The sequence below is a fragment of the Tinamus guttatus genome, unplaced genomic scaffold (genome assembly GCF_059628265.1).
Source record: "Tinamus guttatus ecotype Peru unplaced genomic scaffold, ASM5962826v1 Tinamus_guttatus_pri_ptg000171l, whole genome shotgun sequence".
Classification (NCBI taxonomy): Eukaryota; Metazoa; Chordata; class Aves; order Tinamiformes; family Tinamidae; genus Tinamus; species Tinamus guttatus.
Window position 1 is genome coordinate 367,835 of NW_028288705.1, and position 144,179 is coordinate 512,013.

General features: G+C 38.8%; 4 protein-coding genes and 1 non-coding gene across 7 annotated transcripts; 1 reads left to right on the plus strand and 4 right to left on the minus strand.

Moving 5' to 3' along the window:
* Positions 1 to 11,980: 11,980 nt before the first annotated feature.
* Positions 11,981 to 20,048, minus strand: KICS2 (KICSTOR subunit 2). Of its 2 annotated transcripts, XM_088522926.1 has the most exons (4): positions 19,787 to 20,048; positions 18,069 to 18,142; positions 17,854 to 17,990; positions 11,981 to 12,909 (listed from the first exon to the last, which is right to left on the minus strand). In XM_088522926.1, exons 1-4 carry the CDS (start codon positions 20,019 to 20,021, stop codon positions 12,093 to 12,095), a joined length of 1,263 nt encoding a protein of 420 aa, XP_088379052.1. In that variant the 5' UTR covers positions 20,022 to 20,048; the 3' UTR covers positions 11,981 to 12,092. The 2 variants fall into 2 exon arrangements, with proteins under 2 accessions (XP_088379052.1, XP_088379051.1); XM_088522925.1 differs by having other exon boundaries at positions 17,854 to 18,142.
* Positions 20,049 to 22,483: 2,435 nt separating this feature from the next.
* Positions 22,484 to 25,871, minus strand: RPL18A (ribosomal protein L18a). The gene is made up of 5 exons (XM_088522932.1): positions 25,749 to 25,871; positions 25,343 to 25,522; positions 24,620 to 24,749; positions 23,063 to 23,172; positions 22,484 to 22,631 (listed from the first exon to the last, which is right to left on the minus strand). Exons 1-5 carry the CDS (start codon positions 25,764 to 25,766, stop codon positions 22,539 to 22,541), a joined length of 531 nt encoding a protein of 176 aa, XP_088379058.1. The 5' UTR covers positions 25,767 to 25,871; the 3' UTR covers positions 22,484 to 22,538.
* LOC148594982 (small nucleolar RNA SNORA68) lies at positions 23,872 to 24,003 on the minus strand. Its single transcript, XR_015913279.1, has one exon. It is a non-coding gene; the product is annotated as a small nucleolar RNA SNORA68 (small nucleolar RNA).
* Positions 25,872 to 26,885: 1,014 nt separating the features above from the next.
* Positions 26,886 to 52,423, plus strand: XPOT (exportin for tRNA). The gene is made up of 25 exons (XM_088522929.1): positions 26,886 to 27,015; positions 30,302 to 30,435; positions 32,229 to 32,311; positions 32,991 to 33,047; positions 34,457 to 34,526; positions 35,569 to 35,787; positions 36,400 to 36,584; positions 36,952 to 37,120; positions 38,411 to 38,647; positions 38,966 to 39,004; positions 39,774 to 39,836; positions 40,815 to 40,939; positions 41,811 to 41,955; positions 42,112 to 42,231; positions 42,400 to 42,494; positions 43,294 to 43,363; positions 43,810 to 44,048; positions 44,538 to 44,823; positions 46,497 to 46,686; positions 47,953 to 48,069; positions 48,154 to 48,269; positions 48,760 to 48,807; positions 50,086 to 50,157; positions 51,365 to 51,421; positions 51,941 to 52,423. Exons 2-25 carry the CDS (start codon positions 30,376 to 30,378, stop codon positions 51,965 to 51,967), a joined length of 2,889 nt encoding a protein of 962 aa, XP_088379055.1. The 5' UTR covers positions 26,886 to 27,015; positions 30,302 to 30,375; the 3' UTR covers positions 51,968 to 52,423.
* Positions 52,424 to 73,407: 20,984 nt separating this feature from the next.
* LGR5 (leucine rich repeat containing G protein-coupled receptor 5) lies at positions 73,408 to 110,211 on the minus strand. Of its 2 annotated transcripts, none has more exons than XM_088522930.1 (16): positions 109,855 to 110,211; positions 108,163 to 108,234; positions 96,994 to 97,209; positions 93,994 to 94,065; positions 91,322 to 91,390; positions 88,373 to 88,444; positions 87,520 to 87,591; positions 87,343 to 87,411; positions 87,115 to 87,186; positions 84,353 to 84,418; positions 84,092 to 84,163; positions 83,177 to 83,248; positions 81,662 to 81,787; positions 77,139 to 77,284; positions 76,026 to 76,109; positions 73,408 to 74,654 (listed from the first exon to the last, which is right to left on the minus strand). In XM_088522930.1, the coding sequence occupies exons 1-16, from the start codon at positions 109,983 to 109,985 to the stop codon at positions 73,564 to 73,566; spliced, it is 2,502 nt and encodes an 833-aa protein (XP_088379056.1). In that variant the 5' UTR covers positions 109,986 to 110,211; the 3' UTR covers positions 73,408 to 73,563. The 2 variants fall into 2 exon arrangements, with proteins under 2 accessions (XP_088379056.1, XP_088379057.1); XM_088522931.1 differs by having other exon boundaries at positions 74,523 to 74,608.
* Positions 110,212 to 144,179: the final 33,968 nt, after the last annotated feature.

The window sequence follows — 144,179 nt, forward strand, 5'->3', positions numbered from 1 at the left end:
TCCTTGAGATGACTTGGCAAAAGCCACTCACTGCAGTGCCTGCAGGACAATAACAAAATTACAAATGTTTGCTCACTGGCATCACCCCACCTAGGTCTGAAGAGCTATTTCTGAATTAACATCACAGCTGATGCCTGAATAAACATCCAAATAAAGTTGCTATGACCTCTCCCATACAAACAAAAATATGTATTTTTAATTGCACCATACACTAATGGCACTAATTTGTGTTAATGCAATCAGATGTACATTGAAGAGAATCTAGTAGGTACCGGGGTAGAGGCTGAGCAGGTTGTGCATGGAGTCCAGGGCTTATGTAATACCTACTGGGCTAGATGGGCCCTGGCCATTGTCCCACACCGTGGACAATTTTTGTCTTGAGGAAGCAATTCAAGAATCTTCTGGATTTAATTTCAAAACTTGAAAGATTCAAGGAAACATAAGCATAGATTTTGTAAAGAATAGTGAAGGCAACAACCCTTAGGAAGACAAGATGACACAGCAGATCCGTCACACCTGCAACATCCCTAAAGAGAAGGAATGACGCTTTCCCAATATCTTACATAAAACTAATGTAATAGTTTTACATTACTGTTCATAAAACTAATTGCTCTGTCAAATCTGCATTAAGAACCCAAGAAAGGCTTTATTGGACTTTACAAGAGGTCCATCCAGCTCAGTACCCAGTCTCTAACAGGGTTTCCCAGAGATATTCAGGGTAATTTGGAAGAAGAGGGCCTGCATGCAGTGGTATCATGCCTGATGGCCTGGCTACTTCCAGCAACTGGTGGATGAGAATCTACCTGCCCCAGAGGCTGCTTTTTATATGCTTAAATTAGTGTGCTTAAATATATGCTTAAATTTCAGACACAGAAGGTGTCTGAACGCTTAGATTCTTACGTCAATGAATTTAACAACATTTACAGGAGTTACAAAGATATGAACAAGAAAAAAAAAATAAAAGAAACTACCTGAAGATGACAAGAGTCTTGTTCTAAAACTGAACTTTGTTTAGAAGAACAGAATAAGCACAGCACGTATAGCCAACGAGTGCTCTTTACATTTAGTGACATGCTGAAATGCACAGTTATCGGGGTTCTTAAAACAAAAAAAGAACTTAAAAAATCACTGTAATTACATTTCTAAATCGAAAGATACTCAGCCCTAAGCATAATCCAGATTCCGGCCCAGCACTGTAGAGGTCCAAATCTCAACGGCACATTTCTGAGCCAATATTGTTCCCATGTTCTTGAGCAATAAATACAGGGAGTCTGCAGACACAGGACTTATCTGCTGAAAATAGAGAGGAAAAAAAAAAAGGCATTTATGAAATACTGGTGCTGTTAATTCGTACATCCAAAATTTAGATTTTCCATTTCCCAGACTCTCTGGTGCCTGCAAATAGTGGTTTATGAAAGCAGCATATACTCCTTGCCTTGAAGCAATGCTAATATTTTTTTCATGCTTCATTTTGAGGTGTATGATTTATTACAGAAACTTAAGTGTCATGAAGGGTTTAGGGATTTTAAAAAGTAGATTATGTACAAAATATTCTTTTTTTTTAAGCAGCCAGTATATTCAGTCAAGCTGTATATGTGATTTTAACCTTCTAAAAACAAAAGTTGAATATGCTGTACACTCTAAATGCTATAGGATTTTTTGTTTGTTTGTTTATTTTTGACAAATGGATAAAGCCAAAATGGAAGAGACAGACACTCACTATTTCATTATAAATGAGCACCAGGATACTTATGAAAAGTTGTCTGATGTTTCAGAAGAGCCCAGGTGCAGTAATCCAGCCTAGATTTGTTTTAATAAAATAAAGAAACACACATTCTGCAAAATGTCCTTCTCTACTTTAGGAATTTAGCTTGCACAATTGAGAGAACATAGCTGATGATAGTTATCAAATGTGTTTCTACAGGGCTAATTCTGAATTACATCAGCTCTCCTGAAGAAGGCTCATCAAAAGCAAAGTAATTTACATACCACATACTTGTCCTGTTGTTGACCTATGTGTTGTGTTCCACTAGTGATGAAAAAAACACACACAACAAGAGAAAACTTGTGAAAATCTCATGTGTAATGGGAAAAAAATACAGTGTATTGCTCTTGAGGCCTGGAAGGGAATAGAGAGCAAATGCAATCCAAGTCAAACTCCAACAAAAAGACACGTTTCCAAGAGAGAACGCATATTATTCTGTAGTAAAAGAGAATATCTGAGGCAAATTTAATCCAGATCAACTTCAAATTTCTGTTTAAATAGGCATCTAATGTCCTATTAAATTGTATTATGTGAAGATACAGGTATGAAGAGCATGCACAAGATTATAGGAGCCTGTGGAAACAGACTCACTAGCTGAAGCATTTTTTATTAACATACCCTATATAGTAGTGTGTATAATAACATTAGGCATCGCAATTTATGTCATAACAGAGCTGTTCTTAGCTTGCTAGTCTGGAAGTGAAATACTCAGCACTGGGCCTCAGAAATCAAAACAGCTGTACAAAAAGATGAGTTCACAGACCGTTTGCCAGGAGGGTGAATGCATCTCCTGGAGAAGAAGCCACCAGGCAAACGGCCGAGCTCGGAGCCCCCCGAAACGACACCCGTCACCCTCTTGGAGAGGGAGAGCGAGAGGAAAAAATTCCGCTCCATCGCCATGACAACCCTGATCCATCATTGCCATGGCAACCAGCTGCACCTCGCGGGGCTCCGCCAGGACCAAGGCGGGGTCACCACAGGCCGCAGCAGGCCCTGGAGGGCCACCACGCGCTGCCGTGCGCAGCGACGGGCGGCCAGGGCGCCCGGGCGCCTCCGCACCACGCGGGCGCCTGCCCGACCCGCAGGCCCCTTGAGCCAGTGCGGGGGCACCCGGGCACCTCTGCGCCACATGGGCGCCTGCCCGGCCCGCAGGCCCCTTGAGCCCCTGTGGGTGCCCCCTGGCACCTCCGCGCCACATGGGCACCTGCCTGGCCCGCAGGCCCCTTCAGCCCCTGTGGGTGCCCCCTGGCACCTCTGCGCCACATGGGCACCTGCCCGGCCCGCAGGCCCCTTGACTCGCTGCCCGGCATGCGGCCACCAGGCCAGGCCCCCACTGCCCCCACGGTTTGGCCCCAACCTCCCCATGCCAGGGAGATGCCCTTGGCCTGGCACCCGCAGAGCCCGACTTCACTGTGGGGGTGAGGGCCTGAGTTTTACTTTTTTTTTTTTTTTTTTTTTTTAATCTGTCTCACAGGGATTTATCTGTCTAAGATGAAATGCGTCCAGAAATTTTTCATCTTCACGATGAGTCATTGGAAAGCTGTTCTGTTAAACCAGTGCACCGTGGGGTGGCTTTACGCATCCTATTTGCATCCTCTGCACGCAACTGCAAGATGAGCCCAACGACACTGCCCTGTCCCCCTGGAGAGCCACGGCAGCACCACAGTCACGTCAAAAGCCTGTGTTTACTGCGCTCGCTAAATCCTGCATTATCATCAGTGTACTACGTTGCATCGGTCCGTGCTGCTGCTTTCTGGCAGAGTTGTCATCATGCATGGTGGTGTAAAACAGCAGCAGGGAAAATACATACTAACATTTCCACAGATATGCATCAAAGCCCAGCATTTAGCTGCTAGATAATGTTTTTCATCTCCCAGTACATAAAAAGAAGAAGAAGAAATGCAAATATTACTGTCTTTTTGGCTCACAGACTGGACACAGAGGGAGATGCACGATGGTGATGTTGGGCCCTTACTGGCCCAACAGCTCCACCTGATCCCCTAGGACCAGTGAGCTGCCCCATAGAATCATTAAGGTTGGAAAAGACCTTTGAGATCATCAAGTCCAACCGTAAGCCCTTCAACATGCTGCCTGCTAAACCATGTCCCTAGGCACCTTGTCTACAAGTTTCTTGAACACTGCCGGGGACAGCAACCCAGCTTCCCGCAGGGTTCGCCGCGTCCCACGGGGCGCAGCGGGATCAGCCCTGGGCGCTGCAGCCACCCGGCACCAGGTGCCCAGGTCCCTGTGCCACGGTCCCCCTCAGCGAACACTACGTTTAAATGTCGAGCATTTCTGTAACATTACCAACCATGGGAGCTCTACCCAAGCTAGACTGCCAAAACTGCTACTTTGTGCTGGGCTTAAACGCCGGCCTCATGCTCCCTTTGCTTCCTTGCCTTGTCTCCTCGGATTCAGAATAAATCCCCTCTATGGAGGAGATAATCAGTGTACACTTAGGAGAGAGTGACAGGAATTGCAAGACACCTATTTGGGAAGCTGGGATCAGGGGCTGCCTTTGACAGGCAACATCTGCAATTCCCAATTCTTAGAGAAAGAGAGAACAACACACGTACAGAAAGGCAAAACCTTTGCAGGGACCCATTTTAAACAACATAGTCTTGGATAGATTTACTTCACTTAAAGAACACATCTTAACTAGTACCAGATTTGAATTTGGAACAAGTCACCTTGCAAGTGGACAATATCAGACTTGGACGTTGAAAATCCAAGTTCTCGTTACAGCATGCTGCACTAGCTTGGTAAAAAAATAATTTTGTAATTTTGTCCTTCTACTACTCAGGAACTAAAAGGGGAAAAAAAAAAGAGGAAGAAGTAAAAAGAAATAAATACTTTTCCAGAATAGAATGTAATTTTAATTCCATGGATGATTTTCAAGTGAAAAGCATTAAAAGCTTTCTTACAGATATTTTGGCAATTTAATAAAAGATGTCCCTCAAAAAGAAAATAAAAGATCATTTTAGTATTCATTTATACATTAAGGTATGAAACTCGATACCTCTCATTGCTGTCATTGCTGTTTACAGCTGAAACAGAATACATAACTCAGTGGATGAAAAAAAAAAGCCAAGAAAGCTAAAATAAACCTGACTAGAGCAATATAACATAGCCCATGTTTATAAACGTGCAGGAGAGTATCGATTATTGTATCCTGAAAAGAAACTGATTCCAAAATGACTTTTTTTTTTTTTAATTTAACACTACCCTCTAGTGGCAGTTTTTGTTTCGTACTGAAGCAAAAATTCAGTTCTTTCTGGTCTCGTGCATTAAGAAATGGTACAAAAATTGCAAACAGCTAGTGACTTACCTCAGCTGAATGTAGTGCCTACAAAGCACTGTCGCTAAGGAATGCATTGTTTTGAAAAAAAATAAATGGTTTGCTTCTAAAAACGTAACTTATGAGAAGAGGCGTCTAAGAAACGGTTATCCTGATATGCATGAATGCAATAAAATCCCTATAACGCAGTCACAGAATGACCTTGCAACTGGGTACAAGTTGCTTAGCGCTTGGTGAACAAGTTGTACTATGAAGCATGAAGTTTATGCTTTAATATATTATTATCTATTCAGTTCCCTGAAGATCTCACAGTGGATGACTTCACTGATAGATATGGCAAGAAGTTGTGATACTTCTGTTTCTGGATTTACACCTCAGTCTTGACTAGCTGGACACACTAGAAAAATACAAATAATTTCTTTTACTGTTCTACTATATGGATCATATGGGAAAGAAAAGAAACAAATGAACAAATAAAAAACGCTGCATAAAAAGCTAGAATGATTCTTTCCTAATCTAGCAGCTATCATTTTAACAAATCATTCCTAACTAGAGATGAACCGAGGCACCCAAGTTATCTTTCAATATTCAGGGATGAGCGGAGCTGAAGTATCATTTCTGTCCACTGGGATAGCAAAAAAAAATGAGATAGCGCCGCAAATTCCTCTGGCCTGGTCCAAGATTTAGGTTCATCTATTTTAGTATCTAACCTATAATGAGTAATGCGCAACTACAGCTAATTACCTGCTCTTTGTCTCGCTGTGAGGCACGGTAGGCAGTTCAGTTGGTCCCCACCAGGGCATTGGATAGGGGACTAGTATAGATTCCTATCCCTCAAAGAAATACAGGGGACTCTGCACCTCCCTTTCCTCCAAATATAAAGGCTTTTATTACTATTGTTTTGGAAGAATTAGGATCACGAATTTTAGGAGTTCTCCAGCCAAAGCCATCTTGTGTACTAAGCGTAGCTTCAGCATGGCAAGCATTTGATCTGCCATACATAAGAAGATCAAAATTCGCAGGCAAAACAGGGCAGATAAATTGCTTGTGGGCAGGGGGGAAATGCGGTCTATCCCACTAATTCTTTGCTTATGTAACAGTAAATGAGGAATTAACTTTTCCCAAACACATGTTTTCCAGTGACTATTTAAAAAGTAATTCGCTATTGCTCTCTCCTCATATACATACAAATGGAGAAAAGCAAATCCTTTTCTTCAGTAGATCTCTGCCACTTCACTCAGAGACTGGCTCTACAGAAAGACTCCCACTCCCATAGCAGGACTTAGCTGGTTGACTTTCTAACCAATTTTGACAGATTTGCAACATCAAATTAAAAGCAGAAGGCTAAACCTGTTGGTGCTCTCAACCCTCACGACATCTCTCTGACAAAAACTGGCATCTCCCAGAGCAGGGACATCTGGTTTGCTCAGGAAGAGGGACATCTGACAGATGGGCTGGCTGTACCGCTGGGGGCAAAACCAGCCTTAGCTCCCACTGCAAGTGTTATAGAGCCCAAATGTGCAAAATGTGACTTCAAAATCCAAGTTTTCATCTGTAAAGTGTTGAGTTTTACTTGTAGGTGAGATGCTGAGTCTTGCACAGCCCCATGAGGTCCTCGAACACACATCCCTCTGGGTGCCCAAAGAACCAGGCGCAGCAGCTTTGCCGTGAGGACGGGTAACTCCAGAGCACAGCAGGCACCACTGCTGCTGACAGAGCTCTGAGATGGTCCTTTTGAAACCCCAGAAAGAGCAGAGTTTCTCCTCTTGAGCAAGGCTAATCTCTTGTAGTGGTGTTGAGTGTAAACCCCTTCTATCCAGTCGAGATGGTGGCGCCATCGCGTGAAAATCTCAAGTTAGTTTAGACACGTGAAACAAGCAGCTCATGTTACAGACAGGGTTTAAGGCAGGATTTGCAGGATATAAAGTGCGTATAGATTTCTGTAAAATCAGGCCAACAATGCAAAGAAGCCAGCGAAACCCCCGTGATGGGGCTCTGTCTGCGCTGCCATTCTGCTGCTCCTGCTGCCACCACGCTGCCTGCCCCAGCGCTGCCTCTACCCGTCCCAGGGCACCTTGTGCCCCCTCTGCCAAAGCGCTCCAATGGTCTTATCATTGCCCTGTACGGCTAGGGGGCATTCAAGGCCCAGGCACGAGGTAGAAAACTCTGCTAATTCTACCACAAAACCGGTGGCTGCAATGCTAGACCGAAACTCGGGCATGCATACTCTGCTTTCGCTCTGCTCAAACAGGCAAACTCTCCCAGAAAAGTTCCAGTGGATACTTTAAAAGCAAATCAAACAATGTGTTTAAAGCACATATGCAGAAGAAAGCTAGAGAGGCAGTTCCTGCAGGAAAACGGCAATTTTATACCAAAACTCTTTATCTTGCAAAGGAGACTATAAATCAGCCCTTTGCTGACTGGAGAAGGAAACTGCAGCCCGGCTCCACCGAGCACCTTGCGTTACTGGGGGTGTTTGCTCTCAGCGTCACCCTGCTGTTGTCCTTTGCCAGTGTTCTCGTTTCTGGCAGTCGCTGCTGCTTCTCCTCTCCGCCACCGCAGCCAGCGGCCGCCTCTGCCGAGCAGCAGAACTCCCGTTCCCCGCAGGCAGGACACAGACCTGCCGCCGGGCTCCGGCAGAGCCCGAGCGCGTGAGCCCTGCGCGACCTCCGCGGCCTCCGCCCGCGCCGGGCGGCTCGCACCTCGGGGAGGCTGAAAACGGGACACGCGGAGGGCGCGGAGCAGAAACGCCAAAGCTTCGGCCAAGCTCCTGAGCGCGGTGCCAGCGCTTCTGGGAGCGATCAAAGCGCTACAGCAACTGCACGGCCAGCACCAGCGTGGGACCGACACGAGACCTCCCAAACGAGCCGAGGAGCCGCTGCATGAAAGGCGACGGGCTGGCCGGCAGCAGCAGGCGTCACGGGCAGCGATGGAAAGAAACCCCAGGCAAGTGATTGCCAACAAATCTCTAAGGGCTAGCTCGTATATGAGAAAAGATGGAGCAGAGTGGGAAAAAAGAAATGATTTGTTAGGAAATGTGCGCTAAAATACTTCCACTTATAGTGCTTACATATTTATATATATATACTCACACACACACATATATATATACATACACATGCACTATATATACATATGTATAGAGTGAATTAGATAAACACTGAGCTTTGGTATGTCCTGCAGGATACCAGGAACATACTTTGCTTTTAAATCATTAAAATCTGAATAGTACCTGCATTGCCCATGTGTAACAGTCCCTTGCAGCACAATATAAAATAAATTAACAGTTTCAAATCCCTGTGTTATGTCTTCGTACCAAAGGGCAGAAAAGGAAAGATGTTTTATTTAAGAAAAAAAATCACCTTACAAGGCATAAGTATAAAATATGTAAGAGACCTGAGAATACTTTCTGCAGTCAAATCCACATTCCAGGCAAGAGATACTGAATTACAAGTTCTGCCAAAATCCTCACGGACTCAGTTAAGAGCATTGGCTCCCATTCTGTTGCCATAAACATCTTCACATCTTGCATTTGAAGCCATCCCTTACATAAGACTTTTAAAGTACATTAGAATGTTCTTTAGAACCTTCCTTACTTAAACTGAAGGCAGAGGGGAAAAGTTTGCAGATGGGATATGATCCAGCTTTGCAAAAATGCATTTGTTCCCCAATTCTTATTCTAAATAGATGCTTTTTTTTCTCTTTCCAAAATTGAAGTCAATAATAAGCAGGCTGTTTTTCCCCTTATTTCTGAGCCTCTGAACATCTTTGCCTATTCCACATCTTTTCCCCCTTTATTATGCAGAATTTTCATCATTGGTCTAGCCAGTTTTATACGGTTTATAAAGAATTCCGTGTGCTCCTTACATCATTTGTCACCTAAAATGCAAACTCCTTGAGGAGTCAGAAAATAAACTGTCTTCTACCTGAAAGGGGCCAACATCTATAATTCGGGTTCCTCACACATCTATTCCACCCCTCGGTAGTTTTTGGACGTACCACATCGCAGTTATCCAGTGCAGATCCTGTTGTACTCACTGACCTCCAGGAACCCTCTGCAGAAGCTTCCCCCAAGCCTCCTCCCACAGCCTAGATCTCCTCTATTAACTTACGGCCGAGTTCCCTTTGGAGAAACCCACGGACAAACACATAAAAATTATGATGTCTGTCCATACTATTCTAGGCTCCCAAGTTTGCATACTTAGAATATTAATTAGGCCATATTTATTTAATGCCACATGGCCACACTGCAATATTCCGTAAATAAAGAGTGATTCAGAAGTGGGATTCCGGCCTAGCACAACACGGAGAGGCCAGACGTGGAGGTTGAACTTCCTTAGGAAGGTCTGCAGCACTCACTGGTGCCTTGGAGTTCATTTCCTTTTGCTCTGGTCCCCTTCCCTGCACCTGCTGAACTGGGGCACCACATCCATTCGCAATGTAAAGCAGCTAAGCTTTGCCATGGGGCAGTTTGCTACCACCCTTAAAGCATAATCACGTGGAAATTTTTAATTCAGTGACTGTGAACAAATGTGATGCTTTTCTAAAGTCATTTTTAAGGCAATTTCATGGGTAAAAACGAGTGAGGAAAACATGTCTACTTGCAAATATTTGCTACGAGCTCTCTTGATATATTTTCACCCTGTTTCTTGTCCAGATAAAAATTGACAGCCTTTATGAAGCCAAATACTAAGCCCTGTGGGTGAGAATAAGTTTCATCCGACGTGCTTTAGTCCATCCTAAATCCTTCTTGAAGATTCATCATTGCACCCTTCCTGTAACTTATTAGAGGAACTCATCTTCCGCCTCGTACGGCCGGCGCTCTTCCCCCCATTCATACATCCTAACAACACGCCAAGCTTACGAAAAGAGACTGCTTTCCACGGGTCTGTAACCGGGCAAGAACGGAGCCGCTCCCGGGGCCGCCCTGGCTGGGAGGGCTCCACGGGCAACGCTCGCCGCCTCCTTCTCGCCACACGCCGGGGGACAGCGGCTGCGTTTGCCTGATGTGGATGTAGAGGCTGCAGGGGAAGCGACGGGCTGCCCGCGCCGCGCGCTACAAAATGATCAAGGGCACAGGAAAACACTGCAGAAGCAGACAGGGCTTGTGCAACACTTTATTACACTGCTGAAGACTGGGAATCAGCTCCAGGAACAGCCTCGTTTCTGTTACTCAGGCTGAGGAGGCCAAGAGCACAATGTTGTTACAAGGTCACTGTCCCGGAGCGGCAAAACATACAAACTCTCCATCCTGTCACTCGCAGCCTTCCGTCCCGTCAAAAGGGCAACATAAGCTGCGAGGGTGACACGGGCACACTCAGGTGCTGCCCAGCCCCTGGCGGATTTGCAGCTCCTACTATTTCCCAATGGTAAAGAACAGTCTCAAAGGTTTTAAGCGTGACACTGCTGTTGGACTAAGTCTCCAGAGCGAAGGAAGCGGCAGACACACTCGCAGCAGACCACGGCAGAGCTGGCGGGAGGCACGGGGGGGCCTGCCGGGCACAGGCGCCGCGGGGAGCTCGTGCTCTGGGCGAGCACAGGGCCGTCCCTCTGCCCCCAGGATCGTACAGAGATGGACACTGCATCACGGGGCGACACGAGTTACCGCGGCCTCCGGCGGGGAGGAAGCTCAGCGAGGAAAGCCCTTTCTGTTCCAAACATCTGTTTGCATTTAAAATCTTAGTGGAAGGGACTCCAATTTGTCCACTTACAAATTTAAGTTTTAAAATAAATCTGTTGTTGTCACACCTTAGAGGGTGTCAACAAAGAGGCTACGCATCATGTAGGACCCACGTCAGTCCCTCCTGAATCCCCACAAAGGGCCTGTGAGCGGCACAGCTGATGCTGCACCAAAGTGTGGGGCTACAGCACAGCCAAACTGAGCTCTGTGCTGGAACTGCAAGTAATTATTTCCATAATAAATAAAGGGCTTTCCAAGTAACCCGAAATTGTACTTTATCCAAACCCGAATCTACAAGTAGTGAGAGACAGAAATTTTGGAATGAGGTAAATACATTGCATAGGCAAGATAAGTATTTAAATCCAAATTCTGCAAGTAATTTGGCTTGATTGTAAAGTTTTTTCAGAAACTGAACATGGAAAAAAAAAATACACGTTAAAAAAATCTGAAAACAAATTTGGGTTTACCATAACCACAAGTTACAGAATACCTTACCTACAAAGTACGCTTCCTACTGATTTGCAAAATGCAGAGAGACAAAAGCACAATTTGAAAGAGCTTTGTTGTTTTCTCCACTGTTCCGTTCCTTCCAAGACACCTGCTCAACCTCAGTTTGCCTCCTTCAATTTAACTGAAGCCAAGATCAGCAGCAGACACAGTGCTACAACACTCCTGTGACCGCTGTGTCTCCAACCCACGCGTCTGCTTGACCTGCATGAATTTATGTTTTGGAGCAACAGCAGAACTTTATACTTTACACCTTGCTCATAGTAAAGACTTGTTTAATAGGAAGTGTCAGAGATCTCAATAATCATTTTAAAGCATTTGAAAACTAAATTATAATTAAGAGTGGTTTCTGTGATGCATGTTTTTAATTTTTCAAGTGTTTTTACAAGTTTGTATATTTTAATATTCCCTTGTATCAGCACATAGTTCCCACATATAAATCCCCTCAAGCAATATAGTTTTCTGAAAGATAGAATCTTCCATCCTAATCACATTTTCAATCAACTCTGTAAAAGAGTCAATGAGTAGATTATGATAAAGTGCATATATTTCATTTTGATATGGGCAAAGTAGTTTTGGACTGAAAAATATTCATATGGTAAATTGAAAACCACTGTGGTTATTTAGCACTCCACAACTAAGTTGTCCCACCAACCAGTGCCCAAAAATAATTTTTCAAGTTTCTTGTTAGCTTAAAAAAAAAAAAAACAAAAAAGGAACTTAAAGCATATTAAAAATAACAGTTCCTTTTTAATTAGACTCTGAGAATTATATAATCTTTGAGAACTACAGCTCCCCCAAGGCCAGCACACTGCCTTGACAACTTGCAAGTAGTCTGTATTTTACCCTTTGGATCCAGGCTTCAAGCTGGCAAAAGCTTTGGAGTTCTTTAGGGAATGTGAGATTTCATTGAGAAAAGAAATAAAATGAGAGTCCCTCTCTGACTTCTTAGACTCAAAAATAACTACAATGGTAAAATGAGGTTCCGGACGAGTCAGAAAGTAGGTGCTTTGGACTTTGTCATCATAGAAATGAACAACCTTCTCCAGGCTGTTGAGGTCAGAGGTTCTGTCAGTCATAATCATGATGACGTTGGGCCAGTGCATGACAGGCCTGTCACTGGGCAGAGACACCACGGCAGGGTACTGATCCACTCCTTTGGGGGCCTCCCGGTAGGAATGGGGGTGGTGATAACCGTGGCCCTGAAAACTCTCGGAGCCGCGATTGTCGAAGATGAGGGAAACGTTGACGGCGTCGTATTTCCGGATAAAACTCGAAATTTTCCCAAAGTAATCAGGATTGGTTTTAGCAGTCAAGGTTTTCATTTCGGATGCTGTTGTTTGTCGGCTGAGGGCCTCGTGAAAGTAGAAGCTGAACTTTGCAAGGAGAATGTTCTTGAGTTTCATGAGCCAGAGGAAGAGGTGCGGAGGCTGCACAGCCTTCTGAGACTGCCCTCCAAACAGGTGCTTCTTGGTCTCTCGCTGCTTCTCAAAGATTTGGCCCCAAGTCTGTAGCTTTGTGTGAGCACTGTGCAAGTTGACCAGGGATGGAAGGAACTTCCACTCTGAGATCTGAGCCTGAGCCTTTAAGAGGTGCGCAAGCACATCCACCTCCAGCTGGAAACTGCTTTCAAGAGGACTGAGGATTGGATGATGAAACCTGAAAAACACAACATTATTCATAACATGAGGACAGTTGTACACACTGGTGAAATAATCAGGTAGGACATCAATTTACAGCCAAAAAACAAAAGCAGACTAGAGTATAAACCTAATAATAATCTTGTCAGTTTAAAGACAATTTATTTTAACATGGTTTTGCCATAAATATTAACATTCCTCATGTTTGACAAAAACACCCGTCACTCACTTTGAAATCAAAGCAAGGCAGTCATATTTAATCAGTCAAAAATCATTCACTGATTATTAAGATTCATGGAATAATAAAGCACTGTTTATCTTCAGATTTGGATGGTTTTGTTTCAGTTTTACGTCCCTTCTCATGATAAAATATGTCTTGATAGTTCTGGAATAGTAGTAAGACATAAAGTCAAACCAAGGAAATTATCTAGTATTATCAGTTCACTGGCTACGCAGAAAAGCAATGAGGAAGCCAAGCTGAGCCTTCCTCTCCCCACCTTACCCTTTTTCATTTGCAATGAATGAAATGATGATAGAAAATAAATCAAGAGAACCACTCTAACTATATTTACCAATGAACCAGCTCTCAAAACTTTAAGCTCTGTTTACTAAAAGCACTTAAGGGAAAAAACATCGAGCAGGATTTCATCATACAACAATGAAAATGCTGTACCAAGCAATTTTCCTCTCACTAAGAATTCATGACAAGATCAACCAGTCATTTGTTTGACAGGTGCTAAAAAGAAGAAAAATACATCTCCTCCACAAGGTTGGAGTGCCACTACACAAGCATAAAACAGACCTTGATGAAATGGAATTTTACAGATCAGTTCTCTTCACTTAGAAAACTCCTATTTCAGTATTACCCTGATGGAAAACAAACAAACAAGCTTAAAAAAAAAAAAAAAAAAACTAACAACAACAACAAAACCCCACGAAACTAAAAGCCACAGTTGCACATCTTTGCGTTTGTAGCCTATATGAAAATCCTTACCAAGTATGCCTTACCAAGTAACAAAAATCGTATTTTGAACTTCCTGATGGCATCAGTAGATGCTCCTATCTTACAGGCTACCCTTTCAAGATTAGATATTGTCTTGTGTACAGAATTCAGAATGTAAAGTTTGTTCCCTTCCAAGAAAGGATCTTCCTCGTCGCTTCTTATTACATACAAGGATGTAACAAAAAAAAAAAAAACAGTGTAAATGCCATTTTCCTATTCAAAGTCCCAGTGTTTATGGCAAGAATATCATGCCCCACACGGGCTGCCATGGAGCTCCCCAGCCTGCCTCCCACACCCCACAGAAGGGGCTGTTCAAACGCTTTGCTGACATGCACGGAAAGTATTCCCATAATAGGCATTTGGGAATCTTAAAGTAATTCCCAGTGAAGAAAAACCAATGGCTCAGAGATGGGATGTGATGACGCTTCTCCTCAAGAAAGGCTCTCCCTTCAGAGGAGGTTCTACTCTGGGTCTAGATATTACCTTAAAAAACACACAGCTCACACTCAAGAACCCCAAGTTTTAACAGCTCATCCTTGGACAGAGTGAAAACTACTCTGTCACCTCCCACAACGTAATATACACGATCAGTTCGGGAAATATTTGGTTCACAACTAAAGCACTTAATTTTGTCACACTCCAAAATACTTTTTCTCCCTTTCACTATTTTGTCCTTGACTTTCATCAAACTCTTCACAAATCATTATTTCTTGGCCCGTGAAAGCCATCTGAATTAAATTACTATTTTTAATCTTTTTTTTTTCCTCCTGACAGCCACAAAATGTCTTGAAAGGATTTGCTCAAGATTCACATCTGCATTTATTTGAAAGAAAACAGAATAATGAATATGACCTATCAGTTGATGAACTGTGTTCTATAAGCCACCGAGGTTAGGGGAGCTGTCCCCTTCTGCACACCACGCTCTGTCAGGAAGGACCAAGCCTTCCTTCTACAGCACAGCATCCAAAGACTAGGGGCTACTTTGGCAGGCTGAGAAGGCCAGAACATGTTTGAATCTCTGAACAACAACAAAGGTGTTAATTAAAACTAATATTCTGCTAATACTCAATATTACATATTACATACTGGTAGTGCTTTTGCTACCTAACAGAAAAAACATTTGTTGCCATGTATGAGAGGAGGGGAGAAAAGCCCTGTGCAACACAGTTTGTTCCAGATAGGAAGCATCCACTTAGTGCGGTGCAAGTCTTCACACACTTGCAGTCACACTGAGCTAAGGTTACTCTTCAATCTTAAAAGCAACTAAAAAATTAATACTAATGCAGCGTTGCCAACTCTCCTGCATCAACACCATGACGCACAGCTTCCCACTTTGCTTCATGGCTCAGTTATCTTCATGTTTCATTGCACAGCAGGATTTGCTAAACTGTTTTAATCCAGAAATGCACATCCCAGTCACAGCTGAGAAGCTGGATATGGTTGCAGAATAAACTAGCAGGTTATGTACCGTGGATATCTATTGTAATTAACTTTCACAGCACAGAGGCATTTGACTAAGCTCAGTATCACCCAAGACAGACAGGTTTTTACAATACTTCAGTAAGCCACTGAGAACACATTGGAAAAATTGATTTTTGCCCCTAATCATTTTCCAAAGCAGAGATGCTTGAGTTGCTTTGCAGACTTTACAGAAGTCTCTTTGTCTTACAGCTTTTTCCATTCTTCTGTAATTCGGAATTCTACAAAATGCTGACAAGATAAGAGTGCTTACCACGTACACACACAAAACTTACTAGTTACTTTCTCACTTTAAAAAAAGCTTCAAAACAGCATCTGCATTAGCAGCAGGATTATTTTCTTCATTTAATGAAAACAATTCAAACCAATGATTCAAAAATTCAGTTGCTTCCCCAGTTACATCTTATAGACGTAGGGAGAGGAAACAACTCTGACTTGTAAACAGCTGGTACTGGGCAATAAATAGTAACAAAGCAGCTTTTCACTGTCCAAAAGTTCTGATTTTTCAGACAAAGGCAGTATGATTTGATCACTGACAGACAAATAGCTCTTCCATTCCTTTACCAGTAATCAGATATTTGCTCTGAATGATCTGAACAGTTATCTTCATACGTAAAGGAATAAATCATGGCCAGAACCTCTCTAGAGAGCAGATCTCTTATCTGGCCTTAAAGCTGTTGACTGATTTAATGGTACATATCTAAGTTACCAGTGAGGACCATACTGCCAAGAACAGCCAGGCTAAGGGTGAGCTTATTTGGCCTTTCACTTGAAATGGTCCAGAAACTAAAATAATGAAGTATCTTCAGCCAGTACATTTTGACATAACTGCAAGAAATAGTTGTAATAAAAAAAGACACAATTATCCCCACTTCTTTTAAAACATTCTGTACATTACCGGGGTAGGGCACACAGCACTTACTGAATTAGATTTAAGAGCATCTTAAAATATCTCCATCTCAGAGATTGTCATTAACCCAAAGCAAGACTACCACTATTTTTCCCTGGGAGACACCAACTTTTGTGTGTGTGTGTGTGTGTGTGTGTGTGTGTGTGTGCACGCGTGCGCACATGAGATTCTAATGGTGCTTTAGAGGAACAGACAGTGACATTGACATTTTCCACATAGCACAATATAGCATTTCAAATATAAGTCTCCAGTCACTTTGTTAAAGTATCAATTTGGTTTTTCAGACTTAACATTGCTGTTGATTCATGGCTTGTGCAGAACATATGTCAGAAATTGCACAATGTAAATCAATTTTGAAACAAATTTTCCTCCCTTTATTCTTTAATAAGTGTTTATCATAATAAGGAAAAAATCATGTTTCACTCTGCATTGGACAAAGAGCCCTGACATTGCCAGGGTTCACAGATCAAGAATTGCCAAAAAATCACTAGCCTGATATTTAAACTTATTTTGACTTTATAATAGCACAATTATGTAGCACTCTGCCTAAGCTGTTTCTAAAAATAAGCAAGTCAGCTGCAGTGCTTAAGATCTGGCATGTCAGAAAGAAGCACTGAATAATCTGATTTTTTCCTGTGTGCACTTTAAAAATCTAGCTTAATATTCATGAAAAAGAAAGCCTCAGAACATTCATTACAAATGCCTTCCTTACCACTATTTTGCTAATAAAAGATGGAGAGGCAGAGGAAAAAAATGCATTTGAATGTTATCTTCCTACAAAAGTTACCTCATTTTGCTTTCAAAATAAGAAGCTGGAATTTTATTTGTTGAAGAGTCCCGAAAATTTATTTCAAAACCATTTTCTTGTTTAAACGACCATCACTTCCAGACTCCCATGTTTTGTAAGTAAAACATCCCTATCCCCAAATCACTTAGTTACATTACAGGAATCCTAGCATGTTTCTATTAGACCTGAACTTCAAGAAATCATAAAGAGATAAAACAGACTCAGACACGCTCATTCTGGACACTACAATAACTCCCAATTTATTTCTGCATGCCCCATAAAGCCATTCTAAGAGTGGATAACAACAACCAAGAAAAAGGTGAAATGAGTTTGATGCTTACCTGAAGATAGGCTTATATTATTACGTAGCTTTTATAATAAAGAAGTTGGATCTAAAATGGTCATGTATGTCTACACTCATTTTTACTGAAGTCTACATGAATTCAGGTCTTGCTTCCCCTCCTGTGCAAGAATTCTTTCATCTTTTACGAGGAAAATGATCCTTCCTTCTTTGCTGAATATTCATATACTAGACATAAATTAAGGAATGGGGAAGGTAGCTCCTAGATCATGTCGAGTAGAAAGAGTCTCTCTTCTTTAGCAGAAACGTTGTATTTTGAGACCTACAGTATTTGATGCTGCCCACCAGCACACATAAACTGAGACGATGGGCTGTGCTGTTAAACACGGGATGACAAAATCGCTGGCCTTGCTTTGACCTCAACCTTATTTATTGCAGGTCATCACATACCTGTGTGCTTACTGCCAACAAATAAGCACTGACCTTGAGCTGTATTTCTTTAAGATGGACTCCAAAATGTTTACGAGTTCCTCAGAGTTAATGAACTTTTGAGTGCTGAGCGTGTACATTTTTTCATAGAAGTCAGCAATTTCCATCCGAGCCTGAACAAAAAAACAGAGCTGTTCAGACAGGTGAGAAAGCAGCTCTTCCAAGTGAGGAGCTGTTCCTCCTAGCGCATTGCGCCCCGTCGCCACCACCTTCTTCAGCTCGTTATGCAGAGACGTGTAGATGGTTCGGATGGAGTCCTTTCGGCTGAAGAACGACTGACCACCTGTTCAGATAAACACGGACGTATGACCAAAACCGAAGGGCAGCAAAGATAGACAGCAAGACCGGAAAACTCTGTATTACTCTATTGTTCTTAGCTAGGGGTTCTAAGTGTTGTTTGATTGCAGCATTTTTTTCAGTCAAGAAGTAACTTTCAGTATATTGATTTGCAAATAACATAACATGCTTCTGAATATATTCTATGTGCAATTCAGTTATTAACTTAATTCATACTTGTCCTAATTCACGTTTTACACAAGGGCTGCTGCAAAGTTTCTCAAACTCCTTCATATCTGCCTTATTTACAGTATAACCTTTCTGAAACCCAGAGTTCAGTTAACTTTGCTAGTAAAATACATGACCAAGAAATATTGTCATCTGTGAAGACAGAGAATCAAGTCACCGTGAAATTTTAATAGCCTCCACTGCTATTAATAACTCTAAACCTTTTGAAGAGATTTCTCTCGATACCTCTTCATACATGGAAGACAAATTTGGAAAGCAACCTTTAAATGAGAACCATAGGACTACATTTGTGTTTATGAATTGAACGTTTCCAGTCCCTATGCAATCAAAACTCACAGGCAAAACAATAACAGTCTATGTCAGCAAGACCACAGCACAAATCGCTCCACAACTAAGAAAATTACAAGTAATCTCCACAATTAAAACTGCCAAATAACTGAGAAAAACGGAAGTCAATGATCCTCTCTACCTGCCTTACAGTGTGAAAGTGTCAAAAAAATATGTAGAGGGTCAAAGCATAAGATATTTACATTTGTCCTAGCAAAGGAATATACAAAACACCAGCTTTACTTAATAATCTCCATTTATGTACAGTTTTATTAGTCAAATTAATTCATGAATATTCAGGAAGCAGCCTGACACGTGCTAATTATGTAACAGCACCAGGACTGAATCTGAAGAACTTTTAAAGGTATTCAGATTTAAGCTCTGCTTTGAAACTGCTGAGAAATGCTGTAAAGGTGGACAATAGTTTTCACATCCATTAGACATTAGAAATTTCAGGCAGAAAAGCAGAGAATTGGCTTTCAGAGAGAAATAGCTACTTTTCCAAGTCACAAGTGGCTCCTTGGTCATGAAAAAAAATCCATTAATGTTATTGAAGAAATACATAAGCAAATAAAACACTGTCCCTAATATTGTTATTTTTGTCCTTTCTTCAGGTAGCAAAATTACTTTTTAAACTTAGCAGCAAATTTACTTTTTAAACTCAGCTTTACAGGCAGATTTTTCTCTCCAGTCAAGCCTTATTATAAAGGTCAACTTTGCTTAAACACAACCACCAAAGCACAACTCTCCTGATGCTTTACTGCAGCACATATCAGACTTACGGCCCCCGATTCACTTCCCATGCCATTCCCACAGTTCAAAAGAAAAAAAAAAAAAAAGTTGCCCAGAGGGCAACAACGACTCGTGCTGCGCCAGGTGGGTATTTTCCATTCGCAGACTAAGAGAGCGGGGAACACCCGGGGTTTACAGAGATCCTGCAGTCTCTACCTGCAAGGCGGGGGATGGGGGCCGGTAAAGCGGCCGTTGGCGCTCAGCGCGGGGGAGGGGTCGCGAGGGGCGGCCGTTGGAGGCCGGTTGGGAAGACCGTTGGCGCGGCCGTTGGGGGGGTCGTTACCTAGCTTCTGTCCCAGGAAGGTCATGCTGTGGTAGGCCTTCTCGGCGGCGGCCAGGTGCGCCAGCGCTGCCAGCAGCGCGAGCCAGCTGGCGCCCGCGCTCTTGTTGGCCTCGCGCTCCTTCTCCACGTTGTCCTTGGCCTTGTCGTACGAGAAGATGCCCAGGTGGGAGAAGAAGGTCTCCAGCACGGCCTGCTCCACCGGCACCGGCGCGCCCAGCGGGATCGACTCCCCCATCCCGCCCGGCGGCGGCCCCGGCCGCGCCGCCCCCTCCTCGGCCTCCGCCTCCTGCCGCCGCTTCCGGGCGCGGCGCCGCCGCCACGTGAGGGAGGGGGCTCGCGCCGCGCGCGCGTCACGTGACAGCGGAGCTGCGCGGCGGGGGCGGGTCTCGGTACCACGTGAGGCGCGGGGCGGGGCGTTCCCCCACCCCCGCGTGCGGCTGCGCGCGCGGGTCACGTGAGCGGCCGTTGGGCGGGAGCGGCGCGGACGTTAAGGACCGTTAGCGGCGCCGCTTCCGGTGCCGTGGAGGAGGGCGGGCGGGTTATGTGGCCCTGCAGTCTGTGAAACTGGAGGGATGACAGGCCTGGATCCGTGTTCATCCGCCTCTGCCTGCCTTTCTCTTGCGCGTTGGTGTTTTTGTTTTTTTAAGGAAAAAAACAGTAATAATGACTTGATGTGGAACATTACACATTAGGGTGTCATTTCCATAGGTATATATATATATATACACACAATTCTCTGTTATACTGAGAGACACAGACCTAAATAAAGAGATAACATATGGGAAATAAGATCTCAGGATCCCACATGCCATTAGAATTCTTAAAAATGGTAATTACATTCCATGACTATTTTTTTCTTCCTAAATAGAGGATTTGTAGCTTATTTTTTGTGGTTATACATTATAACTATACTTGAGTTAGAAATGACTGAATTCTGAATTGATGTTGTGAATCTCAGGCATTTGAGACTGTGGGGAGCGCTGCCTGCTGCTGAGTAATAGAGATTGAATTAATCACAGCTACAAGGGCATTTTGTTAAACTGGATAAAATCATGCATACTTGTCCAAGTTCAGATGGAAGACCAGCTTACATTTGAGGATTTGCGCCATTTTTCAATGATTCTGTTTGCTATGTTAAGAATTCTTGAGTTTTTTAAGAGTTTTAGGAGCGAGTACCCTCACAGTTACCTTTCTCAAGAAAATCTTGATACCTGGAGTCCTAAGGGCTCAAAGGCCAGAATGCAAATGTGAAGAATCAAAGCTTCAGTTGTATATTCATTTATTTGTGCTTTGGCCAAGTTCATAATGTTTTAATTTTTAGGCTGGCAGTGCTAGCACTGGTTCCTTTTAGGAGCTGTCCACTCTTAAAAACTTTGTACATTTTTTTTCCAAAACAATTTTCACGCTAAAGTGCTTTTGCCCAAGCTCCATGTAATATACCCCAAATATAAGAGCTTGTGCATAACCTTACTCCAAGTTAATCTTGTTGGACTTGATTTCCCTTAGATCCTAGTGCATACTTCAGCTTGTCTAAATACTGTGCAGTTTCTTATGCCTTAAACTTTTGCAGTCTGCTGGTGAGCCATTTCAGACATGATAAATTGTTCAAATGAATCCCCTTTCATTCAGACAGGCCTAGTCCCTGAGTTCATTTGCCATGAGTGAAGAGTGCAGGGCAAAACTGAGCAGAAATACGAGGCCAGGGAAGGAAGGGGGTTGCAGCAGCACCAGTGGCTTCAGCTTGTATAGATCAGCCCCCTCTTACTTGCACTTCACTTCCCTGGTGTTGAGCTGCAACATCTCAGGAACACCAAAATTGCACTGTGTCCAATTTCCTCTCTGGCCATTATTTTCCTTGCTTTCCACTGCCATCTGCTTTTGAACTGTTGCCAATACACAGTATCACTTCAGCAACTCCAGGAAAGACCCAGCTGCTAATAAAACTGCCTGCCTACCAGCACCTTAATCATCAAGCCTAAGTTTTGTGTTTGTGAGACAGACAGACACATTTTGGTACTGTATGCAGCCACATGTTGTGTGTAATAGCTCCCATTTTATCATGTCTGCCTTAGGAGATCCTCCCCTATATTGAGGCAACTCATTCTAATCAACTTGATCAACTACAATTCTGTAGGACTATATAGCCTTGTTGCATAATGTACCACCTAGAAAAGAACTAATCAATTAGGAGATACTTCTGTTGAATCAGAAATCACATGAAGTGCTGGACAAGTGTGTCATTTGTTCAAGTATGACAAAACATGCTATTTTCTTGTTTTTAATATGTTATGAAGCCTTCCAAATTTTATTAACAATTCAAAACTCTATCTTTTCTAAAGCTAAATACTTAAAGGGAACAACAGACCAACATGAATTCAAGGCACAATGAAGCTGTAGGGAACAATCAGCACAAACTGCCTTTTCACCTGAAACAGCTTAACCACATCATGTAACAGCTTTCAGACTGCAGCATCTGCAGCATACTGTAAGCACAGCAGCCTAAATACTGGGTTCATCTGCCAAACTTTTACCAGACCAGCTGGACTGACAGTCTGCTGTGCCTCTTCTCACTTATGTAGCAGGAAGCATCTGTCTTTGTATATGTATTTAAGTAAACCTCAGCATGTAACCTGGGGGAGAAGGAAGAGGGGATTTCTTTGGCACCAGTAGCACAATCCCAAAAGAAAACTGAGAGTCAAAGGTTCAAATAAGACCTTTATTACAGCACAGAGTTGACAGCACGTTTTTGTACTTAGAAGAACGTATTTGGTCTCTTGGTAGTGAAACGTGGTTTGTGCTGACGACGCAGAACTCTGTGTGGCAGAGGGAACTTGATTTTAGAATCCTGTAAGAAAGAAAAAGTTTCTCCATTAACTGATGCACAGATGAGTAACAGAAAATAATTTGCAGTAAATGGGTAAGCTGTATTCAACAGTTAACTTCTGTAGAAGTAACACATCACATTATTAGTTTATTAGATAAACTTTACAGTAACTAAAAACAGATGCATTGATTGTGTAATTATTATTACTGAAAGAAATACCTGTGAAAAGCAACCGTGGTGTAACTGAAGGCATGCCTTTTCACTTTTGCTTTCTCTCAAGTACTTTACTACTCAAAATCTTGATCGCGATATAGAATTTATTGAAACTATACAAGCAATTTTGATTCCTCTCCTACTTTGGTCAGCAAAGCAAATATGGACCAAGCAACAGGGCTCCCCTTCCACACTGTAGGGCTGAGATCTACCAGCTACTGCCATTCTCCTTCACTTACATGGAACTGCTTGACTGCTGGTCTGCGGCACTTGCTGGCAGCAATCTCCTCAACTTTCATGATCTGAATAGAGTGAGCACGGGCACGATGACGGGCTCCCATATCACGGTCTGTAACAGGAGAACTCAGTAAAAATAAACCCTAGAATAACTTAAGACATTTTCAGTTTTAAATCTTAACACCTTCTTGGTGTTTGTAATGCTGTTTGTAATGCTGTCCCCTACTTCCCCCCCCCCCCTTTTTTTTTTCTCCAGGCAGCTTTTCTGAAATAGTAGTAGCAGAAGCACTAACCAGAAAAACAATACACAATAAGAACTTTTTCCTGGAACTCATAACCAAGCATCTTATTCTTGCTTGATCTCAAAACTGAAATATCATTACAGAAAAAAAATATGAACTGAACTGCAATAAATATTCACTTCCAAGAAAAGGATGTAAGCAAGCTGCAGCTTCTAGCTTTTTGTTTATTTCCTGAAAAGACTCCAACTTACACATGAAACAAATACTAACTTACATTTAGCCCATATGATTAGCCTTGCAAAATAGAAGAAAGATAACCCCACATGGGCTACATCAAAATTTACCCACATGGCAATCCAAATATTTCGCTGTCTTAAAAATCATCACGTTAATAACCATCTCACATATTAGTCACAGCTATCTAAATATTCTGCTTAGAAGATGCAAAATACCCATCAAAAATAGTCTACAGCATAAAGATATTGAAGCCATTATGTAACAACAAATGAAGTTCTCAGACCTCTTAAGCATTCCTTCAGTATGTCTATTAACAGAAATGCATTATAGTTACATGTAAGACCTTAAGTTTCACTTTCAGCAGCACTTCAGCAGCTGAAAGGCGACAAGATATATTTAATATTTGCACACATGACAAGAACATCATTACTAGGAACAACATTCTTTGGGTTTTTGTGTGCACTCTGCACATTTTGAATACAGAATTCACATGTCAACAGTATCAACTACACAAATGGTTTCTCTCTCAACTCCTTTATATAACAAGACTGACATTAGGATGTGTGATTTTCTTGGAACAAGACCATGAGGTCTTTCAGCAGGGTAAATTATAGAAAAATTTTGGAAATCAATTTTCCTAACTTAGCTCCCCAGAGGACACATTCTAATATGTCCCACATAGAATCAGCTACATTCTTTCCAAGACCTTGAAAAATATTTTCAATTGTTTTTAACAGTAAATATAGTATAAAAGTGTATATATAGATAGATAGCATCTAGAAATCATGAAACTTACCTATACAATAAAATCAATTGTTAGAACTACAAAAAGTCACACCAAGATCAACTGAAAATATTTTCAGCTAGAGAAGCTGTCCAAAGAATAGCAATCAACAAAACATCACGTACACTACACACACACATGCATGGCCTCTCCAGCAGCTTCCCACCTTATTTTTCTCATGTTTAAGCCATCTTATCGTGTATCAAGCTACTTAAACTCTACATTCAATTTAAGATTTAAACTTTTGACTATATAGCAGTCATACCATTTTATTTCAAACGGTTACAAGTACTTACAGCACTGAGTGACAGCCCCAGCAGTGGTCAAATCCCTGTACTCTCTGTACATGTTGTGAGTTCCGCTACGAGAATCATAGCGTAGCCAAATGCCAAAATTTTTTACCCTCAGAGGGGACTTCTCATACACCTGGAATTACACAAGGGCACAAAAATAGTTAAGAATTGGTATATACCATCAGCATTTTATAAGCCTAAGAATAAATGTTACAGCTCTAATGAAAGCAATATAGATAATTTAAGTGTCCAGGACAATTACTTGCCAAAACAACATTCTTCCTGGGTGATTACAGCTATGGTAAATTCTCTGATAATTCAATGTGGAAATGAAAACATATTTAGATTTCAACTCTTAAACACTTTCAGAAAATATGGAAGAGTGTACTTCTAGCACTAAATGGTAAAGTATAAGCATGCAAGTATCTATTTTCCAAGAATTATGAACATGGTCCAGATAGTTCTTAAGATCTATATGCCACAATGAAGAAAGCATGAGTACTAGACATCACTTATCAACCATAATGAGAGATTTTCATCACATTTCTGTAGTGTTGCGGATGAAAGATTTTTTTTAAGTTTTATTTGACATATGCAAACAGGGAGTGGGAAGCTGTCCGGCTCTACAACAGCGGAAAGTGAAGAAAAGTCACCTTCTACAGTACTTTACACAAATGCAAAACAGACAAGGAAGCCCCCCAAGGCCCCCAGGCCCTTTCGGCGCACCTGCCCGCAGTACACGATCTCCCCGGACGACTTCTTCATCTTCTTCAGCTGCGACACGAAGTACCAGAAGCGGGACTTGGCCACGACGTGGTTGGGCGCGAAGATGCGCATGCGGTAGAGCGGCGGCGTGCGGCACTTGGGCGTGGGCAGGCAGCGCCCGACCACCTTGTACTCGCGCAGCTGCGGGCCGAGAGGCGCCGCCGTGAGCGGCCCGCGCCGCCATCACCGCGCCGCCCCACGCGCCGCCGCCATGTTGGCCGCCGCCGCCGCCTCCCCCTCCGCCTCCCGCGGCCCCCGCGCGCCGCGGCCCCGCTCGAGCGCCGCAAGGGCCTCCCGGCCGCGCTCCCCCGCAGCGCCGGTGGCCGCCCGGCGCGTTCCGGCCCGGTGCGGCCCGGCCCGCACTCACGGTGCCCGACGCCTTCATGGTGCGGCCTCCTCGGCGGCGCCCAGCAGCGGAAAGGGCCGGCGCGCGGCAGCGGCGCCTCGCCCGCACCTCCCGCCCGCCTCCTCTCCGCTCATTGGCTGCGGCCGCGGCGCCATTGGGCCGGGCACACGTCAGTCAGCGCCGTGCCACGGCCGAACGTCACTTCCGGCGGGTGAGGGGGGAGGCCCGATGCCCGCGTGGCCGGCGCAGGAGGGCTCGGGAGGAGGTTTTGCGTCTCTTCTTTATTTATTTTTTGTTTGAAAAGTACACTGATAGCAGTCAGAGCTTCTGTGGCGAGACAAGGTACTCTGTACTGTTTGCTACTGCGCCTCTTTACGTCCGTTTACGTATTTAAGTCTCACTTTACAGGTACGCACATTCTAAATCACGCTAAAGCACCCACGAAGTTCACACTGTCACAGCCCTTTGCAGGAAAGAAACCATTATATTAGTAAAGCGTTGCCAGCCGCCTAGCAGAGCTACGCAGAGACGGGGAGGTGCTGCCGCCCTTTCCGTGCGCGTTCCTGAACGAATCGCTCCGCTCGGAAGGGCGACGCCGACGCGGTGCGACCTGGCCCGGCGGGCGGAGACGCCACCGCCGCTTACTCGCACCCTTGGCTCCGTTCGTTGAGGGCAGGTGCAGCAGGGAGCACGAGACGATCCCCCATTCCCGAGCGAGCTCGCGGACGGGGCAGGCGAGCCGTGACTTACGAAAACTACTAATATCACAGCGTTATTTTACAGCCACGCGCGCGACCGCCTCGCAACCGTCAGCTCAGTCTTCATCTTTAATAACGAGCGCGCAGGGCACGTTTTCGGCAATATAAACCGCACACCCTTCTTTCGGCGGCGGGGATGTGGCCGTGCGGTCCCGCACTCGCCGGCCGCCATCGCGCTCCCAGCAGCCCCCGGGCGCCGCCGCCTTCCCGAGAGGCGCCGCGGCGGGGGCGTCCCGGCGAGCCAGGCTGGGTGGCAGAGGGCAGGCGAGTGCGCAAGCGCGCCGCGGGGCACGCCGGGAGCTGTAGTCGGGCGGCGTGGCCCCCTCCCCTCCCCCCGCCGCACGGCCGTTCCGCACGCGCGAGGGCCGCGGCGCCTCCCCTCGCGCCGCCTCCTCCTCCTCCTCCTCCTCCTCTCGCCGCCAGCCGAGGCGGCGCGGCCTGCCCCGCTCCGCTCCCTATGCTCGTGGCGGCCTCGGAGCTGCGGGGGCCGGAGCCGGCAGCGCCGCCGCCATGGCGGAGTGACCGGGAAGGTAACGGCGGAGCTGGGCGGGGGGGAGGGGTGACGCAGCGCGGCGGCGGGGGAGGGGGCGCGGGGGCCGTTGCGCCGTTGGCGTCACCCCTCGTCCGCGGGGGAGGCGGCCCCGTCCGGCCGGTGCTGGTTTCGGTGCCGGTGCCTGCCGAGCCGCCCTGCCCGTTGCCCCAGCCGCTGGTGGGGAGCGCGCGGGGGGCCGCGCTGCCCGGCCCCGCCGAGGGCCCCGCGTTGCTCGCAGGCCTGCCGCGTCACCCAGCCCTCCCGAGCCGCGGGGTCTCGGAACCGCCAGCGTCTGCCCGTCTCTGCTAGCCCTAGCGCGTAGCTCCCCGCCGTTGGCGCTGCCTCGCTCGGTGCCCTGCTTTCAGCGAGGGAGAAGGTGGCCACGGGCTCCCGAGCTGGGGTGCCTTGCGGGGGAGCTGCCCGCGTGGGGCTGCCGCCAAGCCCTCAGCGTGCGGGGCTCCGTCACGGCGCAGCCGCCCGCCGCGGGCTGGCGAGGGGAAGTTGCAGGCCGGGTGCCCCGCCGCGCTGCGGCTGTGGGAGCCGCGGGCCGCGCATGTCTGCTCGGCTCGGCTGGCGCGGCCCGCGAGCCGCAGCGGGGGCGCCTGCCCTCCCCAGCTGGCGTGGCCCGCGAGCTGCTCTGCGCACCGGCTTGGCCCTCAGGAGAATTCCTTGAGGGGCGGGAGGGCTTTGGCCCGCGTGGAGCATTTCTGGCCAGCAGGAGCATGGCCGACATCGAGACTTGATCTGTCACTCGCCAAAAGAAGAACTAGTCCGGTCTGGCATCCTAGTCCGGTCTGGCATCCTAGTCCGGTCTGGCATCCTAGTCCGGTCTGGCATCCTAGTCCAGTTTAAAAGTTTGAAAAGTAGCCAGCAGAGAGATGTTCATTTTAGGTGTACCTGGTATGCCTAACTATACATTCCTGAGAGTCTGTAAATACGTTCAAGATTTCTGGCAAGCAAAACAAAACAAAATGCAAGAGATGAGCTTTCCCTACATTTATTTTATTAGGGAGAACATTTAAAGCAACTGAAGTATGTGGCTGGCTCTCTGTGTGCCATTACAATCTTGTGTACACCTAAGTGCTGTAAATGAGGTATTCTTTAATTGCTAGTTGTTCTAGCGGTCAACATCTCTAGTCAAAATGCTGTGAACACTTTCCTTGTTAGGGCACGTCTGGACCCAAGTTACATACCTCTGACCACTTTAGTGTTTTTACGGTAGCTGTCCTTTTTACTTGAAGTGTGACCACAGCTTTTTTTTTTTTCCTCCCCGTGTATGAAGAAAGTCTCAGCCATTTCAAGTATCCAATATTTTAAAAGGAATAGACTGTCTTGGAGAGAGGAATATAAACCTTAGGACCTTGCTGTAAAGGGGTGAGCTCTCGTAATTGTAGTAAGATCTCATTGCCACTGAACGTAGTGTAGCAGTTCAAAGAAACAAAGCAATTCAGTGTAAGTAAGACTTAATACTTCCTATGCAGCTACATATTAACTCCTAATGTTACAAAATGATACTTTTTTAAAAAAAATCTTGATTTAAAAGTGATTTGTTATGGTATTTGAACTGATCTTCTGAGATGGCTGTTCCATTAAGTATCTTCTGGAGTTGACTAGCCAGCTGAAATGCTTATGTATGTGGTGGATGATCAAATTTTAAATGTACTTATGTAGCGCATGTAAGGTATTTAGAACTAGGTGGCATTGTTGTTAGCTAAACATGTGAAGAGAAATACATCCCTCAGTTAAGTTACTTTTAACAGCAAAACTTGTCACCAGTCTGTAGAAAGCTAATATTTTGAGCGGAAATAAAAAATATAATCAGGATATCACGCTTGTATATGTTAGGAGTTTTATTTATAGAACTGTGGACCACACCCTATCTGGAAGAAGCTGTCAAAAAAAGTATTTTTCCCTCAGCATTTTAACATTATTTTAATATTCTGTCTGTTGGGTGAAGGGTTCAGAGGAGGAAGACTCAGGAGAGCAACTTTAATCCCTAAAGGTTTTGACCCTGAGCGTGATTGCTCAGTATTGCAACGCAGTGTGTGAAGCTTGCTAGCCACTGTGCCATGAATCATTACTGTGTTCCAGAACAGGGAATTTTCTGGTTTCTACGCTGTCAAGACCCGCTTTCTTCTCTTTTAATGAACTCAGTTCTACTTGTGATGCATTTTGTTATGATTTATTCCATAATGAGTCTTACAGAAATGCCTGTGTGTCATCATATTAAATGCTGGGTTTTCCTTTGTGTGCTTGCTCTCAGTTGTCACCGTGCCCCTTTCTTGTAGTGGGAGGGAAAGCAGTGGAGCACGTGTGAAGACGTGCAATGCGACAAAATCAGAAGCTCTACCTATAGGCATGTGGGCAGTTTCAAACCACAGTTCTGTTGTATTCCTTCTCTTCTTTGTGCTTATCATCTTCTTTTTCCCCCCACATCCTACCTTTTTAGGGAAAAGGACTTATTTCAGGTCTAATTAACCAAGTTACCAAACCAGATTTTTTTTTGAGGCTCTTGCTGTTTAACAACAGCTGAGTGTTTGACAGAACCTCATTATCCATTGCGTTTAATGCAGAGCATTGCAGAATGGCCCATTGAGCTTCATAAGGTCTTTAGAACATTCGGTCAGCTTGACTGTTAGTTTTACACAGAATTTTATTTAAAAAAAATACTAGGAAATTAGCACCCATTATGAAGAACAGGAAACTTGATTAACAACTCACTGTGAAGTATGTTGTGGTTAATTTCTGTGGCACTTTTGTGTGTGCTCACTGTAGAAAAAGACCTGATGTATTTCCTCTAGAGAAGCAAAATTTTTATTAATGTATTTACGTATGAGACATCTAACAATATTTAAGATAGAGATGTTTATTTTTGTACTTGCTGGCCTTGTGAAATGGTAGACTTCTGCATTCTTTTTATGTGGCTGATTTGTGCTTATGTCACATCTTGCTGAAATTTTCTCTGTGTTTAAATCTGAGCTCAAGTCTTGGAGCTGAATAGCATGCTTTGTGCTCATTACATTTTTTTTTTTAAAGAAAGCTCAAAAATATGAGGACTTTAGATTTGCTTATTTCTTTAAAACAGTGAATTTTCTAGATGAATTCTGATATTGATGAAGGACTTGAAATTTCTGATGTCTCTAGTGGAAGTATACATATTGTTATCTTTATGGGATACTTGCTGTATGCTTGAGTTGTGTGCAAACTGCTTTGGTTGTTGCTGTTATGTTTTTAAGTTCTGTAGTGTTGTCAAGCAAATAAAGTTGTTCTTTCTGTATTTTCAGATGACTGTAGCTTCTCCTCTGGAAGAAGTGGGCAAGGCCATTAAGAATAGGAAACAAGGGGTATAGCGACAAAGATGGATGAACAAGCCCTTTTAGGGCTAAACCCAAATGCTGATGCAGACTTCAGACAAAGGGTATGTGATGAACTTGCTTATCTCTTCAGTAACTGGAGATGCTGTTTCAAAAAACATTTGGTTTGTGGGGATTCTGGTGGCATGTAATAAATGCAAGTCACTTAGGAAGTATGTGTGTAAACTAAAGGACATATGTCACCATTTCTATGAAATTCCACTTAGCCTATATAAAATTAAATGGACTGCAACTTTCAGTCTTTTCAGTTCATTGTACTTGTTGCTTAACACCTCAAGTAGATTCTTCCAGAATGAAAAATATCCACTGAAAACAGAATTGCTTGCAGTTGTCCTATTAATTCTTAGTTGCTTTTTGCATTTGTCTACCTGCCATTAGTGTCTTTTAATGTAATAGGTATTTTTAACTATAATGAAGCTTGTATTAGCTAATATAAACTAATATTTTAGCTAATATAAGTAGTTTAAGAGGTAATCATCGTGTGTGAGTACTTGACAAAAAGGTAACAGGTGCTTGTATGAGAAGGCATTAAAATTTCACAGTGATTTAAAGAGGAACATTTTCTGTAGGCTGTTTTTGAAATTGATTTTGAGTGTCTACAGGATGACCTCCAGTAATATCTTTCAGAATCAATGCTAATATCCAAGAACATGGCTTGATACATCCTGGTGTTGAAAGGAGCTTGTTAAATATGTGTCCTTTGTGGGTACTTACCATGCTTGGAAGGATGGCTATAGTTAATTTTTAATGTTTTGTTAATAGAACGCCATTATCAAATTTGAAGTTTGCAGATTTATTGACCTTTTAACCATGCAGTATGTAAGCTTTTGAAATACTTTGTAGTAAAAGGTGACTTAATATTTCAATAGTGACTTAAGCTTTATTGCTTTTTTTTTACATAAGCTACCCCTTATTTTTTTTCTCCAATAAAACCCTTCAAAATAAGGAAATAACCAGTATTATCTCCAATAAGTGAATTCTTGTTTTAATAACTAATTCAAACTGTTGGGTAATTACTTTGTGAAACTGAAGAAGTACAAAATAAAGAAAAACGCACAGTGTGGAAACAGAGATTTTTATAGAATTGAAATGAAGTCTTTAATCTACTCAATTTCAAAAATTACTTAATGGCTATACAACAGGCCATGCTAAATCTTAAAGCAATTAGATCAAAGTAAATGTTAATAAAAGTTGTTTAGAAGGTCTGATGAAAGGCTTGAGTATCTAAAATTTGGCATAAACTTTTTTTTAAGTATCTTTTTCATAGATTCATAAACTAGGCAATTACAGGTGATCAATGAAACACTGTATTTGAATGTTTCTTGAGCTTGAGAGACAGACTACAGCCACAGTTGTGCAGCAACAGTAGGAATTGGTTTTGGAGAAAAAATTAAATGTGTTTCTACTTAGAACTTGTGGAACAAATTTGAACTTGGACTTTAACTTCCACCCTTGGAGCTACTGGAAACCTAAGTAGGCAAGTCTGTGAGCAACTTCTAGCTGACCCTGCTTTGAGCTAGGAGATGGGACTAGACTGTCTCCAGAAGTCCATTCTAACTTGAACAACTGATTCTGTAAATTTTATATGAAAATAATCTTTAAATTTGAAGTAAAAGGGAAATGAGCACCTCTTCTAGTGTTAGCATTTGCAGGAATACTCTTGTAGTGTGGTAACGAAGGAGCTATATAAATACTTGGATATGTTCAAATACATGCTTCTTGAGGGAGGAGTGTTTAGATGCAGGTCTCGTGAGTGAGGCATCTTGCAGTGGAGTTTTTGTTTGCAAAGGGAGGTGTTTTTTATTCTTTTTAATGAAACATTTTTGGATGCTTGCAGGCACTCGCCTACTTTGAGCAGCTGAAGGTATCTCAGGATGCTTGGCAGGTCTGTGCAGAAGCATTAGCTCAAAGTATATACAGGTAATGTATCTAAGAATCGTTGCTTATTTTCATTAGCACCATGTTTGTGTCAGCTTGTTTTTAGCTCTACAGCCTAATAACTGGGCAAACAGTGAGCTAGGTAATTGGGAAGCTGTACATTAAAATGTATTTAATATATGCAATTTTAGTCTTGCCATTGGTCTCTAAGTTGTGTGTAATGTCTTTCAGGGAAGAGCAATGTATAAATAAAGCTCCATAGTAATTTAGTAGCTCAACAAAACAAACAAAGAGAACCCCACAACTGTTGTCTGTATCTCAGTGTGTCTTTATTTTCCTGTTTAGACACGATGTGCAGTTCTCACCCAGTGTACTATTGGTCCCCTGATTGAAGCTTCATAGATTTATTTTTTTAGGGCAGGATTTATTGTAGTTTTGCAAGTTCAGTGCAGAAATCAGACTAACAAATTGGTGGATACAGGGAGAATGTAAATAATAATTTAATAGTTGCTCATTTTTAACATAGAAAGTACTCAAGTATTTGTCACTTTTATTTTGAAGTAACAGCAGTAGCTTTTGTTTATAGTAATTCTTGATTTAATGAAGACCACCAGTCTGCAATATTTGAGGATTTTTATTTTCTGGAGAAGTGCACAATATTGCCACTAGTAACAGAAGTTTTTTTTTGTTGTTGTTGTTGTTTTTTCTTTTTCTTTTCTAGTGATGATCACATCAAATTCTTTTGCTTTCAAGTCCTAGAACATCAAATTAAGTTCAAGTGAGTAGTCTTTCTTGATACCAACTATGTAAAGCTATTTAATTTCAATTTTTAACACTTTTTGCAAGGATATCAAATGATACCTGTTATTCCTATCACTCCTGAGTAAAAGTACCTAGGACCTAGATTCTGCAAGACTAATGCAGAGCTCAGTGTAGTTGGTTAGGTGCCTTTAAGCCTGCAGGACTTTTCTTTGCATTGCTTCATCTGTTCTTGGGAGGGGAGTAGTTGTTTATGAACTCATGGTCTACTCAACTAGTCCAACCTGTGCATGGCTCAACAGACACACTTACTGAGGATGATATTAAGCTTCCTTAACCCTTCCCCCTGTAATGTCTCTTCTTCTGCACTCTTGCCAATTTCTGCAGAAAAGAGGTTGAATTTTGCAAGTAGCATATTCAATACAGACTCTTAGACAAAGCTCTATTTATGCAAGAAGCATGGCAGAGATGTTGCCAGAAAGTTGTTTTCTTTTTTTCTTTTTTTTCTTTTTCATTGTGAAGTCTTTACTTAGTGTCCTAATTTTAGGGGAAAATTACTTTCTGTAGGTTTATTTATCTGGCTTTACCTTATTGTCCTTCTCCCTCCGCTTGTTCCAAATTTGTCACTATTTCCTGTAGTGCTTTTTCCTTTTGTTTCATGCTTCTCATTTTCTTTCTCCTAGCATTTTAAGGTGGGATACTTTTTTTTTTCTTCTCTTTAACAAATAGAGGGGGAACACTGGGGCCATATTCAGCCATAGCAGTTGTTAAGGTCTGCCTTAGAGCCCTGAGCAGCTTGGGAGAATAATTGTAGGGCAAGTCTTGCTTCCTCTAATCCTAGGAAGGAACATGTGTGGGTAGTATCTGAAGTGGGCTGGTTATAACACTAAATTCTGCAAAAATTTACATGTATCATAAAGAAGGTATATATATCACCTAAATGCAAGTTCTTTACTTTTTTTTTTCCTTTTCCCTTATCTGTGTAATAAATGCACTGTACATATCTATGTGAAGGAATTGTCTTGTGCTCAACATCGGTAGAATAGTTGAAGAATGTACTAAGCACACTTAGGTATATAGAAATGTCTTTTCTCTCTCCCTATGAGTTATCGTCAAATGTATGCATTTTTTTAGGGTAATAAGTTATGTCGCTGATACTGAGGCAGCCTTTCTGCATAGCTTCAAGTTCCTACTCCAGGACAGAAGGCACTAACGCCTCAATGTGATTCATTATTGCAGGCAACATCTTTCCTTATTCTCTTTGCAAGACTTTCATTCAGAACTGTAACATGCAAATAGTTTTGTAAGTATCTGTTCTAGAAACCTTTCATCTACACTGTTCTTCAGTACAAATTAAAGTAGCCTTCTGGCATGTTGCAGGAGACATGAGGCAAAGACATATTTTGATCTTGTTACACTTTGTTTCAGATACTCTGAACTTACTGAAGTCCAGCAGCAGCTAATAAGGGAAACACTCATAACATGGCTGCAAGCCCAGGTAAGTATGTTCCTCCACAGCAGCCTTATGTTAGTAGGCAAGCATGATGTGCTGAGTACAGAGGAAGTGTCCAGCCTGTAACCTGAATTGAAATGGCACTCCCTGAAAAGATACAGTGTCAGATTGTGAAAAGCTTTGAACATGCTAATTTTCATTAGAAGTTCTTTAAATTATTTGTTGCAAAGAAGTCCATGCTTGAACTTTTTGTTAACAAATATAAAACATTTACATCAGGTCATGATGGATTGTTAATGGTTGTATGCCAAATCTGGAGTATTAAAAGTTTACCTTTAGAGAGATATAACCCAGATTCCTAATGTTCCTGGGTCTGAATAGGAGCAGTAACTGGTTTTAGACAAACACCTATCTATTAGAGTACTAGCAGATGTTCATAAATGAACAGGAAGACTACTCAGACCATGCTTCTATTAATATTATAGTAGTATGATGACTACTTTTGTGTGAGCATGGGACCAATAAATTTCCTTAGTTAGCCATTATTTAGCCCAACTGGAAATATGTAATCTTGTTGGTCATTATTTGAAAATCAGTTTGAAATGCATTAAAACTGTTTTTAATTTCTTTTTATGGCAAACTGACCCACTTAGTGGGAGTTTATAGAAAAAGGAGGGAGAGAAATTGTTAGAATGACAGATTCCTCCTTTCTTTGATAAGCTGAGATTATCAGTGCATCTCGATGATTTTAAGGCTAATGTTTAACTCGGGCAGAAGTTAACCACAAGAAGCCCTTATCTTGATTCTAGTTGTTGTTTATTCCTTGCACCAACTTAAAAAAAACTTGCTGTTATTATTTAAATAATGCTTGTAATGTCTTACTATTGAATAAGACTTCTGTATCAACCAGAGATAATGTCCCCAATTCTGCTAAGTTTTCTTCAGAGTCATTGTAAAGATGAGGCTTTTTTAATATCTTGGTCAATAAGAGAGAAAGGATGAAATATATTATTCAATGTAGAGAAATCAACAAGCATAAATGATACTTCTCTAGTCTTATAAATACAAATATTTTGTTTTTTACCAGATGCTGAATCCCCAGCCTGAGAAGACTTTTATTCGCAACAAAGCAGCACAAGTCTTTGCATTGCTTTTTGTTACTGAATATCTCACCAAATGGCCCAAGTTCTTTTTTGATATTCTATCAGTAGTTGACCTTAATCCGCGAGGAGTGGATATGTACCTCAGAATCCTGATGGCTGTTGATGCTGAGCTGGTAGACCGTGATGTTGTTCATACATCAGAGGCAAGTTGCAACGCTGCATTATCACTTTCTTTAAAGTTCAGAAGAATTCTAGTTTAATTAGGGCAAAAGACTTGCAGATTTTTTTTTTCCTCCCTATGGCAAATCTACCTTAGAGACGTTACGTAGTCTAGGTCCAAGAACCATCTTCAGGTTAATGCTCTTCATGGTTTCATACTTATCAGTTAATAAATATATATTTTTTTTGCTTGAAGAGCTCTTGCAGCCCACAGAGAAGACCTAGCGGCAAAAACTAATGGATTGAATTAGACATTTTAATGTTAGAATGACTCATTTTAAGATGTAAATTTCCACTAGCACATTTTTTTAAGGAGCCTTAACATCAGAAATCTATTTGGTGATCTAAAAGACTTCTTTTCTCTTTGTCAGCCTTTCTTCAGTGTTTGGACATTATGGGCACAAAAGTAAATAAAGAGAAATGTAGGGTATTGATTGCATTGCCTTTCAAGAAGGTGTAATCTGCTCTTCTGGAGTTTCTGTCCTCAGAGTTATTTATCTTGTTTGAACCAGCATTATCTGAGAGAAGATGTGAAAATGCTGCTAGCTAATATTTTTCTATGACATGATTAATTTATCCTTTTACTGTATTGATAGGAGGCTCGTAGGAACACCCTATTAAAAGATACTATGAGGGAACAGTGCATTCCAAGTTTGGTGGAGTCGTGGTACCAAATCCTACAAAATTATCAGTATAATAACTCAGAGTTGACATGCCAGTGCCTTGAAGTTGTTGGAGCGTATGTATCTTGGATAGATTTGAGCCTGATAGCCAATGAAAGGTAGGAGTTTCTTTTGTAAATATTTTTTTTGTTATTTTTGTAAAAATAACCTTCATAGCATGCTGATTGTATTTCTGTGGCATTACATTAAAAATGGTCTTTATTTAAAGACGTTCATTCATTCATACATTCAGCAACATTCATGCTTGTTTCTTAATAAAGCATTTGACTTTCCAAGCTGATATATGGCTGAAAAGTTTGGCAGATTCTCTGTGAAATGTATAAAATGCTGGTTTTAGTCACTGCAGTAGAATTATTTTTTTAAAAAAAAGAAAGCAAGCTGTAAATATGCAAACAATTAATACAAAGTTTCTATATGATGCTATTGTGTTTGAGTATATACGTATATTTTATTTTTTTTTTCCAGGTTTATAAATATGCTGCTAGGTCACATGTCTGTGGAAGTTCTCCGGGAAGAAGCATGTGATTGTTTGTTTGAAATTGTAAATAAGGGAATGGACCCAGTTGATAAAACAAAACTGGTTGAATCTTTGTGTCAAGTATTGCAGTCTGCTGGCCTCTTCAGTATTGATCAGGTTTGTAAATTGATTTCGAATAACAGTGGCTCAGTTCTTAAGCAGATAAGCATAAAACTAAAAAATAAGTCTATGTGAGCAGGGGAGAATTGTCTGTGCCTCTGCACTGATGCTAAACATGTTATTCTTTTAAAATATAATGAGTTTTTACTTGTTTTGTCCTAAGTTTGTTTTTCTTGAATCAAGGTATTTTCCTAATACAAACCCATCACTTCTCCTTTCCTCTGCTAAACTGTACTGCGTTACTGTTTGTTTCTTCAGCCTTTCAGTGCCTGGATTCCTCCCTTCTAAATGATTCTGTAGTAAGTACCAGTATTACAGCCAAGGCAAAGGCGTTTTAGAACGAGACCTTAGACCAGTTGTATATAATTAGGGCAGGGAGAAGACATTTAAGTGCATGTTTGCGCTGTTGGATGTGAAACTTGAAATTCTTACCTGTGAGCTGGGGAAATAGACCTACCAGCCAAGACTCATTCCCTGGGCAGCTGTAGTGCATGAGAAGCAGCTGCTCATTTCCTGCTGTGGAGAAGGAGATATTAGTTCTTGTAAGGCTCCAGTTTTTCCAAGTGCAAGATAGTTTAGTTCTGCATTGTGAAGCCTTCTTCCAACCTGCATTGCATGCCTACCAGATTGGAGACTATGTATATTCATTAACTGAGAAATCACTCCTCTAACTTAACTTGGTGTCTCCAAGGAAGACTTGCTATTTCTGTGTTTGTGTACAGTTTTGGCAAGGGGCAAATCTTGTGTTGGGAATGGTTGTTCTAGCAACATTTCTCAATTCTAGTTAAGAGTATTTTGCAAATGCAAGCCCAAAGTACTTAATAATCACTCGCTCTTAATGGGATTACTGAAAATTTCTACTCACTCCTTATCATTCTCAGTATTTCCAAAGTGAACTGTGGCTGTTAAATCTTTAAAGTTTTCCCATGAAGTGTCTTTCCTTTTATCTACTGCACATTAAACTGTATATGTGCTTCCCCTGAAATGATTGTGCTTCCCCTAAAATGATGAACCTAATTCTTGCTGTAAAGTGAAGAGAGAAAATGACTAATCTAAAAAGATGAATCAGTCTGCTGTTACGATGGAAGGCAGCCAGCTGTAGCATTGCTTTAATTTTTTTCTCTGTTCCATAGGGAAAACAAGGCAATTTTACTATCCACCTAGGAGATAAATGTTGTTTTTACATTGCACTATTTACATATCAAGCACAGACGATGCTGTCTGTAAGTTCATGCCATTTAAATCTGAACTCTGCTGTTATTTTCACTCAAACTTATTTTGTTGCAGGAAGATGATGTGGATTTTCTGGCAAGATTTTCTAAGCTCATCAATGGGATGGGGCAAGCTTTAATAGCTAGTTGGACTAAACTGGTAAAAAATGGTGATATAAAGAGTGCTCAAGATACTCTGCAAGCTATTGAAGCAAAAGTGGCCCTAATGTTGCAGCTCCTGGTTCATGATGATGACGACATCTCATCTAATATCATTGGATTTTGCTATGACTACCTTCACATCCTGAAACAAGTAAATATGTCTGCCCTCATTTTAATGCAATTTTTTGACTTATTATTGACTCTGATTTCTTGGGAGTATAAGAAAGCAATACTCTTTGTAAGCAGAGTACAAAGTAATCCTTTTACATTAATTAGTATTGAGTATCTTGATTGGCTGTGGGCATATCATCTATACAGTTTTTAGAAATCTAAAGGAATTGGGTTAAATCTTATGTTCCATGGAAAGAATGTTTGCAGATCATATGGCTATTAAAGGAAAACAAAGGTATTTTGCTATTAGGAAAAGAGTTACGATGCAAGAAATAACATTTGAAATTTGTGTTTATAGCTTTCTGCGCTTTCAGACCAACAAAAAGCTAATGTAGAGGTAAGAATTAAAACTTTATTTTGACTAGAGTCTTATTTCAAGAATGCATTGTGTAACATACATTTAGAGTATGTAGATTCTGAGTTCTACAGAGTAGAGTTTGAGATTCAACAGAGAAAGGATGAAATCTTCATTCCTGTTACAGGACTTAGCCAATAGTCCTTACTAAAGATGAAATTGCACCTCCCTGCTTGGATTGATCTAATGTCTTGTTGCTGCTGAAAAGGGAAGGTTTTACTTCTGTTCTCTTGAACACTGGTCCCAGCTGTTGTTCTGGGATCTGTTGCTGAACTAATTCAGCTTGTTAACCTGGCAAAAAAATAACCTTTCGAGGATGTTGCAGTGTTAAGAAATGTTAGTTATAGATAAGCTGACCTGGATCTTTAAAGCAGGATCACAAGCAACCTGAGATTCCCTCTGCCTAATAAAGTCATCTTAATTGTTGTTCTTGGTGTGGAAGTGAACAGCACAGAATATGAGCAATGAATAAAGCCAGATAATCCTGCCCCAGACAGCACTCTGCTGTGTCATGTGTGCTGAGCGTCCGAGATAGCTTGTGTGCGTGCCTTGGATATAAAGCATCTGTTTTAATATGGACTGCTACATCCGCCGCATCTCTGAAAATGATAATTCAAATAGAATTAGCTTAAACTTTTGCAAATGTTTTAATACAAACTTTAGTATTTTCTTCACTGTGGGATTTTAATTGTTGCTTCTTATCACTTGCCTGCTTCTGCACTCATAGTTCTGTTATGTTTCTTTACCTTAGGCAATCATGTTGGCTGTTATGAAGAAGTTGACATATGATGAAGAATACAATTTTGAAAATGAGGTAGTCTGGTGTAAAAATGATCATACTAAAATGCAACTTAAATTTGCTCATAATTTAAAAAAATCAGTAGTTTGTACAGGCTAAGCATTTGAAGCTAAGGTCTGTGGGCTATTGCTTTTTTGTGTGGAAAGCTTTTTAACCTAAGGGCATGTCTGAATAGTACAAAATAATACGCTAAAGGGCTTTCTAAGCCAGTTCATTTGACAGATCAGTTACAGCTGCATTTCACAGTGAATTATTTCTAGGCAAATAGAGCTGTGCTGTTTGCTAAGCATAGCTGTTGAGCTGGATCCTTCAGAGGAATTTTTCATGTTTCCATGCATTGTTACTGTGTCATACAAAAGATATGCGAAATATATTCAGTTCTTGGAGGTGCTGCATGACAACATCTAGAGGAGGTCTAACTTCTATAAAAATAGCCTAAAGAGAAAGAAAGTCCTGATTTCACTTTTCTCAGATGCTTGTATCTCTGTCAGCCAGCAATAATAACTGAATATGTTCTGCAAACTTACTTTTTCTCCAAACTTTCAGAAAAGTATAGTCTAAAAAAATGATTTGGGCTGTATGCAGTCAATGATAAATGTTTTTGTCAGTTTAATTTTAAGACTAAATAGATACTGGGGAAGAACCTCTGTGTGAGGACGGAGTCAGTCTTCAAGAGCTGGGTCAGTAAGGTTTTGCCGAGAGCATTTTCTTTCATTGATTTTTTGGCTTTTATCTTCAGTCTGAAAAGCTGTTATTTTTAGATGTGCTTCTGGATTGAACACAGACTTCAACATATCACTGAGTTATAACTAGACAATAAAGGAGTCTGCTATTGCATGACAGGAGTGTCAGATGAGCCCTATAGAGTTTTCTGAGCTTGGTATAGTGTTTCCTTATGTATGTGTGTTTTTTTTCTAGGCGCGATTGCCTAAAACAGTTTTGGCTGCATTTAAGTATGGAAATATGGGCTTTTCTGATGCATGACTCTTGCAGGGTGAAGATGAAGCAATGTTTGTGGAGTACAGAAAGCAGTTGAAACTATTACTGGACAGACTTGCTCAGGTCTCACCAGAATTACTGTTGGCATCTGTCCGCAGAGTTTTTAACACTACACTTCAGTAAGTTTTTTTTGTTTGTTTTAATCCTATGTGAACACATTGTCCTTAGCTTGTTCGTTTTTTTTTTAACACCATCCTGGTTTGTACTGAACATAAGCCTGTTGTAGCAAAGAAAAGTCAATTGGTTGAATAGGCTTGTTATAACTTTATGATTAACCTGACTTTGTATAGTAAAAAAAAAAAAAAAAGCTTTCCTTATGCAGTAATGAATGAGAGTGTTGGGCTTTTCCTCTCTCTCTTTTTTTTTCTCCTGGAGATGCCTCTTGAACTATCACTTACCTGCACAACAACAGTCGCTTGGACAGATGCACTTGTTTACAGCTTAAAGGAATGCCTATGACACGTAGAAAGTAATTTTCTATGTTACTGCTAGCAGAGGAACAAATTTGGATGAAGGAAAAAAAGCAGTAGTGTTTTTGTAAAAAGGGACATAAAAAATCCAACTTGTGTTGTAAATAGATTAACGTTATTACTAGATTCCTAAAATTATTACTTGGTGCCTAACTAGAAGGGTGGTATATATGCAAATAGGAATAGTGTTGTCTGTGTCAGTGAACTGAAGCTGAACACAGTAAAGTAGGCTAGTTTTGTAGCTAATATAGGCATCTGGATAAAAGCATTCGAGTTAAAACTTGTAAAGAGAAATAACTACTGCTCTGATGGAAAAGAGCTACGTCTATGTATAAACTTTTCCAAAGGCATCCTGAAATATTGCCAGTGTGTGTTTGCGTAATTAAAATCAACCTGTGCTTTTATGCAGTGCAGCTGAAGAATATTTGGAAGAACACAGCAATATAATCACCTTGTAAAACTGATAACTGTTTTTCAAAAGTTACCATTGACTAATATGATCTTCCTATTCCTTGTTTAGGAATTGGCAGACTACGAGGTTTATGGAAGTAGAAGTAGCAATAAGACTACTCTATATGTTGGCTGAGGCTCTTCCTGTATCACATGGTGCTCATTTCTCTGGTGATGTTACAAAAGCTACAGCTTTGCAAGATATGATGAGAACAGTAAGTACACGTGAAGCTGGAGCTATTTAAAAGTGCTAGTAAAGACTAAAACATTCCAGTTTGAATGGTTCATGTTAAATATTGGTATGTCACCTAAATTGTATTTTAATCTTATAAATGGTTAAAGTGCTAACTTGTTCATGTTTTTCTCTGTAGCTGGTGACTTCTGGTGTTAGTGCCTACCAGCATACATCAGTGACCCTGGAATTCTTTGAAACAGTGGTTAGATATGAAAAATTCTTTGCTGTTGAACCTCAGCACATTCCAACTGTTCTAGTAAGTTCCATTTCATTTACTCTTTCAACTAGATAAGACTTTTCTTGAAAATAAGTAACTTTTTTTCTGAAAGTCATTAATGAGGCTGATTTTCTTATGTTGTTGAATAATTAGCTTTTTCAGCCTTTTTTTAGGGATTTTAAGACTTTAATACTTTCTTGATTGCAGATGGCATTTTTAGATCACCGTGGTCTTCGCCATACAAGTCCAAAAGTGCGAAGCAGAACAGCTTACCTCTTTTCCAGATTTGTCAAGTCTCTTAAGTGAGTAAAAACTGTTTAAAAAAAAAAATCATCCAGATTGTGCAGAAGGGCTGTATGTGGTGAATTCAGTGAATTTCAGCTTCTTTGGGACAGGCTGGGCTTTATATTAACTGCAATGAAATAATGAATCAAAATACATTAAAAAATTCTAATGGAGATGTGCTATTTTAAAATACTAAGGTAGCACTGGAAAATAATTGTCATGAAGAACTTTAAGGCATATACTTGGCTTATTTTTATTAGCTTTTAAGACTGAACAGTATAACAGCCCTACTTTTCCTGAGCTCAGTGAGCACAGTTGAGAGTATGCAGATCTGGAAAGTCACAGTAGTGACTCACCCTCCCAAGCCCAACCAAGTCCTGAATATTTAGAAAACTTCTACAGATGGAGTTTACTCAGTCTGTTACAGCTCGTCAAACAAATTCATCCTATTGATCTGATTTCACAGGCAGGTATTTGAATGTAGAAGCAGGAGAAACTGCAAGACTGTTCAGGTTTCAGAAGGGTGCTTTTTTCAAATATTAATTAAACTACTTTATTCAGATGAATGAGGCTGTTCGTGCATGTTTTATAAAAGACTGAGAGAAAGAAAGAAAACCTGACTGATTTCCCACTGTGTCATATATCTGGCCTACCAAAAGCATCATATCCATAACCCAGGTATTTCTACAACACTGATTTTAAAAAGTATTAAAAAGTTAGCTTAGTAGCAAGCTTTACTAGTTAAGGGAAATGCCAAGAATTCTGTAAAAGTGCATACAATTTTAAACACTATTGCATGTTTATGTTTTACTTCAGTAAGCAAATGAATCCCTTTATTGAAGATGTTCTGAACCGAATACAAGACCTACTGGAACTTTCTCCTCCTGTGAGTATTTAAAGCTTTTTTTTTTTTTTTTTTTTCTTGATAGTTCTTAAAACCTGCATTATTCATTAGAGTGCCAAAGTATTTATTGAATTGTAAGTTAAGTACATTAACGTTTAAAAACAATTTTTATGCTTTTCTGGTATGAGATCACTTGCATGAATCTATTTGTACCCAATTTAAATAACATTGCTTACTGGAGTTTTTGGGAGTGTATGCTAGCAGTGGGTATATAGATCTTCATCCTTATGAACTGTATAGAATACTTATTCTTATGTCTTAACAGTTTGTTTTCCTACGTAAATAGGGAAAGATCAGAGCTGTTGTGACAGTTATGTAGAGACTGATTATGCAGTGATTAAAGAAAAAGTAGTACCCTTAAATTTTTATTAGTAGAAGACTTCCATAAGAATGTTTTAACAATTTATGCCTGTTATCTTCCATTCTAGGAAAATGGTTACCAGGCTCTCTTAAGCAGCGATGATCAGCTGTTCATTTATGAAACGGCTGGTGTGTTAATAGTTAATAGTGAATATTCTGCAGAAAGAAAACAGGTTCTAATGAGAAATTTGTTGACTCCACTGATGGAGAAGTTTAAAGTGTTATTAGAAAAACTGATGATGGCACAAGACGAGGACAGACAGATGGCACTGGCAGACTGCTTGAATCATGCTGTTGGGTTTGCTAGGTAGGTACTATTGACTGTTTTTGGTTTAAGTAAAAGGGAAGTGGAAAGAATTTTTAGTAAGGAGGGTTTGAATTTCTGCCTGTTTATTGATCTTGAAAAAGTTTAGTGATTGTCAAATTCTTCATAGTAGCCCAGAAATGAGTTAAGTCCTCTTAGAAATGGCTGTTAGAGATGTAGGTAAAGAGAATATCAGTCCAGTCGATAACAAACTGAGATCTTTCTCATTCCTCATGAAATGGCTTCCTCAAAGAACTGTATGGAGCTATTTCGATATGTTGCTTGTGAATTTTTAGACTTAAATTTCCAAAAACTACCAATGTATAGTGACTTCCTAACAAATAATTGTTACTTCTGGTATTTACCTCCCATCTAATGAAATGTATTTGAGTTTAGTACATGGATTTCAAAGAATACATTATTCTAGATGTTTTTGCTTCTTCATCATATTGGAATGTGAACTTAAATAAACTTGGGGTATTGCTTTTACAGCCGAACCAGCAAGGCTTTCAGCAATAAGCAGACTGTAAAACAGTGTGGCTGCTCTGAAGTGTATTTGGACTGCTTACAGACATTTTTGCCAGCTCTCAGTTGTCCATTACAGAAGGAAGTCCTGAGAAGTGGTGTCCGCACCTTCCTTCACCGCATGATTATTTGTCTAGAGGAAGAAGTTCTTCCATTCATTCCTTCTGCCTCTGAACACATGCTCAAAGACTGTGAAGCAAAAGATCTTCAAGAATTCATTCCTCTTATAAACCAAATAACAGCTAAGTTTAAGGTATGGTACTGCATAAGCTTTTGGAAGGCAGAGCATTGCTGAACAACTGTTTTCTGAACAGAGGGAAGAGGGTGGAATGTGTCAGAACTTCACCTCACTGGGAATAACTAGGGATATTTCTAAGAATCTGACTAGGAAACACAGTTGTATGTGGCTGGACATGCATCAATTAAAATGAGTGCTTTTCTTTATGATTAATCTCAAACTTAAATTCTTTCTAGATTTTTCTTTTAATTTTTGAAGTACTGCTTACAGCAATGCTGTTCTTTTTATTGACACAATTAACTTCATTCTCCAAAAAGTGGAAGCTAATATTTCCTACAGTATGCTAAGTCTTGAAGTACATTTTCTCATTTCTTATGAGATTTATAGTTACATATATAGAAACATTTGATGTCCATACAGGGAGAAACATTGATTTAAAGAAGATGATGCAGTATTCTTACACAAAAACATACAGTGAGGCTTAATGCAGTATTATAAAAAACAGGTTGGAGATTTTTAAACTTTGGAAAAACTTTGGAGCTCTTGAAACAGAGGCATGAGGTCTGTGTTAAGTAGATCATCAGCTGATTTTTATAGAGAAGGATCTTGAATAGCCTTTGAGAGCTTCCTGGTTTCAGACAGTCTAAATGCAAAGACATTGCAATGATAAGTTGCAAACCTGTTCCTCTGGCTCACTTCATAGAGCTGCCACGAGAAGGTTGCGTAGTTATGAATAGGAGGACAAATTAATTGCTGTATGAAAAGGTCAAGAAGCCCTTTAAAGGGGCTTAAGTAAGTCCTTCATCAGAATGCAAAAATAGAATTTTTAAAAGTAAAGAAATGCGTTTTGTGCCCAGTAAAACAGAAACGTAATATATCCAGATAAATGTGGCATTTGAGCATTTGATTGGATGGACTGTAAAGGAGCTTTCAAAACATATGTCTTCCTCCCTAGTCTCTCAAATACTTTCAGTACTCTGTAGCTCTTTTCAGAAGTGGTCCAAAAAGCAGTTCAAGGTAACAGCAGATGATAGTCTTTTATCTTTAATCATCTCTTCACTCTAAAGAGCTTAAATATTAGGAAATGGACATCTGCATCGCCTCTTTATGGAAAGTGTGGCTGAATAGCAACCTCTTGGGATTATTTGCTTTTCAACGCAAAATTGTTCGTTGACTTTAGTACCTTTACATATATTCCTGCTTACAAGTAGGAAATACATAGCAGACATTCTGTAATGTCACTGGTTTAGCAGTTTAGGAAAACTTTTTTGTTTAAACAATCCTTAAAGATAAGTGCTACAAAAAGTGACTTGCTGTTAATTTTAGCATCTCCGAGGTGTATTTTTCATAACTAGAATGACTTTACCACAGCCCATCTTTGTATGTTAGGGATTTTGAAATAATTCAGTATTTGAAATAATGCTTTGCCTCAAAAGAAGAATGAGGAGTGCTGAAAAAGCTTCTGTTCCTACATAGGATGAGGCTAGATGAGTAACTAGAAAGACTTTAGGTGATATGGAAGTCGGGTGTGGTCACATGCCTGATCTGACTTGCTTTATTACATATAGTTGGTACATTAAAATACTAATTTTAAAACTGAATCAAGCTGAGGACTATAACGCACCTGTAAGTTTTAACTTCCAAATGGTTGATGTAACTGAGTTAATACCTTCTTCCAATCTCCACAGACACAGGTTTCACCTTTTCTGCAACAGATGTTTATGCCACTACTTCATGCTATCTTTGAAGTGTTGCTCCTTCCAGCAGAAGAAAACGACCAGTCTGCTGCTTTAGAAAAACAAATGTTACGGAGGAGCTACTTTGCTTTTCTGCAGACAGTAACCGGCAGCGGAATGAGTGAGGTCATAGCTAATCAAGGTAGGTGCCACACTGCCATCCTTGGGGACAATGAACTGGGCTCACCTAAGGCAACCACCAATTTGTCTGCTAAAATCATTAGCCTAGTTCCTTAAAGAACTGCTACTTATTTTAAGATGGAGTAGATAGACTAAGTACTATATTTAACTTTCTCTGTTTAATCAAGTGTTCGAGTTTGTAAAATCCAACCGTAATTGCTAGATTCTTCTTAGTGGTTCTTGGCTATCTTGATTTTTTTTTCTCCAACTTGTCAGGAGAAGTAGTGTTGCATGCAACACCGTATTTAATTTATAAATCAGCGCTCATAAAATATTCCTGTAGAAAGGTATTTCAAAATGGATAGCAATGTTCAAAGCTTTCATGAATATTCAAATTGTGGACAAGACCACTGACAGCTGCTAGTATTCTTAGCTCATCCTGTATTATTTACTTTCTGAAATAATTACGTCAGTAATTTCTTCCATAATTTATATTGCTACTGTCACCAGGTCTTGTCATCTGTAGTAAAAGGCATCAATTGACTTCTTTAAATATCTAGTTACCAGGTTATCCCCATCATGAGTGCTGAAATGGAAAATGTTGATTTTCATAGCTAACTTTTCATAAGGAATTCACAGTCAAATATTCAGTTACTTCTTTACTAAGTAATTCTTTTAATCTGTATTCAGTCAAAATGTCTAGGGATGTGAAAAGTTTTAAATTGACTCAGCTGATGGAGCTCAGATCTCTTTCCCCCATCCTTAAAATGCTTGGCAAAAGCTGTGGGAAAGGAAAGAGCAGTGTTAATGTAGCAAGAGCATTCTTGAGAAGGGCATTGGAGTCGTTTGTGATCAGCTAAGACATTTAAAGGAATTAAACAGAAATAAGTATGGAAACAGTACAGATATTTAAAGTAGGATAATAATACCTGTGGATATGTTAGTAGGCATGTAAGCTAATTAAGTACTGCTGAGAATTAAGTGTGGCAGGTTTAGACAAAAAAAAAAATTGGTATTTAAGTCAGTGCGATCCTCACCTTTGTATTAACGACTGGTAAAGAAAACAAAATATTAAAATTGTCAGATGAAATGGATTATAGCTTAAGAGTAGTTTGCTTCATGAGGGAAGCTTCCCAAAAATATTTGAGCCTTTTTTTTTTTTTTTTGCATAATCAAATGTTATTTGCATATTGTTTTTAAGTTGAAACATATTCCATTGTGTTATTTTTTCTGATATACAATAGTGTAAAAGTCCAGAAATGTCCAAGCTTATTTTAATCTCTTTTAGGTGCCCAGAATGTGGAGCGTGTGTTGTTCACTGTCATTCAAGGAGCAGTGGATTACCCAGATCCTATTGCACAGAAGACTTGCTTTATTATTCTTTCTAAGCTGGTGGAGCTGTGGGGTAAGACTGTCTTTTAATAGTTCCTTTCTAGCTGCTGCTTTTCATGAGCAAGAATAAAATATGGAATGTTATTTGTCTTTTCAGGAGGCAAAGATGGACCGGTGGGTTTTGCAGACTTTGTCTACAAACACATTGTTCCTGCATGTTTCTTAGCACCTTTAAAGCAAACGTTTGACTTGGCAGATGCCCAGACAGTATTGGTGTGTATTACAGATTTTTTACTTTCATTTCTATGGAATTGATAAATAACATGCACACTTGGTATCAAACATTGGCTTCTCTCAGAAACAAAAGTCCTTTTATTTTTTAAGGGAATTCCAGGATGCCAATTTTTGGAAGTATGGTACTGGGTCCTCTGTCTCATCTATGTTTAAAGGTGTGCTAGAGAAGTGCAGTCTTCAGTGTTTAACATGGACCTGTATTACTTATGAATTAATTTCAGTGAAAGCAAACAGATACAGATGGCTGTTCTGTAGTTCCTCTTGGGTGTTTAGCTGTGCCAGAATGGTCTGGATAGAGTGGAGCAAAAACTGGAAGTAATGGTTGAAGCTTAGCTAGCATTTTGTGAGGGAGAGGGCAGTGGTAATGGTTTTGAGCTAGCCTCTGTTTTGGGCCTTGTTAGCTTGCTGGGATTTAAACAATTAACCAAAAGGCTAATTGAATAGTCTAATGTTCTGCTTTATATTACAGGCTTTATCAGAATGTGCAGTGACATTAAAAACAATTCATCTCAAAAGGGTAAGCTTCACAGTACTTGGCAGGGAATAACCCTTGCAGGTTTTCCGAGCGCTTTTATCAATTTCTAAAAATACTTACACAAAAATAGAATAGTAATTCATCCTCGTGAATTAATAGAATGGCTGTAATACTATGTAGGAATAGAATCCAGATTCCTAACAGTTTATAGCAAAATATTCATTCATTCTTTAAGGATAAAAATCTGCTTAATTGCTTCTTGATTTAACTGAAAAACTATCATTCTTCTGCTTTTCAGTATAGACTTAAACTGAATATCAAAAAGGCAATTGGAGGTGTGCTATAGAGTATTCTGGCAAAAACTGAAAGTATCTTTCAATATCTGACTTGAAAAATGGGAGGAAAAGTGAAAGCATATTAGCATATTTCCATTTTATTGGCAAAGCGAACAGTTTTTGTCCATGTTACTGTTTCTGCTACACCCTTAAACGTGGCTGACTCTTCTCCCTCTGTCAAATGCAAGTCAAAAAAGACACAAATATAAGAAATTTCTTAAAATTTTTGTGGAAAGTGGTAGAGAAGAGATTGCATTATACTTCTGAGTTTGTGTTCCTTCATGCCCAAAAGAAGTGAGACATCTGTAGGAAATGGAGCTTTGGTAAATGCTTCCTATTGCAAATACTTAATAAACACCACCAATAAAGCTATAGCAGAATGATGTGAAATCTCTTTTTCTACCCTTCAGGTGAACTTTTACGACAGGTTCCACTTCTAGTGTTAACTTATGCCCAGATGAAGAAAAATAAAATTAAAAAAAAAAGTTGATTCACTTTCCTCTTAAAGAGGCATTGTTTGTATACCACTTCACGGTAAAACCTCTTGAGCGGCATTTGATAAATGCAGATGAAAAAAAGCAAACAAATACTGACATATTAGCCAAAGCCGACCTGTCTGCTTCTCTCAGAGGTTTGGGGATTATGCCATTTTGTACCATTTATCTACCTAAAATTACATAGTATTACAAGAAGCTGTTCTTATTAGAATAGTTCTTATTTCAGTGCAATTTCTCAAAAGCTTTTCCTTTGTGTAACAAAAGGTACTGAACCTGGAATTCTTAATGCCAGGACTGAGATAAATCTTTCCCTTCACTACACCTGAGAATAATGTGAGCAATCGATATTTGATATGCACCCCTTCTATGTAAAATAGTCAAATAGACTATTTGTTTTCAAGCTCTTCTGTACCTTATGGTATAAGCCTGGATTTCCAAAAGTCTATATGAAAATATATTTGATCTGGTTGTGTACTGTTTTTCTTTAGGGTCCTGAATGCATTCAGTATCTTCAGCAAGAATATCTGCCTTCTTTGCAAGTAGCTCCAGAAATAATTCAGGTAGGAATTCCGAAAAGAACACTTGGAAAATTTTAGCTAGTGGAAATTTCAAAGGAGAACAGAAGTTATACAGGCAAAATTAGTCTCCTACTGCCCCCGAATAAAAGATATTTTGATATAGTACTAGAGTCCAATTCATGTAGTGTAAAAAGTGAAGTTACTGCAAGAATACCTTGCAGGAAAGAGACCAGGGCATATCTAAGCCACATTTCTACTTTAATTCAAATACTTTTTTCCCTCAAGTTAAAATGTATTAGGATACTTACATCAGATACTTGAGAGTAGAGTGACAATATTGACTGTATAAAAATGTATAAAAACAAGTGTTAAAAATACAGATCACGTTCATCACTACAGAAATTCAAGTCACAGCTGTGTTTCTGCTGTGAAAGTGCTGCACAATGTAGGGTTCCCTTGGCCCTTACTCTGGAGTACAGGCAGTCCAGGAGGGTTCTCGGAAGGGAAATCTGCACACCTGGCAGTTGCTTCACTGCTCACATTGCAGCCACACGGGGAGCATCCTGTGCTACTGGGAGAGCTGTTACCTGCTGACTGACAAAACTTTAATCACAACCAATATAAAAACTGTAGTAATGAGGTTTGCTGATTCAGGATATAATTGCACTCATGAGGTTTAAATAAAGCGTTATTCGTGTACCCCAGTGTTTTATTTTGATCTAAGACTTTCTATTTTTTTCAACAGCGACAGACAGGTTTTGTTGTAACCTAGTCTAATGTATGTAATATAAAGCTGTAATCTAATATATATCTAATATATAGCATGCATATAGTACTCTAGGTGTAAGAGTTTATGTAAAATATTCATTTCAAGCTACCAAAAGTTACTGGAAAAGTTTATGGGTTTTTTGTTCGCTTGCTTGTTTGTTTGTTTTTGATTGCCTTAATTTCAGTCCTCTGAGATACCCCGCCTCTCTGTATTCAACTATGTGTTAGCTTGTGTATTGGGAAACATAAATGTTTTTCACCCCAGAATGCACTTTGTCTTCCTCTTAAAGCCTATTATGAATTTTTTTAGTCATAACATATGTGGACTTTTTTCGTTTTGTTCTTTTTAATCCGTTAGGGAAAATGGGTAGTCACACATGAGCGGCTTAAAGATATATATATTTTTTTCATATACCCCTAACATACCTTGAGTTGCTTTCTTCCTTTTACCTATTTAATATTTCATTATTTTCTCATACAGGAATTCTGTCAAGCACTTCAGCAGCCTGATGCTAAAGTGTTCAAAAATTACTTAAAGGTAAGATTTTTGTTTGTTTGTTTCTTTAAAGAGTCTATAATTTAATATTAATTTTGTCACATAATTTAGTCATGACAGTGAAGAAAAATTGAAGTAATGATTTTTCTAATTTCAGACTAAAATTATTTCATAACTTGGAAATTCACAGTACCTAAAAGCAATAAAAGTATTTATTTTTAGGAGAAGAATGCTCCTTCTTTCCAAATAACTGCAGATGTAGAAGGGTCACTTATGCTCAGCACCTTGTGATATCCTCAGTAGATTGGTATTTATATAGTTTGTGTTGTTTGTGTAGTTGAAACAGCAAAAAAGTGATGTTTGTACTTGCAGAGACCCTGTCAATATGCTTCATTTGGGAAGTTCTGAGGAGTGTAATCCTCAGATCAGCAAAGTCTAATATAAAGTCCTTGAGATCAGTGTTTCTGTATGTTAAAGAAAATTATTTATATCTAATTGTTGTATAATTCTGAGATTCAGATTCCTCTGTCCTAAAAGACTGTGTTTACACATTTTTAACAGGTATTCTTCCAGAGAGCAAAGCCCTAAGGGAAGTACTGGAATTTCATGTATCTCTTTCCATGATTAGGAACTCTGGTTGTTAATTTATGAAAATGTTAACTTTTGTGCCATTCAGACTGGTCTTGTTTTCATTTTTAAATGTTGCTTTGTGCTCACATCAGTACATGTTCTAGCTTTTGCATTAAAAAAAGGCAAAAAGCAAACCTCCCACTTCTAGTCTCAAACATGAAGGCACGTGACAACATGAAAAGCTTCCTATATACCTACACAACACTTTTATTATGTATAGGATGGTTTAAGCTTATGCTGTAACATATACAGCAATAAAATGACTTATTTTTGAAATTAAATGTAAAAATCCCTTAGGACCATAGTAATGGTTATTAAAATGTGTACATTTTTGATACTGAGTAAAATGTTTTCATAAGACATAAAATTCATTCATTCATGTATGGTGACATGAAAATAAAACAATCAAAGCCATTTTTGTAGATAGTCATTTAATTGAAGTTGTCTTAATGATAAAATATATATATATACCTCCTATAAGACAGATTGGTTTAATAAATGATTTCATTTAAAAGTTGCATTTGGTTCTATCTTTTTTATCAAAAAATAAAATTTCATCCAGTGAAATATTAAGGCTCTTTGAATCATTTGGTTGAGTTTTTAGGAGCTGCAAAGCTCTGTGTTCTCTTGGCTGTGACCTGAGCAGAACCAGGCAATATTACCCCTTGGGTCCCCTCTCCGAGGCCCGTGCTGCTCCGTGCGAGGCTTCCTGCCCCGTTTGCGCGGGCGCTCGGAGGGGTGAGCGCCGCGGGTGCTGCCAGGGCCCGGCCTGCCTTTACTGCAGGCTCCTGCAGGAGAGGAAAGCTTTCACTAACACCACTACAAGACAAGGGCTTTATATAAATAACAATTTTAAAACATTTTGCTAAAGTGTCAGTGTAGGGGAGTGACTTCGTCTATCACACAAGATTTAGGCTTTTTTCTTCTGAGGCCAGGATACTACTGCTATTTTTAGTTCTGTGTAAAACCAAGAAAAAACCTAGTTACTAACGCTGGTGGTGCAACTGACTGTTCCATTTGTCTAATCATGATTTAGATGTGATAAAGCAGGCTCTTAAGGGAACAAGGTAAAGCCTGGCTGCTTCCCCCTTTCTTCCCCATCCCAACTATCCTCATGTAGTTGCTTAGATGAGCATATAAGCAGTATTCCGTAGGTAGACAGTATTCCTTCTGGCAGCCAGCAAAGATCTTGTGTGCAATTTCCTTCAGCTGAGCAGAGGCTACAGGTCCATAGGTGGTTATAACCCAGCTGAGGTTTGGGGTGGGTAGTAGTAACTGCCTTCAGAGAAGCAGTCTATGTTCAGCACATCAGCTGGCCCCTCCAACTGTCTCACCACGGGGTGATGCAAGTGCTCCTGCTGATTTGAGGCTGGAAGTGGCTATAATGTGTACATGGGGTGAAGGAGGGAACGAGACCCTTTCTGTAAGAGCTGGCTCGGGCTCTCTAACTGCCCTAAGGTAGGTCTGTTTAATTGAGTCATTTGGCAAGCTAAGCCAACAAGGAAGCAAAGAAAGTCCGCAAAGGAAAATAACAAGAAAATGTTTTTAACTGATTTATTTTGCAGTTTTATTAAGCTCCAGGGCAAGGGAAAGAGCAGAAATTTGTGGTGGTGGAAGGAGGACAAGTGAACAAGTCAGATGGGGCAGAGAGCATCTGTGAAACATCCTGGTGTGAGCCAATACAAGAAAAATGGAAATTTCTAGAAAACGCATTTCTAAGAAGTCAAAAGCTGTTTTAAGTTCCAGGAATATGAGAAGCGGAAAGACTTCTACTTGTTCTTTGAGTACAAATAAGTATTTTCTTACTCAGCAGGGGGGTGTTTTCTGTGATTGCTCACATTTATCTTGCATTTGTTGCTCTAGCATAAAAAAAAAAGCTTTTCCTTCTCATACGCTGTTTGTCTGTTCTTCCTTCATTATGTTCATAGTTTTCTACATCCCTGACGTTTCAGAATACTAGGGTATATCAAGGCCCATATGAGAAGATTTTTATATAGTATATATTTTCTGATAGTCAGCCTTGCTACTCTTCAACTGAATTGTCCTGCATAGCTTCTTTGCTATGGGAGAAGATGACTACAATTTGTGTACTCTTTAATACAATACTTTAAGACTAAAATCTTCATGTGAGTATTTATCATAATCTATGAGATTTATGAACAGTTTTGAAATGAATTCTGTGGTGGCAAGCTGGAAAAAAGACAAAGATGGTAAGATCTGCTGTACATTGTTAAATTGTTTTCCTTCCCTCTCTGTGTAGTTGCTGTAGAAACGTAAAAAAAAAAAAAAAAGATTTGCATGTATGAAAGTATGAAAGGCTGTTTTGACTGATGTGAAATAATTGCTTAATAAATTTGCTTATCCTGTTTCATCTGTGATGCCTGCTAAATATTTCCAGAGTTACTGTTTTCACCTGACTTGTTGGGAAAGTTAGCAGTGCTGTGTTTAGTAAGGTTGCCTTTTTTTTTTTTCAATGAAAAAACTTCAAATTTAGATAATACAATCTGATTTGTAGTCTCAAGTCTAATACAACTCTACAAGTCTCAATTCTAATAGTTATGCTGACTATCCAGCTTTTTTCTGGAGCACCTGCATTCAAACAGCCTGATTTTTTTTTTTACCAATATCCTTTTATTTTCTAAGTACCTGGCTGTCATATCTGCACATGTGAGAAGATTGTGTGCTACCTCTAGTACTAATACACACAGCTATACTGCTAGTAGGAAGAGATGTAGTCGTATACAACTGCAGACTGCTGAATCAGCGAACAGAAACGAAAATCCAAGAACAGTGAGGAATACCTAAAGTTGTGCTAATGCATTGAAAAGAACTGGGGGAAAGCCAAGAAAAAAAAAATACAGAGCTATGCTGTGATGACACTAACTTTGTTGGTGTCTTTTTGCCTGGTCTTATGGTCTCATACATTTTTTTTGAGTGATTTATAATGTAAAACATAGAAAGCTAGACAAGATATTCCTTGCATAAGGATCAGTGGTTATATTACAAATATGTCATTGAAAAGCAGACCCGCCCCAAAAAAGTGTGCCCTGGTGAAATGGACAAATCAAATAAATCTAAAGAAAAATGAATATAAATATAGGTATAAGTACAAAAAAAAAAAGAAGGAGATTATTGGTGCCTTTAAGATTTGGAGAGGATTTTTGATAAGGTCCATACTAACAATTTGATAAATATTCTTGAAGAACATAAAGCTGGCTCATAGGTATCCAGCTGATGACAAAACCCACATAAAACTGGGTACAGAGGAGGAGAATGCAAGGAATACACTGCACAGAGAGAGTTCCTCTGAGGAGTTTCTCCTCTGGGCCACGCTTGGGGTACTGTGGCCGGCCTGTGCCGAGTTAAACTTTCAGGGTTAGAGCTAGGGTTAGGATTGAGAGAAGGGGAGAGCCAGAGGTGTCGTTGTTATGTTTTTGGAAAGAGCCCCCAGCAGAAGGAATGCACTGCGGAGTGTTTTTCTAAGAAGTTTGTCATCTGGACCACGCTTGGGGTACTGAGCCAGGCACGTGCCCATTAAACCTCTTGGGTTTGGATTAGGGTTAGGGTTGAGAGAGGGTCTGGAGGTGTCGTCCTCGTAGTTACGATTTGGAAAGAGCCCCCCAGTGGCCGGAATGTGCTGCACAGAGAGAGTGTCCCTGAGGTTTCTCATGTGGGCCACGCTTGGGGTACTGTGCCTGGCACATGCCAAGTAAAACCTTTAGGATTGGGGTTAGGGCTGAGAGAAAGAAGACTCTAGAGGTGTCATTGTAATGTTTCTGGAAAAAGCCTCCCCAGCAGGAGTGTGCTGCACAGTGTTTCTCTAAGAAGTTTGTTGTCTAGGCCTCACTGAGGTACTGTGCCCAGCATGTGCTGAGTTAAACTGTTAGGGCTGGAGTTGAGAGAAAGAGAGAGCCTAGAGGTGTCTGTTATGCTTTTGGAAAGAGTCCCTCAGCACAAGGAAGGCGCTGCGCAGAGTCAATTTCTCTGCAGCTGTTGTCATCTAGGCCACACTGGGGTGCTGTGCCGGGCATGTGCCGAGTAAAACTTGTAGGGTTAGAGTTTAGAGAAAGAGAATGTACAGAGGAATATATTTGTTGGTGTGGAAATAGACCTGCATAGGAGTAAGAAAAAATGTCTCTGAGGTGGTCTTGCTATGGACCACGCTTGGAGTGATGAGACTGTTGTGTGCCAGACATGCGACTCTTATGCAGAGTCATGCAGAATTGTCATAGGTACGGAGACAGTTCCCAGGGAAAGGAATGGGTGTGCAGAAGGTTTTTTCTCTGTAATTTTTTTTTTTATCTCAAGCACACAAGAGGGTTTTCCATCTGGCATATACCACATGTACCCATACCCTAACCCCTAAATTTTTACACAACACATTGAGTAAAAAAAAATCCAAATGTGGCCCCAATTTTAAGCTCCTCAGAGAAGGAAATTCTGGGCATGGTACACCTTCCCCTGGGCATGTGATTCCACATTGAGAGAAATGGCACCTCTAGGCCTAATCTTTTTTTCGATGCTAGCCCTAACTGGAAGAAGAATTGCTCTCCCTGACACATGCAAAGCAGAAGACCCTAAGTGTGATCCAGATGAGAAACTCCTCGCAGAAAAAAATCTGTGAAGCTCACACATTCCCCTAGGAATCTCTATCCACCCCTACAACAATAGCCCCTCTGGACTTTCTCTAAACTCTAATCATAAAACATTCACCCAGCACTGTTAGTGCGCAGGACCACGAGAAACTTCTTGGTAACTGTCTCTGGGCGTAGTACAGCTTCCCCTAGGGTCCCCTTTCAAGAAGCATAGGAAAAACACATCTTGGCTTTCTCTTTCTCTCAACTCTAAGATTAATCCTAATTTTTTATCCAGCTCATGCCTGTGATGCAGAATTCTACCAAATATGCACTGCCATGAGGAAGTCCCTCAATTGTGGCCCAGGCGAGAATCTCCTCAGATAAATAATATATGGGAAGTGAAGACCTGCCCCTGGGCCCTCTCTCCAACCATACAAGCACGGCTCATTTTATTTTCCAGGCTTTTGGCTGTAATTGTTTATGTTAAAAAAAATCACATTCTTGAATATTCTCTGCAAAGCTGTCCTCTGGGGCCTATGGTTACAATTAATCATTGTTTTCTAATCCTGAGGCTGTGAACAACAAAGGTGTTGGTGAGGAACAAATGCAATGAGAAACAGCAGAGGTCATCTGGCTGTCATTTCTTCATCATTCTGCTATTTCTTCATCTCCTGATGATAACCTTTTCCCTTGAGGATGTGATAAGTGTAATGACTATATCTGTAAGTAGCTATCAGAACAGTCTGAAACTCCAGTCTGTTTTTCAGAGTTTAATGCTAGAAAGACTATCCATTCCACTTGCTGCAGATGGCGTAATCTGTATTTACTGAGAAGATGGATTAACTATCCAGGATTCTATTTTTTTTTTTGAAAGACTTAGCCTTATTACTTACTAGCTGTAGTAAATCAAATGCAAGTCCTCCCCCTAAATTCTAGATATATTAGCAAGTTTCAAAGCAGTCATCTTGAAACAGGTGCGAGTGGCTGGATGTGGAAGGTGCTTTAGTCTCTTCAGCTGGATGCTTCAGAATTGCAAACTCTGAAGACTGGTACAGAGGTGACATTACCCTAACAGTTAATGACCCTAAGAATATGTTTCTCTTAGCACTGTATGGATGAAATCTTCTTAATCCTGGAAGATTCATGTGTAGATTGCTTGAGGAAGCAATTAATGATTCTGACGTGGCCTGAAGCTACATAATCTCTTCGTTAGCACTGCAGTTGCTATCATGATTGTACTCTTGGAAATATAGGGAAGCTTCAGCTCTCTAGGGAAATGCTTCTTTCTGAGATGTTAACATATGGTGATTAAAATGGAGAAGCCCTTCACTTGGACATGAATATAAGAGACTTTAGCCTCTAATGAGCAGGAGAGTTAGGAAACAGATGAGCTATGAATGGGGAGCAGTAGACACTTGATAGTTGATTGGTAAAGGAGGGAAAGCATCACAGAATAAAAATCTCTTCCTTGCAGATCCAGTTTCTCTGTACTCCTGAGAACCTTCAATTTTCTTCTGTTCTTTTGCTCTCTTCTAGCAATTTTGGACATTGGCTGTTGCTGGTTTTCTGTTGTTTCATGAAGAAGACCACTTTAAGGTTCTAGAAGTCCTCAAAAGAGATTATATGCATTAAGTAGAATATTTAGTTGGGTAGACTTAAATAGATGAATTCTTACAGAAGTTAAAAGAACTATTCTGGACTGTCTGTAACTAAATGCTTTTTTTTTTTTTTCAGTTTATGGTCACTTCCCTGTGCAATAACAGTATGACTAGCAGGCACATGAACTTTTCTCCCCCACTAGTAACATTTCTTTTGTTTTCAATTAAATGAAAGACAGCCAGTCAAACCAGTTGCAACCCTATTTTATTTCACAGGTTTTGTTGGCTGGTTGTGGTCACATCTGTGCTAGACAGCTTTGTGAGGTTCTAATTGTTTGCTCATGTTTTATTTTTTTATTTCCTGATAGCAAGTTAGTTTTCTGACCTGTTGTGTAACAAACTGAGAATTTCACAGCCTGTTTCAAGGACATATAAAGAAAGGAATAGCTTCCATTATCTGTGTATCCACAGATAATCAGAGCGTTTTTTATCGAGAGCAATTTTGGGTGAATAGGGTGAATATCCTAAAATTATAATCACATCATTTTAGGAATACAGATTTTTCAAAATAAAACTGCCTGTATTCAGACCTAGCTATGTTCATGGAGCGACCTTGTCACTTCTGCAAAACCTAGCTGACCTTCCAGTGTCTGGCTAATAAAGTAATTTGTTTCTTTATGTCAAAAGGAAATAATTTGATTTTTTTTTCTTTTTTTAGTCTTCATCTCAAATCTTTGCATCTGCTAGATCTCAAATATAGACTTTTTTGCATAATTGCAAATGCAGAGATTCTTCTAAGTGGATTGGATGGGAAAACAAATAAATGAAGGTGCAGCAGCATCTTTTTCACCAACTTGCAAGTTTGTAAGAAACTCTAAGTAGGTACTCATGTAGTTTGACTGCATAGAAAGAGATGCAATTGCATCTTATCTGAGAATCGAGGCTAAAACCAGCATCTGTCCTTACAAGTGCTGTCTCTGCACCTGAGAGTAGGGGATATTTCTACCAGTTGATTTATGAAGTGGTGATATATGAGATGATAACAGAAGAGGGCTGCTTTCCAGTCTCTGGGTTTCATGCCAGGGCATTTCTGTTGTTCCAAAGAACATAGAGAGAGTACTAGCTTGTGAGGAACCCAACATCAAAATACGGCCTGAAAGAGAAGCAGCACATAATAAGGAAGAGTATGGCCTGGAACTGAACCTCAGCCTTGTAAAAATTGCTGGCAGTGAAGTATCTGTGAGGCTGTTTGCTCCCTGTTAATGGGAGCATCAAATCCAGTCATAAAGTTTGCACCTGCGAGCCTGGCCGAAGCCGCTGTGTCGGGCTCAGCTCCACGCCAACCAGGAGCAGGCCGGAGCAGGCCTCGCGCTGCGGGTAGCAGGGCGCAGCGCGGCGCCACTGAGGCGGCCTGGAGGCGCCATCCTGGGCGCGCTGCCGGCGTGGTGGGGCGTGCGGGTGCCTCTGCAGTGCATTCCTCTGCGGCACGCGCCGCACGGGTTCCCCTTGGCCTCGTAAGCCCAAGTATCCAGTAGAACCCAATGTGTTTCTGTATTAGATAATAGCACATAATACAATCTAGCAATTTGCAGGTTTGGAGTCATTCTGGCTACTTACTTGAGGTTTTCTGTAGAGGCTATATTATTATTATTACTATAGAAGCAGCTCAGAGGGATTAATATCCTCAGACTAGTTATTGGTATTATCTGTTTTGTTATTTTTAAGGGACTATGCTATCTTTGGGAGGAGCAACCTCTATGGGCTCAGAAAGCTATGACAAAGTCTGAGTATGTAGACTAGAGCTTTCAGCCTCTGACTGCACCATGAACAGCTGTTAGTAACAGCATTCAGCATTCCCTGTTCTCCAGGCTGAAAAAAAAGAGCTAAACTGCTTTTTATTCCTAGGATGATTTTTTTTCTTTTTCTTTTTTCTTTTTTTTTTTTTTTGCTCTTTGATGCACTGATTCCCTTTTGATCTGTAACCAAAGATTTTCATGTTCTGTTATCGTGTCCCTTACACCACAAATATATGATGAAAGTCGCGTTAACTATACAAAGTACTAGTTGGGAGAATATTCTGTAGTCATGTATTTTCTTTAAGCAGAATTTGGAGAAAACTATAAAATTAAGCATTTCATGGTGATAGTTATTCTCTCTGAGGAAAGGGTTATAATTTTTTTCTTTTCTTTTCCTTTTTTCTTGGAGGGAGGGCAGGCAGGGAGGAGATATAAGCCTCTACTAGAAACAAATACAGGCCTTTCAGCCCTAAAACATTTTTCAGCTAGAATATCTGCTGTTAAAATGACAGAAACTAAATATGTCAGACTTGGATAAAGCCAAGTGCAGACTTGTGGAGAACTTCTGTTCTCTGTTTTTATGGTGGGTCTCTGTTCCAGCTGAGCAATGTCCAGGGACAGTGGCACGCGGTGCTTGTGCACCAGTGGACAAAGTTGAGTAGTTCTGGTTTGGAGAGTAGAAAGTGCTGTTTCTGTGTGTTTTCTGGTTGTAAAACCCCAGTATAGTCTGATGAAATGCCTGGAGAACTGTGTGGAGAGGCAAAGAGATTGCACCATGAATAATGCAGGTGGATTTATAATTGCCTGACAGGACATAGGGAATGACCAGTGGAATTCATCCAGGCAGTTAAAAGTCAATATTTTTGCCTGAAATGTGCATATGAGTGGTTCAATGACTTTAAAGTTCAAATAAACCACAATTTCCATGTTTATATCACTTGTGCAGTGGAGTCCTTCCCAAGTGTGATGTTGTCTTTGTGACTACTGTCTTTGAAGGCCCTGCGTCTGGGCTTCATCAGGTCAACCAATATGCAAGGTTAGGCTTAATTTATTAAATTTGTGTGTCTTCCTGTCTTTATTCTATCAATTTCTATTAAGTTGTTAAGGGGCTGCAAGCAAGGAAAGGCTTTCATTAAAATGATGCAATAACAACATCGGTTTCAACTTGACCAACTCTCATTCAATGTGTAGAGGGGTCAAGAGCATGGAGGTAAGATACCAAGGCCTGAGCTGACTCCCTGTATTGTATATCCTCCGATTTCTGATAGGGTGGAAGTCCTAAATAAGTCCTAAATTTGCTCAACAGGCTGTGTAGAGAGAATTGTGCTAAGAAATGTGGAATCAGGAAGGCTGAAGTCCATTCACAAGGTTCCTGTCGAAGGGCTAGGAAACTTTATGCAATTTTCTTTTCAATTTATTTATTTATTTATTGCAGGAAAATTGGAGCTGGAAATTCTCTAAGTAAAGCCAGAAACCCACCTGATTGACTAAAGCATGGTGCTTTTATGTCTTCAGTCCCTAGGATGCTAACTCTTCACTCACTCTGGACGCTATCCATCTGGACAATAGGATTTGTCCCAGAAACTCTGGTTCTGTTTGCATTAATAAGATTAGGCAGGATAGATGCAGGCACAGGGTAATATTTAACATGTTGTCAGTGGACTCCCTGGCATGGTTTTGGCCCACGCATTGTGTGTCCCAGGTATAGTCTGGTTAGTCGCAGAGGACAGACACTGCTTTCAGTATGTTTTATGGACCAAGTCACTCTGTTTTGGGGAAAGTAAGCACTTGGCCCTGGAATATGATTTAGCCACTGTGCCTACAAGCACAAGCACACTGTGGTTTAAAGCCACAAGAGATAGGAGAGCGGGATACGTGACTGGAGCTGCACAGCTTTTTGCTCCATGGTGCTGAGATCTGGAAAGTCCTGAGTGCCCAGACTCTGCCAACAACTGCATCCTGGATCCCTTTCCTAGAGTCAGCGTGACCAAGGCCAAGTCAATGAGCTGGCCTGAGCCCCCTTCCAGCTGGGCCTCTTCAGGGTAGTCCTCATCTCTTTTCCTTCAGCTCTTCTGAGCCAGTATGAAATGCCAGTCTTGCCAGGATTGCAGTGATTAAGCAAAAGCAACAGGAACATAAACAGAAAGAAAGGCTACTTGCCTAATAAAGTGATTGTTTTTCTATTTGGCCTATAGAAATTTTGGTCCTAATGGTAATTAAGATCTCAGTATGACTAGGCAGTCAAGATGGAAGTGTTTCATAGGACTTTTTCACTTTAGAGGAGCATTATGTCTCTTCATATATGCATGATACAATACTCCAACCTCGACACTTGCTAGGCTGCAATATTTTGTCCCTGCATATGGGCTGGGAGTCCAATTGGGCTGCAGTCTCACTGCTTTCTCAGCTTCTCTAATGTGCTTTATGATGTCCCACCTGCCTTAAGATTAAGCACAACCCTGCCTTTCTCTCCACCCTTTTGAATATTCTAGGTTTAAAGTTAGCCTTTTTGTATAGCCAAATCAAACAGGCACACATTACTTTTTCATAGAACAGTAAATGTATAGATCTAAACAAAAGTAAGTCCTAGTGTGCTTCGTTTTCTCAGTTTCCTGGTCACTACAGGTTGTGAGAGCTCTGTGAATGATTTGTCTTTATACTCCCCACATTCTCCCACTTTCTCACATCTGCTTGCCTGGGCCCCATTTTCCTGCCCTAGTTTTGCTCAGGGTGGCTGATAGGTTTATTTTCTCTCATAACTATACACTCCTTTGATCAGTTTTATCAGTTGATCTCTTCCTTGATTATTTCCCTTCTGCAGCCAGGCTGTTTTGCCATGTTTGGCAACCCTCTTGCTGATCGAGGACACTGTATTTTGGGTAGAAAAACAGCAAAATCTGAGAGGTCCCATTGCTAGCTTTGCACCAGTGGCACTTCGCAGTACAGCATGGTGGGGAGGCAACAACAGCAGAAACGACGAGTCTCTTCCACCATCAAAGGGGGAGAGCCTGGAAGCGCCGCTCCATCAAAAGACACAAACTCCACTTAGAAGGATTCCTCGAGTTGTCCTTACGAGTTTTCTGGTGTAGGGACGATTCGCTGATGTAGCTCCTGCGAGGGGAAGTGTTGAGTGTTTCGTAGCCCTCTTTCACAAGGCGCTCTTGGGCACAGGGGGGCACTAGGTGCCTGGCTAAACAGCACTGGCCCTGATTGCTGCGGCCTCAGATTCACATCTCCAGCGAAAGAGCCGAAAACCAGAGTATCGCGTTAGTGAGGAAGGTAAGAAACAGAGGTTTCTAATGGGATGTCTGGGAATACTCCCTTACAAATGTCTTCCTCTGTCTGTCATCTGTCGTACAAATTCTGCTTCTGGTCATATTACACCCTGAAGCCCCTTGAGACAAGCTCTTCCTGTAATGCTTTCTCTTGCCTCCCTTGCAAATAAACTCGGGGCACATTCCTTCTACCTCATTAAAAGATCTGTGACACAGTTATCTGAAATCTTGCTCATGTTAAAAAAATACATCAAGTTTTGAAAAGATGATGGCTTAATTTTTAGTCTGGGTCCTTCTTCAGAATCCTTTAATAGCTGGTTAATATCACACTGGCAGGCCTAAACTTCTGAGCCATAAATGGCAAACTTAAATTTTTTCCTTATGACAGAGGTATTTGGGATAGAAAATCTGAATGACACGAAAGGAGAAGTTTGCCAGGGAGCTCTAAGGAGGGAAATAGAGCTGAACAATCTTTTTCTAATTATCCTAATAGAGTGCCATTATCAGGAATTCTCTCTGCTCCACTGGGAAAGAAAGTTATGTTAATAGAAAACAAAGATTTTGATCCTCCATAGATCAAAGCACTTTTATGATGCTGCTCTCATTATGAGAGGCTCTTGGTGTAAGAATGGTACCTGGTGGACAATGGCTCTATTGTTTCTCACTTATTTACCTTTTTAAAAGAAAAAAGAAAAAAAAAGCTGATTTAGTGTATCATTTATGAGGTCCTAGATTTGATGAGGAATGCTTCACCCTACTATAAACCAAAGACTTCTAAGAGTATAACATTGTTTACTGCCCTCAAACACCAGAGGTTCTATTGTGCAAAAAGGAATCTTTGACAAAGAAATAAATGCTGAAATTCCCTGAAGTACAGAGAGTCCCTGCAAAGCCTCCGTGTTAACCATGGGAAAAGGCTGTGGGCTTTCTTACCTTTTTTTCCCGTTTGTACTTATTTGTGTTCAGATTTTACCCAAGAGCTTTCAAGCAGCCTTTCTCCTTCTGCTTCTAGACAGCACGTAGAAGAGCTGGATGCTTGTTCATGCCTAAGTGCTCTCCTAGCACATATGATAATAAAAACAAATAGAGACTGGTACAGTGAACAGTTCACCCCTGGCTGACGAAATGAAGTTCCTGCTGCTGCAAAGCCCTGAGAGCAGGGAACAAGTGCCTAAAGATCTGGAAAGCCCTATGTGCACCAGCTGGGTTATATAAAGAATAACATCCTGTGAAAAAGCAGGGTGGAAAGGACAGGGAATGTTTCTTAAGATATGTCTGCTAATTGTTTTAGCAGCATTTAGGACTAGAAATAACCAGTACTGGTAAATAACTTTTCTCCTACTTCAGTTCTATGTAAGTTAATATGGTGATTTCCATTTAAGCTGTATGAATAGAAGAAAAAGCATTTGAATTTTGAACAGTTTTTTGCACCACCAAACATGTTTTATTGTTTTCTTTGTTTTCTACTGACCCTCGTACTAAGATTTTTTTTTTCATATATTTTTCATGGAAATACATCAGTTTTGTATTAATATCCTTATCTTTGTTCTTTGACTGGCAGGAGGCAGAACTCATGAGAGAATCCAGCCAATTACCCCCATGGCCCTTGCATTGCACATATAGGTAGAAATGGGCTGTGCCTTCTGTTCCTCACAGTTACCTGGCTGAGCATAAATGCTTTCTGTAAGTAAGTGGCTTATTTTTGTCTTTTGTGGTTCTTTTACCTTCTCCTTTTTCTTTGTCCTTGTCACTGAGCACTGCAGTGAGATCTTCTGCATGCTTTGCTAGAGGCCCTGCTCTCGCCTGCCTCTGCATGCAAGGTCAAGCCAGGGCTTTTTGGTCGTGCCCTGTCCTCCTCTGTGTCCCCGAACCACCTTGACGTCCCCTCTGAGCTGGCAGCACCGCAGCCAGCAGGTCTGGGCCAGGCCTGGCAGTGTGGGTTGCCCTGTGGGGTGCTCAGGGCCTGGTCCCTGTGTCCCCCCGGGTGGCAGCGACTGAGACACCCGGCCATGGTGAGGGGTGATCCTAGGAGGAAGGAGCACCTGGTCCCCCTACCCAGGCAATACTCATCTACTGCTACATAAAGCAACGAGCAGACTGAATGCATGGAAAACTCTGCTTTCCAAAGAAGTATATACAAGAATAAATAATCTCGCTAGAAAGTCTGCGCTGTAGTTTTAAAAAGTGTATTATTTATGGTTTGAACTGAAACATTTTGAGTAGAAAGAAAAAGCAACTTTGGCTATTTAAAAAATTTGGAACACAGTGCTTTGAGGATATGTATCTATTTTAATTGAGTGATATGTAGAAACTGTTCCCTTTTCTTCATTTTCAAAGCAAAGAAGGAAATTCTTGGACGGAGTCTGATTCTTTTCATTAACCTAAGAGTTTCAAAAATGAAAGGAAAGTGTCCATGATTTTCTTATGTGAATGAAGCTCATTCGTATTTTGGGTTAATTATTTGTAATGACTTTGCATAGCATTTTCATTTGCATTCATTTGCATTCATTTTCATTTTCTTCTTTGCATAGAAAATGGTCCTTTTTATAGGACATCTACTGAGTAAGGGATGTAAAGTAATTCTGAATGGCTATCTTTTCTTGTAAAGTGGTAAAAAAACCCCAGAAGTTCTAGGGAAACTAGGAAGAAAATCTTCAATCTCTGAAGTGTTGCTACAAAAATCAGTCAGGGAGAGGCCAGCTTAAGCAATTGTCACACTGGGCACTGGCAAAGTTCAAGTTCTTAAAATAAATATTGGGACCAAAAGATCTTCATCTCCTTGCAGTGCACAGCTACCTGAAATGCTTTTAGGCTGTTTTTGCAGATAGCAACACAAACCCACCTGCAAATGTAAGTGAAAAAAATTGAATGGGCTGGCCTGTGGCTACAGTTGTTTTATATTAGTGGCAATGAGGGTCAGTGCTTGTTTTACCTGCAGCTGCCTCATCAGGATGACACTTGATGATGGCAACGTTTCCGTGGGTGCAGGATGCTGTGGCTGAGCCGTTTCCAGTCCCTACCATCAATGGTTGCAGTATTTCATATTGTTTTTCTGTAGGCTAGGGGCAAAACTCATCAAACCAACAGGTAATAGAGTCCCCTTGACCCAGATAAATGTAAACAAGGGTGTCTGCCCCCACATGAGCAGAGCCGGCCTGAAAACTAAACTAAATGGTTCAGGGGCACAACTTGGGTATTATTTAGCAGTAAGAATGGATAAGAGAGTGAGAGCTGCACCAGTTGGAGATGGCAGAGTGGACGTACCAGGGTCATCCAGAGAAGCAGTTGCTCTACCAGCTGTGGGGGAAGGCAACAGCTTTGGGATGAGGTAGTTGTGGCTGGAGGGAGGCCTGGAAGCGCAAGCAGAGGAATTGTCCCTGGCTGTGCTCAAGGAGGCAGCATTTCCCGTGTGTTGTAAAGGAATAGGCTAGTGCCAGGAAAGTATCCTCATGCTCTAACAGGGTCCCCTCCTGGGTTTACGCAGTTGGGCTATTTCCCCATACCAGGGAATTTAAAATATACACAGGTGTTTCTGTATAGGCACATGGGGATCCTGTTTTCTAAACAGGAAGATCTGATTTACTTTAGCTGTCTCTGGACTAAGTTTGTACTTTAAAGAAGTGCCTAAACCCTGCCTAAGATGGGGAAGGTTAGGCTTTGACCTTAAGACATTTATACTTCAGTTCAACTACATTCAATAGACCCTTATGAAGTCTTATTTTTGCAATTTTAAACCGTAAACAAATTGGGCTAGTATGAATATTGTGAGATTAAAGATTGTTCCTGAAAGTTGTAAACGGAGATACTTTCTTGCAGGATAGGTCTTGCAAATTTTGCTTTGTGGCATTGTTTTGTACCTTGGAGTATGACTTAGTGAGGGATATTAGATCTTGAGGTGTGAAGGTAATTGATGAGCAATTTGACAGCTGGAGCATCCAGGTATCTCTCTATTCAGAAATCTGGAGATGGATTTGGGCTGGTGTTATTAATATTATATATATATATATATATATATATATAAAACAAAATAAAGACAAATCTAGTAGAAAAAATATTTTATTGTTCTTTTCAAGCTTCTACAGTTTTCCAACCAGCTGCAGGTGGAATCCTAGATATGTGGACAAAACTAATTTGGGGAAAGAGGATTTCTGTCTGTTAGTCAGTTCTACAAATCGTCCTTGTATGTTACTGCCCTGTCATACTGCATTCGACAAGTGTCAAATATACCATGTCATCACTAAACAAGGGAAAAATATACAGAGCTGTGGTCACCTTAGTGGTTAGCAGTGGCCCGCTTCATTGAGAAAGAATTAGATTAGAGAGATCTGTGTTTAAAATCTGTATGCACTTACAACAATACTTAGGAATAAACTGAAATCTCATAAACTTCATAATATTGCCAATAATATTGCTCAAACCTACAATGAAGAATAAGGACAAATGTAACAATGTGCAGGATTGACTGTGTGCTGGGACAAAGCTTAATAACTGTGCACATCCAAGAGAACACAGAGCTGCCCTGCTTCCAGCAATAAGTACCAACATCTCCAACAACAGCATTCACCATTTCAAAACCACATACCATACACCACCGTGTAAATAGTATAGGGACAAATCTATCACTTTCCAATGGTATTACTGTAAAAAACAATTTGGGAATTATTGTTTATTATCCATACCAGGCTTAGGAAATTGATTCAGGTCTAACCTATTTTTGCTAGAATACAGAACAGCTATATGATATTTAAAATTTTAGGAGAATTAAAATTTTAAAGAAGAATATCAATTTGCCAATGCTAATAAATAAAGTACGAGAGCGTCCATGTATTAATATCTAACACTTACAACCATGCTAAAGAAAAAAGGCAATATGAACATTAAGAACATGTTGTTCATGTAACGAGAATCACAGACTTTTGCTTTAGTGACTCTGGAGACATAGGAAATATGAGTACATTCCCTCCATAAAACAATTTGTTGTGGCATTGTCAAAATTACCTAAGGATCCGATCTCAGTCCTAAGGAAAAAAAAAAACAAACATTAAGAATATACCTCTTGAGAGCTGGCCAGTAGCCAAAATTTCTAAAAAAAAATCAGCCACAGACAAAGAGTTGGCTCAAAATCTCTATTTAATCTTTTCACAGGTGGCAACACTTTCCATTTGTCAAAAAATATGCCTTCGTTAACAAAGGGGAAAAAAAATCTGTTGATCTGTGAAAGTAAAAGCTTCCACTAAGTATTATGTGTGCATGTACTAAGAATCTTCTCCAACTGGCTTTGAATGTCTCAGACTCCAAAATAATACTTGAAGGAAATTTCAAACATCTCCTTTTTCGTCTAGAGTCATTCTTGATATGGAATCATTGTTTTGACAGGTGTCTGCAATTATTAATTTGCTTCCATGCACAACAAGAGTTTCTAAAGGCTATCTGTAGATTTCCCTGCACTCATCAGCATTTCCAGTTTATGAGTGGACCTTTTGATTGAGAAAGGAGCTCTCCTGGCCTTCTAAGAAAGCAAACAAATAAACAAACAAAAAATAGGGAGATTTTTGTATGAGAAACAGGGGTTTAATCTCCTGTAGCAAGTACCACAGCCTCCTGTGAAATCCTCCTAGGCCTCTTTTCTGCTTTTAACCAGGAAAATGAACTCCAGAGTCTTGGGCAGTCAGGGAATAGATTAAAGGATATGAAGTCAGTCTGAAGTCTGCAACATTAACAGGTGTATTAATCCTTCTCTCCTTGAGCATAGACATAAGTCATAAAACAAACAAAAAAGGGCCCAGTATCATTGTTCCAGAGAAGTATGTAAAAGACATTGAGGAGAATGTGTCTAAACCATGGCAAACAAGCCAAGAGAAGAAGATAAGTATGGGAAGGCTAGCAAAAAGCAACAAAACTAGGATTGCAACAGCAACAGTGTTAGAAAATGCTTTTCAGAATGTGATGTAACTGTCTTTCCCCTCTGCATTCAAGCAGGCATTAGCCAGGGTGTCCTTTGTCCTTCCTTTCTAGCTGCTCTCTTTCCTTTTCGTAGATCCTTCCATAAATCCCACAGCTTCCCTCTTCTCCCAGCTCTCACATGGTCAAGGCAAAGCAAGTGTAGGGGAAACCATCTTCCTCATCTATTTTCTTACCATTTTAATCTTGTTGATCATCATACTGCTTCTGCCTTTTCTTATCAAATCTGAGCTGTCACAAAACCCTCATTATATGTTTCAGATCCCATAAAACTACTCCTATTTGTCTCCTGCCTCTTGAAGGCCTCCCTCTTTTTTGGCTCATGCTTATGCGCATGTCTTTCTTACGGGATTTGCTACACCTCCATTTTTTTTTCCTATAAATAAAGCCTTTCTCATCCCCATTCATTGCTGATCCTGTCCCATCTAACATGACTGTTCTGAGACTTGATCCCCAAACTGCTGCTTTTCATAGAAACACAGAATCACTGGCCTGTCTGGTTGAACTGTCTGGGTCAACTCTAGCTTTGCTTTCCTTCCTCATTTTTGCTTAGAATCTGCACACCCCTGCTAAAATCAATTACATAGGGGATTGTTTTAATTAATTTTGATCTTTGTAGTTTGTTATTTTCTATGTGGACTGAGTTCCTGCCTAAATGATTAATTGCTTTTCCAGAGTTTGTATTTACTAGTATTTTACTTTTTTTTTAATCAGGTACTTCACAGAAATGACCTTGAAATATTGATCCCTGAAAACAAAGCACATAAAACCATTCTGTCCCACAGTTCCTCCCCAGAAGAATGTGTCTGCTGTCTAGCCTTTCTTTGGTGCCTAGACGATGACATGATTGCCCTAGAAGTTACAGCTTAGCTGAATAAAAACAGGCAGTGAAGAACTGCCCGAGCTGCTTGACTCTTGCCAAGTCCCGTGCTTCGGGCACAGCCTTTCCCTCACCCACAGCATCTGGTCCCAGGCATTTGCCAGGCAAGGCTGCTGCATCCCTGCTGCACGGCAGGTCAGCTTTGCCAGCGGGTCGCTAATCCCCTGATCCAGCTCTGCCTGCCCCATGGGCACTGCAGAGAAAATAACGAAGCGTCTGGGAGAATTTGCTGTCTCTTGGATAGCTGCAGCACTCCTTCATCTTTCCTGGGGTTCAGTATCATCTGAGGCCTGCCAGGTAACTTAGGAGCAGTGACTGTGTGACCGGGTGCATGTCCTTGTCACACAGCCTGAGGGGAGAGGGCCTCACTTGCCAACTGTGCAGCCCTCAGAGGTTGTTACTGAAATATCAATAGCATGTGTGTGGGAAGCAGAATCTGTTGATAAGGGTTGGTGAGCAAAGTCTCGATACAAAGATCTAGTCTGTGTTGAAAGGAAACACTGTTCTTCATCTCTTTGCTACCCAGGACAGCTAATGAGAGCACAAAACCCATAATTTAAACTTTGCCAAGGATTTGGGACATCTGGAGAAGGTAGTGCAAGTATTAGAATAAGTTAGGACTGGCAAATTGAAGATGCATGGATACTTGTGCAGTGTTAGGCCCCAATTAAATACTTTCTACTGTGTAGTCACATTTTATTACAAATTACTTATGTTTGGAACATGGATAGAAAAGAAGCAGGTTATCTATTTACAGTCACTACACATTTACAAATATTATTTACAGATAATGACTTTAGTAATATATATGAGCAGAAAATATAGCACATATCAATATGAAACTGTACAAGGCTTAATCTCATCTCCTTTACTGTGGCTGTATTTCACTTTAATAATAAATACAGTTCTATATTTACACATTTTACTTTAAAAATCTATTAAATGAATTTTAACAATTTCAAGTTTAAAATATCTGATCAAAATATTTCAAACATGGTTATAAAAATAAGACACAAAGCCGTTAGGACTTTCTGCAAGCTAAAAAAGTTCTGATAAAAGAAGCTTTCTTAAACTAGTCTGTAGAAATATAACATTATTTTGTTTCTCAAATCACTTTACAAACTTCTTAAATATAGCGAGCTGAAGGGAATTTCACTGACATTAAGCAGTGTAGCACAGATGGATCCCAGTTAAAATAAACCTAAGTAAACATGGTCATAGGTATTGTGCAATGGTTGACTGATCCTCTGCTTAATCCAGAGTGGTTTTAGGCATCATTCTCCAGCTGCACACTGCACTGCTTCAAAAGCCACAAGAGATAAAGGATTGAGATAACTACACATACGACTTTATCATACATAATGTCTGCATTTGTTCATTTTTCTTCCTGAAGTATGAACGTGTCAGCCAAAGTCAACTGATGCCATCTGTAAATGCAAAACTAAAAATATGCCAGTGTGAGTGGAGAAGAAAATCAAGGCATATCCATTGCTGGCAACAGCTTCTTCATTGTGAAAATCCACCCTATGAGTGCCAGGAAGTTGCATATATAAAAACAGATGAATAACAGGGATCATCTTAATTACCGGGCTAGTCTAACCATGGTAATGTTCAGAAATTGCTTGGGCACCTAGAGATTGAATGGTCTTAGTTATTTCTTAACTAAGAAATAAGTGCTGGGAAATAAAATGTTACTTTTCAGGAAAAAAAAATAACAACAACAAAAAATCTCTAAGTTTGTGCACTTTTGTGTCTTGAATGCTCTGAAAATGTGCCAACTTTGAGAAAAAGACTATTAGAATTTCCCTGGGTGACTTGGTCAAGGTCAAAGACTTACCTAAAAAGTAAAGGTGGCTCTGCTGTCCGAAATATTTTGACAATAGGCTGTAATTGGGATGCTTCTGACCTATGTGAACGTATGCTTTGATTCTGCAATGTATTAACAAATTTAAAACTAGACAGAGCTCTGTGTTAATCTAATCTCCTAACCTAAGGCCATGAAACTTCTCTGACTTCCAATAGCTCCCCCAATACCTCTTTTTGAGAACAATCTAGTTGGAATTTACATATTTTTGGTAACAGACAGTTTACCCCTAAACCTTTGTAATTCAATCACTAACTGCCATCACTGTCAACAATTTTCACCTATATTTCCATGCTGTATATCCCTAATGGCAATTTTCAGTAGATCTTATTAGATTCTTTTCCTCTTGCTTGGATAGAACTCTGCACTTCAACTCAGATCACTTCTTTGATAACTTGCTACTAAAATCTATGATATTTAAATCCTTTGCAATTTTCCAATGTTCTTCACAGCATGTGGATGCAAGCACTGTATGAAATATTCTAGCAGTGCCTGCATCAGTGATAGGGACACAGATCACACAGCCTCTTAACTTCTACTTGATATTTCATGGTCTATAATTAGAATTTGTTGTGTCATTTTGGATAGCTCTTCAACTGGCTAGCAACCATTAGCTAGAAGCTTTTCAGAATGCTTCATAGGTTAGAGATCACACCAAGTCGGATTACAGTTTTTGTTTCTAGACAAATGACTTAATGTTTCTAAGCGAGTGCTTTTGGTGACATTTATTTGCACTCAGCACATTTATCCTTCTGTATTGATGATTTTCCAAGAAGTGTTCTTCACTCTTGCATTCTAAGAATCATCTGCCAGTTTTATTAGCAGTAATTCTGGAAATAATTCTAAGTCATGACCAAACTGTGCAGCTCTTCACTAGAAAAATGTCCTTGTGACAGTGGCTTGCCATTTACAATTACATCTTAGTCACTTAGCGGGATTTTGATTAACCTCTTTCTCCCATGTTAATTTTGTATTGCTCTAGCTGACAGTTAAAAATGCACTGTCAAGTCAGAAGACTTCCATAAAACAAACCCAAAAGCAATTACATTATTAAGAGCCTTACCAGTAAAACATGGAGCTTCATAACTGCCTATTTTCCAGAAATCTCTAGGACTTTAATAGGATTACTCTTCCACTTAAATACCTTGCTGAATCAGGCCTCTACACAGACACTTGTAAAAACAACCACACAACTGGAAAAGTATTAAGATCAAATGATAATAATCAGAAAAACAAACAAGAACGCCAAAACACAAATGCTACCAGGTAATGCTTTGAAAAAAAGCTTACCAGTTTAGCATAGTATTTTTACTCTTGACCAACAGATGCCTTTTCTGAGTTTTGCCACTTTAAACAAGAACAGTTGATACAACTGCATGAACTGTGGCAACTCTCAGTTTCTTTTTTTCATTGCAGCATTAAACAACGCTGAGAAGGCTCATGTACTGGATCTTCAGCCTGCTGCATGTTTTGTGATGGTCCATTTTTCTCATTCATGTATTAATAGTTCAGAGCCATTCCCTAGCCTGTATACACATACCCATATTTACTTTTGGGATTAACATTTTTGTAAACATAGATACTTTCTGCATTGCCACTGAAACTAGCGACATGGAACAAATGCTACTGATGAAAGATTACAGCTTTCTGCCATTTGATAAGATGATGGCATTAGTGACTCGCTGGTAGGCATGTCATAGGATATGCCAGCACTTGTGAAGGTTACCAGTGCTTGTGTTGAGTCACAAGATTGTTTTTCTAGGTCTTCTGAATTCACAGAGATCAGACTAGTGTGTTTTGATCTCCTCCATAACAAAGTTTGCTTTCGTAGACTTCCAAGATCCTCCTTAAAGTGTGGATTGAAAAGTATATAAAGGAGTGGGTTTAGGCATGCAGGCAGTGGTACAATCACTAGCAGTATTGATTTAATCACCTCTGGGCTGATAAAAGTGAGGTTTAGCAAGGAGGAGAAAGATAAAAAAGCCACAGGGCAATAAAGAATACAGTTAGTAAAAAGTAGCAAGGCTATGTGTTTGACCATAGAGCAATCCCAAATGTTGTCTAGTTCTCCCTTTTCTAAACTACAGTAGAGCTTTGTATAAGCAACAGTCATTACCAGGAAGCAAAGCGAGTTCAGCAATACCAGTGCTACCATGTAGCCCATGGCAGTGGGTTCTCCAAAGGGCAATGGTAAACAGAGTGGAGAAACCCCATACTCACTTCCATTGAGGAGTGGTATCACTGCAATGACTAGTGCCAACACAAAGCAGAACAAAATGGCTATTTTGACACTGGCAGTAGAGGATTTTGCTTCAAACTTTGCAGCATGCTTTACAGAGAATGCACGTTCGAGTGTGGCAAGGGTAAGGAGGAAAATGGAAACCTCTGAAGCAAAAATGGACAGAAGGCCAGTAATTTGGCAACCAATTCCACTTTCCCACCATGCTCCATATTGAGCAAAGCTGCCAAAAGTTGATGCATCCACACTGGCCAATACTCCACTGGCCAGACCCATCAAGGCATTTACAATGGATATTAAACCAATTAGAAGTCTTATGGAGGAAATATAGAGCAGAGATCTGAAAATTGTAGCAGTCACCAGTGCATTGCAAATAAAGGCCAAAGCCACTATGGTCCACACTCCAATTCTGATCAGCCAGCTGCCAAACAGATGGTCACATGGTTTGAAAGGACCTGAAATGAAAAAAAAAAAAGAAGAAAAAAAAGTGAGGGAAACCCATGTAAGATTGAAAATAAATTTTATGCCATTTAAGTCCCTAATTTCCATGCCTCTTGTCAGCTTCCACACCCAAAGAATTCAAGTCCAAAAGTACAGGATTTTTTTTTTTTACCTCAATCAAGTTCCAAAATCAAAAGTGAGGGAGTTTGGGGTGACTAGAGATCTCAGTAAGGTCCTGCTCACAGGCAGGGTCCATTCCTGGTGTACAGGAGTCTCTGCCCCTTGGCCTGAACGGGCTGTGGTTTCTTTGTTTGCCCATCAGTGCAAGTGCAGTGTGAATGTGCCCAGGGATCCCCCAGGGCAGGACAGGATGGCTGTACCTTCCTTTTTCTTCAGCTATTGCATATGCAGATATGCAAACCACCTCTGTGGGGAAATGGGAAAATCCTGAAGCTCTCTGTCTTGCAATAGTAGCTAAATACATATTTTGCTATGGTTAATATAACATCTGGGGGCAAAACTTTAGTCCAAGGAGAACAGTGATTGGGAAGCTTATTTAATGAATGACATGCCCAGTCTGCAGGTTCAAGAAATGCTGTGTTGTTTGTAAATGTGTGAAAAAAAATGAGGGACACTTCTCACTGCCCTGGGACAGGTTTGATGAGGCCCAGAGAAGTCTTGTGTTATGGATACGGGCAGATGCACTTTGGCTCCCTGACAAATGCTATTACACAGTCCAAGACACATTTGCAGTAATGAAGAACATGTCACTGCTGTCTGTATGGTGGGAAACAAGTGGACATGCTTCTCTCTGTGCTTTGAAGGAAGTTTTCAGTGGAATCAATGGACTGCAACTTTGCAGTTTAAATGAAGAATTTCTTTTTCCTCCCTTCCACATTGCTAAGCCAGGGATGCACTACTCTATAAAGAAAATGACAGTGGTGACAGTCATTTGTGATGGCCTGAGAAGGGTCCAGTAGTGTTTGATATTTGCTATCCATTGAACTAAACTGTGTTTCTTAGGGATCTCAAGTGTAGCATCACATGATGAAGTTCAGAGGAAGTAGTTTAGTTTTATATGGAATGAGAGAGCAAAGGCTCTATTCCATACTTTTTTTCTTGCTGAAAACCTCTAATCACAAATCTGGAGTAAGAATCTGCATGAGGATTGGGTAAAACTTCCAGTATATTCACAGATGAATTTAGTAGCTGAATAGCTTTCTGGAACTCAGTGCAAAACTTATATTATTATAAAATGTATTTACTTTCACCAAATTATTTCAAAACATCATGTTGCTTCCTAGTACCAGAACCAGAGTTTGTTTTGCATTTCAGATACCTGATAAAGGTATATTTGGTTTCCTACCTGCCTGGCAGTTCCGTACCTGGAGAAGGTGAACATTGCACTGAATGATGAGCTTTCAAATCCTCTTCAAAATCCAGAAGAAAATCTTCAAAATCACGTTCATCTGTGGGGTAGAAAGCACCCAAATTTGCTACTGCTATTTTTAAGAAAACCTTTTTTAGTGTAAATTGCAAAACATGTCTGTTGTATTTAAGGATTACTGTTGTCCCTTTGCCCGCCAAACCATAATCAGAAGCAGATATAAGCTTACTTGGTTTTGAATCACTGTATTCAGAAATATTTAAAAAGTTGGCACTATCTTATCTCTGAAATAACCACCTTCAGAAAGGTAGAACTTCTAAGAATTAACCCAGCTTCTTTTGTGTTTGATTTTTAATGTCATAGCTTCACTATGTGTTCTTGGCTCCACTCTTGCTGGGGTCAGCCCTGGTATTTGAAATTACCAGTTTGCAGGCGTAGAGAGAGAACAGAAAACAGCAAGATAGTTTAACATGTAGTTACTTGTAAGATAGTTACTTACAGTAACAGGTGACATAACAGTCCTTGTGTTGAAGAGGAGGAAATACACAGTACTATCTATCCTGGAGAGCAGATGCACTCTTTGGTACTCAGGAAGTGTCAGGAAAAAGCACTGGCAGTGATGCCAAGTCAGCCATCCTAGTGGCTGTGTAATGCAGTAATGAGTGCTGTGAGTCATTCTGAAGCAGGTACACACAGCACAGGCAAGCACAGGAAACCTCCAAGCCTGGCAAGAAACGGTGACCTGGGTCTTTCCAGGTCTGCTCTCCTAGGAGGGATATTGCAACGTGGCACCACTGCTTCCCTTCCTCTCAAACACAGGGAAGATTCCACTTCCCACATTCTTGGAGTTAGCAATTGGACAGAAAGAAGAGCGACTGCAAGTTTTGAGAGGCTCACCTGGAACAATGAGACTGCCAAGCATGATAACATATTGGATAACATATAACTGGGCAAAAGAGAGGGAGAGGCTGTCTCTCCGACTGTAAGAGAGTGTTACACTTAATTAACATCAGAGGCTGCTCCTGTGAAACTCTGTGTCAGAATTTCTGTTCCTTTCTCTGGAAAAAATCACAGACTTTAGATAGACTTAAAAGCAGAAGATGAGGCTTACCTTGAATTTGTAACAATCCAGTATCCTTCCTGTGAAAATCGTCCATGCTGCTGTTCTCATCTTTGCTCCACTGGTTGGAGATTTTGTAGTGGCTCTCGCAGGCTCCAAAGGCACAGCACTGGTAAGCATAAGGCATTTCCATGACCCTGACAAAGAGGCATGCCGTTAGCACAGAGAAACTTGCTTAAATAACCGTGATTTAAAGTAAAAATATTTATGGGTAAAAATCAATCACGGTAATACAAATGGATTCACATACAAAATTCCATGTCAGAAATGCAAATGATTTCTAAGTTTATTTTATTAAAGACACAATAACATATCCTATATATCTCCATGATGGACATATTTAATAGTATTTTAAATTATATATATAATTTCACAGTTGGGGATATGTGCCTTGCAGTTGAGTGTTGTTCTGACAGTCATATTTGTATTTTTTGCTTTTTAATGATTTTACACTGTAAAACTGTTACTCAACTATTACTTTCTTAATTTCTTAAAGCAGATTCAAAAAAACAGGCAAAAAAAAGCAGGCAAAAAAACAACCAACCAACCAACCAGACTAACAAAACCCACCATTATGTTCCTAACAGAATTTTGCTGATTTTGGGAAAATGAGATATGCTTTTATATTCATACTTCATCCTCTTCCCTCCACCTCAAACCTTTTTTCACAGTGAAACAACAGAATCTTTCATACACAGATGAAAAAAATCAATATTCTGAACCGAATGGCGAATGTGAATGGGAATCCATCAGAAATATCAGGTGTGAAAACAGTGTCACAGAAGAAAAGGTTTTACTTAATTAATTGTCATAGGAATGTGCCTGGTGATACAGGATGCTCATTACTCATTTTTTTTAAGATCCCTGGTTTTCCAGAACATAACTGAGTATCAGTCAGTGAGTTTCAGTGGTTCTGAAGGTTTCCATTGCCAATCATGTCATTGATTTCCTATGTTTGAATTCCATTACTTTGGGATGGTGTCAATTTTGGAGTAGTACGGAAGATCTATTTCTTTTTACTAGTCTTGCTAGTCTTACAGACTATTTCTTCTATTTCTTGGATGTGATGCTTTGGAAGTAGGCATACTTAATCTGTACTATTCTCCAATAATATGCAGTAAAACACAACAATTCACCTTCATTTCAAAAGCTGAATCGATCAAAAAAAAAAAAGGTGATTAAAGCTGTTCTGACAAATTGAAAGCAGTAAGATAGAACTATATCCTACTATCAGATCACCTTTAACAGTTTAATCATGTAAATTAACATGATTAATGCTCTAAGAAACCTTTTATGTCCTGGGAAATCTTCAACAGGATCAGTGTGTGAATAAGGTCCAGTGTCAATAGGATTTAAACTTGCATACTAGCTAAAGGCTTGGCACAGAGGAGAACAAACTAACTAAAATTATTTTTTCAATTAGTGCATCTTGGGTTGTTTAGTTTCTACTTGCTGATATTTCTTTTGGGAATTAGCAACAATAATCTGTATTGTTGAATGGAATGCAAAAATTTATATTTGATTTTTTTAAGTACTCCAGTAAAGTTCAAAGTAACCAAGATAAATCGGATTAATGTCAGCAGATCTAAATATTTATTTTCTAATTCATTTCTGTGCATACGTTCTTTTAAAATAATGAGATTATCTGATTAAACAATTTGTAAAAAAATATCCCAGAAGCTGTCCTTATATAAACTATTATTAAACCCACAGTTTACTAGAGTAGCCCACAGTTCATCACCTTCCAGGCTGAAAAGCAATCCCCATGAATTGGTTAACACTAGAAATGTCCCTTTTCTGACAAAATAACCTCATTTAAAAAAAAACATTGAGAGTTCTACAAGGTGATGGCTGTGACTAATGGCTCCAGACCTTCTGGAAGAAGTTCATACTCCTGTGGGAAGACAAGCTAGAGGATACTGCAGTCTCGAGGGACTAATGCTAATGTATCCTCTGGTTAATCCAAAGGCCCCATACACTTAATAATGACAAGTTTCCAGATGCTGTTGGTCTTCTACCAGTCTGATGGCCAGTCCTGGAGTAGAAATCTCAGCCTCTCACATTATGCTCTTCCACTATTTCCAAAACCCCTCCAAACTTTTATCCTATCTTAGTTAAAGAGCAAGACTCACTTTTCCAGCCATACACTGTCGGAATCTATTCTTTCTACAGTGAGTTCCTACTTGATATGGGTGATATAGATTTTGTCAGGTTAAATCCATTAAAAAAGACTAGCTGGGTCTGTTTTTATGCACTGCTTATCTTACTGATGGTATCTGTAGCTTTGCTTTTATTTTATTTCTCCTTCCTGAAGCAAGGAATGCTTGCTTTGGTTTTTGATTAAGCAGCAGAGAACACAATGCCATTTTTCAGCTCACAAAGGTGTGTAGTTGTCAATGAATGGGAACACACAATTATGATAGATGGAGCTAGTAACTGAATTCTTTACAGTTGTGAATCAAAGCATCAGATAAAGCAGGAAGGAGCGGTTGGCACCACGGCTTTATTTCCTCATAGCTTGCTGGGCTAAGCCGTGTACCTGCTTGTGCTGCTGCTGAAGGTGGGGCAGAGGATGCTCAGCTGTTTGATGTGTTTGTGCCTTGGAGAGCAACGACCCACTTAGATGGGGAAGTAGGAAAGTAGGAAGCTTTCATACGGGAATTTGTCTCTAATGCTATAACCAACTTCTAGTTCCAACAGTTATAAAGGGTGAAATTTCATTTTGTTTTAGATCTCTCTTCGAGCTTGGCGCTTGATTCATTGCCGGTGAAGTCATGACCATTTTAATTCATGGTCAAGATGATAATCCAGGTCAAGATTTTACTCCATTCTCTCCTGACTAGATGACCTTCGCTCTTACAGATATCAATCAGAGATATGTGATCATATCTCTTATATCTTTTTTAACAACTTCAGCTATTGCCTTACACTTCCTTGTAAAGTACTTACACGGATTAGATCCACTGTAGTTGCATTTTAGCAATGTACTTAATTTTACTGAGCGAAAATATAGTTTTAATAAAAGAATTAACAAATCTGAGTTGTACAAAATTCAGTGGACTAGTGAATTATTCTAGCAGCAACATTTCTTATGCCCATAGGCCAGGCCTATACATATATATTACTGTACACTTGCTAGCTTGACTCAGTGATTTTCTTGTATTTACACTCTTTTCAAGAACTTTCAGATATTTAGGATTGTCATCTGCCTCAATGTGCACGCAAAGTCAAGAAAAACAAGCATTCTTATATATGGTGATCAAGTTGCTGCCCAGTCTTCTCTATAACAAACTATAGGTATTGGTTTTATGAAGTCTTTTAAAGCATTTGTTGCTAAACCTGAAACCATTTTTGGCAGCTCTTCTTTCAGATTGTAGTAATATACCATCACAGAATTTTCTAGTGTGAATCCCTCCAATACATTATACAGAGGTTAAAGAAGCTTCCCTATTTCTACTCATGACTCCCTTCCTTCTTAGTCCAAACTGCTCTAGTCCTTTTCACCAGTTTCATGTCTTCTTGAATGGTCGACCTGCTGTGACTTATGGAACTTTTGCAGTGAAAAACCTGAATATAGTGAGGATATACTTACACACATGTTATTTGTTTCAAACTTTATTATATCAAACCTTTTACAATAAAATGAGGAAATGGAGAATAAAAATATATTTTGCACTTGGACATCTTTGCCCTGGAAGAGGCTACCCAGGGAGGTTGTGGAGTCTCCTTCTTTGGAGATCTTCCAATCCCATCTGGATGCCACCCTGTGCCATGTGCTCTAGGTGGAGCAGGGGGTTGGACTAGATGATCTCCAGAGGTCCCTTCCAACCTCAACCATTCTGTGATTCTATGATCTTCCAATTAAAATAATAAAAAAATCAAGGGAATTAAAAGTTAGGGTCATTCCCAAATATCCAATATTCAAATCACAGGCAAATCTCCGTTTAAAATATCTTTCCTGTGGTCATCCAATGACTGGCAGAATTGCAAACAATCTCTAGAAAACATTCCCTTCCCCTCACAGAGCACTCAGCAGAAAACTATCAGCATCAAAATGTTTCAATAGTGATGAACAAGTATTATCTGAATCTTAATCAAAAGATGGAAGTTAAAATCTGTTCATTTCTACTTTAAGCAAATGTGACAAAACATTTTAAATTTTTCTTCTCTTCATATTTACTGAGTTCTCATTAAATTTGATGGAAGTTCAGCAAGAACAGCCTGGAGAAGAAGAGCCTAGCTCTAAGCAATATTGTTTTAACAGTTTTTGAACCATATCAGCAGCAAGCAGATGTGGCTCACTTCAAGCAAGTGCTGGGGTTAATATTTCAAAACCCTTCGTAGTTTCTTCAGTTAAAAGCGAGCACAATAAAATAAGTAAGTATCATATTTTATCATATTTGCTTTAGTTTTAATAGCACAGATCAAAGTGATAATACAAAGCAACATGCCTGACACACCTTCTATTGCACATGAACCCAAATGTGCCTTATTAGTTTTAATGATATACTCACTTGAGTTCTGGAAAATTTTCAGATGATATCAAACTTTGTAGGGCATGATTTCCTGTTAATTTTAAATGAGTTAAACCATGAAGCCCCGTCACAGGAAAAGAGGACAAAAGGTTGGATGACACGTCCCTGCATAACAGCAAATAAAAATCAGTTTACAAGTTTTCATTCTTTTTCTTCAGCATTAAATGTGTCATTCTGGAAAAACAGGTTATACATTTCTGACTCTATCAAAGATCACTGCATTAAGCAGAGACCCCCCAAACAGAAGAGCAAATGTGCAACACCATTCAGGAGAACACATCTATGTGTCTAGCAGAAAGCTAACAGTAGTATCTAGCAGCTTGCTAAGAGTAATCTCCCTTGTTAATTTTTGATTCCAAGCATTCATAGTGACAGTTTTGAGACTAGCAAATTAATCTAAGAACAGGTCATTGGACTGTTCATTAAATACCGAAGGTGAAATTTTGGTCTCACTGAAATGGAAAAAACTACTACTGACTTCAGTCAGACCAGGGTACAGACTGGCACTTCAGGTAACACCGATACTGGTTTACTATATGTGTTGAAGGGTATTTTTCTCGTATTCTGGTTTACTGTCCAGGGCTATAGACCAAAACTAAAGTTTTCTGCTGGTAGAAGAGTGTTCTCTCATCCATTTCTCATCTACTTTCTTCTACAGGAAAGCCCTGAGGAAGCACAAAAAAATAGGCATGTAGTAGGCAATGCTCTGTCTATGGATATTTGTCAGTGCACCATCAAGAGAGGAGGTTTGCACATCAACAGGGTACTGATGCAGCCCACACTGGCTTTCCAGTTTTAGATTTCCCTGCAGATACTGGATTATCTGTGAGCAGAAGCCAGGGGCATGTCTTTGTGAGCAAGATAACTCTGGAGGAATTTTCTCTCAAGTCCTCCCCATACACTCACTGTCTCAAGGAGTCACCTTAAAGAGGTATTCCAGTACCTCTTGGCATTGGAGGGAGGGTAGGGACAGCGGGAAGCAGGAAGAGTTCATAAAGATTGAGAAGAGCTTGTAAATAAGGCCCGTAAAATTAGACCTCTGTTTTTTTTTTACCACTAACTGCTCAGGCTAAGGATACTAAAGAAGAAAAAACACTCCATCAAAAGAGAATAAAATGAAATAAAATGCTTACTTGAAAATGGTATTCAATTTTGAATCTGATTTCTTAGTCCTGATACAGAAATAATAACAAACCTGTCTTTGAAACACTGCTACAAAAGCCTGAACTACTAACTAACAGAAGAAAAGCAGATACTTCATGGGCCTAGAATCACTGTGATTACACTATGTGCATATATACTACAATACTATGGGAGTGGTGAAGAATGAAAAAGAAGACATAAAATTCAATAAATTATTGAATTACAGTATTCAATACAGAATTACAGTAGAGAAACCTCTATTTCTGCTGACTGTGGGACTAAGTTATGAAATTATATATGCACTTGCAAGAAAAATGGGAACATTTGAACATATAGTATATTAATACTTACAGTTTGATCAGAGATGGTAAAGAAGAGAATGCATTGGGATGAATAATTTTAATTTTGTTCCACGCTAAATCCCTACAAGAAAAATGAGCAGAAAATTACATACCTACTGAATGAATATGGCAGTTTTCAGACATTTGATTAGGATGCCTAAGTATAAAAAAGGTATTAATTACATGCAAATACTTCCAATAAGCTTCTGCATATCTCATAATGAGATGTCTTTTCCCAGTTTTTAAATGATGTTAGTCCATTAAAGGTGTTAGTTACTAAACTGACAACTTTTTCTAAAACTTCTTTATGACTTCTCTAGTCTAGCTCACTTGCTTTCAGTCTGCTTCGCAGTCTGCGTATATACACAGCTTCTAAGAAATTCTCATGAATTTCTAGGAAAAGCAAAACTTTTGTCAAAAGGCTCAATTTCCTAACCAGAATCCTCACCTCCCTTGAAAAATCAGAAAGTTTGAAAACACTAAAAAAGCAACCCTATGCAAAGACTTACAGTCATGAGAAGCTGATAAATTTATCCATGAAATTACTATTAGAATTAAAATACTTGTCCGAGTAAAAACCATAAATCCATGCAGGATTGGGATGCATTTCTTCACATACCATCCTCTATAAAAAGCTCTCATGCTCCCTAGAGCCCAAAATTGTGAATCTGCCATCAGATACTACCTTGGGCTCAGTATCTCTCTCCACCTTCACAAGAAATGTTTAGAAGTAGCAACTATCATAGCCGTATGTTTACAACTGTGAATTCATTGCTGCAGATGATTAACTTCACAATGTTTATTCCGGTTTTACAATTATGACCTAATGGATGAATGATCCAAGTGAGGAAAAATAGAAACAGGAACATTTGGGGACAGGACAGGACATGCCAGGTGAGCGGATCACGGTTATGGCTGTACTCACAGAGAACGCAGTGACGCCAGCTGCCGAAAAGTGTCTGCTTTAATTTCATCAATCTCGTTGTGATGCAAGTCACTGAAACAGCAAGAAGAATCCCACTGGTTTCAAAGGCATTTGGAGGATGCTTTGGTGTGTTTTAGACTGAGTTTATGGGTCAACTTCCTTACATTGTAAGGGTATGTATGTGGGATATGTCACATTGGCTAGCAGTAACAAAATTATGTCCAAGGAAATTTGTATACAGATGTCTCTTTTTAGGCTTACATTTTTTGGAGCTTTTTACATGCAGTAAAACAGGGTAAATCTTCCAGCAGATTGTAAGACAGATCCCTGCAATACACAAGACAAGAAAATAAAGATTAAAAGCAAGATAACATTAAAAGAAAAAGCTGCCCTTTTGGAAATCAACTAACTTCATGCTGGATTTAAAAATAACTTGTCTTTATTCACACTCACAAAGGAATAGAAATGTGCAATCTTAGTTCAAATATGAACAAATACTTACACAATTTGAAAAATCTACCAAATATATATACTCATATTTTGTCAGAAAAGATCGGATATTTTCTGGCTACAGTCTCTCTGAACAGCAATCAGCTTTCCAGTCTACACTTTTAATTAAGAAGTGTTGCTTCTGACCCTTAGAACTGTTTCATCTTCTGGTTGAGAGCTCTGATTAAAAATACATTGGAACTAACTTTGAAATCAATCACTACATGGAGGAAAAAAAAAAATAAAAAGACTTGAGCCAAAACTCGACAAATTACAGAATAAGTGAAACATCTGGACTGATTTATAGTATAATATAACTAATCAAAAACAAGCCCTGGCAATTTGCAGAAATTGGAAAGAAAAAATAAGAACCAATTCTCCCGTCCCCACCCCCTCCCTCGAATAACAGTCTCATCCTGTACATCTCACTCAGGGAAAACACACTGAACTGAATGGAAACTTAGCTTATGAAGAGAACATTATAACTATAAACAGGAAAGATGTCCTTTCCCACTGTTATCTAATATTATCCATTTAAAGAGTAATATGTTTTCCTGCCTGCTTTAAATTCTTTAAAACTGGTTCTGCTCTATTAAGTTGCTTCCTTGGAGAGAAAAAAAAAAAAAAGAAACTTTTAATTTTCATTTTTACTGTCCTGACAGGAGCATTTCATATATTCTATATGTGATTTGCAGAAATGGTACAAGCAATGACAGTGTGTGAACAGTATGTGTCCCATTTTACTGTGCACACAGTCTACCATTAATATACACACATACTATGGTAGCAAAATTTACTGAAGTACTGAGCTACTGAAGTACTGAATTACTTTCACCTCGCCTTAAAAGCCTCCAGCTCACTAGAATTGTTCTCTAACACGCCTGACTTGGACCACAGGTCTGGCGAGCTGGAGGCTTTTAAGCCGGGATGAAAGATGTTTGGCATGTCTGGTGGATTATGACCATCCTGTCACACAGATGTGCCTCTTAGGTCTTCTTAAAAGGATGTTACCAACCTGGATTTTATACATACTGACAATCCCTCTCCACACATCAGAAAAAACATCCCACTACCCTCGGTCTGATAGAGTAATAGGAAATATATTTTTTTTCCATTTTGTTATAAAAAGCATATTACACAAGGATCTTTGCAGCAGAAGTGCTCATCCCATGATGAGGTGGGAACCTTATCCTTAACCATGCTGACAGCCGTCTTGTGGAGACTGCTGGAACCATGTTCTCTGATAGACCTTTTCTGATGGTGTGTATTTGGAAGCATGGGAGGATGCCCCATGTGGCTTTCAAAAAAGTATTTGTGTCTGTAGATTTGTATTTCCAAGCAGAGCGTTTTTTGCTGTGTCTGAGCCTGCAAGTCTTCAAAATTGCTGCCTCCAGATGACTTGTGGACTTCAGTGCCCCATTATTATTCATGAAATAGAGAAAACTAATGTTTAAACTTAATTGTGGCCTTGGCAGGTTTGTTCCCGTCTGATGGAAACAGAGAGAGAGCAACTCTGAGTACCTGACACTGCTGTCAAATTCATTCCCCTGCCTTCTAAATGTCAGGAAAATATAAAATGTGAATTTCCAATGGAAGGTCCCACTCTACTATGAACTGTACCATGAACTGTGTTTATATTACTGTAGAGTTTCTGTGTCTTCTGTTTACAGTTTATTTATCATCTTTAAATAACACAAGACATATCTAAACTTAAGTCTGTGTGCAAACTTTCTTCTGGCACCAAACTCAGTTCTCGTCTTTTATCATTCTGGAAATGATTAGAATGAGTCCATGAAGTAAAACTTAATTTTTCTAGAAACAGTTTATGACATCCACGCTGGTATTCAAATAATGTGTTATAATTAGTACTATTTCAGCATTGGCCAAGATAGAACTAATACCAAATACATTCCTAGTGATGTAATGTAGAAGAAAGTACTGTTGGCTCATTCTCAAAGAAGCAGACATAATGATTACTTTTGTTAGTGACATATCCCAAGGATATTTGCAAACTAAAATAATACTGTATAGTTAGTAGAAAAACTATGCCTCATCATGCAAAGGAATAATCTGTTAAAACTTCAGTCAACTACTAATGTTTGGTTGGAAAAGAAAGTAAAAAAGAAGCACAATAAAACTCAAAACTGCAGTCATTATTCAATTGTATTTTCCATTGACTTCACTGAATTATCTGCCTTAATGGGAAAAAAAGAGACGTGTGGAGACAGAAGGAACCCAAACAAGGCCATGTAAGTAGTTCTGGTGTTTTTTTTTAAACAAAACCCAGAATCATTTTTCCCTTTCCTAAAAATATGCAAAGTAAATATATGTAAAAAGTCTCTTTTCAGCAGAGCATGGGAAATCCTCACTGATAGGAGGACTGTGAGGTTGTTGAAGATTGAGCCTGCTCCCCTATCAGTTTTCCTAATACACAGAAATATCAGAAAAAAATGGCAATTTCAAAATTGTAATGATTTCATTTGTGCACTAATCTCTTGCTTTAATGTAATGTTATCAATCTTACTGAAACGTACAGCACTTGGAGATTAGGTAACTGGTCACAGGCTGATTTGGGTAGAGAGGTGATTTGTGCTCCTGTGAGGGTCCTGTTGAAAGTATTTAAAAATATATTAGTTTTTAAACACTGCAAAGGAAATACTTTTTCAGGTCATTCATTAAAATAAGTCAATATCCCAGAAATGAAAATAAATTTTTAAAAATCATTTATTTTGCATAGAATGGAGTACTTCTCTAGCACTTACAGACTCTCCAGACTTGTAGTCCCAGTCAGATCAGGAAACTCTGTTATCTGTGAAGCACCATTTAAAGTCCTGGAATTTAAAAACATAATTTCAGTATCATTACTGTCAGGGAACTGTGGGACAATTGTAATAGTGCACTATATAAAGACGATTAAAATTTAAAAAAAACACACATACAGAGTTCTCAGTTCTGGTAGGTGTTGAAAAGCAGATTTTCCAACAAGCTGGATAGGGTTATCATAAAAATGTCTGCAAAAATTGGAGAAAAAGACATTTTATGAAAGTATTGTAAAAGATTCCAAGTAAATCACACAATTACACCATACAAAAATGAACAAGCTCCACAGAAGGAATCACAGACTTGGTGCACCTCTGGGCTTTTTCTCTCCCACCAACCCATTTCCATCAACCTTGTTTGGAATGCTCGAGCAGCCATTGTTGCCTTGGCTTCAAAACTAGAAGCCAGTCAATAAAATATTTCCTCTTTCTCCCAGGTTTGCAAAGAGAGAAATTCAAAGATGAAACATTGGTTATGAACTGTCACACATATAAATTGATCAGGTGAAATAATCAAAACTTTATACTGCTGGAAGAGGATGCCTATCCACAGTATTTGAATTCCACCGCATTTTTGAATGGCTTTTGCTCAGAATAATATCCCTGAAAGTGAGTTACTGTTTTTCTCACATTTATTTTACAATTTCTTATTTTGCAGTTTGCCAGTCAAATTCATTCATATATAGATAACAGGAACTGGGAGTAGAAGCCATGAAGAGTAATTTTTTGCTGGCTTCTACACTGAGAGTAATCCTGAGAGACTCATAAGCTCTCGTTTGAACAACAGGTCAAATGCACATGTAAATGGGTATGCAAACTGCCCATCTCTCCATGGAGATGGAAAGATATAAGCTCTTATCTGCTTGTGTAATAGTGTGCTACACAGTACAGCCAGACCTGCTGGATAGCCACAATTGTGATATTTAATGCCATCTTTTCTAACAAGTGTTATTGGTAAACTACCGTAACTTACATTGTATTAAGCAATGGATTGCCCACAAATGCACGCTCTGGTATTGACTTGATGTTATTGCTATGAAATCCTCTAGAAAATGAAAAAAAAAAGTTTATATAGTAAGAAAAGCATAGTGAATGCATGATCTGGGATTTTTTTGTTCATAATAAGAAAAGAGGCTTTATTTAAAGGTTAGTCCTTGTTTTCTAGAAGAAGACAAGTTCTAGAAAATTACATAAAAAAAAGAAAAAAAGGAAAGACATAGTTGGGATTCTGCACTTTTCTATGTGGACAATGTCTTGGATGAAACAAGTTACAAAATATCATTTTAAAATTGGGATTGCATAGTAGAAAGCAGTGCATAATAGGTGAACATCACATATCCATGTAGGTACATGATAAGTGTGTATATATATATTATATACTGTATTGTATACATAAATTATATACTATATATAAAATATATACATACATACATACATATATATATATATGCACCCTGTACTTGTTAAACTACAAGTACTTCTGTCCCTTGGATAATAATGAATTGTTTATAATTGTTTTATACACTAGACTCCCCAAATATGCTGAGCCTCCCCAAACCACCTTTTTGTTGAAATAATTTAGACATGGACATGAACAAACTATCCAATGTCTTTGTCCCTGCTGAATAGAGAACCAAATCTTTGTCTTGTCATTAATTACTGGATTTTACTCATATGAGTAATTCTCCATTGTGAAAAACAAAAGAAACAACTAAGCTTCAAAAGGAACAATGATGATTTGTGTGGGAAACTCCCTTCAGTTCAGTCTGGTATGAAAAAAACTTCCCAGTGTAAATTTATGCATTTAGAAAGCCTCAAATTGTTCACTGATGCAAGCACACGTGGTCATTACTTGAACAGGTCTCACAATATTGTTTTTACTCATTTAGCTGTCCTGTTACTTCTGATGAGCTACAGAAAAAAAAAAGTTCTAAATTCCTAGATCTTTCACTTGTAATAAGAATATAATCCATATACAGAGAGATTCTAAGGAATTTGAGGAACCATTTCACCTAGAAGCAATAAACAGACTGTCTGCGTATCTGTACTGAATGGGATTCCTTGCATGGCAGAAATGCTAATGAAAAGGCATGAGAGTTTCAGTGGCGGAGCAGCAGTATCCGCAGTGAAGAGTATATTCCAGGATGTTTCTATGATATGGAGAGGGTCTGTTTCCCCTGCCCAATTGCCGTGGCCCTATAGTCCCTGCTGTGTTACTGTACTCCAGTGGGTACAGTGAACCGAAGCTGATTTTATCTTGTTTGGTCACATCACGAACGAATGTGCTGTCTGCACCACTGGGTAAAAATCTATAGTAATGTCACACTGGGAAAAATGCTTCTCTAGGTATCTTTGAAGTCCAGCCTGGCAAACACTACCGTGCATTAACTTTGGGTAATAAGCATATCCACTTATTTTAGAGGGTTAACTAGCCTTACAACTGAGTCCTTCAAGCAGAGCATCTTGGACAGTGCAACTTCGGTAGCATCAAACAGATACAGCGCTGACCTCCTGGTTACTTGCCAGCAGATCCACAGCTCTTGATGTCTGCAAGTCCTTCACAACTGGCCATACTCTGTGCTTTCAAGCACAGGCACAAATTCTGACAGAGAAGCAAGCCCCAACCAGGATCACCCTTACTAAGATAGCCCTGCAAAGAGTTGAATCTCTATGGTCTAGGGCTCTCACTTAGGTCAGAAGTGCAGAATCCCATGGGAGACACCTCACACTTTAAGGATCAGCATCCTTAACCCAGACAAAGCACTTAACAATATGGTCAAATTCTGTCCGATTTGGGACTTCAAGCTGCAATTTCCTATTCCTTTCCCTTTTTTTTTTTTTTTTTTGCACCTAGGAAATTATCTGAACCAGCAGTGTTTGAGGTGAATCCTGATTAGAGGCAATTTGCTGGGCTGCACAATCTGCACTCACTGCAAACCTGGAGTTATCCATGTTTGGCTACTGGCTCCTGAGGCCAGCAAGAAGGCCGTCCTTTGAGGCCTCTGGATTTCATGGCAATCGTTTGTAGCTCACAGGGCACATCGTGGTAGCTGAGATCAGCTGGACTGAGAAATTCACAGCCCCTTTCCCTTCTCCAGAGCCACACTCTGGCAGCACTGGAGCCGCTGAGCTGGAGTCAGCATTGCCTGGGGATTCCCTGCGTTGGAGAAAATCCCAGGTAATTACTTAAACTGGTTTTTCGATCAGTTTTTGCTGCAATAGTGACACATCTGTGTCCTATAGCTATGGGATTACCTAGCTTTTAAAAATCTACACTGATGTTTCCAGTAACAAGGTAAATGTATCAAATGGAAAGAATTTAAAACATACACATTGTTGCTAAATCATTCATTTTCACCTACTCTTCTAAGATTTGGCTGTTTTCTACAATAAAAATGTCTAGTTAGTTTTTTGTGTTGATTTTATTTAATTTTTTGTTTGACTTAACAGCTTTGCAAAGGACTGTCTATATTTAAAATAATTTAAATTTTAATTTAAAGCTAAAAATGGGGCATGAGGAGGGAAGCAAAAGAAATTTAAACTTGATGGGTACATAGGAGAGATACAGCTTTTTCTTAGACTAGAAGACTGTGGTATTTTGAACAGTCTGAAAAAAACTGCAGTGCTTGGTACTCAAAACAACTTAGTGTTCATTATCCACTGCAGCATATTCCAAGGATGAAATTCCTGGAAAAAAAAAACACTTCACAGTACATTTCATACTAAAGTAAAAATTGTCAGAACTTAAATGCTCCAAACTAAATCTCAAAAAAATATCTTTATGCATGTTGGCATGCTTATTAGTTATTTCCAGGATATCAGTTTTTAAGGATAACTGATACAATCACCAACATTAAAAGAAAAAAAAATCAGTCACAGACTAGACAAAACATTCTACTTCCTAATATGACTCAGTACTTACAATTCTTTTAGGTTTGTCAGTGTCCTTATAGCAGTGGGAAACTCGTCCAGACTGTTGTAATTTAAATCTCTGTGTAAAAATATATTGTATTGTTTAGGTTATACAGTCTTTAAGGGATAACATAGAATTGTTGGCATCTGTAACAAAATATCATCTTCCATGCATTAAATAAATACATGAGCCAAAAGTTAGGAACTCCTCGAAAGCATACGGATGTTTTCTAATAAATTCCATTCACGGTACATTTTGATTTCTATTTTTTGATCAGCCTCTTACTTTTAATTACACATTAGCTATATTTCAATGAAGAAAACAGAAATGGATTCAGATACTGGTAAGGGACCTGCTTGGTAAATTCCCTATCCTTTCTATTCTATGAAAGCATTAATGGAAGAATATGTGCCTTATGAATAGAATATTCAACAACTATGTATCGTGACCTGAATTTTACAGGGCTGATACGAGTCATTATAAAGGTTTCAATGCCCTCTAATACACTGTCTTATTGTATTAATCTTTCTTTTTTTTTTCTCTGATGTTTCTTATCATGGTCTGTGAGGCTAAAAAATATTAAGTGGGAAAAACAGGAGATACTGGAACTGAGAGAGTAAAAATGATTGGGAGATATCTTTTCCCGTTCTAACCATACGAGTGGTTAGAATATAGTTCTAACCATATGGGTGGCAAAATATCCAGTGAGTGCAACATTGATCATTAACAATATTGTTCACTGTGAGTTTTGACAATATTCACATGGAAAACCATACAAATCATAAAAAACAGCATTTTAACTATCCCAGTGACCTTTGCTTTAAGAGACGCTCAAGCTGCAAAGCTAATTAGACCTCATTTTGTTAAGCCGAATAGACTGTACACATATTCCTGCCTTTAATGTGACCTGTGCATCATTTAGCCTTAAGAGGACACTTGCAACTAAGGCTGAAATATGCCTGTTTAACGTAATGCTCCTTGGGCACTACTTTTTGAGGCATATAGTCTAAAAAACTTCAGCAGGAGGCTTTACAAATGGGCAAAACACAGACCACAGTTTACAATAGATTGAAATTGAAATAGTATCAGGCTGAAGTAATGCAAGCAGGAAACTGCTGTCTGAACTCACCAAGGCTTTCCTTCCTGCTTGTAAATCTTTCCTTCACCTACTCATTGATAAAAAGAGATTATGGGCACGTACAGTTTTGTTTTCCTGTCTGGTGATATGCAATTTCCAGACCTATGTGTTGATGCAAACCAATGGCCCTAAAAGCTGGTTACCATCATTTACACTGTGATCTCTTTAGATTATCTTGAAACTATCTCGAAACCGGTCTATACAGCGTGGTTGCCAATCAGTGTGCTTGATGCTAATGCTTTATTGCTCTATTGCAGTGAAGTGGCTGCACCTACACTTGTGCCCAGGTGCAAGGCTGTCCTCTACATTTTCACTCTTTCATACCAGGTGGTTGGGACTGGGTTTGTAATTTCTTATTCCATTGTTCATTTTTTCCCCACATTTTTGACCAAATGCCATGTGAATCTAATTTAAAAAAATAAAAATAAAAAACAAACTATTACATTATCCTTCTCCCTTTCCTGTTCCCCTTTCCTGTGCTACACTGAGGGACTTCCTTTCAATTCACTGCAGGCTAAAAGTCAAAATTGTAACATTGCAATGCAATGCTAAGAGATGATGCAATCAAAACTAGTGATTAAAAAAAGCCCCAACTTCTTGCCTTCTGATCTTAGTGAAAAATGAAAATGGGTACAAAGTGCTTCTGTGAATGAGAAAGCAAATCATCAGCTTTACATTAGCCTGACCCTTGTTTGATACTCTACCTATTTGCTCCTAATAATGGGTTAGTGACATTTTAGCCCCTGTCCCGGTTGAGTAAAATCTCCAAGATCCCTCACCAGCATTCAACTGGTAGAGATGCAGGGGAAAAGAAACACCAAGTTTTCTTGTCCCTGGACCATTTTGGGGTTGCGGGGTCTATTCCAGTGGGCAACATCTTTACTCATCTAACTGCCAAATACTTTCTTCTTTGGCGTGCTTCTGTAGAATTAACTTTTGTTAGAAAATGCAAGAAAAATTGAAGTGATATGAACAAAACTATGGTGAAAATCTAAGGCAATTTCAAGCTTTGCCAGTGCCACTCTTTAATGAAGCTCTTTAAAGACATAAACTTGAATACAATTGAATAATTCTTTCCCTCTACCTTTCCAAAACACATATACTTATGCTTTTTACAGGGATAAAAAAACAATGAACCATTTGATTTTATAACCCACCCCTCAACAAGACAGTTTATTAATGTTAAATCTTTTCATTCTGACAATTTCCCAATCTAGTTATTAGCTTTGCTGATTCAGACAAATAATATCAACCTAGACAAGTATAACTGTTCATGAATAGCTACTTGTTTTTCAATGTGAAGTCAGTTTTCAAGCGTCCCTTAAGCCACTGATAATTGATAATGCTTATTAAAAAGGCAAGTTAGGCTTATGGTCAAAACCAGACTTTGTTATATACATTAATTGTGAATGATCACTTAGATCTTGTTGGAATCAGGCAATCCAAAACCAGATTCACCTTTTAGACTATTTTTATTCTTTCAGAATATTAATGAAAACACTGGGGGGAAAAAGAAAGGGAAACAAATAAGAGGTCAACTCACAAAGTCTCTAGGCTGTGGAGCCCATCAAAGCATTTCTTTCCCAGGGAGTAGATTCTATTGTTATGGAGATGTCTGCAGGGGAACATTAAGCACACAGTCAGGAAAGCACATTGCACACAGTGGGCTTAAGCAAAACATTTTGATAGTTAAATCAAAAGAAACTTATTTTCAAGCATGTGCTGATTACATGCAAGTCATGCTTTTGCAGAAGCATGTACAGGAGGCACCTCTCCCCAGCCTTTCCTCATGGTATCTCCCCACCCATGCCAGCTTTGATTTGGTTTCATAGAAGGGATTTGTTTTAAATCCACTTAGATGACTGTTTTAAAAAACGTATAAGTTAGTAGTTTGGAGTTTGCATATTAACCACTGTGCAACTCTAGATTGATGATTAATTAACATGTTGCCTTAAAACTGTGTGGTGGAGCAAGGTGTGTTTGGTAGATGTATATTCATAGGGTGCTAGAGGGAAGGGCGCAGAACTGGAGCAGGTGAGGAGATGGGGAATAAAGCAGGCAAGAAACAGACATTAGGCTTGAAGAATTTTGCTTGAGACGCAAATCACAGGACAAAAAAATGTAGCTTCAATGACATGAGCAAACAACGATCTTACAAAGATGTGCTGTAACTTGTATTCCTTTGAAACAATAAAAACCAACGGTTATTTCTTCAAATGTTCAGAAATTGAAAGCAATTTTATTATCTTACAGGATACGTTACATTTTGATCAAACTTGCCCACATGAAAGTTTGGGACCTTCATGCTCTGTGTCATAATGGTGCCTATTTCTAGATTTTTTTGACTGACATGGAAAAAAACAACGAGATAGAACAGAACTTGGAGCAACTTCTTTTTTTTTAATGATTTTTTTCCCCAGCAGACATTTCTTTCATTTTGTGTTTGACATTCCAGTTCCAAAGGAGAGGGAAACTATGGGAGTAGCACTTTAAAAGAAAGGAGGAGTTGTGAATAGGGAGCTGCCAGGCACAAATCTTTCAGCACTTGACTCTGCTTTAAAAATATTTTTAAAGATCACAAATTCTCTGAATGTTCTTCAAAACATTCTGCAGAAATTTAGTCTATCTGCTTTTCCATAAAAAGTCCATAAAAGTGAGAGATTCTTGGTAAAAATGTGAAAAATGCAAATGTTTTGTGTTTTTCTCCTTTCCTAAGAAGAAATCTAATCAACTTAAAAAAAAAAAAAAGCCTACTACATTGACCCTAGTTAGTATAAAGAGTTAACCCCAAATTCCAATTATGTTTGGATTTTTAATGACTAAAGCTTCAATCTTACTCTTACTGAACACGATTTTTATCAAATTTGCAACACTAAGTGGGAGACAGCAGAACTATACATAAAGGTTTCGGTGAGACAAAAATATCAGATGTCGCAGATAATGAGGAATGGTTTAATTATTAGTAAATTCATTAATAAATAAAAGACTAGAAGACCAGAAATAAGCAGGGTTGATCTAAAGAAAGACGGGCTAGCCGAGCAGAGACAAAAAGGACTTCAAAAGAAGTTATTTTCTGCTGGATATCTTAACTGCCCTCAAATCACTATATTCCTGGTGGGTTATCTAAAGAATGACTTTCAAGACCTTCTCCATCTTCAGCATTGCTAAGTCTAGAAGCTCATTCAAATGACAAGTCTGTCCCCTTCTTTAAAGACTTTAATCTGTAGGAGATTGATAATGCTGAAGTTCAGTTTATTTCATATAAACAGGGCAAAATTATCTGGTCCAACAAAGCTGTTACCCCTATTTTTGCACCCTGTTGAATGGTCCTATTAAGTACTAGGCAGAGATGGTAATTATCACTTTCAGCAAAGAAGCCTGAAGTATGCCAGGCACATTGCTTACACTGGCATCTGATTCCCACTCTTGAATATGCTAAGTCTGTTACATGCTATAGTTTCAGAGAGCTTTTACAAGCTTATGTCTTGACTATAGATAGAAGAAGGATACCTTGGAAAACAGCAGCATTGCTAAAGAGAGATAATAATAACAATCTCTCTATAGTAATGCTGCTGTTTCCCAAGGTATCCTTCTCCCCCTCAATTCTCGTCAGTTTCTTTAGACAGTCTAGATTTTTTTTTCCACATGGTACATTCCAGAATATATATAAAAAGAGATTCCATGTTCTACAGTATTCCCTCCAGATTCTAGTGCAAGTTTTGCATCTGTTTTCTTTAGCAGTGGCATGTGAACATATCAAAATACAGAACTACATATACTTTCTGTGAGGGATAATATGTACATTTATGCTGCTCAGAATTCTTTTCAAGTCACCCAGAAAGCTTTTCAGTTCATTTCCTCTTTCTAATCTTTCCTCATTCCCTACATACTGCCTTAGAGTCTTAAAGGACATATACAATTCTTCTATTCCTGCTTGCTTTGCTGATCCAATACAGTGATCTTCCAATTTGTTTACAAAGATTTTTACTGGAGATGGAAACTTTTAAGCTAGATAAAAACAAGCAATTTGGACAATACTAGTTCAACTGCAAGAAGATGTGAAAAAACTCTCTTTCTCCAAGATCATTGATTGTTTAAAATTTGTTTTTCTTCTACTTGAAAAATGCTGCACAAAAAAAAAAAAGAAGAATTTGTACTTGAAAAGAACATCTTTCTTCTGTTAACGAATCTCTTTTGTTACAAATCTCCTCTGCTGGAATTGATAAGGGAATCAATCTTGGTAAAGGCATATCATTAAATAAAAGGAAAAATAAAGGCAAAAATAAAGGGGAAGGTTTAGATTTATAGCCCCAAAATATCAGTTTAATATTAACACTGTAAGATAAAATAGGCCTTTAACTAGCCTGGATATTCACCGACCACTTGCCAACAGGGAAGTGACTAGGGAATGGCTTATAAAAGGTTGTCTCGAGCAAAGTCTAAAATAAACATTGCATCTTCAATGAATTTATCACAGTAATGCTGGCCAAGGCCTTACAAAGAAGTCACAGTTTGGGGCTAAAATGTAATCAGTAAAACTTACAGAACTACCAAACTAGAGAGGTTTCCAAAAGCATAGTCTGGTATGTGATGAATTTTATTCAGTGCCAGTGTCATTGCTTGTAGAGCTGGTAAACTCCTAAAAGCTTGGACAGGAATTTCTGTCAAAGAATTATCATCTAGCCATAGGTGTCTAAGGGAGACCAAGCCACTGAAGCAGTTGGGGGGCACATGGTTGATGTGGTTGGCATCCAGGCGCCTAGGAGAAAAAGAAATAGGAAAAAAAATGATTCCAAGAAAAGAACAGTGAATTCACACAATGGATAAAAGAAGTTACCATTAAGAACACAACTCCAAAGGAAGGACATGGAAAACACATCCGTTTTTCATATCCCGAAGAGCCCCTTCTCAGTCTTTTTTGCAACCTAATCCCTGGGACCTCGTATCATGTTCACAGTTCTTCCAGTCAGCGGCTTCACCGCAGCAAGCTCTCAGTGGAGCCACCAATCCACCGAAGCACAGGCTGATCATTTCTGAACAGAGCGTTTCTTGGCCTGGGCAGGATTTTTGTCTTCCTCTGCCAATCACTTGAAAGTATGGGGGACGAAAAAGCTAAGAAACGCAGTAATTCTCTTTCAGAATCTGTAAATCACTGAGTCACGGAGCGATATGGCTTTCCATACTCCATGTACCCCCTTTAAAAGCTCAAAGCAAAACTGATTCCTGAGTCTCTTTCACCATCTTACCTCTTGTCAAATATTGGTTATGTCAACAATTCCAGTGAGCACCAAAATCAATGTATAGAGTAGCAAAGAAACATGTTATTCAGATATCAGCGTTGTAAACGTAATATATTAAAAAAAATAAAAAGCCACAAACAATTCGGTTGCTGTGGAGCCAAAAGAGGGAGCTAAAGGGCACGTCGTGCGGCTTGTCCCGAGATCCTCCAGGTGACGGCTTACACCTAAACTGCAAGGAAGGAGCAAATCTACTGATCCTTTCGTAGATATGGGGTTTTAAACAGGCACTAAATTATGTCATATTTTCACTGATGTGAATTTCTTTTTTTGTTTTTCCCACCGTGATGTTTTCAGGGAAACATTTAAAAGTGTACTTCAGATTTCCGAAACTTCATGAAACATCAAGATGGTGATCTGAACTCGGGTATACTTTTTCTTCCTTCTAATGTGTTGTAGCGACTTGCACTTTGTAACATAAAAGCCATTCTCTACAACTTCTGTTAAAGATGTCTGTAGAAAGAAGTAATTAAGTGAATGGTGAAATAAAAATAAATTTAAATAAAAGCTTGAAAACAGTACAGAAAAAAACAGACACACCCAGGGTACAAAGTAATTCTGTACAACCTAAATTCAGGCTGTTTGCAAGAAATGTAATACTCTTGGAGCGGGCATAATAATCTCTTTATTTAAAGCTGGTTTTTCATTTACAGTCATGTAAAATGTCAGGTCCATTCAATCTCCTGCTCCATGTTGCTTCTACCTACTGCATGAGAACAAATAATGATTACTAAGGCTCCGTGCCAGACTGGCAAATAACTGAGACAAGGTCAGTTGGAACAAATTTATAAAGTTCAGTGTCAAAGCCCTTGTACAATTAAATTTTCAATATAATAACTGACAGGGCAGGCAGCAGAGACAGACCTTCCAAAATAACTCAAGGGTCTGTCAACAAATGGGTGAGGCTGGAAATGTTTAGAAATCCTCGTGCTGTACCTCCCCTATTCCCCAGGCAACAACCATCATGCTATGGCTATGTTTTCAAATAAGGTATAATTTAAATGAGTAGATGAGGTTTCTTTGTGTTTGCTTAGAAGTAAATTTCTTCCCTGTGTGATGCTGGTATGTAAACTAAGAAGTTACAGTTGCATTAGTTTGACAGCTACACTGATTAAAGAACGGAGGCTTTATTCAGCCTCAACGCATTACTGTATTACAGTTAACATCTTGTTCCACATGAAGCCTGAGCTTGCAGCTTTGACTTCTCTGTTGGCTCCAAATTAGTTACTCACATAATCCTCGGTTGCACAGTTAAGGCAACAGACAGTTGTCTTTGTGTAACCTAAATGGTCAAAATGGCAATGCTTCTACTGCCTTCAGTGCAATCAGGATTTTTACCTTACCCACACTTAGCAGCAAATTAAAGAACTGATTTTGTTTATAGATTAAGTTTCCATCACTGGTTATATAAATAAAACATACAACACAGAAGGAAAAATAGGACTGCAGCAATACTAACGAGATTCCAGGTAGCTGCATTATTGTTTAAATAAATTTTGTAATAAAATGAGAAACTACAAAGATTTGTGCTGTAAGCCCTGTAACTGGATTACATACCCTACAAGGGCTCTTAAGAAGTACTGCCTCAAGTGTTCTTTTGTTATCTAATCTTTTTAAAATTCCCAAGTGCCATTTTCTTACTTGCAGATTAAAAATTTCAGTAGTGGTTATGTTTCCTATCATATTGTCGCTAATGTACACCGAGGTAAAAACATTGATCAAAATCATCATTTTCAGCCAATTGTTTTACACATGTTGATCAAAGTTTTGGCACTTTAAGAACTAAACCCATTAACTCACAAACATGACCCTATTTATAATTCAAAATATACAGATAACATGTGGGGAGTCTGAAAGCTGCTATTATATTCTAGTGAGAGCCAATTTAGACAAGAAATACTTGATCTTTTCTGATAGGCAGCATATAAGTAAGGCAGCCCATATGAAATTCATCATGAGCTCACTTACAATGTCCAAACCTTTCAAAGTAAATGCCTGAGCCATGTGGACTGTATCCCACTCTTGCTTTCTGTGACATATTGTGAATGTTATGACCACATGCTTTATAAACTATCCAAAGACATTACTCGTATAGAATTCTGAAGATGATTAATTTTTTGATACTCTGAAGCAGGTGAAGGTAGATGTTTGAAAACTATTTAATTTACATTTATTTTGATCAATTCATTATGAACTGATAGTTTAAAGCCACTGTTTTTCTCTAGCGCCCAACAGAAATGTTTTCCTCCCTGATGCATGAGTAATCTGGTTTCTGAGAAAATATACATTTTTCCTTTTTCTAGTCTGCTTGTCAAAAACAAGCCCCACTGCAACCTGGATGTACCTACTGATCTTGAAATTCCTTTATGTTTTGTGGCTGCATCTTGCTCTTGCATTCAAGATTAAATCAAATGCTAGATGTGGACTCAGAAGGAAAAATTCTCCCCAATCAGACAGAGATTATTAGAAAATTCCCCTAAAATACTTGGTGCAGTGTATTTGTTAGCATCATCTATGCTTTAACCTACTGAATCCCTTGAAACATTGCAGGGACTGAGTGAAGTGTGATGGCCTTTGTCTCTCCAGCTGTTTTTTCCTGTGATTGGTTGTTGCAGCTGATTTTGTTTTTGTTTTTGTTTTTCACATTTGCTATGGCTCTAGGAGGTGGCTGTGGCCTGTTGTGTGCAGGAGGCAGTCAGAACAGACGATGTCTTGGCATCTTTGAACTGGAAATCTATTACATAAGTTGCTTTTTCATACAAGAAGGGACCCTGAAGAGAAACTACAAAGGGAATGGAGTGGAAATAAGCCCCAAAGACACATTAAAAAAAAAAGTCAAGGATACAATGTTTCTCTCACATTTAAGTTTTAAATAAGATAGTAAAACCAAAGGAAAAGGGCATATCTGTAACAGGCTAGGGAAGCAAACACGCGAGAGCACAGGAGGACTGATTTCAAGCACAGCAGAGACCTTCCTACCTTCCTCCCCTGCTGACCTGTTTCTGCCACACAAAATGACGAAAAGTGGTTGTGAGTGCTACCTGCCTGGAGTCGGTATAGGAGACAGGATGGGGTCATCATGCTCAGTCCCACCGTCTTTGCTAGTTTGTGGTGGTCCCTCCATGGAGCCGTTCTTGTCAGTTTGTTTAGATGAATTGGGTTAAGGCCCAGTTTAAGGAATAGCAACAGTGACATCAAAACTGGCTCTGTAAAGCGGATGTGATGAAAATATAGCTGGCTATTGTGAGCTTGGTTTTCAAGCATGGCCCTTTAAGCAGGATATCCCCTTCACTCCACAGGGGAAAATGCTTGGACTATTGTAAAAGCATAATTGCAACAGCAGTTCCCACATCTCCCTTTCAGCTCTGCCCTTATACGGGCCTGTATAGATTGATACAAAGAGCCCTGAGCAGCAGTAGCGAGTCCAGAAGAAATGAAAAATAAAGACATAGTTTCCAGAAGAAAAAAATATAAAGACATGGTTTTGGAGCACTTTTTTTCCTGTTCCACTATTTAGCTTTACATGACTGGGAAGTCTCTGCAGCTCAGAGCTTCACTCTTCAGTGTTTCTCTTCATATACAAATGTGGTGTTATTTTGATAAATGGGCATTTGAGACAGCAGCTTGGGATATTACCCAAATGACAGTGTCACTGTATAAAGCCTCGCAATGTTATTTTCATACCAAGATCAGCTCTGAGCACCCTGAATCCCTCCAAGCAGGGAAAAAGCAGGGCCAGCAGGAGTTGCGGGGTTATCCTGGGACTCTGGCTGAACACCCTCCACAGTCTACACCTAACCTAGTGCATTATGTGAACACCGCCAGGCCCTGTGCCTGGTGGCTTGGAGTGGTCCACATTGCACCCGTGACCTCTCCTGGCCTCCCGAGCAAGGTGTTGAGTGTCCCAGGGCTGTGCGAACTGCCAAATGACCCTGGGGAACAGTCCAGATAATCATTAGCTGGCACGGGCCAAAAGTGTGCCAGGGACCCTGCCGACCGCGCGCACTGCAGACCTGGGAACACCCCTAGGTGCTGTTTGCTCTGCTGGACCGGCTGTCACAGCAGTGTGTCACCTCACAGTGCCTCCCAGGATCTCCTCTGAAAGGGGAGCCCTTCCTTGTTTACCATTCCCAGGGTTGCTGCTCCTCTTCCCACACGTGGTACACACATCCAGGTGGGGCTCAGCCCGGCAGGAAGATTTTTCCTGTGCGATTCCAGTGAGCATGATAAAAAAAAAAAATCTTATTCTTATGAAACTGCTCAGAAGACAGAAAAGCCTCTTAGCTTCTCCTGGATGAAAGAGAACATCACTCAGTGGCCTGGAATTGCCGATAGATCAGTCTATTTGCACCCCACTTTAAGAACAATCTGACCCTGAGGCTGGTTAAATGACGGACTACAACCAAGTGAAATGGTGGCAGAGAGAGTTTAGGGATCCTTGCACCTTGTCTTCCTTCCAGATGCGTATGAAGCAAGAAAAGCATCTGAAACTGAGAGGAATGGTACAACATTGTGCTAGTGCTCCATGTCCAGTCCCTCTTCTGGTGTCTAATGTGCCCCAGGGCTCAAATATCTCTAAAAGCAAAAATAGTTACAAGACATGCAATAAAACCAGGAGACTGCAATACTGAGTTCTGAGACATGTTTGTATATGTCTACTGATGCACACATGGGCACACACAACCTTGATTTAAACCTGGGAAGTTCCTCCTCAGGGAGTTTGTGGGTAACTGTCGAGGTACCGAGTTTCCTAAGAAAGATAACGCCTTCTGCAAGCTTCATTATCATGGGGTGCACAGCGGAAAACCACAGCTAAAACTCTTCTTTTCATGAAAAACAATTCTTCTCGAACAATGCGATTTCAAAGTAATTTTGTCTTTACAGGAAAGTGTTTTAATGAAACACTTTCATTAATGAAAGTGTTTTAAGGAAAAATCAGGATTATTAGTGCAAGCATTAAACTGAAAAAAAAAATGTAAAGTTAACATTTCTGGAAAAAAAAGTCTTTTTATTTTAAGAATGGATTGGAAGAATTTTGGAAGTTTGTTCCATGGAAACCTTTAATTCTTTGTTCTGATTCACGTTGGAAACTTTTCTTGAAACATCAAATATTTGGAGGGATAAGAAGGAGATGAAAATTCTCTGTTCCGTCCTGTTCCAGGCAATGACTAAGAATGTCCTAGACTATTTCCACATAACCTTTTATGTTTAAACCCTGTGTCAGCTTCATGTGCTCCACATGATAACAAAACATCTTAAAAATAAAATTTGAGTGTTTTAAAAATTCTGCAAAGCAATTTGAAAAAATTTCACTGGCACTATTTTCATATTGTCTCATAAAGTCAAACTCATTTGCTTCACTCAATCAAACTGTGCAGGATTCAAGGGAGAAAAGATGACTCATCAACTCTTTCCAATTCTTTGAAGAGGGGCTATCTTGGATTCTGTCCTCTTTTCTATTATCAAAGTCCTCTCAAGTTTTATAAAAATGAAAGCAGGTGATATGTATTTCTGTAAATGATGCTTGGTTTTAAATGTTTTCTATGATCACTTGGGTAAGCACAGTGCATTCCTACTTTATGTGCTCTTATTCTTGATATTTCTATGTCTGACAAAGAAGCAGTAAATCTGTTCATTTAGAAAGATATTTAAACAAGGAAACAAACATGGAATGAAGTTTCATCTGTAGTATTCACTGCATAGTGTTGTATTACAACAGTGCAATAAAGAAGACCAGGAGGTTTGTTTCTCCATCAACAATGTTAAATATACTTTCCTCCTTTGTTTGTTAACAATTGTTCCATGGCTTACAAATGGAGATCAGCAAATGTATCAGTTCCTTGTAAAAAAATTATTTGTGTTAACACATCCAGGGAACAAATTTTTTCAAAAATATTTGACATGTCATTGCCTGCTTTGACAGACCCTCCTTGTTCAAAAATAAAATACTTATATGGCAACGACATAATTTATGTACCAGAATTGGCATACACACAGCAAGAGAATTACACTACGGGAAGGAAAGGTACTTATTTAAACAAATATACAAATTAAGTGAAAAGAGTTGGCCAGAAAGCAAGCTGTTAATTAATAACTATATTGGAAAAACATCTAAAAATCTAAAAAGTTATGGGACTACACAGGTCTATCCATAAAAGCTTTCTTAATTCAAAAAGCGGTGTGCAAGAATGGAGATATTGGAGCTTGGGAAACCTAAAACCTAAAGACCATCTGCTTATAGCCAGTTCTAAAGAAGTACAATTGCTGAAGGTGAACATGATAGGGAAGACAGCATTCAAGTGGCACTTCAAACTGTGCTGCCAAGATCTAAGTTGCAACACATCAGTGATTATATGTTGGTCACTTTCAGTCACGGTACTTGAGAACATGTTTTTGTCTCTTTGGCTTAACAGAAATAAATATTATTTCTATTGTTAGGAACAGTAATCCTGATAATTTGTACTTATATTAGATTTCAAAGGAAAATTACAGCCCAAGTAATATGTTAAAGACAGTGGACATAACCATATCTCAAAAATCTACTTGATCTGTTTACTTCCTTAAATCCTCCTGTCATAAAGAGAATCCAAGTCCTACACAATGATTGTCCAAGCATCATGTCGCTATTGCTGCCTAGTGAGCCAGAAAGATTTTTATAGAACCGGAGAGGATTTTAATATTGTTTAGTCTTATTTTTGTTTAAGTTACATAAAAACATATACACCTTTGCTTGCTCGAAGGTTTTCCTCACAAATTTTTGCTGCTCGAGATTAAATGACAAATCCTTGCCTTTTCTTTAGTCCATTTATTTTTCTTCCCATTTCTCATTTTATAGTATTTATTAAATAACATCTGCTGCCTGAAGAAGAGTGACATATTTTTAAACACAGTTCAAGTCTTAAGAAAGTCTTAAGAAATTTATGAATATATGTCACTGCATTTAGCATGCAAGTAGTATTACACCTTGGATGAGGAAGAACGAACTTTTGCTAATATCTGTGATCTGTAGTCCATTAGTTCTTGCTCTGTGTACCGCAGACCAACTAACACCAACCAGTCTGTCTGTTAATATCAATACCTAGACTGTCATTACTGAGCCAGGACCCAAAGGATAAGAAAGGAGCTGATCCAGAGGTACCCTTTTGTGCAAAAATCTGTAATGAACTTGTATTATGAGTGATCATGGGAAATCTGTATGTATGTGTACATACACACACACAGAATTACATTTATATAAAAAGTACTTTAATCCTCTTCATATTTTTTAAGGCTGCAAGGCAACTAGTATCATTTGTCCCTCTACATGACTATCTTTCTTGGGTAAAAAAAAACAAAAGGCAGATTTTTGAGTTCTGTTACCATTTTTTTCCCCCTGCAACTGTTCGAGTCTGAGGAAAAGGGTTAATAAAGCTTCTTCGCATTATGCCAGGCTATATAGTTAAACACAATAAATAAAAGAATTTGCTGCACTATAGAAAATGTTCCTTTGTGAAGGCTTTTAACCACTTAATTACACTTTGAAAAATACTCCTGTTATTTCAAAGGTTTCAAGAAATAATTTCTATTGTAAATCAGAAACCAATGCAAGAGTCACCTTGTGAACAGAAAATTGCTAGACTGTATGAAACAAGAAATTGAATCTCTGCATGGCTTTATCTGACAAGCACAACCTAGTTTAAGCAAACAAAAGAATAATAGTTTTCTTTTCCTCAAAGAGGTCTCTTTCGCTACCGATCGTCTTTCAGCTGATAGTAGCTTTTCTGTATAACCCCCTATCATTCTATCTTGGGTCTGCTCCACAGCTGTTTAAAAGTTTCTACTGGCCATTGCTATTCTCCCTCTGTTTTGATCCTGCCACAGGATATCAGTCCTTTACACAGATTACATAAACTACAGTTTACTTCTTCAGCTTCTTCCTCACCTCAGGAAAAGGTATTTGCAACAAAGGACAAGTGAGACCATCATTTTGTTTAGAAACTGTATTGAAAATTCAACAGTTTCTTTCAGAGTAACAAAGAAAGTCTTGTTTGCTTAGTTTATCATGTTTTGGTCCTGAATGTGTATAGAATGATGTGATCTCGGCAAGATTTTCTTGTTTGTTTAGCAGAAAGAAAATCTAATACAGTCACTAGACCAGCATTTTCTCATGACTTTTTAAAAGATCAAAGGAAAGCACTGTAACCTCAAAAGTGTATGGCTCAGATATATTTCATCCTGTGTCTCGTCAATAAAGAAAAAAGGCACTGACCAAATAACAATTATAAGATAATTAATTCTCAGGGCTGTTTTACGTTTACAAACCTTTAGAAACATTTTGTGTAAAGGAGGTAATTGTTGTTCAAGAAGGACATAAAACCTTGGGAGTTAATACTTCATAATATGTGTGTATGCAATGGTAAAATAACACATGAATGACAATTTTGCTGGAAATCAGCAAAATTCATTTCATTAATTCTGTTCTTTAGAATTTGGCAAATCAAACTACAAAAAAGAGGTTAACTGGTGGAACTTTTTTTATACACATAAAAAAGAAGGGAGTCTGTTCAACACAGTATGCTTCCCACTGAGAGAGATATCTCGAGCCTAACCAGACTGAATAGCATGGATCCGTGTTCACTGTGTTCTTGACTTTGTCAGACTTTTACCTGTGAGGCTGCTGATTAATATGTACTGTAGGAACATTTTTTTGTGTGTCAGATAGCTGAACTTCTCTTACGACTACTATGTTAGCATCTTGTAACTTTTTAGGAAAAGCATTACCAAATAATTATGTGAGAGTATGAGCTAAAGCACAGAGAAAGTCTCCAGGCTTCCTGCTTCCAAAGAAGTTGCATGCCTATCTTCCATCATCTAGATATCTTCTACTGCACATTCAATATCCATAGATACTTTAGAAAATTTAACCCTTATCATTTTTGTTTCAGGCAACAATGAACATTTGTGAATAATTCAGAAATACAATCTATTTATTGCATCCTGCATGGAGACAGCAGGAGCAATCTTCTGGATGCAACGTCTTAACCGCAAGAGCTGAGGAATGAACTCACAATAATGAACTGACCAAATGATAATATGGCAGATGGATTTCAGTGTAGAATAATACAGAGTAATGAATTTGGGGAACCCTTATATGAGGTCCCAAGCTTATATGAGGAATTCTTGAGTAGCTGTTAACATGCCAGAAAGAGGTCTTCAGGTTGTAATAAGCAAGTCTGAAAACAACAGTGTTCTGCAATGGTTTAAACAAAACGAAGCTTTTGGAGTTAACAGGAAAGAGAAGAAAAAAATCATCATTGTGCCACATCTATGGCATGCAAGCACTTTCAATATTCTGTGCAAGTCTAATTGCCTCCTTCAGTCACAAATACAAGAAAAGGGAAAAAAGTTCAGGGAAAAGGGACAAAAACGACCAGAAGAGAGGAAGAGCTTCCGCATACGAAACGGTTCAACAGTGTATGACTGAAAAACATGACTAATGGAGATATAACAAAGGTCTATAAAATCTGGAGTACATCAACAAGGAACAGCTGTTCAGACACTCTCCTGATACTGATTTAGGTGTCACCAAATGTGGTAGAAAATTCCGCGTAAATAAAAGCAGGTGCTCTATCACACTACAGAGTGAGGTGATCAGCAGATACTCTGCCATGGAAACCACTGTGGGCTCAGTGAGTCCCTGAATACAAATCTCTGGCTTTTGGGACACGATACCAAGGAAGTATTACCATATTCTTTACCTCATCTTTTCTCTTCCTTGCTGTTCAAGACTGGATAATGGACTAGGTCAGCTTTTAGCATGACCTGGTACAACATTCTTACGTTACAGGGCAGAAACTCATCAACATAATTTCATTCATACTAGTAATCAGCCAATCCTCACTCCTGGTCTAGGAATTTTGGCAGCAGTTCTGTTAAAACTGAAGATGGTGGACTGAGTCAGCATGGCACAGCCAAGAAATATAAATAAGGAGACTTGCCTGAAGCATACATTATAATTAAGCATCCTCTAGTACACTTTGTTTCATGAATTAATAGTGTTTTCAATGTTGCTTAAAAAGAAAAAATTACACCAGATGAAATAAAAAAGGGAGTCATTTGGTATTCTCTTCATGGGAAAGACAAGTGCTCAAGGGATCATATTCTTCTTGAAAGACAGAAAATATTGCAGGGCAAGGAGTATTTTCTCAGACCATGAACCATCTTATAACACTGTAAAGCACTTGCCAATGTCATAAAATTGCTGGAATGAAATTAGTCACCTCAGATGTTTAACTGAAAGAACAATTCTGAAGAAAAGCAGCTCAAAGAGAATTTAAGCAAAAAGTTGTTTCAGCACATTAAGGAGATAATTAATAGGTAATCTTAGACAGTACTGTTAATACAAAGTTACCAGCTGAAATATCAAGTATACTCACAGAGACTGGAGACTGCGCAAGTTCTGAAGTGCTTCAGCAGGAACCTGGCGTAGTTGGTTATTCTGCAGCATCCTACATTTAGATTAACATGAAAACCAGACCCAGCATAGTAAAGAATTATTTTCTATTGCAGATTTTCTTCCAAGCTCATCTCCTTTTTTTTTTTCCTTTTGTTATACTTTAAGATTATAAGCATAGAAACAATCTACACAAATACTCCATTCCCCTACTACTGCAGATGCTAAAGCTCTTCAGAGCAAACAAGTAGCTGTAGCATATTGACTTCATTAATAGCCCCACACCAGCTTTGAGCAGAATTTTCACAGCAGCTCAGGAAGTAAACAGAATAAATCCTATTCATTTTCAACAGGGCTTGAGCTCCTAATTGCCTCCATTGATTCTGAAACTGTCATCATTGTGTATTGATTTTCTTTCCCTTCTGAAGTCATTCAGCTTCCCTTTCTGATAAAGCTCTGAAGGAACAACTCTTGAAATCCTTAACTCAGGAAAACGCTACATACTTTTAACTGTGTGAGGAGCTTCTGATCTGGTTTGAATGAAATTATAGCTCTGTAAAGACTGCTGAATTTTTCCCAGTGAAATTAATTTTCGGAAAAGAAGAGTTGCTGGCAATAACCCAACAAATCTCCTTTCTGCTTGATTTAGCCTGCAAAGATTGAAAATATTTTTTCACTCCAGTAACACCTCTTCTTCCCTTAGAACATCAGGCATCAATTTGTGAGGAGAAATAGATGGCTTTCATTCACACTTGTGCTTTGTTTGGGAAACTCCTACAAATATAAAAATACCTGCGTAAGCTGGAGGAAGTTCATTCTGTCTTCTAAAAGGGGCATACACGATGGGGCATTGTTAGCAGAATCATTTTTGGCAGGTCAAAAGCTCCTTAGGCCAACAACAGTTACAGCTGTGCCAACTTAAGAGTGTATGGAGTGGGAAGCTCTTCATACTTCTTTCATGCTTAGGTATCCTCGAGGTAGAGTTCTGTGTCCCTTATATTAGAATTTGGATTTGCTTGACACTGACTAAAAAGTTGGCATTTCTGGTAGCAAAGCTATTTTTGTGATCTTTTCATAATCAAAAACCCCTTCAAGTATAAACACAGTGAGATTTGACCTGATAATAATCTTAGTAACAATATGTGCAGTCTTATTAATCTAAATAATACACGTTTTAGTCACATGTTTGATAATTAATCTTGTGGTTATTTTAGCTACAAGAATAAAATCTAGATATGAGGTAAGAACTGGATTTTAAATTACATAGCATTCCATAATAATTAGCTGTTTACCCCAGCTCCCAATAAAAGGAAAAGGCAATTTACCCTCCATTTTATGTGATAACGGAAAGTCTACTAAGGTTTTTAGACTTGAATTCAGAGCTTATGAGTCAATTAAAGAAACTTTTAATTTTGATATTCTACAGAGACATCTACTTGACAAGTAAGTTGTTTTTAGAATGATGTTGATGTTTTCAAACCTTTGTCTTTAAAATACTTTCTATATAAAAAAGCAAATATTTAATGATATTCATAATTATCTTCATTTCAACTGAATTGTTCAAACTGAACCAATCAAAATATGTAATTTAGTAGATCAAAACTTCACTAGTTAATTAGTTCCCTGGAGCATTTAGGAAATCAGAAATATATCAAACAACACACAGTTTACTTACAGCACTTTAAGACTGAAAAGGCCGGCAAATGCTCCCTTAGGAATGTATGTCAAGCCATTTCCTGCAAGACGTCTGTAGAGTTTGAAAAAGGAAAGGAAAAAGAAAAAAGAGTAAATACTTTTTCTCTTCATGTGGAATTAATTTGGTTGTTAAAAAGTGCAACACAGCCATGTTTGAATGACTGATGCCAGCGGCAGTAGTTTAAGGGCCTTGTTTTGTCATTAATACACTTTTAAAAGCAAAAAAAAAAAAAAAAAGAGAAGCTCTTAACAGTATAGTTGATTTGCTGGGAGCTGGACTGCAGAGACAAAATGCAATTTTGCAATAAATCAAGCTCATGGTTTAGGACGCAAGTCTTCTTTTCTTTTCCTTTTCTTTTCTTTTCTTTTCTTTTCTTTTCTTTTCTTTTCTTTTCTTTTCTTTTCTTTTCTTTTCTTTTCTTTTCTTTTCTTTTCTTTTCCCTTCCCTTCCCTTCCCTTCCCTTCCCTTCCCTTCCCTTCCCTTCCCTTCCCTTCCCTTCCCTTCCCTTTCCTTTCCTTTCCTTTCCTTTCCTTTCCTTTCCTTTCCTTTCCTTTCCTTTCCTTTCCTTTCCTTTCCTTTCCTTTCCTTTCCTTTCCTTTCCTTTCCTTTCCTTTCCTTTCCTTTCCTTTCCTTTCCTTTCCTTTTCTTTCCTTTCCTCTTTTTTTTTTCTTTTTTAAGGATTAGAGTAATCCCTATAACTAAAATATGGATATAGTGACTACTATTAGTACCATCACAGGCATACAGTCTTGGAGTTTTGCATATATAATTTCCCTGCACATTTAACTCAGTTCTACATTTAACTCTTTTGCCCACATTATTAAAATATGCCCATGTACTACTGATGACAGTTCATTTTACACTAAGTGTACATAAAACCACTGCAGTGGTGGATTCATATATTTACTTGTGAACAGATTTATAATAGATTAGCCAAAAAAAGTGTATTTGTTAAAATCCGTAAGATTCTTTTCCCCCACTTCTATTGCATCTTCCTTCTCAGAAGGAACATGAATTCCTTCTCAGAATGAAGATGAATTCTCTAGGATTTGTGCAGTCCCAGAGCATCTTGCATGTAACCCTCTCACATTCCAGTCTAGTGGGAATATATTATGATACCAGTTTTACAGCAGGAAAACTAACAGGTAGGGGTCAGATTCCCAGTCAAATTACTGTGTGAGCAGAGCCCTAGTGTCTGCTCTTAGTTGACAACAGATATGGGTTGATATGACTTAACCCTGTTATATTTGCAGACCAAGTTAAGCCAGTGGAATTACTTGATATTTCCCACCAGCTAAGATACCGCACTCCAAAATTACAGACAGATACCACAGAGCAGCTGATGTAATGACAGAGCTGGCCTTTAATTTGGCATCTGATCCCTAGGGAAAGACCAACAGAATAGATCCACAAAATTCCCTATGTGCCAAGAAAAAGATACAGCACTGAAGTAGGCACCTGGGTTGGTTATACTGTTCATGGAGAAGACAATGTACTTGGAACTGCAATAAGAAAGAAAAAGAACTGACTTGACCTTAAACTTCGTCTTCCTTTGGAATTTAGTTGCCTCAAGCTATTTTGGGAGAGTATTCATGGGCACACATCTTGAGATGTCCTCTTTCACACAGAAAGAAAACAAAAACATTCTGGGTCAGAGAGAAAGAAAATTTTATTCTAGATCCCGACTCCCCAAATTGTCGATGAATTTTCAATTTCTGGAAAAACGCCTTTCCTGTACACACACACCTGACAAGTGATGTAACCTGTTGGGTCTAGAAGGTAGCTCTTCCCCTCTCTGTTCAATAAACATAATTCTGTTCTGCAGAGTGGCTCAGCTTCATGCAAAGCTGCTGAGCTCGTCTCTCACTCTGGAGAAATTTGGAATCTGTTGTGCAGACGTTCATCCGAGAATTGGACATGTGTTTGGAATTCCTGCAGGCAGATGAAAGAATCAAATCTGGCTCGCTCCTTCTCAAAGGTGAGGCACTCTAAGGCTGGGTTTATTTTACATTAGACATGTCTAGTGGCTGAAGTCTCCAACTTTGGTTTCATTTTGAATGAAAATGGCAGTGACTTTTTGATTGTGGCTTGATCGAGTATGTGTGCGTTAGGTTAGGCATGCCAGAGTGGGTCACCCAAAGTAAATGACATCCCTAGACCAGCTTGGGACCTGCTCAACACTGATCTCAGTTTATGATATGATACTTCAAAGAGACTAATGAGTGCTTCAAACCCATAGCACCCTTCTGGTCTGTTATTTTAACTGACATGACTGGACATGAATTGAACCAACAAGTGCATGCAAAACTTCACTGGAAAAAAATACTGGTGCAGGTAGTTAGGTTTTCACTTCCAAACGTAAGTGCCTGTTTTAAGTGCCACATGGAAAGCATGATAAAGAGCAGGGAACTAAATTCCTATCTACAAAGACTCAAGTTAGTGCTCTCTTAGGCTGCCATTCCTTTTTGATGATGGCTGCCTTAGGGAGAGATAAAAAGGATTTACACTGCAGCAATTTTCACCATTGTCACAATTCAAACTGTCAATCATACTGAATGTTCATACCTCCTGTTTGAACTGGAATATTCTTTATAGAAATATTTAACTAAAAAAAAAAACAGACCTGCTTAAGGGTTCTGGCAATTCTCAAGCATGATCATCCCTATTCCAAATGTAGGAGCATGGCAATTTAACCCCTCAGTATGGCTCCAGTCCTAAAACCTTTCAGAGGAAAGGAATAACCAAAGCAGATAGGAGTAAGTGAGGGTTAATAAGCCAATAAGCTCCTTCTTAAATGGCTCTCAAACACAGTTACCTATTAAACTCATAAACAGTGTGGCAGTTGCCTATTCTTTTTTCTTTTTGTTTTGTTTTGTTTCACTTTCCAACCCTGGGTTTATATTTCGTTTCTTTTCCTTTCAGATCACAGCTTGTCAGTATTTAAAAATATGTTTACGCAAATACTTCAAACAGATGAAACCATATGTTAAACCTACTACACTAATTCGAAGAGTTCTGCTACTGTGTGGTATTAACCTTGCTGAATTTGGTTCTAAAATATTAGGATATCATTCAGGAGTATACAATAAAATTGTATAATTGTAGATTTTTTTATGCTTTACATAAAGAAATAAGAAATATATAGGTAATTCTGTCTTGTAATTTAAAAATTCTTTATTGAAAGCCTGATCTTTCCATCTACCTGTCATAATTATTCTGAATAACGGTCAAAGATACGTTGTGAAATCTTAGTCCAATTGAAATCTGTGCGGAATATTGTGTTGATAACAGTAGAGTCAGGACTAATATCTGCATTATATCTCAGTGTCATATTTGCCAAAAAATCATCTTAGTAGTAGTTCCAATAGTACTAATACCAATACTGTAGCTGTCATCTCCACTTCTAATAAAGGAAAGAGCAGTTTGTGGAGAAACACAGTGGAAATACAACAGGCAAAAAAAGCACATTTTTTTTTTCCCTAGAATGACTTGTCTGGGTATAAAAAAGTACTGATCTTGAAACATTTGCTTCAATTTTGTTTCCTGTCAACCTTTATTAGTGATATAACCACATGCACATATGCATACACACACATTTTCTCTAACCATGTGAATATACAGCCAATATATAATGTGTGTATCTATCATTATAATTGCCTTCAATTTACACATATATCTAGAAATAGGTAACACAAAATGTTCTGGCTTCTGCCACTAAAATATTTCTGACAATACGGATACTCATTAAGCACCTACCTAAAATACAGTTTGATATAAGTGTTTAGTTTGATATTTATCAGTGGCTATTCTTGGGCCTACTCAATAAAAAAAAACCATACGAATTAATGCATGATTAATTATGGTGTTATTAATTAATTAATTAGAGGATGATATCAATATACATCTTTCAAACTGTTTTTGAGGAATTACGTTGTTAGGCTAGGAATTTATACGTTACTCTGGGTTTTAATTATCTTTTTATATTTCAATCTGTCATGTTAATTAAAAGTGTAATCATTATAGAAATATAAAAGGAAATGTGGGTCAAATGATATATTAAAAATTCTGATGATCAGAGAGATCAAAGAAGAAAATATAAAAATACACTCCTTCAAAAAAAGAGGGAAGTGTGCAAGTCATAATTGTGCTATATATTATATTTATTGCTACTTACAGTTTAGTTAGAAATTCAAATATAACACAGTCTGCTCTTGCTTTAGGGCCCAATTGCCTTTTAAAATGCATATGCCAAATTCTCAAAGGGTGTAAACTGGAATAACTCCAACCGACCTCAAGCAGTTGGAATGAAAGCAGAGTGTATTTGATCTTGAGTTGGCTTTGATAACATAGATCACAGATTTTTGTCAGTTAAGGATGCTGTCTAAAATGTGCTATTTCTATCTCCACGTTTAAAATGGAGAAATTCTCTCTGCACCTAGCATGATAAGAGTATGATCTAACAACTACCAAAAAACACTGATCTCTCATTTTCTGAAGCTGTCCAAGGTCAGCCCTAGCCCCAGCCTTCTTAGCCCCAGCCTAAGAATAACTGCTTTGCCTTTAGCATTGTAGAAGCCAGGAGCTTTCTAGAGACCTCCAACAGTGGCCTTCTGCTAAATACGTAGTTGTGTACCTGCCTTCTGACTGAAACCAAGGTGAATTGCCAAGAGATATTCCAGCATTAGGCAAAGAATCCAAAAAGTCAGTCAGAAAGAGATGTAATTTTATTTCCACACTTGACGAGTGCTGTCCAAATCACGAATCCTAAAATAATCTTAGATTTGTTAAAATGTCTTAATATGTGTTTAAGCCTTCAGCAAGGTGGAAGAATAAATGTTGGATCATATTCATTACATTTCCTAGGCTGGGCCTTGCAAGTGTTATTTACTTCTAAGAGTTTTGGTTTCATGTTGGTAGTACCAGTGTCATCAGCAAGGGTGAAAAATCATCACTGATCACAGGAGCTGGCTAAAGTGTATTGCAGGACAATACAGCATGATCAAACTATTAGCAAAGGAAAATGTGCTGACTGTTTGCCATTCCTGTGTGACAGGTAAAGGACAAAAATTGTACAGATCCAAGTTGGGAGTTACTGCTTTTCCTTGAGCAGTAAAATAGAGCAACATCAAAAAATTACAGAGAGATTACTGTTATTCATGTTCGGAAATTAAAAAGAAAAAAAAACACCTTTGAGATAAGAAGTCATTTTCCTGCATTTATGAATTAGATATGAATGTGATATTAGATAAATTTATTATTTCAAATTCTGAACAAGTGAAAAAATGGAATGGCATAGGTATCGGAAATACCTATCTATCTATCACTGCCCTGAAATCACGCATCTGCCAACACCCTCACTTTCCACTGACAGAAAAGGAAACCATTTCTGCATAGTTGCTACAGCAGTGCATGCTGAATGCTGAAGACCTAAATTAAAATTCTGCCTCAGGATCTACGGATATATAGCACATTTAATAAACCATGTTTCACCTTAGCTTAATTAAGTACAATTTCACTATCTCTATTGATCACAACACAAAAATCTCTTCACTCGACTTTATTTGATATTGTAACCTAGTTCCTAATGAATGTTGCTGGATAATAAATTACAAGTTCCAGAAGCCATTTAAAATCTACAAGCTAAAAATAGACATTAACATACATTCAGTAAGAGTAATGCAGCAGCACTGACAGAATTTCTTGGGTATTATCCTAGAATGTTTCTTGTTTTTAACTTGCTTATCTGACTTTTTTCGCTTAGCTTTAAACCTTTCCTTTCCTCTCATCCCGTCCCCTCTGTCCACAGGTTCACAGTAGTTCCAGTGTCCAGGCTGCTCGCTGCGATTTGCATTAACATTTCAAGAATAATCGTCTGTGCTACAAGCAATGCAAGCTGCTCTAATTTAGTGAGGCATTTATTCCATTGTTCCTCCTTTTTTTTTTTTTGGTCTTCATCTTGTCATTACTCATAACACAACAAAAAGGGCAGTTTGGAGGTTACAAGTCTGGCTCACCCACATGGAAGAGCTCTTTGTTATTACTCAGCTTAGTGGTGTCAAAATGACAGTAACAAAGGCAGTCACAGCTCCAAAACCATCAGGGCCCTTGTTTTGTGAATGAAAAAGTTACAAATTGTTCTCTTGTATAGGAGGAATCTGCTGCAGGTTTTTGCTTTGTTTTATTTTCCTGGTAAATCAAAATGATCGTGTATGCAAAAACTAGGGGGAAAAACTACCACAATTCCTGCCAATTGATTATATGGATAAATATCTTGTCACTGCTTTTACTGAAGTATGGTTAACTTCAAAATGACTGGTGCACTTCCCTCGGCAAGGATTTTCAGTGCCTCTCTGCAGGCAGAAAAACAAAGTTGTAGAAGCCACAGCCTGGAGTTATCAACAAACTCGGTCGCAGGGCAGTGGAATTTACGACGTGTCGCTGGCTGTTTGCCTGGCCGGGGACAGATATGTCTCCTTGATAAACACCGCACACCAAACACAGGGGTATATTCTGAGCAGTGCATGTCTACATGTATGAGTGTACAACGGGAACAAATTCATTTCAAAACTTATGTGAAGAAATCAAATTCACAACTTAGGCTCCGGATAGTATGTGGCACTGGAATTCCATATGGGACCATAAGTCATTTAACAATAGCGGTTCTTGAAACACTAGCTGAGGGAAGTGACATAAGCCAATTTCCATCATGAATAGCCCAGTAAAATCTGTTGTGCAAGAACTGTAAACCGATAGAGAAGTAAGATCAGGAAGCCTGTGTACAGTTTGAGACACTTGTGCATATTTGTTTCTTTTTTTAATTTGGTTGCATTTGACAGTTGCATTTTTTTTTCTCTTGTTTGCCTTGGATGCTTTTAAAGCTATGCAGATTAATATTTGGGAAAGGTTTTGGTACTTAAGCATCCTGTCCAATGCATGCTTATGTAAATTAAGATTCCCCCACTCTCTCCAGTACATTTTGGATGATGGCTGCAGCGTTTCCATGTTTTCTACTGAGTTATATAATAGTAAAAAATGTAGAATCATTTTTCAGTGCTAGCCACAATATGCCTGTATCCACAAAAATTGTACACAGCTAAAGGAGCTAATGCTCTCAGTTTTCAAAGGCGTAAATGATGAGAGAGATCAGTCCCATTCAAAGTCAGTGGGGGAAAGAACACCTAATTCCCACTGACATCTTTGAAAACCTCTTTGTGCAAAGAAAGAGTAAGCAGAAAGAGGGGTAAAGTGAAAAAAAAAAGTAAGAACAAATGTTAATGGATTGTTAAATGTAGGACTTGATTTTCGCATACGCAGTGGCCTCTTGACCACTTCTGAAGTGTGAAGGGATTTCCATACAAATGATGATGAGCTTCATATAGTATGTGTCTGTATTGTACAGTAGCTGTAACTCTGCACTTCAGGTTTGCAAGAAAATGCACTATTAAAGGCACTTCTGAATGAGTAAGTACTGTAATAATACACTGGGCAACCTGAAAAACTTTGGGCACATAGATAATTCTTCTTGAGATTTTTTGAAAGCTAGCATGGGCCTCAGTAAACTTTCCTGCACTTGTATCTGGGTTACATTTAAGTTTAGGGAGTATTTGTCACTTGATTTTGTAAAATGACTGTTATTTGAAACTATCTTAATCTAAAGGCAAAAAAAAGTAATAATACAGCCCTTTCTTTGCTATTTTGCTAAAACATCTTTTTTGAGCTGCTGAAAAAAGCAATGTATTAAAAATCACCTGGAGTTTTGCTAATCTGTGCAATGTTCTGTGTTTAAAATTAAAGCCTTATTGATACATATGTGTATGGATATGTGTGCATATTTTTATGCATATGTGTGTGTGTATGTATGTATTTAGATATATCTTTTTGGAGATATTTGCAATTAGGTCTGACTCAAATAGTTTTAAATAGTCATTGGCTTTATTCCTTATTTTTTAGAGATATTATTTTATACAATAAAACAGTATCAGGCAATGCTTTGAAGTGTTACTAATCACAAAATGTGATGTGGTTGTCTGTTTAGCCTTAGAGAATCCTGGTTTAGGTAATTTGTTATATTAAAAAAAAATAATGAATTACTCCAATTCTCTACTCTACTAATATGGGCATTCTAAACATATTGTAGAATAATATATCTCTAAAAAGCTCTATATGAGGTTGAGTCCTGGACTCAATCATAGTGATAAATATCTGCAGAGCTATTTTGAATTTGTAATGAAGAATTTGACTTAATGGTATTGCACAAGTCTATGCAGAGCAAACCTCTGATAATCAAGTTCCTTAAGCAATTTTTTTTTTCTTGGTGGGAGTTCCGTCATATGCATTTTAAGAGAAAATTAAGCCTGAAAGGCCTATCACTTTCAGAAAGAAAAGTTCTTCCTCAAAACTAAACTTGCTAGAAGCTAGAAAAGCTCAGTTTTCAAAGCACCACAACGTTTTTGAACACTTCTAGAGGAAGACGTACCTCAAAAATAGAGCAGTTTAAAGAAAGGACTAAAATTTTCGGTTAAGCATAAAGCCCAGAGATGAGCATCATGGTTGCAAGAAGGGTGCCTGCAGAGGTGTTGAACTGTGGCTGGAATAGTGCATCGAGTTCAGCTTAGAAGGTCTGAACTGGCTGAAAAGCCCAGCCTTTGCTTGGATTCAACACTCTCTTCATAATAAAGTCTCAGTTCTTTTGTGGTAATGATGTTTCAGTATTGCCAAACCACATGTCCAGGCCATAACACCTAAACTAAAATATAGTGGATTATTTTTTTGTCTGTATGAGGTTTTGAACCAGGCCTATAATCAAGTGATTACTAACACTTTTTTTTTTCTTAACATTAAAAAAACCTATAAATGTAGTTTCAGCTCCTGCTGTTGATCTGTTTCAAAGAGCATGTGGACATTTCTAAGGTGAATTTTAATTTCATGGAAACATTGTTTTCAGTCAAATCTTATTTTTACAAATATGTGCATTATGGTCCACCTTACATTTTACAATAGTATCCTTAGAAATCCCAGGTAAGCTGGAAATAAGAGTCATGTGGTAATACCTAGATGGACAAAATAATTTTGATATGTACAATCGCTGTTCAGAAATGAACATAAGGAGAGTATGGAAAGTAATGTGACTGTTGCTCTGTACTGCAAAACTGAAACAGTTCCCATTCCCCTTTTCTGAAATTGTTCTATATAATAGTAGACTGAATTGTATTATGCAACTCTGAAGATTGAAGAGACTCTCAATACAATGAATGTGTATACCTCACATCTTCAAAGGGTTCACTTTTCTATTTTACCTGTTATTTCAAAAATGGATACAAATTGGAAGGATTACAGGGAATAGTATCAAAAATAATTAGACTGAAACGACTGGCTTATATTTAAATGGTAGAGTAGCTTGTTTATGTGTAAAGCAAAATATGATAATAACATAAATATTTTTGTGGTAGTACCACAAGGAAGGAATGGAACTACATACTTTGGAACAAGGGTCGTAAGAATAATGGTTTAATGTTTAAGGAGGAAAAAGTAGGCCGAGTACAGAAATAAAGACAAAAAAATCCAGAGTCTTTGGACAGAAACAGACTGTTGAACGGCCTCCCATGGAGTGACAGGTCTCACTATTTGAGTAGCCTAAACTTGGACTGTAAGCTGAAAGACTGTAGGTAGCTTGAGATATTAGTAGAATTTCATTTCAGAGAAAGCCCAAACTTCTGCTTTTCTTCTCTTTTTAAATGGCTGGAGAAAAATCATCGGGATAGAAGCTTTTAGGAGCGTTACTACAGTTGACAGGAGATTGGATGAGCAAACATAAACATGCAAAAATCCTCAAGCGGAGCATTTTGAGTATGATTCACTTAATATGTTCTTGATTCTGTTATACTTGGTGTGTAATATCTCTCCTTGTTATGTCTATATCTGTTTTTAGCTGAAAGTTGTATCAATAGCACAGGTGATGACAACCAAAGCAAGCAAGGAAATAATACCTTTGAATTGCAAGTTCTGCTTGCAATAAAATAAGCCTCCCCATGTCTCTTCTCCTCCTCCCTCAAAAAAGAGGTGACAAGGGAAAGGCAAAAGAAAATGAAAACCTGCTTGCAAATAGGCTACTGCTCAAAACGACCCACATTTCCCAGAATGACAGAACGGCAAGATGGTTTGTATTGGGCTGGTTATTTCCTTCCTTTGGGGGCTTTCTATTTTATTTTTATTTTTCATAGGTAGAAAGACCAGGTGGCAAAATTCAAATGAGTGTTAGTGAGAACACCAAATTTGAAAGTGCAATACCCACACAGAGATTAAACTGGACTATGCCCATTCAATAGCTTAAAACAGACTGTGCCTTGGCAAGAAGGGCAGCATCATGACTTTGCATATCTTATGTGGGTTTTATGGTGTGTTAGTTTCTAAGCATGCCATAAAAAAGAAGACCTTTATTTTTAAAAGCTTAAAAAGCACATGCTTCATAAGAGGCTGCACGTCTACCCAATTCCTTTAATCAACTTTTAGAGGTACGTATGTAAATGCAGGTACCAGTCTTTTCCAACAAGTTCTGTGGTGCATCAGCAGCAGCAACTCAATCAAACTTCAGGAACCTAAATTTTCTTTTAGGCCTGGGTCATTGCAACTAGGATCACTGCGAAATCCAGGTCCCAAGAAAACACAATACTTTTCACTTTTGGTTAATCACCATCAATTCACACCAGCATTCCTCTTTTGATGTTGTGCTTGATTAGCTGGTTTTTGCAGAGTACTGTTTCCCCTCAGTGAGTGTTCTAGATAGCCGAACTAAGCTTTTTGGAGGATTCTGCATTTTGTGCTCAGCCTTCAGGGATGCTAAATTTAAGAGTAGGGTAACAGTAATTAAAAGCGATTAGGGCAAGAAGCCTTGACACTAGGAAATGTGGACTCAGTTGTCCTTGACATAGGCAGAACCAGGCAATGGGTTTTGGTTTTGATTATAGCTTTACTTGCGATTTTAATAAACATGAGCCAGCTTTCAAACTTTTAATATCCTGCTGCTTAACTATTTCCAAAAAGCAATCCAGCTCTTTTAAACAGCCCTTGTTTAAAAATTTTAATTTGTTTGGCTCTGTCTCTGCTTAGAGAAGTTGTAGCCCCACGGTAACTCTTTTATAAGTTCATTTCCAGAATCACAAGCAATCGTTTTTTTCAACTAAGTGTTTCCGCATGTGCCGAAAGTGTCGGACTGACAGCTTTCCTGCACCATTTTATCTGGTTCCCACAGCAAGTATGAGAGACAAACACAGGAATGTGCCCAGTGCTGACTATGCCCATCAGGAATACAATGATACTTACAGCTCTTCCAGGAAGCGGAGACTGTGCACAGAGTTTGAGGGCAGCTTAGTAATGTTGTTCATACTGAGATCACTGTAGGGGAAAACAGACAGAGACTTAACATGGCAAGCCACAACTGTGGTATCCAGCTGCTCATTCCACACATTTTTAAGTACTACGTTAACAAAAATCCTCTGCCAGAATTGATGAATCATTATCTAGTTAGCACTTTAAACATTTCTCTTTCATATGAAAATAGCTTTGTCAAACAAAATGCAGGATGTAGCACGTTCCTTTTTTTTCCCAAAGATTTTGGAATATTTTATCACACTCTATAAATCAGATAGCATATTAAACAACCCTTTTAGTCGACACAATTTTAATAAACCATTGCACTGTATTAAAATTTATTTGTAGTGGTAAAAGAAAACTACTATAATTTTTTGCTGTTCCAGCACTATAGCACACTCTTGGTTCACTGAAGCAGACAAGCAAGAGCGTACACATATAAACTATCATCTACAGTATTCCCTACATTTCATGAATACGGAAACACTCTGCTTTTGCTGTACGCCACTGCATGGTGCTATTGATTTTCCTTGCATTACATTAGGTATTCCAAACCAAATTACTTGTGTCAAAGAAATTACATATTTTCAAATGATAAACATCCCCTTTTTAGAGTGCTCTTTTTTTTTGCAGTTTCTCAAATTGCATTAAATAGGTGAAATGAACCATAAAACAAGGGTGTAATGTGATCCTGTTCTGTAGCACACTTCCTGGTGGGGTTCCACAGTAGTTCCTGGCACAGGAAACAACCAGCTGTATCACCTCTGTCAGAGCTCATTCAAGCTATGTTTTAGACTGAGTTCCTTACAATACCTTTTTCCTCTTAAGATGTTTTTTCAATGGTTTCCACTATTATCTCCATGCTCCACAGTATCATCAGAACTGACTTGCATTAAGAATAAAACTATAAACAGACTGCATAACAAAAGTCTGCATGGAAGATAAAACTCTCATACAGCTACATCAGAAGTATTATAGATATTGTTAAAAAACAAGTATCCTGGACCTACATATTATATGGAAATGTTATATGGCCAATTAAAAAACTTATTTAATCAGATATACTTGTAGCTTTCTAGCTACTTTGGGTGGTATTTGGATAATTTTATTTCTTCTAACTGTTAAGAGCTGTCAAGGCAAAATAGTTATCTGTGCTTTGGTGCATAGGTCTCCTATTCTTATTTCATCAAATTACTAACAGTCTCACATTACAGAATATATGTTTTTAGTCAGGAATATTAATTTTGATGTTTGATATTCTGCTGAAACTTTAAAGTGTGTAATTTAAAAACATACTTCATGTAGAGATTTTGAAATAAAGGAAATGTGTTAATACTTTACAGCAATTATCAAATCACTGCTGGGCAAACTTTCCCTACATTCACTTCAAAATCAAGGCATAATTTGAGAACTGTGTACTTATTAAATTCATTCTTTACCGTAACATTTTATCACCTAATTCTTTCATACAGTTAGCAGGTTATTACCCTTTCACTTTGATAAAGGCTCAAAGGATTTATTTTGGCAAAAGAACAAAAACATGAATGTATTTGGCAAATGAAAAATACACCCATGTAGTGAGTCATATACTACTGAAAATTAAGATACAAATGATATTTTAACAATAGCATTTTAGTTATGGGATTTTCTACATATGCCTTAATGTTTTTTGTAAGCATACTAAATGACAACTTGGACTCAAACAGCTAGCTGTGGTGTAGGAGTGGAATAACTCATCTTCAAATAGGCACATATTTAGGGCATTCCACTAACACAGCATCAAAAAGTACCCTGGTTGACCAGGAAAACCTGAAGTCTAACCTTATGGCATATTAATTTTTATTAATAGCGGGCAATTCTTGTCTTTTTGTATCAAAGGATCCTATGTCTCCCAACTTCTGAGTCACACCTGCTAACACCTGTCCTGAGCAACCCGCAGAGCAGCCTTTCTCTGGTATCTGAAGGGGATCAGAGGAAGAAAAGGCAGCTTTCACTGTGTGCTTTGATGCACAGTAAGAAAATCAGCAACACAGGTGCTTTCCTTAAAAATGTCTTTAAGCCTCAGAGGTGGATTTACCAGTAGTGAACTCCAGATTCCTCTCCTCCCCTTGGGAGGGTGCATTCTTATGGTCAAGTGTGTGCTCCATATCACACGACAGGGGAGAACCTCTTTCTTTCCCAAACTGCACTGCAGTAGCTGATAGCTTTGTTTAGACATCAGCTAAATAATCCTATTCTCTCTTCTTTCCCAATCTGCACTACAGTTTTTGCTAGTTTTGTCTAAAGATACCAGCTAGATATAATCCCATTCTGTTAGATAGGTTCATTTTAAATTTTTTTTTCTTGCAATGTGAAGTACAAAAATATTTTTGTGCAACGAGACTGATACCTATGCATATATTTTATTATTTTAATAGTTTTCTCATAAGCACAAACTATCTCCATATTTGCTCAGTAACAGCTGTCCAGAGAGTTTTGAACACACTAGTAGCTAACGCACATGCCATTGCATTATATATAGCAAATGAGATATTCTTGAAGGTATCCTTGATCAATAATATAACAGAGACTACTGTAGTGAGAGGTAGTATCTTTGCATTAGGCTATCTATCTGAAACAGTGGAAAAAAATTGAGAGGCTTTAAGACAAAACAAAACAACAAAAAATCTCTGCTTCCAGGCTTAATACAAAATATTATCTATTTCTTCATAGAAACTTCAAGGAACTACAAACTATGAATAAATGCTCTAAAGTTGAGTTTAGTTTGTGTATCTCATTTAGACTAATACCTGTACTTACTGGTACTAGAGGAATATGATTTTTCCACTATTGTTTATCTTGGTGAGCACTTATTTATGAGAGAAGTTCCGAGAAAGAGAGCTCCTTCTGGGCTGATGTTCAGAGAAGTGAGACAGACCAAAAGAGTCAATGCAATACAATCGGTCACCGGATCTCACGTAAGCAACAAAGTTTGGGCTGCTGAGCAGAAATTCTTCATAGCGTTCTAGAGAAAAATAAATTAGGTTTCAGCAAACTTGCCAGCCTTTGGACCATATGGCCAGGAAGATACAGCCTCTAGGATGAGATCTGTAGCTATTAGCTAGGTCAAGCACAGCTAACAGCCAGAAAGAGCTTGCTGGTGAACTGCAGGGTTACATAGTATTACTGTGAAAAGCTGTAAAAATTGCCATGGATATGGCTCATCCACATACCTGCAATAGTTTCCTTCCCAAAAGTGCATCAAACAGGTTTTCTGCGGATTTCAGTAATAGCCCCTCAGTATCAGTTATTAGCTCTTAGAAAGGGGATAGGATGAAGGATGGCTTGCACATGAGGAGCAATGTGATGTTGAAACAAGTACTAAAATCAAGGTACCGGATCCTTCACCATCTAACCCTCCTCAGAGGAACTACTCTAATTTATACCAGGTCCATTCCCCAGTTTTCTTTGTGTGCCTCCGCTTGCATACTCAGCAGAACCGAAAAAAAGAGCTGAAACATTTCTTGTCAAACTTGTAGACTCTTACAAACTACAGTGAAATCTACATTTTGTATTTATAAAAAAAAATAAATTAAGCTATCATTTTTTTGAATGATTAAAAGCTTTTAGTAAGTTGATATAACACACTTATTCCTATATCCCACTATCAGAACACAGGCAAATCATATTGTCTGTAGGAGCTGAATTGGAAGAATGGATTTGGAGTTTATAAATTGTTCCTATTGTAAACATGTATAGTATCACATCAACATGTATGAAAACGAAATAAACTTGGGTATTGCATTGCAAGGGTGATGGGTTATTTTGAAGAGACAAATGTATCATCTGCTGTTCCACCAGCATTTCCACAGCCTGTTCCTGCTGCCCACTATAAAAGTAACATATCAGCAAACTAAACTTTTATCTTTTCAAAAGATAAAAAGATTTGTTTCAATGACTGCTTCGGCAATGCTGCTCATATAATGGTATCTTTGTTACACTCTGCTAGTCAAGCACAAGGATGCAAGACTGTGCCTCTAGTGACTTGAGAAAGAAATCCTACTTGTGACGAAATCATAAAGTTCTTTTACAGCAGATTTTTTTGAAGAATGGTAAATATTGCAAACTGCACCATATCTATTACTATCTGTCTGCTTTTTCTTGGTGACTGAGAATTTGCAAAACAGAGTCCACTAAAGTAAATAACACGACACCTTCTGTCCTGTCACCCCAATTTTGTTGTCATGCATACACATGCTGAAAAAAATATCCAGTTACCTTCTTAAAAGTGAGTAGTTCACAATGAATTCCCCAAAGCCAGTAAAACAAGTTAAGTGAACTACTTTTTAACATATAATAGAAGAGTCTGGAGGCCAAGCTACTAACCTATTATTAGCTGTTATTGCAAGAGATGTTTCAGGCACTATTCATCTTGGAAGATCAGTCTTCCATGGTTTATTTAGACTTTTAAAGGAGACAAAAATCTGTTTTGAGATATATGCAAGGCTCCTGTTGGCTTCCACTAACCCATTCACTTATTTTTACTCACTTACTACTGTATTTCAAATGCACTGCATGTTGCAAACATCACAGGGCTAATATTAGAGGCAATGGATTTTGTAGCCTTTTTTTTTTAACAGTTGTGACCTGATTGATTTTTAGAAAATGATAAAGAATTAACCATTGTGATTGGCAATTATATATCCTCTAGGCCTTCCTTGGCCCAACAGGATTATAAATAGGAGTACAAATGATTACTTTTATAGAAGTCTTGGAAAAACAAAGCACTCGCATAAAAGCACAGACAATAGACTCAATACTCTGAGTTTTTACCAGTTCTTAAGATGATTCTTTAATCTATTTACAGCAAATTTGGACACTACGTTAGCAATACAATATAATGAGAAGGGTCTAGAATTGGCAATAGCTGCTTCCTTCTAAGCCTGTCTTTCAACACAGAACTCTTGGTTTTGCTGTCAGAAGAGTACTTTACCAGCTCCACTATAGATGGAGGAATATGCTAGCTGTGCATATTGTTCATTAATGTAAACACTTCACTGTGGATATTAAATATAACTTCCTCTTCTATGGCTATGTAAAGTAGACAGATCTTACTTCCCAGTATTATAGTAGCAGATGTTAATTCTTACAACAAATTCTTACAACTGAATTCCTATAACACATTTTCATTGCCTTATTATACTGGAAGAATACATGGAAGAAAAATTGCCATCCTTTTACAGAAGGGAAACTAAGACACCTAATGGTGAAGAGACACGCTCACAGTCCCAAAGCAGGTTATCGGCCAAGGAGGAACCAAACACCGAAGATGATTTGTCCAGCGCCTCGTTCGTTAGACCACACTTACAATGCAGCCCTCTGGATGGTGACGTATAAGCTGTCACCAGCTTCACAAAAGAGCTACACAAAACTAGATGTTCATTCTAAGGGTTCTGGAGGACATGATTTTCCAAAATCAATATGCAAATAGGTAGTGACCCATTTCCATATATTAAAATATATCCATGCAGAAAAGCACGGGGCAGAGAAGGAGTATACACAAATAAGCACTGTATGCATTTCCTTACAATTAAATTATAGCACTTATTCACACAACTAACTTCAAATTGCACCTGTGGTTCTTTGAAGGAGTCCATAGAAAAACTGGGATTAAGAGGTGAATTTTCACTTAATGAGTCACCCTTAAAGTTGTCTTGTATTTAGAATTAAAAAAAAAAATTGGGGGGAAAAAAAAAGGTTGTAGATTCACAGTAAGAAACATTAAAGACAGCAAGTTATATAGACATAACATGCAAGCAGTATTCTTTTTCTGAAGGTATTCACAGTAAAAAACAAATTACAATAGCATGAATATTTCTGCCCTTCGCACATTAATAATGATGTGAAATGTTAGAGTTAAATATTTTAAAAAATTAGTATCCCTTGTAATAATTTTTCCAATTGCATATTATCGGCAACTGATCCCATTCTCTGCTTTTAAAAACTGGTATGGTAATAATCCAAAGCTAAGATAGAGGGACTCGTTGCTCATTTTTAACAACAACAAAAAGTATTTATTGACTTCAAAGTTCATTGTTCCCACAGAGACGCTGTATTCTTTTTATTAAAACACACCCTCCGAAAAGCAAACGAGGCTGTGTGGCTACATGAGCACAAACCCTGCTCCTGAGAGAGCACCTGCGCCTGCGCAACTCACTCACTTGAACTGAAATTTTGCCAGTAAGTACCTGGTGCTTCCACAGCCCCCCTCCCGTTTCACTGGGAGGCACCAGGCTTCCTGCAGAAGATCTAATCTAGGTGCTTCCAAAGTCACAGACAGCAAAATTCGTTTCATTGCTTAAGAAATTCTATAACAGGCATTTTAAATAGCATGCATTATTCCTAAACATAGTGGGCGATTCTGTCATATAAACAGCTATCAAAGATTTGCTTAAAATTAGACTACAGAACATTTGTAAAGCAAACGCAACGTGCATGATTAATCTTTTCAGGAAACAATTTTGCCATTCAGTTTATCCAAGACTCCAGCAGAGGGAGCAGGGCAAAGCAAACAATTAGAGTCAAAAAGAAAGCGAAGATCAAAGATCAGATCAAACACACACAGTGCTGAATTAATCTGACAAGGACTTGACATTTTATTTTAGGCACAAAGATTCAGGTTGCTCTCTGTTTTTTTTTATATATCAAATGCATGATGCTCCCTCCATGGAATTATCCGTTTGCTTTCAAAGCTGATTCATGGCAGATCATTAGGTGATGAATATTCACTTTGATAAGTAATAATTACCAGGATAAGTTACAAAAACATTCCAATATGTTAATATGTTATTGTATTAAACTCATATATTTTAAAGCTAAAACAATGAGCAATTTTTATTACACAGAAGCCAGCAGAAGCAATTAAAACAGGACTGAATGGAATACCTCCTCCTCCCACTTCTACAGAACATATGAGTATTATTTTATCAGTGATTTTTGTTTCTGTTGCACTAATACAAATATCATCACAAATAGTACATACACTATCTTGTTCATATACTGAAAACAATATAGAAGAGGAAAAGATGTAATTCTCATTGTAAGGTATGAAGACGACTGGAATGTTCTGTTTTTTTATCATTACTTGGTTATCAAGTATTGCTTATCTTTTATTTGATAAAGGTTAACACAGTTAACTTCAGAAAAAATACATATCAGAAGCGACCAAGTCTAGAGAAAAAAAAAAAAACTATTCTTAGTTTCAGAGTATGTTCTGCAACTCTAGGTTTTGCTTATTTTTAGCATGTTTTTAACACAAAAACCCCCAAAATTTAGAAAAATGCATGTTTGGCTGCTTGTGAGTTTTCTGAATGAATATGTGCATTTCATCTGTGTTCCTTTTCACTCCAGGTTTATAATTTGATTCCTCTGAATATACCTGAATAACTACCTGACATCATCTACTACACTGGCATTCTAACAGTGACGATACAAATTGGAAAATCTGGAAGCTCTGTGCAGTGGACCTTCATTTAGAGCAGGAAATATAAATGCTAGTTTGCACAGAACAGAGATTGTCAAGGTACAGATGACTGACCTGGGTCCAAAGCTACATCACCATGTTAGGTGCCCTCAGCACGGCTAATTAGCCCAGGTATTGCAGGATGCAGCACTGAGTTTCACAATTCCGGATCTCTGCTCTGTGTTACTGGGTGTGATGTGATGCTGCAGATGTTTTATATATAACCTTGATATTCCTACAGTTGTTCAGGCATAGACTGGATGGAATTCCGGCCTCTTAAAAGAAATGGCAAAAACTCCATTCAGCAGAGCCAAGAGTTCACCCCTTTGATCCTAACTAGCCCTTTTATCTCAGAGTTTTTCAGTAAAATTCTGGTTAGCTTCTTCACTATTCTTATTTCATAGATTCCCATTTTCCTATGCATTGGTGCTGCATGATTGGTTTTCACACAGCCTTGTCACTTCTATTATAGCTCAGCTGTATTTTGTTTCATTGAAGATTATGCAAGAGTTTCAGCAGAGAAAACGATGCTACATACCAAATGCTAAAGTTATACTAAGATTGATTCATCTGACCATCTTTGTGTTGTTGCTTAGCTAAAATAATTCTTTACAGACTTTTCTCTTCACTGCATGGACAATCATACCAAGCCAGAAAACTCAGTTTCAGCCAACTTTGCAGCCAAAAGAATTAGTCTTGATCTCTCGCCACCGCAACACCGCCCATTCCTTTGTGGTACAGCAGCCTTTTTTTAGGATGCTGCAGAACTAGAGTGGGCAATTGGTCTGTGTTTAAATAAATACAGCAGGGGAAAAAAAAAAGTTAAACCAGATCAGTTTCCTGTACTGCTGTTTGTGCCACCACAGGGAAATGGGTAGAGGAGCAACAAATAAACTGTTTTGAAACTGAACAGAACAGAAAATAACTATTTTGTTTCACTGGCAGCACTGGCTTACAGTAGTAGCACAAAGTGATCCTAGCACTAGGATACAAATATGCTAAGTTATCTTCAAGTGTACAAAGTTTGTTAAAATACCAGTTGTTTTCATATGTACATTTTCGCTTTATGTCTGAAGGAGGTTGTTCGCTGAAATATGATAGGGCTTCCAGACCTGCCAGCTTCGGGCTGGCTGACAGCCTCCTATAACACCTCCTACAGAGCTCAGAATGACAGAGTTGTCACATGTTTCACTGACAGATTCAACACCAAAACTGTTGCAATAAGAAGTACCTGGGGCTATTTATGTTTTGATTCTCACAAAGATAAATACACTGTAGCCCTACATTTCTGTCAGGTAAAGTTTTTTGCTTCAGTTTTCAAAATTCACTTTCACCATGAGATATATCCTCATGGAAGGATATAAAATAGCTGTAATATACATATAAAATAGATCCTTAATTTTATACTGACCTAATGTAGACATGCCATTTTTTCTCGTAACTGAACAGGGACTAGCTAACCTTCATATCAGAATAGTATTGAAATATCCAAGGCTGCTGTCAACAAGTCAGCTCTAGGATGAGGGTTCAGCCTGGGCTACTTTGCAGTATCAGGAAGAAATCTCCAGTCCTTGCCTGTGTTGGATAGGGTGGGCATATTTTTTTCATGTGGTTATACCATCAAGATGTTCAGCGAAAGAAGATATGCTTATTCTAGTACAAACATGTCTTCTCTTTAGATAATTATTTCCCTTTCCAATAACTTAAATTACTGAAATCAGAGCTGTATAAGACATTTTCTACTGAGATCAACAGAGCTGTTCAGAAAATACACTAATACTTATTATACATGGAGGTAATAGACTCTGATCCAGAATAAATGATTCCTGTTTCCTCCCTTTTATTCACAGTGTTTACATAATCCACTCTTTGGCAACTTCGATTTGGGGCCACTGAGTCACCACTTCTTGTGATTGTTTCAACAATCGACAGAAAATCTCTTCGGGACAGGTAATCAACTGGTACTGTTCTGCCAAATCTACTGCCATATCAAATCTACTGCCATATCCTAGCTTCAGGTTTCAAATACCAGTATTAGGTCTTTCTGGAGATAATATACACCAGTATTACAAAACATCAGTAGCTAAACCAAATGTTTAACAAATGCAAACTTTTGCTGCCAAGTCTACTGCACCTGCATGCATATGTGAAGTAAGTGTGCTGCCTATACTGCACCTGTCTGGTCTGATTTTCTTTGCACATGAACTTCCCAATATTTCTCTTATTTTCGTTAGTTATTCCAAATATTGTAAAAATGCTGGAAAGAATCAGCCTTCCTATTATTTACATGTCTTACAACTTATAGCACAGCAAGTCAGCATCAGCACTAGAAACAGTGCCTGGGGGTAAACACCTGGCTCCACTCATGTTGGTAGCAAAGCTCTCAGTGACTCCCATGGAAGCAGGATGTTATCCCACCCTTCTGAGTATCTACATCCAGGCTCCATGTACTCACAGGCAGTATTTCACAGCTGTGGAATTCATACAGTGGCAAACCACCCGCTTGGAGTGGTGAATGTGACATAGTTGCGTTCACCGGGAATATTTCAACATATTTTTCCAGTCCTTCTGTTTTATTATTTCTAAAATCTGGGGATTTAAAAGAAGAAATGTTATTGGTTTGGATCACAAAGGAGAGGAAGGGATGATATTTTCTCCTGACAAAATGATTATTATACCTTTTTTTTCAAGGTATAATACACCTTTTCTCTTCAAGGTTCAAAAATGTATGGAAGCACTTCATTTAACTTTGCATAGCTCACTGGTAGCACCTTTATTTTCTTTTCCCTTTGGTTGTCATCCTTGCTCCAGTTACTTGGAGTCAAATAGCTGGATTCTTATCTCTTAATTCCTGGTGCTCTGCTACCAAAGAGGTATGCTGGTTCTGTTTGTTTTCCCCCTTTTCTTACTCCTCTCTTTTTCATAGCCTTTGTTCAATTTTTGTTTCATATCAGGTTCCACTCTCTACTCAGCTATGTCAGGAAAAGGGAAGAATTACTCAGAATAATCTGCACTGTGGTAGTTTGCTTTGAATGAAGATGAATGAACAATTTGGAACTCAAGTTTAGACTCTGTGACACTTTTGGAGATCTGTTCGGGGCCTAATTTGTCTGATGATGGACAAGTAGCACAAATTAATACAATGATGCCCACCTCCTCCATGACCTCCTCAGTACTGCTGATGACCACTTGCTCAAGACTGCACAGACAGTACCTGTCACATACTGCTGCTGTCCTCCAAATGGTAACAAAATTAAGGTTAGCTTGCAAATGGTGCAAGAAAAAGATCAGAAACACAGGACTAAGAAAGCCAAGGCAGTCAGGGACAAATATTTCTTTCACAAGGGTGTTATCCTATATTCCACATTCTGCCAAACTCAGTTCACCTTGTCCACTCTTCATAGTGGGTTTAGAGTTAAGAGAGAAGCTGAGTCCTGCCCCATTTCACACCACCCATATAGTGGTGTACCTCAGGCAAAGACAGGCTTTGTTCTCCTGTCCTGCAGTGCGAGAATCTGCCCTGTGAGGAAAGACTGAGAAAGCCGGGCCTGTTCAGCCTGAAGAAGAGAAGGCTGAGAGGAGACCTGATCAGTGTATGTAAGTACCTCAAGGGAGGGAGTGAGGAGGATGGGGCCAGCCTCTTTCCAGTGGTGGCCACTGACAGAACTGGAGGAAAGGGCCACAAACTGAAACACCAAAAGTTCCACAGGAACTTAAGGAAAAATTTGTTAACAGTGAGGGTGACAGAGCACTGGAACAGGCTGCCCAGAGAGGTTGTGGAGTCTCCTTCTCTGGAGATCTTCCAAACCCGCTTGGACGCAGTCCTGTGCCACGTGCTCTAGGTGACCCTGCGTGTGCAGGGGGGTTGGACTAGATGATCCCTAGAGGTCCCTTCCAACCTTAAGCATTCTATGATTCTATGAGGGGGGTGAAGGAGTCCTCTCAGTTGTGGTCTTGGCATTCAAGCCAGAATTTGGATCTTGACCCTTTCACATATTTGCAGCAGACTGAAGAGGATAGCACTGCACAGATCAACAAGCATTAATATAGCTACTATTAAAAGCACCACGAAAGTGCTTCTGTGCAGGTTAATTTTGACTGAAAAATACAAACTCTGTAAAAAATTCCTAAATAAAACCTGAGTATATTCTTGCTGGAATGATCAGCTCCAAACTTCAGAGGAATCCTTTCTCCATAGCTGTCTGGAGGGTTCCAATACTTCTTCATTTGTTTAGTTCCATTAAGCTATTAATTATTTTTCTTCTTTTTTCCTACAGATTTAGCAGAACAGAGGACAAAAAGGATCATGTTAGCTCACAAATGGTGCAGGATTGGTCATTCTGATTATAAATTAAACCCCTTTAATGAAAGCATGATGGGATGTTAAGTCCAAAATCTCTTTTTCTTTACCTAACCTAACTTTCTTGAATTTGGATAACAGAGGCATGTGGTTTGGAAATGAGACTTTAAATAACTACGGAAAAGGCACAGACATGAGTCTTAAAATGTCTGTGGAAAAAGATACAACATTATTTTAAATAATTAAACTCAAGTTCAGGTGATTTGTCTTGTCACATATATTACGTATGAAGCTACTTTTCTTTAAAACCCAATGTTAAAAAAGGAAATGACAACATTACTAACAAATGCTATAGGGCAGAGAGTATTCTCTGGGTAATTTTTCAAGTTCAAAAAAAAATTTCAATTTCATTTTCAGCTCCCATATTAAAAATCTATTAGCAGAAAGCCTATTGAAAAGCTGACCATGATCACAAGGGACTTTTTCTGGAAACAGTTCTATTCAGTTCTCAGGGCTGAACAAAAGCAGATTGGCACATTCAGTTATATACAAATGTCTTTGAAAGGGGCCTTCCCCCCGCCTTTTCCCATAGCCACGCGTTTCAGGGCTCCATACGCTGGAAGAAGCTAGTGAAAGATTTGAAGGGGTGGGGAGACCAAGGGCTTCCACTGAGATCCTTCAAAGCAGTAGTCTTCTATGGTGGGAGGATTTCCCTCTAAACCCCTTTCAATAGCATATTGATGGCTTTGAAAGCTTAAATGGCATTTGTCAACCATCAGTAAATCTTTAAAACTGTTTCTGCAAATAGGCCAACTTTGAGTCTCGGCTTTTCCCATTAATCTGTACATAAGGCCACTGAAGACTTTTTCAGAGCCTAGATAATGCCTAAATTAAAAGGTCCATTCAGAAGGGAAAACTTTAGCATTCACCTTGTGTACATAGCCATTTCACCAGTGGTATTCATGGGTTGTTATTTCAACTCTGCATTTGTCCTGCAAACAAGACATTTTGCCACAAAGGCTTGGTAGAGACATTCTTTAGTGAATTACTGAAACCTAGCCCCTCTATTTGTCATGGCTTGTTATTTTTATCAAGTGTAATCAGTTCAAATAGGAACCCTAGATTGACAACTTTACAATTGCGTTACTATTTTAAGAGTGGAAGGTAACATTTTTTCTAATTCAGCAATGAATCTGATTAAAGTACAACCTGATTGCTTCACCTAATGAAACAGTCCAAAAATTCCCTTAATCAGATGCCAGTAGTCTTTTTATTAATTTTCTATTAAAAGTAAGGACAAGAATTTCAAAATAATCATCATTCTCCATTTTTATATTACGGTGTTTTATAAAATCTTGGTACATTTACAAGGCTTAATAATTTACAACATGTTACATACTGCCTCATATTTATATTTCAGGGCTATAGTAATTTAATTTTCTCTGAACAAGCTAAATGGATTAACTTTAAACCCTCTCAGACTTTGCCCCTTAGATACACATGTGCACGCACACCACACGCACACACACATGCACACACACACACACATGCACACAGTCTTTTATATTGGGCTGGTCTTATGTCCTGTAAATATTTGTGTTCCCCCCCTCATGGTTTTTTGGTATTCAAGCTTGGTATTTCTGACATAACAAGTTCATCCAAAATATCTACCAGAAAAAAATCACATAATAGTTCTATCCAAAGAACCACAATCTTCGCTCCTTCCTCAGTGTATTCTACACTAAAGACAAACTAAAACATAACATCATCTTCAGGCTGCCTTCCTATGGCAGAAGTCGAACAAAAGCAAAGGTTCTGAGCTATTTTGAAGAGCACCAATCACTTCATTATTATTATTATTGAAATATTCAGGTCAAAATTTTTATTCATAAAAAAGCAATAGAATGAAATCTATTAGAGATAGATATAATACAGAAACACAGGTATATTTTAAAGAGTTGCCGGTGAAAGAACAGTAGGCTGTTTTTTTTTTTTTTCATATTAAAATAGAATTGCAGATCTCTATCAGATATCCCCTAGCCAGATAGATCTCATTTTCCGAACAAACAGACCTTCTCGCCATAATGAACAATACATAGTGAATGGCAAGAACACCCAAACTGGAGATCAGTGAAGCCCACTGGACATCGTTCTATACTAAAGATTACTCTTTCCTATAGTACAGTTGAAAGGAAAAATCCTGCTGTGCTGCTGAAAAGCCTGGTCAAGGATTTAGACATGTAAAATTACACGAGCTCCAATCTACCATGGTTTTATCCCCTCTCTTAAGTCAACAGATAATTGATGGCTGAACCCAACACCTTGCATCTGCTTTTGTCAGCCTTATTGTCCACCTATATTCCACCTATTTTTTTGCCGAAGGGACTTCATGTTTTTGAGTGTATAAACACTTGTTGGCTTGAGTATGGCACACAAGTCTGAGCAGCAAGTTTTTCTAATCCAAATCTTCCCCCTTGGGAGTTTATCTCATGAATTCTCACTGACAGAAAGTAAGCCATAACATTTTTTTTTTTTTTTTTTACCTAGGATGCTCTAGGGTATCCTCCCTGACTTCAAATTGCCACTTTCCACAAAGTAGAGGACAAGCTTACTATACAGGTCACTCCATGTTCACCCCATGGAAACACATCAGAAAAAACAGAGTACCTTAAATGGCCTGAGAGAGGTATGTGGAAACACTTAGAAGAAGCTCTAGACTACTGCTGCAATAAAGGGCTCAAAAAGAGGCTAAAAACTGGCATTTAATTCCATATGAAACCTGCTAAGTAACCCAAAACATGCACATGGGTCTGGCAAACATAACATATGACCTATGACAGACCTGTTGTCTTTTGAAGAGATAGTTTGGTTCCAGGTGAGATGCCCTAGGGTATCTCAAGTAAACTAGGCATGTAGTTCTAGTTAAAGAACTGTCTTGGGCTCTGAGATTGCTATTCACCTTCTAACACTCCTAAATCAACTATTCATATGTGAAACACACATCTGAGCAGTTAATGTACTCAGATAAATCTAGGAAACCTCATGTTTAGATAAGTGACTTTCTTTGGTCAACTGCTCTCCAGTGACTACCTCTACTGACTGTAGAGAGAACAAGACACTTTTACCAGACATCCGCATTTTAGATAAGCACCTAAATCTGGAGCTGAATATCAGATCAACTGACTTCAGGAACACATGAATTAGAAGATAAAACATTAGCACAATAGTCATATAAGCACTGGTGTAAGCACTTAGACAAAGAATTCCCTCTTCGCTCCAGTAAAACTTCAGTTTTATGACTTCTGCGGCATTCAGTAATTCCTGGTTGTTTACTCAAGCTTTTCCTTCAGTGAAAGAATTCAATTTCCTCTGTGCAGGAAAGCAAGAAGTTATCTTTAGTTTTGTCAGTATATGTTAAGACTTATGACTTGGTTGTTGGGCTTTGTTTTATAAAAATATAAAGGTCTTCCTAGAAATACAAAATATTTATTACGGATGGTTTAATAAAAATTATTAAAACACCACCAAAAGTAAAGTCAAGCTAGGCTGCAATGTCAGCTGCTAGGCTGCAAAGAGATTTGATATCCCTTTTCTCTGAAACTCAGGATATGTTTCATAAAAAGCAGAGCTTTGGGAGCCTTGTTTCATGTGATTTTCTATCTTTTAGTAGGTGTCTCCTAGGTCACAGAATCTCAGAATGGTTGAGGTTGGAAAGGACCTCCAGACCTCTAGTCCAATCCCTCTGCTCAAGCAGGGACACCTAGAGCACATGGCACCATCAAAGCGGGTTTGGAAGATCTCCAGAGAAGGAGACTCCACAACCTCTCTGGGCAGCCTGTTCCAGGGGTCTGTCACCCTCACTGTAAAGTTCTTCCTCACATGGAGATGGAACTTCTGGTGTTTCAATTTGTACCCACTAGCCCTTGTCCTGTTACGGGCCACCATCAAGAAGAGTTTGGTCCCATCCTCCCTACATTCTCCCCTCAGTTACTTGTACATATTGATCAGATCAATCCCCTCTAAACCTTTTCTCCTGTCTAAGCAGGCCCAGCTCACTTAGTCTCTCCTCACACAATATATGCTCCAATGAGCATCTATCATCTATCCCGAGGTCCAGCGAGATGGAGTAGCTTTCTCTCCCATTCAGTCATAGGTGTCTCTAGATAAGAAACATTCTTTTTGGTAAGATTAGTACTCCAGGCTCCAGGATTAGCTGATGGTTTCCAGATGGCTCAGAACATGGGCACAGCTCATACACATCTTCCTAAAAACTCCTAAATAGATGTGACTTCAAATGTATGTCAAATCCTTTGGGACTAGAAACTTGATTGACATCACAGATCTGTGATATATTCCTTTTAAGGCTCTTTTCCGGCACCATTATGACAGGCATGCATTTCCAGATTGTAATGAAAATATTATTTTAAAAATCCTTTACCTCGTAATGAACATAATGCTATAGAAGGACAGCTTTCATAATTACAAACAGTGATTTCCTCCTGCAGGAGTCACATATCCTCTGATATCTTCATGGTTTTGTTTTTCAAAAATTCCAAGGATTTAGAAAACCAGTGTCTGTGCATTTCTGAAAGGAAAAGTAATCTCCTGCACTTTCTCTGTTTTGTGAATAAACAGCTGTAGGAATCTGCACTCTAGCTCCTATCCAATGGAAAAACATACCATAATTTAAAATTACACTCCTCTCCTCTCCTCTCCTACCAGAGGAGCAGTTCCTGCCCATCCATACACAGGAATGATATGTGTGGGGGGAGCTTCTGTGAATTTTCCAGGCAAGAATATCTTCTCTGATCTAAAGTAATTATGTACTTGCTGGCTTTTCCTTCCTGTGATTTTGTACAGTAACGTTTGTTTATTCATCACTTTTCAAGGAACTCTCTAAAGAAAGAGTTAACTATAATTTAGGAGTTGAGGAACCTGAGGCATGAGAGATTAACTGATTTAGCTGTGGCACTAAGAGTGAAACTGGGAAGAGAATACAGGTCTCCTAAATCTCAGATCAGCGCTCTTCCTCTCAGGTAGTGCTGTCTCCTTTAGCATAAAAAAAATAAGTACTTCCAGATCAACCACAACTCTCAGTGGTACTTCAGTGTATACCACTTTTCTTTATAGCTCTTCCATCAGCTTCTATTTTCATGATCATGTTCTCACATTCAAACAAACATCACTTTTGTGACTGACATCACATGGATTAGAATATGAACACATATTGTTTACAACCCAAACATATCTTAGGAGACCAAAACAACTGAAAAAAAAATGTTATCTACTTCATTTTTAGGAGTGATATCATACTGGAACATGCTCTCTTTTATTTTTTTTTCGTTCCAAATTCTGTCCAATGCATCTTGCTGGCGGGGGAAATTAATTTTCCAAACGTGGTCTTTAAAGGATATTATTTTTTTTAATAGGAGTGTCTCTGAGATAGAACATATGCCCTGTTCCTCTATCCACACCATAAAACCGTTTTCCCATTCATCATAAATAGCTGCTTTTGGGTTTTTTGTTTTTTGTTTTTTTTTTTTCCCCTAGGAAAGCTTTTATAGAGTCTACCTTTGTTCCTGACATAGTGAATCCACAATCCCTCATTTATGGGTATGGGCTGCAACACAACCACAACACAAATGATAACTACAGTCCTTATGATGATTTGACTTTTTAAATACAGCTTTCAAATTCTAACAAGATGATGGATGAGATTATTCAGTAGGTTGGCTGTAGCTACTTGCTAAACTTCTAAACTCATACAAAAGTTGGGAGAACCTAGGGGAAGATGCAGTTCTTAATCATAGCTTAGTACAGCCTAAGATTACATCATTATTTTCTGCATTATTACTGGATAGCACAGAAGTATGTACAATAGTTTAGGCTCACATTTGAAACTTCTCTACCCTTGTCAGCTAAATTTGTGAAAGTGGTATTTAAAAGCTGAACAAAGTAGTGCAGTAGTTTTTTCTAAGTCATGTTTGATGGACAGTTTAGAGATCTCCTTGCTTATAGTAATAAGCATGTTACTATTGACAGTGCACAAGATTATTGGTTAATGGTAATTGAATATCAACAATTATAGGAACACTTTTTATAGGAACACTTTTTTTAAAAGTCAACAAGTAACAGGATGGGCACAGGAAAAAAAATCGTCATTTTAAAGGCAACTTAAAAACTTTTTAAAGGCAAGGAGTGAAAACAAGGGATCTTGCAATCCATGGAGTTCAGTAAGATTATCTGAATGAGAACGGATGGTCTGACTGAAGATTGCATGGCAGCATCCTAAACTTTTAAAGCTTTCTTGCAAGGCATCTTGACTTAAATGGAAGAATGGCTGAAGCCGAAGAGATCAGTCCCCAAGGAGAGATATCTTCAGTCAAAATGTTAGAGTAACGGTGCTCAGTGCAGGCCCAAAGAATTATTCAGCTGAAACAGGAACAGGGACATCCAGCAAAGTTTTGGCTATGTGGACTTAGAAATGCTTATCTTCTTGGATTATGGTAGTAATAGATCCAAATTTCAACTCACCAGTGAAGTATTCTAATGGAACTGAGGAGAAAGACACCAAAATGTCTTAGGAAATCAAACCCAGCATTCTCAGTGAACAGCAGAGGTACTTTTTATAGAGCATTCTGTCTTTTCAAAAAAAGAGAACAGAACCTAAATACACTAAAACCTGTGTTAAATTACTGTTCAGAAACTTATAGCTGCATAGCATTATAGATTCTGGTGTACAATGGGCATCCCAGCCCATAAGAACACCTTAGTCAGGGCCTCTCTCCTATGGCACCATCCTATTTTTAACTAACAATGCTTTCAGATGAGCCGAAAAGATACACTTTGCTCCCACCATTACAAATTTCTGCTCTTATTTTCTTTACCCTTTTCAAAAATCTGAAAGCATTGGATTGCTAATTACTTTCATCCAGCCTATAGGAAAATTAGTTTATCTTCTTGATCAAAGCAAATTAGGCAGATGATGGCTGATTAGAATGCAACAGTAAAATCTCCATACTTTCTATTCCACCCCCTTTTCTCTCAGAAACAGGCCTGTGTCAAATATGTAGGTATTTCCCACGGCCAGTCTGGACTCTGTTTCCAACAGCCCTGGGGCTGGGACAATGGTTCTTACACAGACACTAAAGTTCTTTAGTTCAGTCATTGTGCAAGGGAAGAACTGGTAACCCCTTAGCTAGCATTTGATGAAACATCTAGATTTACATATTTCCCTAATTGCATTTTTTGAATGTGAGTGCAATTTATCTGACCAGAGTTAAATGCCCCCTTTATTCTACTACCCAAAATACAATTCTCTGCTCTCCAGGCAGAGCTCAATTTGGTTTTAATTCCAGCACTAACATTTTCCCTTTCACTATAGTGAAACAAAGCAACGTGTACCTTTACTTCTCAAGGCATGATCTGAAGAACGGCTCAGCTAGTTGCTAGCAAGGTGGCTGCTGCATCATAAAAACTGAACATAGCTTCTTTCAAGTAACTTCTTCAAGCGAAATTTTCTGTCATTACAGTATTTTACTATTTATTATTTTATCCTTCATAACTTATTTCCCTACAGTTTGTGTTCTACGGCTTTAACAAACGAAAGCCAAGCTATACTGCTACTTTATTTATAACCAATTACTGCAAATTAACAGTAAATCTCACATTTAGCTCCATTTAAACATCCCTATGCAGCTGCCCATTTGAAAATAAAATGGTTGCCTTCTTTCACTCCAGTGGGCACAATACAAAACATCCATTGAGCTTTTCCTTTATTGCAGCTGCCAATGCCCAGCCGACTTTTAACAAACCAACCGAGCGGAATAACAATGCAGCTGCAACATTTTATGGTATTTCTGTTAGTTCTCTTTAAAGACTGAAGGTGTTAATTAGGAATCAAAGAATACAACCCTGCCAGCTTTCTTTCACAAACTATACACTGGCCACTGCAGTTTTCAGGAGAAAAATAAATCTAATAAAGGGACAAAAATGTTGTTTGTCACACCAGTAACGTGTATTTAAGACCCTTTGATCAGGAGCTTTTTATGTAGTCTTGTCAGACAGGCTGAAAATATTTTTTTCCTCTCTTTTCTCCTTTCTTTAGGCTTTTCTCAAAACCAATTCTAGGGTAGCCTGAAAAGGTGAAAAAAACAATAGTAACTAAAATGCTTTACAGGTGAAAGCCGCTTTCCTGAGCAAGCCAACTTTAAATAATTATTGTTCATTTTGATTTGAATATAAAGTGCTTTGAAATACAAATTATATACTCTGATTATATCCCTTATTAATTTTCTGTATCATTTAATATTTCAAATACTTTAATAGATGCAGGAGTTTTAATATCAACACATCAATCTATTTTAAGTAATCTCATTTTAAACAATCAAAAAGAGCAGTTTAAAGGATGTTATAAACATCCCATAAACCACATCCATTAGATAATTGTATATAAACTGTATACAAACCACATCCATTAGATAGTGTATATAAACTGCATCATATAATCAATACTTTATTTATCCTCATTAACATAATTGTATTAGAGTATCACATATTCAAAGGTAACAGCATGAAGTCATTACCTTTAGTCTTCAGTCAGCTAAAACCTTAAAATAGGTTTATGAAGTAGCACCACTGAGAATTAGTCAAGCTTGCTAGCTTACCCAGCAAGAGCTTTCACTGTTAGATGCACAAATCATGCCAAAATCCATTAATCCTGCCAGAGAAAGGCAGAAAGAAGCTCTGCTTGTTGATTTAATGATAATGAATTGAACAGGCTCTTAAGGCTACCTGCAGAGTTTTCTAAACTGTAAAACAAATAAAGTCAGTTTTAAGAAAGACTACAGAAGTATACAAAAGGATTTCCTTGTCTTAAACCCTGTGTAGCTGTGAGTTTTTAAAAAACAGCTCTACTTACCTTGTATACTTTGAAAACAGTTATCATGTTACATAGAGAATGTGATTATAAAACATAATGGATTGAGTAGCTATTTAGTAATTAGGAAGCACAGAACTGTCTTGAGAATGCTAAAATATTCATCTTTGTAACTAAAATAAGTTCTGATTAACATTGTCGTTATGGTACATCTCATGCAAAGTACAGTCTCTGGTTGCAGTAGCAGACACCAAACATACTCAGTTGATTCATTGTAATAAAAACATGTTTTCTTTAATGCCCCAAGTGTATCATTTCTTTACATTGCTGAACTTCTCTGAAGTGCAAGATAAAATTAGAGACAGGTTTATGTTTTTAAAAACACAAACATGTCTGTCATTCTTTTTTTTGTAAAGTGATATATGAGATGATAACATATTACAGGTGACCACCATATTTTTATTTCAGATTTACTTCTTTAACAGAAAAATTCGATTGCAGATGGTTGTATTTCCTTTGATTTAGGCATGAGCTGGAGAGGCATGCAAAAGGCAGAATTTGCCTTGATTTTCAAAACAAGCAATGGCAGATGGGTGATGGTAGAGATTTTTCTGCATACGGAACAAAGTAAAAACAGCAAATATACTTGAAATTGCCTGCTAAAACTTCTTTTTATAAGGCTTATTTCTATTACTGTATCACAATATTGTTGCAGTGTAGTAAGAAATGAAACGGTGCTTGTAAAAAGATGTCAGGCATACACACACAAGCTATATCACTCTTGTATCATAGGGTAATAATCACTACAGTCTTGCAGCTAATAATTTGCTGATTTTCTGTTCCAGATTATATATTTCATGGTAATTTCAGAGTAATGTGACATTTTCAGCTATAAGCCCATATTTGATGGGTTTCACTCTTTCTTCTTTCATTCTCTTAAACATGTTCTTGTGTGGTCTGCAGGCAAAAGAAACGTGCATCTTGAGTGAAGCTTGCCATTAAGCAGACAAAATGTTTTGCCAGCAGTACATTGATTTGGGAGGAGGAAGGATTTTTTTTTTCATAGTTTTTTTTTTTTTTTAAATACAGTCTTAATTCAGAAATTATTTGCTGTATGAACTTCAAATTTATTTGACCACCACATCAAGAAGAACTGCTCTGTGTGAGTGTTTTAATAGGCTTGGGTGAAAATTTTTCTCTCTGTTTCCTACTAAACCTTGAACCACTGAAAACAAACCTCAGTTCTATGAATATCTTAAACCTTGCTCCGTATGTTTTGCTGAATTCTAGGCTCAGAAATTACATTGAACATATTATAAACAGCTACAATGAATATTTGACAACGCCATGTTTATTGAACTATACCCTCCTAATCAAAGCCACAGATTTTTGCTAATGAGCACATGACCATAACTTAAAGATGAGAAAATCCCACCCTAGCAGTAGGTTCTCTGTATGCTCATTTCTGCATTGAAAACTGCAGGGGTAGAGCAAACTTGAACAAATCTCCATTCCCTTCAGCTGCTCACCACCACCATCAGTTGCTCCTGTCCCTTCAGCTGCGCTGCCTTGGCCATTTTTGTGGCTGCATTCTAAACAGATCAATGAAATGAGATATGTATTCTTCAAGGATCAGAAATGTGTTTCTTTTTAAATTGGATTATTTCACAGATCTGCTTGGGAGCATAGCCCAACAGACACAGCACAGCTGAAGGAGAAGAAGCCCAGAGCAGGAGGGTGAGAATGACTAGCCTGAGAGAAAAAGCCAACAGGAACACTGTAAAGCACCTCTGTTGCTGCAGGATTCTTAATACAAAACCACATTTCTTCTGAGTTTCCTAATGCAGTGTTCCAGAATGTTCTGAGCACCATTTTCTTCTACTGCTGTGAATTTGGGTAAATAAAGAGTTGAAAAAAAGATCAAATTCAATTTTCATTGAATTTTATTATTTTTATTTAACTCATGAAATAATTTTTGAAGAACTCTATTAAAGGGAATGAATAAAGGGAGGAGAAAAAACCGTAAGAGGGAAAAAAACCCAGACCAAGATTATTTTAAAGAGAAGATGAATAGGATGGTTGTGATAAATTAGGTACAATAACTAGTGCAAAAGTCATTAAAATATACACAGTTCTCCTCTTCATGAGAAAACATTCCTTTGAAAATAAAGTTATTAAGATTTAAGCATAAAAACTAAAAATACTTTAAAAATCCTGCATCCATATCTGTGGAAGTTGTTTTCCTGAGGTGGCTGGGA

Bases quoted from the DNA above. Each gene is read 5' to 3' on its own strand.
- LGR5 (XM_088522930.1), bottom strand. From the start codon at position 109,985: ATGAAGAGAAAAAGTATTTACTCTTTTTTCTTTTTCCTTTCCTTTTTC. The intron at 87,592-88,372 runs GTAAGTTACGGT...CAATTTTTGCAG, and splicing joins AATCCATTGCTTAATACAAT to ACATTTTTATGATAACCCTA. The intron at 77,285-81,661 runs GTGAGTATATCA...CCTCTTTGTCAG, and splicing joins GAAAATTTTCCAGAACTCAA to GGTCATGGAAATGCCTTATG.
- XPOT (XM_088522929.1), top strand. From the start codon at position 30,376: ATGGATGAACAAGCCCTTTTAGGGCTAAACCCAAATGCTGATGCAGAC. The intron at 36,585-36,951 runs GTAGGAGTTTCT...TTTTTTTTCCAG, and splicing joins AGCCTGATAGCCAATGAAAG to GTTTATAAATATGCTGCTAG. The intron at 43,364-43,809 runs GTGAGTATTTAA...CTTCCATTCTAG, and splicing joins TACTGGAACTTTCTCCTCCT to GAAAATGGTTACCAGGCTCT.
- KICS2 (XM_088522925.1), bottom strand. From the start codon at position 20,021: ATGGGGGAGTCGATCCCGCTGGGCGCGCCGGTGCCGGTGGAGCAGGCC. The intron at 18,143-19,786 runs GTAACGACCCCC...TTATCTGAACAG, and splicing joins CTTCCTGGGACAGAAGCTAG to GTGGTCAGTCGTTCTTCAGC. The intron at 12,910-17,853 runs GTCAGTGCTTAT...TGTGTTTTTCAG, and splicing joins TTAAAGAAATACAGCTCAAG to GTTTCATCATCCAATCCTCA.
- RPL18A (XM_088522932.1), bottom strand. The intron at 24,750-25,342 runs GTGCGCCGAAAG...GTGTAATTCCAG, and splicing joins AGATCGTGTACTGCGGGCAG to GTGTATGAGAAGTCCCCTCT. The intron at 23,173-24,619 runs GTAAGTACTTGT...CTCCTGTTACAG, and splicing joins TGGGGCTGTCACTCAGTGCT to ACCGTGATATGGGAGCCCGT.